Source organism: Prunus avium, chromosome 3 (assembly GCF_965620075.1).
Source record: "Prunus avium chromosome 3, drPruAviu1.hap1.1, whole genome shotgun sequence".
Classification (NCBI taxonomy): domain Eukaryota; kingdom Viridiplantae; phylum Streptophyta; class Magnoliopsida; order Rosales; family Rosaceae; genus Prunus; species Prunus avium.
The window spans coordinates 5116762-5222283 of record NC_142286.1 but is presented as its reverse complement, the minus strand read 5'-3'; the positions used below and the strand labels follow the sequence as shown (position 1 = coordinate 5222283).

At 38.3% G+C, this 105522-nt stretch overlaps 13 protein-coding genes and 2 non-coding genes across 20 annotated transcripts; 7 read left to right on the top strand and 8 right to left on the bottom strand.

Moving 5' to 3' along the window:
• Positions 1–9844: 9844 nt before the first annotated feature.
• On the top strand, positions 9845–14893 carry TED3 (Pex2/Pex12 N-terminal domain-containing protein / zinc finger (C3HC4-type RING finger) family protein). Its single transcript, XM_021973480.2, has 8 exons — positions 9845–10371; positions 10858–10971; positions 11075–11228; positions 11879–12015; positions 12108–12208; positions 12616–12733; positions 13842–14008; positions 14310–14893. Exons 1-8 carry the CDS (start codon positions 10270–10272, stop codon positions 14422–14424), a joined length of 1008 nt encoding a protein of 335 aa, XP_021829172.2. The 5' UTR covers positions 9845–10269; the 3' UTR covers positions 14425–14893.
• A 199-nt stretch (positions 14894–15092) lies between these two features.
• On the bottom strand, positions 15093–15964 carry EMB3123 (PPR containing protein). Its single transcript, XM_021973482.2, has one exon. It carries the CDS (start codon positions 15960–15962, stop codon positions 15198–15200), a length of 765 nt encoding a protein of 254 aa, XP_021829174.2. The 5' UTR covers positions 15963–15964; the 3' UTR covers positions 15093–15197.
• Positions 15965–16195: 231 nt separating this feature from the next.
• Positions 16196–16277, bottom strand: TRNAS-CGA (transfer RNA serine (anticodon CGA)). The gene has a single exon. It is a non-coding gene; the product is annotated as a tRNA-Ser (tRNA).
• A 720-nt stretch (positions 16278–16997) lies between these two features.
• Positions 16998–18311, bottom strand: LOC110769444 (uncharacterized). The gene has a single exon (XM_021973421.2). The coding sequence runs from the start codon at positions 18135–18137 to the stop codon at positions 17139–17141; it is 999 nt and encodes a 332-aa protein (XP_021829113.2). The 5' UTR covers positions 18138–18311; the 3' UTR covers positions 16998–17138.
• Positions 18312–26309: 7998 nt separating this feature from the next.
• On the top strand, positions 26310–29385 carry LOC110769500 (auxin-responsive protein IAA27). Its single transcript, XM_021973487.2, has 5 exons — positions 26310–27141; positions 27645–27874; positions 28224–28365; positions 28713–28774; positions 28987–29385. The coding sequence occupies exons 1-5, from the start codon at positions 26579–26581 to the stop codon at positions 29022–29024; spliced, it is 1035 nt and encodes a 344-aa protein (XP_021829179.1). The 5' UTR covers positions 26310–26578; the 3' UTR covers positions 29025–29385.
• Positions 29386–29663: 278 nt separating this feature from the next.
• LOC110769526 (DNA-directed RNA polymerase subunit beta) lies at positions 29664–32689 on the bottom strand. Its single transcript, XM_021973531.2, has 4 exons — positions 32192–32689; positions 31022–31466; positions 30801–30916; positions 29664–30394 (listed from the first exon to the last, which is right to left on the bottom strand). The coding sequence occupies exons 1-4, from the start codon at positions 32565–32567 to the stop codon at positions 29973–29975; spliced, it is 1359 nt and encodes a 452-aa protein (XP_021829223.2). The 5' UTR covers positions 32568–32689; the 3' UTR covers positions 29664–29972.
• Positions 32690–34159: 1470 nt separating this feature from the next.
• On the top strand, positions 34160–36535 carry LOC110769498 (protein JINGUBANG-like). Its single transcript, XM_021973485.2, has 2 exons — positions 34160–34866; positions 35634–36535. The coding sequence occupies exons 1-2, from the start codon at positions 34354–34356 to the stop codon at positions 36363–36365; spliced, it is 1245 nt and encodes a 414-aa protein (XP_021829177.1). The 5' UTR covers positions 34160–34353; the 3' UTR covers positions 36366–36535.
• Positions 36536–39626: 3091 nt separating this feature from the next.
• LOC110745583 (Putative eukaryotic LigT) lies at positions 39627–44756 on the top strand. 4 transcript variants are annotated; one of them, XM_088251256.1, is made up of 14 exons: positions 39627–39719; positions 40072–40135; positions 40555–40699; positions 41001–41107; positions 41632–41669; positions 41764–41843; positions 42046–42113; positions 42342–42660; positions 42952–43064; positions 43141–43206; positions 43733–43823; positions 43972–44039; positions 44162–44199; positions 44342–44756. In XM_088251256.1, the coding sequence occupies exons 1-14, from the start codon at positions 39694–39696 to the stop codon at positions 44520–44522; spliced, it is 1404 nt and encodes a 467-aa protein (XP_088107382.1). In that variant the 5' UTR covers positions 39627–39693; the 3' UTR covers positions 44523–44756. The 4 variants fall into 4 exon arrangements, with proteins under 4 accessions (XP_088107382.1, XP_088107381.1, XP_088107380.1 ...); XM_088251255.1 differs by having other exon boundaries at positions 41001–41221; positions 42342–42573; XM_088251254.1 differs by having other exon boundaries at positions 41001–41221.
• Positions 44757–58567: 13811 nt separating this feature from the next.
• TRZ4 (tRNAse Z4) lies at positions 58568–64352 on the bottom strand. Of its 3 annotated transcripts, none has more exons than XM_021973505.2 (12): positions 63852–64352; positions 62960–63049; positions 62828–62872; positions 62636–62690; positions 62384–62427; positions 61778–62263; positions 61393–61658; positions 61156–61303; positions 60927–60977; positions 59972–60375; positions 59184–59865; positions 58568–59056 (listed from the first exon to the last, which is right to left on the bottom strand). In XM_021973505.2, the coding sequence occupies exons 1-12, from the start codon at positions 64218–64220 to the stop codon at positions 58736–58738; spliced, it is 2961 nt and encodes a 986-aa protein (XP_021829197.1). In that variant the 5' UTR covers positions 64221–64352; the 3' UTR covers positions 58568–58735. The 3 variants fall into 3 exon arrangements, with proteins under 3 accessions (XP_021829197.1, XP_088107343.1, XP_088107344.1); XM_088251217.1 differs by lacking the exon at positions 63852–64352 and adding an exon at positions 63151–63386; XM_088251218.1 differs by lacking the exon at positions 63852–64352 and adding an exon at positions 63147–63220.
• A 338-nt stretch (positions 64353–64690) lies between these two features.
• On the top strand, positions 64691–64764 carry TRNAN-GUU (transfer RNA asparagine (anticodon GUU)). Its single transcript has one exon. It is a non-coding gene; the product is annotated as a tRNA-Asn (tRNA).
• Positions 64765–64984: 220 nt separating this feature from the next.
• On the top strand, positions 64985–66881 carry PNSB3 (NDH-dependent cyclic electron flow 1). The gene is made up of 6 exons (XM_021973490.2): positions 64985–65301; positions 65385–65495; positions 65603–65659; positions 65755–65817; positions 65927–65989; positions 66114–66881. The coding sequence occupies exons 1-6, from the start codon at positions 65080–65082 to the stop codon at positions 66195–66197; spliced, it is 600 nt and encodes a 199-aa protein (XP_021829182.1). The 5' UTR covers positions 64985–65079; the 3' UTR covers positions 66198–66881.
• Positions 66614–68505, bottom strand: DELTA-TIP (delta tonoplast integral protein). Its single transcript, XM_021973489.2, has 3 exons — positions 68293–68505; positions 67788–68038; positions 66614–67223 (listed from the first exon to the last, which is right to left on the bottom strand). The coding sequence occupies exons 1-3, from the start codon at positions 68417–68419 to the stop codon at positions 66855–66857; spliced, it is 747 nt and encodes a 248-aa protein (XP_021829181.1). The 5' UTR covers positions 68420–68505; the 3' UTR covers positions 66614–66854.
• A 6921-nt stretch (positions 68506–75426) lies between these two features.
• On the bottom strand, positions 75427–76338 carry LOC148295489 (uncharacterized). Its single transcript, XM_088250494.1, has one exon. It carries the CDS (start codon positions 76336–76338, stop codon positions 75427–75429), a length of 912 nt encoding a protein of 303 aa, XP_088106620.1.
• Positions 76339–82275: 5937 nt separating this feature from the next.
• LOC110769523 (protein JINGUBANG-like) lies at positions 82276–84870 on the top strand. Its single transcript, XM_021973521.2, has 2 exons — positions 82276–82431; positions 82577–84870. The coding sequence occupies exons 1-2, from the start codon at positions 82429–82431 to the stop codon at positions 83984–83986; spliced, it is 1413 nt and encodes a 470-aa protein (XP_021829213.1). The 5' UTR covers positions 82276–82428; the 3' UTR covers positions 83987–84870.
• Positions 84871–95918: 11048 nt separating this feature from the next.
• Positions 95919–97317, bottom strand: LOC110751686 (F-box/kelch-repeat protein At3g06240-like). Its single transcript, XM_088250219.1, has one exon. The coding sequence runs from the start codon at positions 97302–97304 to the stop codon at positions 95919–95921; it is 1386 nt and encodes a 461-aa protein (XP_088106345.1). The 5' UTR covers positions 97305–97317.
• Positions 97318–105522: the final 8205 nt, after the last annotated feature.

Sequence of the window (105522 nt, the reverse complement as noted above, 5' to 3'; positions counted from 1 at the left end):
AAAAATGCAAATCGGTCTTTTCAAAAAAGCTCAAATCATAATCCCATCGTATCGTACTCCCACATTCATAAAAATTTAAATCCATAACTATATGTCAATACATAGATTTGACAAACAAAAAAGTTCAAAATAAAGTTTTGCATTTGCATGGCTTTTGGCTAAATTTTGTTTTAATTAGTAGCCAATCTAAATCGCCAATGGAGTCTAGCTTAGTGAAAAAGGGTCTTGACTTACAACCCAATGATTTCAAGTTCGAACCCTCCCCAGTATCGCTTGTATCAAAGGAACAATCTAAATCATGAGAGCTATTATGCAAGATAGACACATGTAAGGATGGAAGGGGTTTACCCATTAACTAATTAGTAGAATATTTCGATTCTTTAAAGATTATATGTTAATTAACCCATTACTTTAGCGCTCTCTGGCTGATTATTCTTAGGAAACTAACAACACAAGTCCAACATAAGTTGTAGAGGTTCCTTCCTAATTTGTTTGGAAAAAAGTTGCCAAGAATCTTCAGTAATGGCATGACAAACTGGTTAAAAATCATTGGTTGATGTTCACCGGTGGGGTGAGAATAAAGTCACTTTAGATATAAACAGATGTGTTAATTATCGAGTCTCAATCCGCTTAAAGTTCCCATAGACTTCTTGGATATTACTACAACTTTTTAATTACACAAAGTTGCATAATGTCATTTCTATGAGATTTCTACCATTGACCAAAGAGAAACAAACAGTTGCAAAACAGATCACGTTGACATTGGACTTTCGATTTAATGAGGTACATGATTTGAATAGCATGATTAAATAGTTAAGTGGAATATCCATAGACATGGGAGAGAGTTGCGAAGACAAACCACAAAGAAGTCCCCCCTCCCTCTCCTTCTTTTGTTGGGGGAGGTCATATTTGGAAGTATAATTTAGAAAATGCTAGAAATCTTTTAATAGAATTGTTTGCTTCATTTTTCTTTCGTAGTTTAAAATCTATAGACAATCCATATAAGCTATTGGAAGTAAGTACATAAACAACTGTATTGAGGTGAGCATAGACTTTGTTCTCTTTGAGGAGACTCAAGTCTTTTTTGATTCCACCCAAAAAAATAAAAGCCTTTTTTGATTGGTATGACCGCAACGGACTTTCAATTGACTTGTCCTCTCTAAGATACAAGAGTCTAACTAAAATGTTGCATGAATTATACCAATCTACAATAATGGTTGAACCCAAAGTTCCACCAAATTTCACCTTCTCTATTTTCTTGATAAAACTGACACTAATTGGTAAGTATATCCAATTATGCAAATCCATGTATATCCTTATGCACACCATTACTTAAATCCTCACCAAGTATATCCACAACTTGTAAGACAAATCCGTGTCTTAGTCTAAGTTGTGGTCTTCTAATCACATCTGGTTTGGAGGAGCTCTAATTGATCAGGAAGTATTAATCCTAATAATAGTAGGATACTCAATCAAACAGTGCATTTACATTGAGATAGGAGTACCTTAAGGATTCCTAATTCTATATGGGTTAAAAACATCATATTCCTAAGCAAACAAAATCTGTTCGAGTACTCCTTGATGGGTAAGGTACTAGCATAGATGCTTATAAATAAGGTCCCTTCCCTATCGGCTAAAATACACTCATAACAGAAAACTCACCCCATCTAGAGATAGAGATAAAGAGCCGAGTAGGAGAAGAAGATCCTTACTCACAATGTCTGATCAAGGTTAGTATTTGAGATTCAAAGACTTGATCTACTTACACAACTTCTTATAATTATAACTCACATACCTATTTACTCTTTATAACTTTATGCATGTAACTAGCACTATAATCACTCAATATCCATGATACAACAAATTTAGAGTCCGTTTGATAACCATTTCAATTTTAGTTTTTAGTTTTATTTTTTGTGCTAAAGTATAGAGGAAAAAGAGGGAGATTGGAAGTGAGAATTTTAATAACTTTATTGAGTTTGCATCCATTTAAGGCACCAAATCTGTCAAGAATAAAGGGGAAAGTTTTTCACTCGTTTAGCTAGTTATTTACAAGTGAAGAAAAGATCAAATCAAAAGAGATATTTATCCTATTTTGTCATGGATTCTAGAGGTGATAAAGATATGCTTTAGGTTTTCTAAATGGACTAGAAATCTCAAGCACTTTCCTATAAATACAATACTTAGGTCCCTGTTATCATATACAAAGCACAAACTGTACCCCACACTAGAGAGCAAAGAAGATCTTTGCTTCTTGTTCATGTTTTTACAGATTCATCTCGATGGTTTTACAAAGTTAGTACTTGTAGTATGCATGTTCATAAGGTCTTACATATGGTATCAGAACCAAGTTCATGCATGTATAGGTCTAAATCGAGTTAAAACATGACAAGCATGCATGAAAGTCCTAATTATTGTTTCCAAGTTTTGAAGTATATGTTGTTATGCTAAACTCACAATTGAATGTTGAATCATGGGACTGCTACACACATTTTACACAATGAGCATGCCTTATAATTTTAGCATATACTTATTAGCTCACTAATAAGAGCAATGCTGAGCAAATGCTGAAGTATGAAAAATGGGAGAAGGCTAATAGAATTTGTCTGTTGATCATGAAGAAGTCCATGACTGAAGCCATCTATGGAGGCATTCGTGACTCTGAGAATGATACTTGTTAGATATTTCATGAAATGAAATCAATAGAACAACAACACCATGAATCACATTAGAATAAGCCAATAAACTTAATAACAAATCAAGAACACTAACCTGGATTAGAGAAGAAGACATGAAGGTCTGCTGGAGCAGTCTTCTATTCTTTGCAATACCAAATGCTAATATCTCAATAAGGCAGATAATATTTTAGCGTGTAATTGTAAGAATAGGGACTAGCCCTTTTATATTGATAACAAAACCCTAACTTTCCTATTATATTTTAGGGATTGCTAATCTTATGCCATAATTCATGGATATCTTACAATATAAGAAGGCCCATATAGCTTTATACATATTGGACTCCAATACATACGGTCCAACAAGCTATGTGAAATATATGTATTATAATTAATACTCAATTTTCTTCCAACAGTACTTGGATGCAGTAAGTCAAAAATTCAAGGAATCGGAGAAGGCTAAAACTAGGAATTTGATGAATAAGCTGGCAACAATGAGGTATGATGATGTGGAAGATATGATAGTGTATCTTCTAGGTATGATAGAGGTAGCTAGAAAACTAAAGGTCCTTGACATTCCCATAGCCAATCCTTTTCTGATTCACCTTGCTTTGAACTCTCTTCCATCACTGTATGGTTAGCTCAAGGTGATTTATAATGCTCAAAAGGATAAGTGGGATCTCAATGAGCTAATCCCAGTTTGTGTTCAAGAGGAGGCTCGGATCAAGAAGGAAAATGAGGCTAATTGTCACATCCAGGATCGCTCTACCATAGCACGATATTGTTTGCTTTGGGTCCCCTCTCTGCCCTCCCGATTTCGTTTCTGGAAACTCACGAGCACTTCCCAGTGGGTCACCCATCCCAGGATTGCTCTAGCCCCAACTCGCTTAAGTTCGAAGTTCCCATGAATCCGAACCTTGTTGGGATGAAGCTCAAGACCAACTAGGTTCAAGGAAAAATGTCCCTTATTTCGAACGATAATTGAGCCCTTCCTCCTGGTCGGGATCAAAATTGACACCAACCAGGTACAAGGAAAAATGTCTCTTGATTCAAATTGGAACCAAGCCCTTCCAACTGATCAGGACCAACCTCGACACTGACCAAGTTCATGAAAAAATGGTCATCGAGCTGAGATGCAGCCAAGCCCTTCCACATAGTTGGGGTCAAAACTTCACACAACCATTCATAAATGCGCATCATATATATTAACAATAAAACATCATTATGTCGCACCGATGCAGACTCACCCATTAAGAACTTCACCAACAGAAAAATATTCATGAACAAGATTATATGCTAAGCTTGAATGAAACCTCAAATTCTCTTGGAACTCCCTTACCAAAGACTTGTTTTTGACTAAGGAGTTGGTGGACATTTATATGGGTATGTTGCCCCATCCAAAATATGCATCAATCCCACATTGGAAGAGAGAAAAAGAGAAGACACATGTCTAGGCAATTATCTAGTTTGCCAAACTTATTGTAACACATATGTAACCTCTCTATTATTATAAATAAAACACCTACCAATTTTGTGGATGTAGCTTATTCAAGGGTGAACCACATAAATACTTTGTCTTATGCTTGATCTTGGACTTTCGTTCATGCAACTCTAGATGAACCTATTTTGAGCATCAACAAATACCAAATTGACCAAAGAGTTTTTCAAAGTGAATTTTATAAATGGATTAATTTCAAACATGTAAATAAGACCACAAATATGATAACACAACCATTAAGCCGGAAACTAAGAAAAGCAACACTTAACACTCTCACTCTCACTTTCACTCTCTCTCACCCACTACTCTATTTAATTCAAGTCATCCCATTTAAAGTCTGCAACAGCAAACACCCAAGAGAGACATGCTAATGAAAACAAATCAGAGAGAAAAAAAAAAGAAAAAAAAAAGAGGAAATATGATGTGCTAAACCATTAAGAAGCTTAACGGAATCATTTCAAGCACCCATGAGACCACCCCCATGGTGAATGAAGTGATTCCGAAGGTGGGTCAAATGATTCCAAAGGTGAACACTTTCTTGGACAATGTGAATGGAATCATGGATGCACTTCTGACAAAGATGCAAGCTTATGTCGAACTCGGGCTGGTCAGCACCGATGGTCTAGTTATTTTCCTTTACAACTTCAATTGTATCAAGGACGAGAAGGCAACCAAGGAAGAGAAAGCAAGCAAGGATGTTAAGGCAATCAAAGATTAAAGAGAGTAACAATGAGGCAGATTTTGATGGCTTTGAGTTTGAAGATCCAATGAGTTACAAGCAAGCCATATCTAGTGAACATACTGAAACATGGCTTGAAGCTATGCAAAATGAGCTAGAGTCCATGAAATCTAGTGAAGTGTGGGAGTTAGTTGAATTGCAGCAATGAATGAAGCCTATAGGATGTAAGTGAATGTTTAAAACCATAAGAGATTCAACAGGCAATAGTGAGAGGTACAAAGCTAGGTTAGTAGCTAAGGGTTTTATACAAGGAGAGGGGATCGATCATAATGAAACTTTCTCACCAATTTCAACCAAAGGTGCCTATAGGATCATTATGGCATTTTTGGAACATTTTGATCTTTTTCTACATCAAATGGATGTAAAAACGACTTTTCTTAAATGGAAAATTGAGTGAAGAGATCTTTATGTAGAAACCAGAGGAATTTATAGAAGAAGGCGATGACCAGTTATTATGTAAACTTAACAAATCAATATATGGTTTGAAATATGGGAGGTGCTATTAGGGCCGGCCCTGACTTTTGGGTGGCCCTAGGCAAGAAATGAAAATTAGGCCCATTTCTCTTTCATTCTCCTGAATAAAATAAACTAACATGGAAAAAGAATTATGCAATTAAATACAATTTGGATAAATAAACACGGCTCCAGTATTGGCCATATAATCGCTACCCCAATCTAAAAATAAAATAGAATGAGGATACAAATAATTTGCACTCTTTCATATTTCCTCGCTAAATAATCTACTAACAAGATTTTTTGGATAAATAAAAGAATTTCTAGTACCTATTTGTTTTCTTTCATTGATTGCTACTTTTAGCAATTAAATACTTTTTGGCAATTAAATACTTAAATACATGCAATTAATGTTCATATATTACATAATTTTCATTTGGACTCTTCAGAAACACTTGTAATCAGATTTGGGGGCTCCAAATGCCAAACTATTGAAATGATTCTCCTTTAAAATCATATTCTTCAACTTGGTATAATATATATATATATATATATATAATTTGGGGCCCTACAAATGCGAGGCCCATGGCCATTGTCCTCCTTGCCCACCCTTAGGGCCGGCACTGGGTGCTATGCACAAGGAAGGCTGGGTGCCTGCCCAGCCCAAATTTTTTCAACAAAAAAAACCTACATGTGTTATAAGCCCATCTCAAAAAAAAAAAAAAAAAAAAAAAAAAAATCCTCTCCTTTGTCAACAACAAGTATTATTCGCATTCTCTCATTTACTTTATATCTTTAATTATAGTTTTAATTTGAAATTGAGTATTGTAGGGTTTAATTAGGGATGAATTATAATGTTGAGATTTTGTTGAAATTAATTAGGACTTTCATTAGGGATGAATTAGTCTAGGGCTTTGATTTTGGACTTTGTTAAAATTGAGTATTCTATGGTTTAATTATAGATGAATTATAATTTTTGGTTTGGTATGGTTGAGATGATATTATGAGAATTTGTTTGATTAAAATTTTTTCTGCATATTATTCATAGGCTATCTTTTATTATGTCAGATCAAATCGGAATCCTAAGAGAACAAATAATTTGTTGTCTTTTTTTAAGAAAAAGAATGATGGGTCATCATCTAGTACATTGCCTTCTATCACTTCTTTATCTACTCCAATATGTGATGAGCAAAATCTTCATGAGTCTCCCATTGACGAGCCTCCAGTTTTTAGCTTTTGTATCTGTTGAACTTTTATTTTATGGATAGAGATGCATTTGAGGGTAAGGCTCATGATGTCCCCCCTGACTAGATGTATCTTTTTATGTTTGTTAATGAAATTCACTCATATCGTCGAGTTTGGTATGTAAGTTTTGCCTAATGGGATTTTGAATCCTAGAACTGCCTCAAGGCAATGGTATTTGAAGTTTGACAAGATAATTACATCATATTGTTTCATTGAGAACAGAATGGATAGATTTATCTTCCTTGTCATTTATGTGGATGATATTTTACTTGCTAGTAGTGATGAAAGTCTCTTACATGAAACCAAGGAATTTCTGTCTATAAATTTTGAGATGAAAGATCTTGGAGAGGCTTCTGATGCATAAAGAATTGAGATTCACAGATATAGAATTAAGGGATTATCAGGGTTGTCACAAAAGGCGTATACTAAGAAGGTGTTAAAAATGTTTAATATGCTTCAAAGCAATGGAGCTGAGGTACCTATTTCAAAGGGGATAGATTGAGCAAAAATGATTATCCAAAGAATGACATTGAAAGAGCAGAAATGAGAGACAATCATTATGCTTTAGTTGAAGGAAGCATCATGTATGCACAAGTGTGTACATGGCCTATTTAGCATTTTCTATTAGTGTATTGGGAAAATACCAAGCTAATCTAGGTATATCTCATTGTAAGTCTACAAAGAAGGTTCTCAGATATATGCAGAGAACTAAGAATCACATGTTGGTTTTTAGGAGGACAAATAAGTTTGAACTGGTTGGTTATATTGATGCATATTTTGAAGGATGTGCGGACACTTCTAAATCAACTTCTAGCTTTATGTTTATGATGGGAGAAGGTGCCGTGGCTTGGAAAAGTGTAAAGCAATCGACAATGGCTACATCTAATATGTATGCAGAATGTGTGGCTTGTTATTATTGTACCCAAAATGTCACGAGCCCGCGCAAAAGAGCCCAAAACGAGGTCCAGCCCATATCACTTGAGAAACTGACTGGACCCCATCAAAGTACCTGAATACGACTCCCCCTAAGGCCGCCCAGGCCCAATCAAGATAGGGAAAACCCGCCAAGGCCCACTTGACGATCACATCACACTAAACCAAGTCATTCGTCCTTGAAGATCCAAAAAGCCAAAAGCGAGGCCCGCTACATACCTCTCCAAAATGTGTGCTAATCCCAACAGAAGGTGAACACGCTCCAGGATCCCATCAGCCACCCAACCTGAAGATGCCACGTCATCAGAGGCCTAATAGTCCCACATCGGAAAATGACGGAAAAGAGGTCCTTCACTCCCAATATAAAAAAAAAAAGTACTTTCACCTATTAAGGTAATTTGAATCCCTCTAAGACTTAAGTTCAAAAGTTTTCAATCCTCCTTTCAGGAAGAATCTGACTTAGGCATCGGAGGGTGGTTGGTGGCCCCACCACCACATCTTTAGTGACTCGTGCATGTCTTCCTTTTCAGGGGATCAGAGTCATCGCTCGCATGTATCGCGTTGCCTCATAATGCAAGGAAAAGAAGATTCGCATAAGTGTGTTCTTCAAAACCTAAAGAGACACTCTTGAGGAAGGGTTGATTGAAGGGTTGGACACACTCTGATTGGTGGTGCGAAAACCAAGCATCAATAACAGTTATGAAGCCACAGCTCATGCTATTTGGCTAAAAAATTTATACATGATCTAAGGGTAGTTAGTTCTATAAAGAGACCTATTCAATTGTGTTGTGATAACAAAGCATCAGTTTTCTTTTGCAAAAATAATAAGAGGTCCTCTGGAGTTAAGCACATGTATGTGAAATGTCTGCTTGCAAGGGAGAAATTTAGAGAGGGTGAGACAAGTGTTGATTACATTAGCACCACATAAATTCTATTTGATCCATTGAACAAGGTTGTGCCTAATTTAGTTTTTCAGAGGCATGTTAATGGAATGAGAGTGTTATCAAGTTTTGAGGATGCTCTAGTTTAGTGGGAACAGTTTAGCTATTTTTTATTACAACATGTCTAATTTTGAGTGTTTTGTTGCTATTCTTAAGCTAGTGTTTTGTAATTTTTTTCTGGTTGAGAATAATGACTTTTTTTAATGTTTAGCAGCATGAATGAATAAATTTGGTTTTGATTCCATTGAATTTTACAATATAAATGAAAATTGTTATGTAAATGGAAGGAGCTCTTCATTGAACATTGAAGCTAAACCACTCATAGGACCATTCGTATGTCAGAAATGATACTTCATAGTTTAGCACTTCTAATTTATGAGCAGAACTATGACTTGTTGGTACTCTATGTGAATGTGTCACTCCTTGTTGTGATTGTAGGTGGATGATGCCATATCATTTGGATATCATGTCTGCAGTCCTATGAGTTGGTGACATTTGACACAGAGTTTGATATAGATATCTGTATCGAGTGGCCTTTCTAATCTGTGCACATGAGGAATTGATTCTAGACAATGAGGAGGTGTTTTACATGGATGTGGCACTTAAGTGAGAGAATGTAAGAACTTTATTGAGTTTGCATCCATTTAAAGCCCCAAATCTGTCAATAATAAAAGGGGAAAGGTTTTAACTCGATTAGCTAGTTACTTGCAAGTGAAGAATATATATATATATATATCCTATTTTGTCATGGATTCTGGAAGTGATAAAGATATGCTTTAGGTTTTCTTTATGGGCGAGAAACCTAAAGCTCTTGACTGTAAATACATGGCTTAGGTCCCCAATCTTATACACAACTCACAAGGAGAAAGCCTACCCCATACTAGGAGTGCATAAGGAGTGTAGAGAGAGAGGAAGATTTTTGCTTGATGTTCGTGTTTTTGCATATTCATCTCGATGAAATCTATTTGTAATTATTTTCACTTTCAAGTTTTTGTTTTCACTTTTATTACTCTTCCCTCTCATTCTCTCTCTGAATCTCATTTTCACACTCATTTTCCCTTATACTCTAGCACAAAAAATGAAAACTAAAAACTAAAATTAAAATAGTTATCAAACGGACCCTTACTTTACAAATTAATCAAATTTTAAATATCCAAATTGAAATTTAACTCATTCCCCCATTAAAATGTAAAATGAAATGTAGAAGTTACCAATCAAAGAAGAATAGTATAGTATGCATCTTGAAACAATAATTTTTACACCAAAGTTCAACAACCTAACAAGATGGGGAATGGTGCGAGACCGAATTTCGCATTCTCATTCTAATTGTAAACGAGACAAGATGTGACACAAGTGAGCTCAACAATTATTCTCATACCTCATAGGACCCGATTTGGCGATGAGAATTGTTTAATCCCACACCCTTTTGTTTTTCCAATTTGAGGATGAGAATTGTACCTCTCACTAATCTTTTTCTACCGTTACCTCATCATCCATTTGAACCGTCGCCGCAGTGAATAAAGGTTTTACCGCGATTAGCGGTAGCCGATAGTAGCAAGCACTATAGCAGGCTCTCTCTCTCTCTCTCTCTCTCTCTCTCTCTCCACCGCCCCTGTAAGCCGAGCTTTGAAAAGAGCACCCACCCTTCTCCCTCCCCCAATCCAAAATCAAAAGTAGAAAATCAACGTGTTTGATTCATTCATAATCAACACCAGCAAGAAGAAGAAGAGGGGCTTCAAACCCTTCAATTCAATTGTTCAATTGTTTCGATTGTTCGATTCTTCGATGAGTGGTAGCAGTAATTTTAGACCACCAGCAGAAGACGCCTGGGTTCACACTTACAAGACCTTACTTCCTCAATGGCAATCCCTCTCTCACTCCCGCCAGGTTCGTTTTCCTTTCCCTTCATTTCCTGCCTTCATGTCTCCGCTGATAATTTTTGTTCGTTTTATCAATTTTGGGATTCAGCAAAAACTGCTTTTTATGTCACTTTTTGTGCTTGTTTACTCGGAAAATGTTCTCTGGAAAATCAAGTTTAGAGATTTTGGTGTTTTGGGTTTTGGGTTTTGGTGATTGAATTCGACCCAGTATCTTGATTAGAATTAGCAGACGAAAAATCAGTGAATTATCAACAAATTATAATTTTGTGGAGCTTCTCTAATCTAAATTTGGAAAGATTTCAATAACTACTTTCCAGAAAACAAACCAAGTGGTTCTTAAATGCAACCTTTTTTGTTTAAAAGAATCTTCTTTCGATTGGGTAATATGTACATACATGTATGATAGTGTTTGTGTTTGTTTGTTTGTTCATTTGTTCATTTGTTCATTTGTTCATTTGAAATACCTTTTGATTTATGAAAAATTCTTTTGCAGTCAATAATCCCAATTTCCATATCTAGAGTTAACCAATTCGATGCGGGAAGACTGGACATTGAAATGTCAGCCATGTTGAAAGAACAGTTGGTCAAGGTCTTCTCGTTAATGAAGGTATTGCTCATGGTCATGGCTTATAGTTGTAGTCATCAAAGCAGGTAGCCATATGTAGCTGTTATAACATCCCTAAACTGTTCCTTCTTTTCATTGGGATTAGCCAGGAATGTTATTTCAATATGAAGCGGAACTTGATGCTTTCCTCGAGTTTCTTATCTGGCGGTTCTCGATTTGGGTAGATAAGCCTACTCCAGGAATCGCTCTCATGAATCTGAGGTATAGAAACGAACGTGCACTGGAAGCAAGAGGAAAAGGTAAGAACATCTTGGCATTTCCTGCATATGTTAAGTTGGCTCTGGATGATATGCAATGTTCTGACTAGTTATATGTTAAGTAGGAAACAAAGAAGATGAGCTTTCTAAAACATTATGGTAGTCTTAGCCCTGATTTACACAGTTCATCATGGCTTGTTGTCAATTGTATTGCTTCTTGTGTCACTGGAAACCATTGAAGTTGTATTCTCATAAACACTAATTTTGGTATGCACTTTGTCCTAGATTGGCCATAAATTCTCATCTTAAATGATATTCAATGATCAAATAAGTTTGGAATTGGTATATGTCTACCAAAGTTACTTTCGTTTTCCCTATATTTTTTGTTAACAAATATGACCAAATTCTCATATCAGTTAAAGAATATACACCAACTTTATATGATACACCCAAGTGAACATTCTAGACATCTCTAAAGTAGAAGAAGTTTTCAAATCCCAAATAGTAGTCTGACTGATGTAGTAACCAGGCTGTTCCTAAATTGTCCAATTACAAATTGAGCTGTGAACAGTTATATTTGTTCAAACAGAAATTTGCAATTGCATTTTTTCATTCAGCTTGTTAATAGTGCATCCTGATTACATGTATTCTTACATTTTATGCTTCTGCTTTCTTCTTCAATTTATTTTCAGTCAGAACGGGTTTGGAAGGACCTGGACTTACAGTTGCACAGAAGCTTTGGTATTGTGTTGCCACTGTTGGTGGTCAATACATCTGGGCTCGTTTGCAATCGTTCTCTGCCTTCCGTAGGTGGGGTGATTCTGAACAGGTACTGTTTTGTCTCTGTGTTTTTCTGCCCTCAATAAAACATATGGCGGATTATTGAAGTCGTCTGATGATGTTCTTTTCCATTTTCTTCAGAGATCAGTGGCACGAGGAGCATGGATTCTGATACAGCGTATAGAAGGACTTTACAAAGCTGCCTCATTTGGCAACCTTCTTTTATTTCTTTACACTGGAAGGTATGTTCTTTGGCATTTACTTTTAAGATTGTATCCAGTCTATTGATGTATGCATACTACTTGTAGCCATTTTTTCTGAGACCCAGAGAGCATTAGTGCTCTGCAACTAGAGTTGGTAGCTTCTGTTCCTGGATATTTTAAAAATATAACCGAATTTGCAGCATAGTATGCAATTTTTTTTTAATGGAAATCAAAGTTTTGTTTGATACTGCACAACCTTTTGACATTTTGTCTCCTATTTTTTTTACCTTCGTTTTATATGGATTGACGTGTTGATAGAGCTGCTTTTGTAATATGATAATATGGGAATTTTTCGATGTGATATTCTTAAGGTGATCTAGGAATAATATTTCCCTTGACAAGCTTGTAAAACTCAACATCTTTTCAAATCACATGTTGCGATGCAGGTATAGGAATCTAATTGAAAGAGCTTTAAAAGCTAGGCTGGTCTATGGGAGCCCTAATATGAACCGAGCAGTTAGCTTTGAGTACATGAACCGCCAGTTAGTATGGAATGAATTCTCGGTATGTCCTTATTTATTTGATACCCCTTAATTTATTTTTACAAGTGGAATTAACATTCTTAGTTTGAGGAACTGCCATTCTAAGGCATGCCAAGTAATGATATCAATGAAATATATTAGTGTGATTTGAGTAAGGCTTTTGGACTCAAACATCTGACAGGTTCCATTCACCTGATGTTGAAGAAATTCTAGTTTATTTGAAAGCAGTTTTTAGTTTTCTAGCATATAAAATTTGTCCTTAATTAGGGTTGTAGATACTTTTTTTTGTCTTTTCAAGTATATATAGGAACATATTTTGATATGATAAGTGTTGGAAACCAGATTATAAAGCATTTTCTCCAAAATAGTTCTTTTTTTAATAGAATTTTTTAAAGAAGCAGGTTTTAATATCCTAGTTCTGTAAGTAACAGAATTGTTTTGCTCCTTTAAAAAATAATAATAATAAACAGAATAGTTTCGCTCTGTTTTAGTTCCATGTTCATGTTGTTGAGTCTGGTTTGTAATGATCGTGTGTGCCAATTTTATCTGGTTGTGCTATATGCACCCCTTTTGTCCGCCCAAGTTGTATGCATCTTGGCGTGTATTTGCGTGGGTGTAAGTATACATACCTACACGAATGCTCATGTTTGCAATATTTGGTCCATTGGCAAAGAAAAAAAGATTCAGAGTTGTTATGCAAAGTAAAGCTCTAGATTTTTTGCACAATCCTTGATCCTTCTTGCGTGGTTTCAAAGGTAAATCCAAAGTATTTCTGCAGCCATTCTTGATCTTACAAAGAATATTAAAAAAATTCCGAGTTTTTGATTTGCAAAAGGTAAGTTCTAGATTTTGCGCCTAGTTCTTGATCAATATTTTGCATAACACATGCATGGCCTTATAGATATTGGAAACTAGAAAAATAACAATATTAAATTGCTTGATTTGCCGACTGCATGTACACTCCATATTTGTGTGTGCGTGTGTGTGTATTTCTCTCTACTTTTTTTTTCTGCATAATTATATTCTCATTTTTGCTTCATGATTTGCTGTTCTGGTGTCCAATTTTGGTTGGTTTTTGAATTGTTACACAACAACGTATAGAACTTAAATAGTTCTTGTGCTGATGGCAGGAGATGTTATTGTTGCTTCTTCCTCTTCTAAACTCATCCTCTATGAAAAACCTTCTTCGCCCGTTTTCCAAGGATAAATCATCAAGTTCAAAAGAGGATGACTTTGCTTGCCCCATTTGCCAGGCCAGTCCAACCGTTCCATTTCTTGCTCTTCCCTGTCAGCACAGGTACATCACTTAATCTAATCCATCTCTGACTTCTCTGTAAAGAAACCTACTTTTGACAGAGTACCAAAATGGCATAAGAGTAAGATGCGGTGTACAGCCTATAGAAAATTTCGAACCAAATCTTTGATCTAATTGGGCGCATTTGGCTCAGAAATTAAGCCAAAATGCTCATCAGGTCAATGTGGTAATCACTCATGCTGAAATGTGATAATCGCATTTGACTCAGAAATTAAGCCAAAATGATAATTTTTAGTATGATTCAATATTTATGCTGTAATGTGATAATCGCTCATGCTGGCAGATACTGTTACTACTGCCTTAGGACACGATGTGCTGCAGTCCCGGCTTTCAGATGTTCCAGATGCAATGAGCCCATCGTCGCCATGCAGCGGCATGTTAACGAGCCAAAGCAATGATTGTTACAGTGGGGAAGCAACCACTACATAGTATAAGCACTGCACAAGTGTATAAAATAATGCTTGAAAGTAGCATTACTTTATTTTCCTCTTTCTAAGCATTACCTTTGAATTGAGGGGAAAATGACATCTGAATCTAGAGTTTATGTTCCATTGTAGATCATTCATTCATCTATGGGGTAGAAAGCTTCATTCTTTGTCCTTAGATCCTGTATAGTCTGGACTGTCATTTTATAAAATTGGTCTGCTTTTAAACTAAATGCTAGAAGCCAGCTTTCAGAGCCTGCTATTTTCTGCTTGGGAAAGCCTCAAATATGTAAATTTGAGCAGTGAGTAATCCCATTGGACATGCAATAAGCAGTGAAAGGAGCATTTTATTGAGATCCTGCATGTATTTACTTCCCCAGTCAACATTTGCTAAAACTCAGCACTTCATTGTGCTATGTATTTACTTTTCTTTCTTCTTCAACGAATTCGTTTCGAACCCGAAAATTTCCTAACATTGTTGGTTCCCTTCATGTAAGATGCCATAGATTCGACGAACATACAGGAACAACTCATTGAAAGAACAAAAGAAAGGTTTTCCTTAATCCTTCGCGATTAACTGTGATTTATCTGCAAGGAGGAATGAACATGTGAAATTGAAATTACGAGAACTAATGAAAAAATTGTCCAACCATCCTGCATTTTTTTTCATTAATACGTGGACATAGTAGACATTTTGGAGGGTGCAACCAACAAAAACTAGCTCATACAAATTCGTTGCACTAGTTTTATACACTTAATTTCTCCAAATTACCCTCATAGGGGCTACCAAATTTCATATCAACCTCATCAGCCAATCCAACCTCCCCAAGTCTCCTCAGCCCCTTACTCAGAACCCTAACCATATACTCGTCCGCTTTAAAATCACCAGACCCCCACCCATTCCTCTTCAACATCTCATAAATCTTGACCGTTGATTCCCTCCTATCCGCAGTAACAACGGCCCTGATCAACCTTATCAATCCCTTGTCACTGTCCCACTGGACCCCAATCTCTTTCTCCAGAACACAAATCAAGCGGTCCATATCCTCCGCCATCCCATTTCTCGCGAGCGCCAATGCCATCTCGGCGTAAACAGATAAGTCGGGTGGGTATTCTGACCGGAAGGTGGAGAAGACCTGGAGAGCCAGGTGGCACTGTTCCTGCCGCAGAAGCTCTCTGAGGGCGGCGACGAGGTCGGCTTTTATTAGGCGTGAGAGGGTCTTGGATGCGAGAGTGGGAAATTGGGTCGGGTCGGATCTTTGGGCCCGTTTGAGGGCTTGGACGGCTTGGATGGCCTCGATGCTGAGGACCCGGCCCTTGACCAAGGGTCCACGGTTGTCGCGTGGTCCGCACCGTACGGAAACGTGGGTTATGGTGCGGTTGGTTGTGAGCGTGAGGGGTTTGAGTTTGAGGAAGTGGGTTGGGTTTGGATGCAGAGAGGAAGCCATGGATGAGTTGAGAAGCGAAACCAAAAGAGCTACGAAGTTAAGGCGGTGGTAGTAAAATTGCATTGGATAATGATCTCTAATGACAATTTTACCCATAAAAAAGAGAAATATGATTATGACCTTTTTTGGGTCGAAATTATAAATTATTATTTTTTAACATAAAATAAATCAGTCTGAGAAATGAGAACTTAAAATAAACTGAGAAAGGAAAATTCGGATTTGGATTTGGATTTTACATGGGGTTGTACGTTGAATGACGATTTAGCCCTTTGAATGAGAAAATTGCAAAAAGAAATCGTCGACAGCAGGATTCGAACCTGCGCAGGCAAAGCCCAACAGATTTCGAGTCTGTCTCCTTAACCACTCGGACATATCGACGTTCTTGTTGACCATGTTTCTATTGTTTTATTTAGATGGTTATCCTATAATGGGACAACGTGTACCATACTGAACTTATATGGGCCATTGTGGAATTTTGGTTAAATTTCTTGGGCTTTCTGTTGGTTTTTGTAATGTGTGTATGTATGGGCCATGTATGTCACAAACAGCATAAGCCCATGTCTATCCACTTGCTTTTCTTTTGATAAGGGCACGCCATACCATGAGCCCAGCTGTCTAATCCCTCATCTTGATTACTAGTGTTCTTTAGGTCAGTGCTGATACATGTTTTTTTGTTTCAAATCAGGAGGAAATTGAGGAGCTCGTGAGAATCGGCTGCATAGCCAACAGGTATCAAGAAGCCTGGATTTTGCAGATTTAAGCCTTTGTTCTTTCAAAAAAACTTACATGTAATAGGGATAACACTGTTTTGCTATCCTCGGCCAATAACACAATGACACGTGAAAATGTTATACTACGTGTCATTGCGTTATTGAACGGACATAGCAAAAAGAGTTATCCCGTTACATGAGAGTTTCTCTCCTGTTATTTTGGCTTGGTCCTTTTCAAAAAAGCTTCTTGAAACAGGCATGTTAAGGGGCGAAGCTTTTCCCTTTTACTAATTTTATTTGACTAAAAAAGTGGCAGACAGGATATTTGAGTATTCATTGGATCCATCATAATAAGGCCTTGGGTATTCATTAACTAGAAGCAGAGAAGTTTTAGCAGCAAGAGACAAGAATATTCATTAAACTAGAATGCACATTTTCAATTTCAATTTACTACTACAGCTACAGGACAGAAGCTACGCTACAGACTTTATCACCTCAGTTCATCACTCTTGGTCCTGTTCACAGACGTCTAGTTTTGCTTTCTCCACCTAAAAAGTTTTAGCCAAGAAGGTAAAAGCTTGTGGCCTTCGTCGGAGTCGTCGGAGAAGGCGTTCATAGAATCCAAAATTCCTACCCCGTTGGAGTTGGTAGCATGAAATGTATTCCCACTGACGACATAGCCACCGTTGACGACAAAGCTGCCGCCTGTGCCGTTGGAGACCTGTGAGGGGCTCAGTTGAGGAACAGGAACAGGTGGTGACTTGCTTAGCAGATATTTATGAATCTCAGCAATTAACTTCTGCCGTTCAGAACTGCCATATTTTGGAGGTGCTGCACGAGATTTGATGGCCAGAACACGCCTTTCTTCCTTATTGTATTCTACTGAACCCAATTCACCATCTGGGTAGGTGGGCATTTCATCCATAAGTGCATCTAAAGCGTCTCGCACCCCCCATGATGGCTGCCAATCATTCAGTCGCCTTATCCTGATCTTGTTGTAGGGTTTGAAGCGACCATTTTCCGTCAAAAACGTGAATGAAGGAGGCTTCAATGGATACTCCTCCGGAAACTGGATCCACCCATGATAAACCCCACCCTCGAATTCTGTTCCAAAAATGCCTCGGAATCCAAATTGCCATTTATATGGGTTCCGCTCGAGCATGCCACACTTGAAATCGTCGGAGGGATTGGATTCAATCTCTCTATACTCCTCTAGAATCCGAGTCAATCGGGAGGGCCGAATAAATCCGACTTGATCGGAGGGTTTGGATTTAATCTTACGAAGCCGCTTCATCGCTGGGTAGCGATCCAATTCCCTTTGATTTGGTTCGATCTGCGTCGATCCGACTCGATCGTCGGAGGGTTTGGATTCAATCTTACGAAGCCGCTTCATCGCTGGGTAGCGATCCAATTCCCTTTGATTTGGTTCGATCTGCGTCGATCCGACTCGATCGTCGGAGGGTTTGGATTCAATCTCACTATACTCCTCTAGAATCCGCTTCATCGCTGGGTAGCGATCCAATTCCATGTGATTTGGTTCGATCTGCGTCGATCCGAGAAGTAGAGGAAAGCTGTAACTGTTTGAGAGTTGGACAGAACTAGTCTAGAGATGTCTATTTGGCTAAGAAAGAACTGAACAGGGGAAATCGAGCATGAGATGAAAGCGGAAGGCTAGAGCGTGCAGGAAAGCCAAGTCGAAAAGCGTAGAGATAGAGATGTGGCGTCGTTTTATAGATGAGGGAATAGAATAGGTTAAGGCTCCTCAATGGGCTGGGCTTTCTAAGGCGCATGGGGCCGGGCGGGGCCGAAATGGGCTTATTTATATAACCAAGGTGATTTTTTTTTTAGATTTTCTATTTAAACCCCGCACTTCTCTTTGTTCACCACAATACTTAAATTATTAAGCTGTAAGTTTTATTATTGTGTAAAAAAACAAAAAAGGTTATCCAATTTAGTAATTAACCCTAGTACATCTATACACATACACCCCACACCCCACCACTCTTCATATCAAGTTTTAGAAAAATACAAACTCCTGTACATCATATTGCCAGATTACTCTTCTCTTTTAAAGACATAGAAAATTGACGACTCTATCTCTTTAAATATGCGTGGGAGTTGATGGAAAGGCTTGTTGATTATCAACTCAACAATAGCCAAGTGTTGGAATTTCAGTTACAGTTCTTGGAGAGAGGTAAAGTTGTTCTCTTTCTCTAGAAAGTATTAAATTTCGGGTATAGGGTTCTATTTGTTTGTGTTTTTTTTTTTCTGGGAACAAAGAAAATTGTGGGGTTTAAATAGAAAATCTCTTTTATTTCTTATTTTTTCAGTTTGGTATTTAAGGGTAATTTGGGAAAATAGTGGGGTTTTCTTAGAAATTGTGAAAATTTAAATTAAAAGATGGGGGAAACTAAAAGAAGTGTGGGGTTTAAATAGAAAATCTCTTTTTTTTTTCTCCCATTTCTCTGTTTTTCTATGTTTTTGTCTCTGTTTTTCTATGTAATCCCTCATCTTGATTACTACTATTCTTTAGGTCAGTTCTGATACATGTTTTTTGTTTCAACTCAGGAGGAAATTGAGGAGCTGGAGTGAGAATCGGCTACATAGCCAACAATTGGTTGTTTTGGCTGGGTTGATTCAAGTTGTTTTGGAAATTCCTTTTGAAAGTTGTATGAAATCATAGAGAATGTGTATGAATTGAGCATATCCGAAATTGAAATTGCTGATGAACTGCAAAGGCGACTGATATTTGATGTAAAGCCTCAGCAGGCAGCTGGTTGTGTCTTTGACTTTATTACTCTTGTTCGCGTTGCCATTGAAGTGATGAGTTCCATGTTTGTGAATCAATTTGTGAGTTGGGGGACCATCAATTTTCCATATACTGAACTTATATGGGCCATTGTGGAATTTTGGTTAAATTTCTTGGGCTTTCTGTTGGTTTTTGTAATGTGTGTATGTATGGGCCATGTATGTCACGAACAGCATAAGCCCATGTCTATCTACTTGCTTTTCTTTTGATAAGGGCACGACATACCTGAAAGGCTATAATGAGGAGCTTAAGTTCATTTATTTCATCACATTTGTTTACGGTGGAATTGATTCCTTCAAATAAGCTCATCACTCTAAACTCCTCATTGTAAAAGCTTCCGACGGCACACTGACAAGCCTAAGTTGCGTCTGCAGTTCTATCTACTTGCTCATTAGACCCTCCTGTACATTTTTATCTTTGTTGTCCAATGAAATTTTAATTGTTTTGTATTAAAAAAAATTACATGGCATTTTAATTGTTTGACCAAAAATCGTATAGCTGAAATTAATTCTTTTCTTTATTGAGCGACTTTTGTTCACCCTGTGGCAGCTTATGAGTTATTATGACCCATTATATGCCTAATACATACTGCAAGAAATATAATAACTAATGCAGTAAATTATTGCAACAAGCCTTGCCTACCAGATTGGAAAAGAGTAAAAAAGGACTTCAAATTCAGTAACCACATGCATGAAAATCATGGCAGAAATGCTTAACATCTGCAGAGCATCTTCAGGGGCCTAGTATTTTTGTTGTTAAGCCAGGCTTCCCAGAGCCCCAAGATTTGATCAGATCTGCAATAGGTATTGTATATGGTGCAGACTTGGCCCCTCCTCAATAATATATGTTTGTCTTACTCCTCATACTGGTTCACTATTGTTTCATTTCATGTATAAGTAGTCTTTTAGTTTGATTTATAAATTTTAATCGGGTCTATTTTTTCGGTCACAATGAAAGCGAATCGATCCTTTGCCCTAGCTTAAAGCGATCCTGAAATGTATATGCAGGGCTGCAAGTTCTGAGCACCTGGTTCATAAATTCCCAAGAGTTTGGGATATTGATTATGACATTCATATCGTGATTTGATGGATCATATTTGAGAAAGCTCTAAAGTCTAAAGCTCTACATATATGTATGGTCACAATCATATAAGAGAAATTCCATTTTATCTCTATATATGGAGCTGCTGTCCCATGTTAAAGTGACTGCTTTGTTGGATTCAACGTTAATTATAGTCGTCATTACTTGACTGTCAGCAAGAAGTCGGTAGGGTTTTCGACATGTGAAGAAAAAACTAGAACATTTGGTGTTATATGGCACCATTTGAACATTCCAAAAATGAGTTTCGTATGTGCCCAAAAACAAAGTTTGGTTTCTATCTGATCCTGTGTCCGTGGATGAAAACCACACCAACAAAATCCTGTGGCAGAATGGTGTGATTAAAAGCTTCCTATTTGACATTTCACAGTTGATATATGCATGTTTTTTTAATGGAGAAAAAGCATAGGAGGGTCTGATTTAGCTGTAGTCCTTCAAACCTTTGTGCCGGCCACTTCTCCGTTGCCAAAAAAGTGGAAAAAAAGGGTTAAAGTTGGGATTAGGAAAGCTAAGGTTCAATTCCTTCTAATGTAAGAAAGAAAAACTCGGGTGTTTAACAGGTGTAGTATCAATCAAATGTTGGCTTCTCTTACTTGATACCGAGAATATATGTTGTCGGAATGTGAATTTTGGTCACGCATTCGAATATAATAATTTCATTTAATCAATAACGCTTATTCATAGTTTTAAAAACCTAAAAAATTATTGCATATTTGAAGAATCTTATTTTATTTTTTGTGATGATTTGATATATGTACGTTTTCAGGACGGTGGTTAGATTTAAGCTGCCTCATGCATAAAGGACCACATCTGTACCTTCGCTTAATCAAAAGAGTGAATTTCAGCACCATGACAAGGAAGAATTTTTTCAATGGGAATATTAGGGAACATTTTGAATCTCTTTAATAGAGATAGGGGTGCTTAGCTTATCTACTCAACTTGACCTCACTGTAGAAATAGTGTGCTAAGTGAACCCCACGACGTGTTACACTTCAACAAATGTCAAAGTGAAGGAAAATTATATTCAGTGGGAGGAAAAAGAAACCACAAAAGAATAATACAAAAGAATGAGGATTTCTCCGTTGCGAAATCAGCAAATTTTTTTATAATACAAGTGATAGTCGAAATTACAAAAGAAAAAAGATTTCTCACACACAGACATGAAAGTTCGAATATAAGACAGTATACTAGAACCCCCCCGTTTGGCCATATATATCTTCATTTGAAAGCCCTATACTGAGGCTGTAAGTTGGGTTTCCTCCAACTTAAGGTCACATCTTAATGATGGCCCTAGCTAGTTATTCTTTGTTGCTCTAGCGCCACTATCTTGTGGCAAGGACAACTGCCATTTGGATCTGCTTCTATGGTGGATCCAAACCTCCTCCTTGCTTATGCTCTTAGTCAAAGAAAACGGCTATCACAAATGGATACATATATTTTTTCCATACAAGTTTTCGGAGTGAATGCAAAGCTGGCTGTTCATATATATAACTAATTTCTGGACCAAACTTTGGAAAAAAGCTGCATAATCAATGAGAATATAATGAAATTATGCAAAGCACTTAAGATAACAGGATCTGTTATTGATCCTCTATCATCTAAATAAACACAGATGCTAAACATGAGATAAATATATGGGAGTTGGAAAAGGAATAAGTGGGTTAAGCACTTTTTTTTTTCCCCTTATCCCATATGATGAAGAAAGGAAGTTGGAAGGATAGGTATAGGTAGATGAGAGGGAACGTGTATGAAGTGCACAATGAGCTAGTGGTTATCCATGGAGGGACCAAGTTATGTTGTCACTAATTAAAGTAGCATGCACCTTTTAGTTTGGCGTGGGGAGCAACTGGGGCACCATTGTTCATGCTCAGTCAATTAATGTGCTAACACCTCACAAAGGACATCATTTCAAGCAAAAACTAAGTATTTTTCAAAGAAATTAATAAGCAGCAAAAATCGGAAAGGTTTTCAAATCTCTCTTTTTTTTTTTCACAAAGTAACACAGTTATGTCCGTATTCCACTTTAAACGGACTTGACTTATTGAAAAAACTTTTTTAATTGACTACTTTGAAAAATCTAGAAAAACCACACAAGCAACTCAAAGGTAGATTGTAATATTTCAACACCGTCACAAAAATAAAATAAAAGAGTGTCATATATTGAAGGAAATAGTACTTATGTTGTCTAACTGTGAACATGATTCACACATTCAAATAAGGATCAATCAAAGACATCTCCAATTGATTTGAATGATCAAATCTCTAAAATTTTAATATTGTACAATTAGGCAAATATCTAAATGCCTCTTCAGCAAGGACAACCAAAAACCATAGCACTGATAGCCCAGCTATGCAAATCTAAAATTTTATTCCCATGCCTTTTGGCTGCTTCTACTTTCATTGCAGCAATGAGATCTTCTTTTTTACTCAAAAGATCATAACACCACAGAGTTTGACTAGAATTGGCACATATGTATAGTTGTGGCAAACAATTGCTCATGCAGTTTTATAAATACATATAAAAATAAGTAATTATAATAGTGGTAATTAAGCAAGCAATTAAGCCGCAATAAAATTTAAAAAAAAAACAAGAAATGAAGGTGATTTATAAGCATGGTGATGAGTATGAGATTTTCTCAAGACCCCAATTGGTGGTTCTGATTTCTGTTATCTTCCAAGATGTGACAGCATCTCTTATGTGGGGATTATGCGCAGTGTGTGTGAAGCTTTACACTTAGAATATTACTAAACAATTAGACCTAAAAAGGCACATATACCTTGATTAATTTGTTTAATTTAGAGCTCCAAAGTTCAACTTTGAGATTATGATTTTGTGGAAGCTGCCTATTAATTTAAGAAAATGAAGTGACGGATAATAATGCGTACGTACCTACCATTTGCTAATCCAGAGAGTAGAACATGGGTGGGAGAACCCTGGGCGGCTATTCAACTGATGCAAATTCAATGCACTTAAGCACACATTCTTTCTTTATAAAATACTAAAACAATAACATAAGAATTCTTTCATGATTACATTTTGATATGTAGGGCTTTGCTATGTAATCCTTCTTTTCTTTGATCTCCTCACTAACGCTACATGTATCATATTTACAACATTACTCGTCAAGTCTTTTACAAAGGTGAATTCGCATACACGAAAGATATAATTCGTAAGCGATGGTTAATTTTCCTTTGTTGGATTTTATTAGTAATTCTTGATCTATTTAACTTAAGAAAAGTGAATGATGGGGTAAAACAATGTTACTAGCATATGGAAGCACTAAAATTTGATATGTTTCTTTGACATGGTAGAATTATATATCAGATTTAAGAGTAAATTTGAACACACATCCTATCTTCACTCAAATTTCATAATTTTTTAAGGGTAAATTTGAATAAGTTAAGTTTCGTTAATCTTCATCCGGTGGCTCAAACTAGACTGAAATATTTCAATTAAATTGGATTAATATCCTAGTATTGGGCCTATTGACTTGAATAACAGTCTAATATATTGTGTTAAGTTGGGAACTCATAAATACTGGTATGAGCTTAATTCCAATTCAATTCAAATCGAAGCACCAAACGAGTTCTAAAATTTTACAGTTTTTTGGGTAAAAAAGTTTCAAAAAAAATGTAACAAATGAATAAGTTTCTAGCACATAGATAAATGAGCTTTGAAGAGCAGATAACTATTTAGGAATAAATGAGCTCTAACTTTCCATTTGGTGCCTAACTTTGTAATAATGAGGTCTCAAAAAAAAATTAGAATGAGTCAAAAGGGTGTCTTTGTCAAGAAAAGACCACTTTCTTTTACCCTGCGGAGACTCACAGTAAACGGTCACCACCACCATTACCCGCTTACTGGGCTGGTCAATGGTACAATCATGAGCATTTACTTCCGTCAACGCTAGAAAACGGAACCCCGTTATGTCCCCTAACTACCGTATATGATGACGTGGTGAGTTCGGAAGCGTCGATCAGCGTACTGTTGCACGCGTTCCCACCTTTTGGATTACACAATTATTACGACAGATACGGGCGTGGTAAAAGAAAAGATTTCACCCGACACTTCACAGTATGAGACAGTAAAATGCATCAAGTAAAAGTTAAATCCTAAGTAGCCATGTGACATCAAATTTGATCTTTTATTTCCATAATTTCCTTATTAAAATAAATAAATAAAGAACAAGCAACCAACCAATGCCTTCTTGTCCAGAGATATTAAATTAGTGATTTTTTTTTTTGGGATATTGTTAACAACTAGAGTTATAAACCTATCTAGTTCTTCCTTTCGAAGAAGAGCATTGATGGTTGAGTTTGATGTGTGGTTGTGGTTTTTCTTCGGGAGAATTTGGGTTTGTAAGTTGCGTTATGGGTGATGTGCTTGGTTATTACATATTTGAGGCAGTTAAGCCCGATTGTCTTTGGCTTTGTGTGGCATTAAGTTGGCTTGGCGTAGCTTTAAGTAGAGGTGTACCATATAAGTTTGATGTTATGATTAGATTCCTCCGTGTTTGGTTTAGCTCTTCGGGAATGTTTGTTCTAGCCCTTGGCATAATTTATAAATACAATCTCTCCAACATTTTGCCTAGGAGAAGTCAATAATTAAAATCATTTCAATATGAACTCTGAATTGATATCATTCCAACCCCGATAAGTATTTATGGTGTAGATTATATATTTGAACACTCCAAATACAATGTAGCACAGAAGATACCTAAATGCGATACAGATTTAAAGTTTGGTAATTAGGATGGTGGTGAGGGAAATGATCACAGATGTTGAAATTCTGTCAGTAGAAAAAGAGACAGTTGTTCATTTTCGTCCAATCACTTTCTCATTTGCGCAATTCAGTAGTACTATCATCTTCCCCTGTATGATCCCATTCCGTGCAGGAGCAGGATTCACTTTTCTAACCTGCGCCGTGTGGGTGGGTGCACTTTAGCGGGAATCGGCATTGCCGGTTGGAAATTAGTATAAAGCAATAGAGGCCATTTGGGAACAATATGTAAAAGGTTGCCGGGGAATACGCAGTCTTTTGTCGGTGGCATTGCCTCCTATTTACATTATAAAAATCCATTTTAAACAAAAGAAAAATTAAAAATAAAATATTCTCTTCTTATGATTTTTATATGATTTGCATGTAAATGTTTTTTATATTTTTAAAATGGAATATTTATATGTAATTGATGGTATAAAAGTCCTATCAAAAATGCTAAATGAATTGATTATAAAGTCATTATGGTTGATGCTTTTTTTTATCTCAATTTGGCAATGTCAATGGTGGTCTAACTTGAGTGAAGTCTTTTCTTTTTGGCATCAAAATAAAGTTATGAGTTAGGAATATGCGATAATGTTAACAATTATTATACATATTTTTTAATAACATGATGAATTAAATCTCAATCGCTTGAAAAAGGCAGTAAAAAACTAAATTTGAGTGATTTTTTTATATTTATTTTATGAAAATACTAGACTTACCATATTTTTATACTATATTGTGTATCTCATTTCTAATAAAGATAGGCCTCATTATATTGGTGGGCTCCACCTTTGTTAGAGAGGCGGTATACAATGTGGTATAAAAATGTGGTAAATCTAGCATTGCCATTTTTTTTTTAAGGACCTTTCCTATTAAAAGGAGCGAACTCACACACATTCCATACGCCACGCACCATTGGGTCTTTGTACTAAATTTGAGTGTTTAACTAACTAAATTGTATGAGTTATGATAGTCCATTAAGATAGCTTTTTCATTTTTAAATGTAAATACAATATAGAATTGCTTTCATCATTGTTGCAAACTTGCCATAAAGAAAAGAGTAGAGTTTTAAATAGAATGCAAAAGAATAATGCAGCTACAGAAAGGCTAAAAGAAGCTTCCTTTCTGCACCAACAAAAACCAGCTCTTTAGCAGCTTAACCAGACTGTGCCTACTGCCTGCCTCTCTCTCTCTGTCTCTCTCTCTCTCTCTTGAAGGTCTCTCAGTTCATTTACTTCTCTCAGAGTCTAAATTTCTGTTGGCATATTTTGAGGTCCAAAATTGATTGAAACACACTTTGATGTCTATGCCACTGGAGCATGATTACATAGGCTTAACAGAGACTTCTTCAATGGAAAGAAGCTCTGAAAAGATTTCTTCTTCCTCTTCCCCTGCCCTCTCCACAACAGAGGATGAGAAGAGCTCTGCTTTCAACCTCAAGGAGACTGAGCTAAGGCTTGGCTTGCCTGGTTCTCGCTCTCCCGACAGAAAATCAGGACTTGGAATTGGGGTCTCTATTTTTGGAAAAGATTTGGAGGATAACAAGCATAATGGGTATTCTCCAAACCCTTCAAAGAACCCTGTGTCTGGGGCTAAGAGGGGCTTCTCTGATGCCATTGATGGCTCTTCTGAGAAATGGGTTTTTGGATCTGAGGTTGATATGGGTAAAGGAGCAGTCTTGTTCTCTCCTAGAGGTATGAATAATGTTAAGCCTCTTGGTGTTGAGAGTAATGGTAAAACCCAACAGTTATGTGCTTCTGCACAAGCCAAGCAAGAGGTTGCTTCTGTTCCTCAATCACCAAAGCCAGTCCTGGAGAAGAAGCCTCAGGTCTCTGAGCATGCTAGTGGTGCTCCTGCTGCCAAGTAAGCTTACTTATCTTCTTTGGTCATTTCTTAATTATTTCTTTTTACAGGGATTTTTTTTTACCTCAAATGTTCCTTCTGTTCCTGGGAAATTTGATTTCTGAGAAAGAAAATAAATAAATTGGTCAAGAAAGAATTAAAAAAAATTCAGCTTCATTTTTCTTAATCTTAATTTTCTATCCCCAGTGGGACAAATTTCTTTTCTGGAAGGGTTTAACTCGTGTTAAATTTTTATTTTTATTTTTTTCTGTTGTGTTTACTGGTATGTTGTTTTACTCTGGTATAATTTGATTCCTAATGTTTTTCTGCATGTAGCCTTCAGATGTTTTCTCCCTTAACTTCTAAAAATGTTATTTTTTTTTTTGCTATTCTATCTTTCTGGACTTTCAATATATCTCTCTTCTCACTCATCAATCTATGTAACTTTTAACCTTAGTAACGATTTCCTACATGTGTGGTACTAATGGTGAATTTTAATGAATAATAAATTACTTGTGTAACAGGGCACAGGTGGTAGGATGGCCCCCAATTCGATCATTTCGGAAGAACTCCATGGCCTCTAATTTGGCAAAGAACAATGATGATGCTGATGGCAAACAAGGGTCTGGGTGCCTTTATGTGAAAGTTAGCATGGATGGTGCTCCTTACCTGCGGAAGGTTGACCTTAAAACCTACAACAACTACACTGAACTCTCCATGGCTTTGGAGAAGATGTTTAGCTGCTTCACCATTGGTACTCTTCTTTCTCTCTTTTTTTTCTCTCTCTCTCAAGTGCAGGCAGGCATGCACATGCAGACTGAGTTATTCGGCCACTTAGTTTGGTGTACAACGCCTGCCAGTAGGGTTTGATCCAGAATATAAATTAAGGTGGGTGTTTAATAAAGCTGAAATATGCAGTTGCACCTCAGGTAACATAGTTGTTTCTTGTTAGTTAGGGACTTCACTACTGACACTCCCTAATACGGGACCAAAGACTATCTGCCTAGCAGTGAGCCTACAAAAGGGTGTTTAAATGTTTCATAGGATGTTTTAAGGTAAACCAGATAAGTATTTACTGAACTTTGTGATTGGCTGTGATTCAGGGCAGTGCAGCTCTAATGGAATTCCAGAGCGAGATGGCCTGAGTGCGAGTCGGTTGATGGATCTTCTCCATGGTTCTGAATTTGTTCTCACTTATGAAGACAAGGATGATGATTGGATGCTTGTTGGTGATGTTCCTTGGAAGTAAGTTTCAAATGTTCTGTGCTATGGCTTTTTGAACTGAATTGCATGAGTGATGATTTTGAAATAAAAAAATATCTAGCTGATTTAGTAGACTCACGCAAATCTGTCAATGGAATTATCTTAACTGATTCTTGATTGACTTGTATGATCCATAAACAGTAGTGATTTTAACTTGCAGACGCGTTTTGTTGCAGAATTATGTATCACCTGATAAGAAACGTAGTGTTGCCTTTCATTTCATTATCTTACTTTTCCTCAGTTCACCTGATCTCAAATTTGACAGTCAGTGAAGTCTATTGTCTTTAGATGTTAATCTGTTCTCATCTTATCACTGTGTAATATGACAGGATGTTCACTGAGACGTGTAGGAGGCTAAGGATCATGAAAGGTTCCGAAGCAATTGGGCTAGGTATGTTCTGCAATTATAAACTAGCGAAGATACATTTTCAGTTTTATCTGCAGATCCCAGCATAGCCTATGTTTTCTTTTATCACTGATCAATCATATATTTTTCCCATGACTGTGAGGAATATGATGGTATTTTATTTTCTTTCGATGTTTAAACTCTGAGATTGTTGTAATCCAGCTTGTAATTTATCTGATCACTGTTTTTGCTCGCAGCTCCAAGGGCCGTGGAGAAGTGCAAGAACCGCAACTAACATAAACTGTACCAGCTGGAAATGGCATTCTTCTGAGTATTGAAACCTTTCAATGGACTTTAAGTTGGGTGCTTGTTGCAGATTGCTACATATGTTTCAGTATCCTAGTTTTTGTCTTTTATGGATTGGAAATTTTCCTACTAGTTAGAAAGTTTTTCACTGGTGATGTCCAGATTATGTGTTTGTTTTGCTGCTATTTCTCTTATGTACCCATATATTCTAATTCCTATGTAAATGGTCCTTGCTGCTTGCAAATCTCTCCTTTCTCTGAAGAACAACTGTATGTATAAGTCCATGTCCATCCAATGATTTTGAGATTAGCTGCTGATTTGAGAAGAACAATAAAGAACTGATTTGAGTTTGTTTGGCTTGTTCAAAAACCTTAGAAACTAGTATATGCATTATTCGCCTTGTCGCAACATTTTTGGCTTAGACAACTTCGATCCAATAGCTAATGGACACCAAGCCTTTACAGAAACAGAAAGTTGGAGTTACACTAAAATTCATCTTGTTCTAGAGATTAAACCATGGCGTTTCCAAAATTCAAACATAACTGTCATTAAACTAAAACCATGCAGCTATTAAGTTTTGGATAGAGAACTAGGTCTGGAACTGAAATTTGACATAGGAACAGGCTACTGAAAACAAGGAAATCTTGAATTAATTGAATTTAGAAATATTACAACAGACAAGTTAACTGAATCAGTTCAAATAAGAAACTGGACAGCTGAAAACAAATCAAAATGGTCCAGCTATGACATGATACTTACTAAGTTACTAGTACAGAACAATTGTCTCTCAGATTGATTCCACATTGACTATAGAAAGACAAATAAATCAAAGGAAATAAATGAGCCGAAAAGCTATTGAGAAAAATGCATGCATATTGCATAATATGAACAACTATTGATAGCTAAATAACGTATCTGAATCTAGGCAGCTCTAAAATTACTGTTTAGATATCTGAAGGTAAGCCATCTGAGTATATCCATTAAATACAGAAGGATCGAGTCTGGTTAAACCAAGCCGTTGGAATAAGCCATACCGGCCATCTTCAACAACGGGAGTTACTGCACGAGCAGGATCATATCTAGTTTGATGGGTGAGGGATGGACCTGCCACTGGTGGCACCTCCCAGTAAACATCAAGAATTGATTCAACAAACCGACTATTCTGAAAATGTTCTGAATACGAAATCAGCTTATTACTTTTACTGTTGTTAAAGTCATCCAGCATATATCCTCTAACACCCCACCATGCTTCACCTGGGCCACAAAGTTCGTCAATATCCACTGCTTTCTCCCAGAACTTCTTCCTTCTTGACCTAATCCTAGCTTCATCACTGTCTTTAAAGCAGCTGTGACCACCTCCTGCAGCACCCAGAAGAAAAAAATAAGACCCAATCTAGAGTAAAAAAAATTACTTGTTGAAGCAATAAACCATAACCAACATATGAAAAAGATAATTCTATCGGGAAAAAAAAAACAAAAAACTATTCAACCACAAACCAAAGAAAAACACACATTTCTACAAAAATGAGGTACGTATTTGGCGACACACTTAGTCTTTCAGCCATTACTCACTCCTTGGATATACTACTATGGTTTCTTTTATTAAACAAAATTATTTACCAGTATTCAATCCATACTACATCAACTAAAGTTACTTTGGCCTTCATAAGAAAGAAAGAGGGCAAAGGCATGAATGCATATTATAACATAAAGAAAATGGCAAAAAATAATTGAAAAATGAAAAATAACAAGAGAGAGCATGAACCTCTTATATAGGGTTGATCACATATCTGCCTTAAGGAATAATGGTCTCCTGTTCCAGTATCATAATTATCCTCGAAAACTAGATGTCGAAAACCAGCTTTCAGAGCCTGCCGAACTCTGCTCACCAGAGCATAAAATTTGAAAAAGTCAGCAATCAGGATTTCTGGTGATCGTTCAACAATGAGTGGAAGGAGCACAATTACAGTGAGATATTGTAAGTACCTTTTGAGTTCATTTTGATGGTCATCGAAAAAAATAAGAACACGGCTGAGATCAGTAATCCCATGTTTCTTCATTAATTTTCTCCAATCAATACTTCCAAAATCCAAAAAGTCTTTTCCAGAAAAGTAAGTGCAGTTCCCATCAACATATGCAGGCCCCTTCTTTAAATACTTTTCAGGATGCCGGGGTGTAAGGGTTATAATTGGCGTGTCTGGCATCGCTTGCCGCAAAACCCAAGTGGAATGCCCCTTGAAAGCCCCGCTCTCAATCATCAGATCTGGCTTCAGCCACTGCGCAATGAACCAGAGCCCAAAGCTGTGGTCAAAACCCATCCCAAACTGGTTGTTTTTTATTGGTCGTGTTTCATATATAGGTATAAACACTTCCAAGCCCTTGATTAAATCCTTTGATGTCCATTCAACAGTTTTTCCATGTTTCGATCTGCCTTTTGCCAAGGATAACATTATAAGAATCAAACAAAGGTATGTACCCAGGAACTCACACTAAAAGCAAGGATTCTAAACTCAATAAAATAACTCAAAATTCCCCACATTCACTCATAAAGAACCCACCAGGGTTCACATACTACCAACTTCAAGAACATTAAGCAACGGGACTGACATGGGCATTGGCCCTCATATTTAATGCAACAAATCCTAACTTTAATTAGACTTCTATACCGCAGATTTTAATGGGAGTGCTACATTCAGTCAGAATGGTTGGTTTGCCACACTTTGATTATGAACAAATGCTAGACAAGTCTAAAACATAAAGAAAAGTTTGTAAATATGAACATATCTCATACCAGCAAGAACTACAATCCAAAATACGCACATCACAATTCCTTTTGAAATATAAACTTAATGAAGCTACTACTAAGCCAGTGCAACTAAATTCATTGTTCACTCAAGTCAACTCAACTTAGCTAAATTTTCCAACTTTTCTTACAAACCCATAAAGTGAAAGACTTGAAATTGATTCCAAGCACCCAAATTACTCAGTTACCAAAAAATTCTACATCTTTTATTGAAGGCAACGAAACGAAGCCCGAAACTCTAGCAAACCCTTGATCCGAAATTGACATCGACATCAAAACAACACCCAGATCCATCAATCTAACACTGAAGAATACGACTTTACAGACATGCGATTTGAGTCGGATATACTTACACCAGGGCACGCCGAGGGATCCAAAATCCGATTCGAGGCCATCGAACCCGAAGAAGCCGGAGCGAGAAACCGGGTCGTAAGGCGAGACGCAGACGAATCTCCGGGAGTTGAAGATGAGGGAGAAGATGAGGAAGAGGACGAGAGCGAGAAGGAGGAGGCAGGGCCAGACTGGTCCGGTTCGGGTCAAGTAGTTGGTGATTCGGGTTGTGAAGAAGGAGATGGGCAAGTGTTTCTTGGTTTTGGACTCGTCGGCAGCTACGGCATCATTTTCGGCCGCGGCTTCGTCCGCGTAGAGCGCGTTCCGGCGGGAGGAGAGGGCTCGTTCGAGCATTTTTGTTGGTGATCTTTGGGTTGAAGATGAAGGAGGGAGCGGCATTGTGTGAGAAACGGAAAGTGAGAGAGTGAGAGGGAGTGAGAAAGGAAAGAGCCTTGGGGCAAGTGTGGGTCCCTTACTTTCTTGATTGTTTCGGAGAAAAAAGGATAATGGGATTGAATGAGAAGAAACTCCGTTGGTTGTGTTAGCTATATGATGATCAATGAACGGTACCCGTTCGTGTTAGGTTGGGTAGGCATCTCATCCGAAACTATTGTATCCATAGTTTTTTTGATCGAAAGTTTGGTTTGGTTTAGTTTGTTTGATTTTTTATTTTTTATTTTTTATTCTTTAGATCAATCCGTATCAAAATGTTTGGTTAAAAAATTGGATAACAATAACTCTAATCCTATGGAAATCCGTACCGAACCGAACTAATGTATATGATCTAGTTTTGGTTATAATGTATGTGTATATATAAAATATAAATACATGTATACATAAAGTAAAGATAATATATATATATATAGTTCCCTTTTATTGAGGGATCTCTCAAATAATTTTATTTGAGTGATACCATTTAGGATCCCTTATGAATTTATTTTCAACGATCCAAATCATCTATTTTTCACATTTTCATTCAAAGATCATTCTTGCAAAAAATTATGCAAATTGATAATTATTAAGGCATCTAATTGAGACCAATAAAATTAATGAACATGATAATTCAAGAAAGCACTTAAATTTCAATAATTTAATTGAGTAGTCAAATGATATCGGATTCAAGTGATTTTTTGTAGAGATGATCTTTGAATGAATATCTACAAAATAGACGGTGTAGATTAGTGAAATACAATGCGGAATGGACCCTATAGGGTGTTCCTCAAATAAGGAATCCCTCTATATATATACATACACAAATACGTGTTAGAATATAAGCCTATAATACTACTGTCTTGCATTTGTCATGGTGCTATAATCTATAGAAGTTTCATTATTTAAGTACCCACATTTAAATATTAATATATGCAAGTATGAATTTGCCAACTCCTCACTAAAACCTCTGGAAATGATCCCCGGTAAAGAAGGGATCCCCGAATTTGACTTATCTTTGTCTATTGAGCATTTTCTTAAATGTTGAGTTGGAGTTTTTCAACTAGCATTAGTAAAAAATATTTTTATTCAAGATTTTTTGTTAAATGGTATTGCCCGCCTACTAAATTAATTTGAATTAAATAAGCGGTTAAGCAATCTGAATGGTTAAAGGTTCTAATTAATGGTTGGTTAATGGAAGAGAAATTGGTCTACCGAAGACTTGTTAACGGAAAGGCCCTCTACCATTCCAAATCGATTCGTGCCCAGGCCTAGTGTTAGGTAAGTCATATGTGGTTAAAACTATAAAGTATTTGATGGAATGACTAACGGATGTATGAAAATAGTAGAAAACTCAAATTTTGTGTACGAAGTTGATATGAAAAAAACTTGATGTAGTAAAGTCTAAATTTCGGTAAACTTTTGGGTAGTAAAGTGAAATATATAAACTATAAAATTGTAAATGACGTTAGAGATATGGAATATATATCATATACGTATGTGTTGTCAGATCTTACTCTAAATTACGAGCCCATCGCATTTATAAACATTTACACACCACCAGTACTCCCCACTGGCCCAATTTCGCAGCATTTATATATATGCACCAAAAGAAGACCCCCTCCTTTGCTGCATTTTGAGACAAAGAAAATGGCTTCCCTAATGCTCTTCCAACTCTCCCCAAACCCCATCTTTTTCAACCAAACCTAAACCCAAAATCACACCAACAACAGAAGAAAATACACAAAACTAAAACATGTTCAGAAGCTTTTCAAACAAGGAAGCCCCATCCTTCTCACACTTCCCATACACCCCACCACACCCTACCTACTCTCCTTCCTCCCTCTCCCAAACCCTAAGCCTCCATGCCTCCCCAACCTCCTCTCCCCTCCACCCTCTCAATCCTACTCCCTCCAAGCACCCTGACCTCCTCACCGCCTACCGCTGCATCTCCTCCGTCCTCCAAAAGGACGGCCAGATCTTGTCCATTGCCGCATCCAACGGCCTCGTTTACACCGGCTCCAGCACCAACCTCATAAGGCTCTGGAAGCTCCCTGAGTTCACAGAATGTGGGCAGCTCAAGGCCAAGGCTTGCATGGTTGTGGCAATCGAGGTTTCCCATGACAAGGTCTATGCAGCTTATGGCGACGGTAAGGTTAGGGTTTGGCAGAGAACATGGGATGGGGGGTTGAAGCATGTCAGGTTGGCTACTATTCCAAAGACCGGAAGTTATGTTCGGAGCTTATACATTGCCGGCAAAGATAAGACTGTAAGTACTCAATGTTTGATATATTTCTTCTTTTTGTCTATTAATTACTGGTAGGTTTTGGGAGGGGTTGAAACTTTGGAGAGACCATTAATTACGATGCCCCAATGTGTCATAGGAAGAGTGAGATGGTGAAATCGGATAGGGAAATCACATATAGGCTTGAGATGGCCCCAACCTAGTACTATAGACAATTTTGGAATTAAATTTATGTAGTGGTCCTCCCGATTAAGATATTTTCTTGACCTTTCTAAGAAACTTTTTTGGGTCCATCTAATAATCACATCTCTAATAGAAATTCAAGTAATTAGCGGTCCATTAAAATAAATTTGTTGCTGTACATATAATTATAGTTGGATTTGTATGAAAAGAACTTTGTCAGAATTCATATTGTAAAATGATTTCTAGTTGTTGAGAGATTGTCGACGTCGGGACTGGCCAACGGTGAAGCACTTTACTCTAGCAAATAACACATGAATGCATATCCCTCCCAGTACCACATTTGGAGCTGATTTATTGAATTCATAGATTTTGTTGGTCGTCTTTTATGACCATTATTAGACAAGACAAGATGAAGTGCGAATTAAATTTTCTATCTCTTATGCTAAAATTAGTAGATGGAATACAGGAGCAGTCATTAATTAGTACTAGTAATAGATGAATCCATCATATATCATTCTTGTTCTTGGTTTTTGTTGTTATAATTGCAATTTGCTAAAAAAAAACCTTGGTCAAATTTACTTTGATTAATATTTCTATCTATGTAACAGATAAAGCATACGGGTGCTATTACATCACTAGCTATCAATGTATCCGAGGACATTCTATACTCAGCTTCCACAGACAAAACAGTCAAAGTGTGGCGAATTTCGGACCTCAAGTGCATTGAGACCATCCAAGCTCATTCCAAGCCCATCAATGCCATCGTTGTTGCCGATGACGGGATCCTTTACACAGCCTCAGACGATGCTACAGTCCGAGTTTGGCGTCGCAACTTTTGCAGCGGCGACCAGCTTCCTCACTCGCTCACTATAACTCTACCCGCCAAGTGCTCTCCGGTCAAAACCCTAACCCTAACCTCAGACGGTGGGGTCCTCTATGGCGGGTGCACTGACGGATACATACACTATTGGCTCAAGGGGTGGTTCTCGGGCCAATTGCAGTACGGGGGTGCACTCCAAGGCCACACACATGCAGTGATGTGTTTGGCCAGCGTGGCGAACTACGTGGTGAGTGGGTCCGCTGACTCAACCAGTAGGATTTGGTCTAGGGATGTAGAGGATGGCCAGCACACGTGTCTAGCAGTGCTTGTGGGGCACAGAGGCCCAATCAGGTGTGTCGCAGCATTTTCTGGACGATTAGGGGAGGAGACTGAGGAGGGTTGCACAATTTGCACTGGGAGTCTTGATGGGGTTCTTAAAGTGTGGCGTGTGACCTGCACAAATAGAGTTGCTGAAAATACGACTTCAACGCAAAATGGGTGCGAGTATTTTGAGCTCTAGAAGGGAAGGGGACATTTTCAATTAGGGATCTAGCTATAGCTAACTTGTATACATATCTCATATGCGTACATAACTTTGGTGTAGCAATATTAATTACGACTTTGCTTATGCGTAAATAATTTTTATTTTTTATTTTTCATTTTATATATACATATATAAGTGATATTAGGGGAGACGTGGTTCAAATACAATGCCCCTCATATTAGTAATTAATTATTTGATACATGCAAATCAGAATTTGTTTCAATTTGAGCCCATCTAGACTCCTGGGGACCTTTACGAAGTTTGACCCATCGTTGAGTGAAAATCACTGATCAAACCAATTTTTCGACAAGCATAGAGAAGCAAATAGAGAATTGCCGAGTTTTAAAAATTAAAGTATTTGCTATAGTGATTATAATCCTCTACAGAAAATATGTGAATGGAAATTAAATTCGAAAATATGTGACTTAAGTTTGAAACAATGCATGAGATGCATCACTTGCCTCTTCAAATTAAGTCATGTATTTTGGGAAATGACTCTTCATTATCTATAAATAGAGACAATATATTTTATTATTATTATTGATTTCATGAGTCTTTGTTAGTAAAATAGAGTCTCATATTGAGCAGGGCCGGCCCTGGGTGATTGAAGGCCCAGGGCAAAACTTTAAGAGTGTGCCCTTTATTCATAAATTATTATTTTTTTAATCAAATAATTAATTGAGTGCTGCTATTTCCATCATCTTGTCCTATTTTCCCACCCATCATATCTTTAAAATTTTAAAGACAAGTTTATCTTTTTGTAAAATAACTTATAAGGACTTATGTAACTCATCTTAAGTGTAAATCCAACATGGATGTTAACAATTTTAAAAAATTATTTTAGAATATTAAAAAAACATGAAAAACTTCATCACTTCCTTCCCAGGCTGCACCAAACAAGCCACCACCCAAACACCACCAGCCACCTAGCAACCACCATCTACCAGAAGCCGAATAGCACCCACCCACCCAGCTAGCTCTCAAGACACCTAATCCCCATCAAACCAAATTATCCATAACCCATTCTAAATAATTACCGACCCAATTTGACAAAACTCATTAACTAGTGTATTGCAATTTGCAAGTATGAGAATCGATTGAAATAGCCTTCCTCACCATTTGAGACAAAAACCAAAAGCCTGATAAGAAAATCCTTGTTTAGAGAAACATAGGGAGGAGATGCGTGCTTTGGGTGAGAGAGAGAGAGAGAGAGAGAGAGAGAGAATTCTTATGCTTGCCACCATTGGTTGGCAGACCCATAAATTTTTTAGCGGAGGTGACCCATAATTTTTTTAGCGAAGGTGGACTAAGTATGAAAAATGGTTTTTCGGAATAATCATTTTCTCAAGATAATTTTTGGCGGCTTTTATTCCTTACACATCAAATAAGAAAACTTGATTTTATGGAATTTTAGTATGAAGTATATATTGACTTAATGAGCCATCATTTTTAGCATAAATCGTATTTTGCACTAAAACCGATTTTTCATATTTTTATTTGGTAGGAATTTGATTTTCTAGTATTTTTATTTGAATCTAAATGGGGGGTACTTCCTTATTTACATTGTAAACTTAAGTAAATGGAGTAATATAAAAATAAATGAAAGTAAAAGGACAAAGACATTTACTTAAATGTTGAAAATGAAAATAAGGTAATATGTACACCAGTTGAGCATAGGGGCAATATAATGTAGCCATACCCATTACTTGTAGTTATTTTATTTTTTTATGAGTACTTATAATTTTATTTTGCATATACATATATATATTTTTGTCTGATCATATACATATATATAAGCTAATATAAATTTTTTTTGTGCCCTTCTCAATCGTGGGCCCCGGGCGGTGGCCCTGGTTGCCCTGGCCAAGGGCCGGCCCTGATATTGAGAGAGAGTTCAAACACAAGTCTGTGTTCGTTGTTCTTGGGGTTCGGAATGCTACTACCACAAGAAGGAGGTTGTTGTATCCTAGAAGACGTTTGCCATTGAAACCTTGAATTACCAGTGAGGGGCAATTTCATATGGGACCAACTAAAATATTTGACACAAAGTTGACTGCATTATACATTTGCAACAGAGAAGCAAGCTATCAATTTTCTATAAGCTTAGAATTTCAGAGATAATACGTATAACATGCTGGTGATTCTGGCATCTAAACTTCACGAATTTGGTTCTAATTTTTGCTCACAGCTGAAGGGTGGTGAGCCTGAATCTCCCATGTCTGCATTTCCAACCCATCGTTCGGGTTTCGCTCGATGTGAGGGCTGTGAGGATGCTGGATTTCCCTCTTGAAGCACCGATAGATGATGTAACAAAGGATGCGCAAGCCAAAGAGAATGCCAATTATGGCCAAGGCTGAGAGAACATAACCTTCGATAGAACGGGGTCGTTTGCAGCCAAAAAAGACTCCTACACAAACCATGGCTGGGATCAAGCGTTTGAAGATTGGCCTAATAAATTGATCAAGTTGTGTCTCTTCCTTGTTCAAAACTTGAAATTGTAGAGAGAGGTTGAAGAAGTTGTGGGTGTATTCTTGCCTTCAACTGAGACTATTTGATCACTTGTGGATCAAGTATGGAATATGATTGATTTGGAATCATATGACAAAGGTTAAAGTATCCGTTCCCTTTTTCATTAATTCCTCATAAAACTACTTTAGTTGCTTTTACAATGATGGGGTTTAATTAGGTTTGGGATAATCTGCGGCATGCATTTTATTTATTTATTATCTTTAGAATAATTACGTGGAAGCATATTCGCAACCACGTGGATTTAATTTTAAAAAAAGAAAAATTTGGCTCCTTAAAACTAAAAGGAAGAGCTCATTCTCAAAGCAAATAAGAATTTAACATATCTCAAATTTCAAACAAAGAAAGTTAAAACAATTTAAAGAAAATAAAAAGTTTATGAAAATTGATCAGTGTCAAAATCCCATTTACAAGTAAAGTAATCTCCTTCACTTAACGTTGTTTGATAAAAAAAAAAACAAAAACAAAAAAAACCTTGAATACAATTGGACAAGCGGTGTTTGAGAACAGAAAAAATTGAATACAGACTCTCGGATGCAAGAATAAATTAAAGTGAGAGATTGGTATAATTTTCTCAAATTAGAAAAGAAAATGTGCTTATGATGATGCATTTAGAATTGGGCCTTTGGGCCCAATGGACCCATTTGTAAGTTACTATTGCGGCCCCTGTTCGCACGTGCAAAAAGATACGTGGCATCAGAACTGAACTCTGCAATCCAGCTGTCGAACCTCTGCTTGTTCTTGTTCAGAGACATGACATAATAACGGCTACCGCAAAATGTTAGCTTCCAGGTCCCTCTTCAGGTACTGAACGCATACTCTTCTTTTAGTTCTTCTAACACTCTGTTTGCCTCCTATACCTTATTCATTGAGCTAACTATAAGTAATTAAAAAAGGCTCAACAATTCAGTTGCTGAATTCTCCGTCGCCAAACAACGCCCAATTAATTTATCAAAGTCAGCATGCTTTCAATTAACATGATCGATTTTCTTTTGTTGGGTTCCTATGTTTGTCTTCCATATATCTGATTCAGCTGTAGAATTCAGTTTTGTTTCGTGGAAAAAGAAACCATTTTTTATTTTTTATAAGGATATATGTACTCTTTGGAGGAGAGTTAAAGAAATGAACTTTTAATCCCTATATTTGCAAATTGCAGATTGGATCGAGTTCTGAAATTTACAACTACTTATGCTGCATTGGAGCCAGTGAATTATTTCTTGGTTAGTTCTTTTTAATTGTCATTCATTTTTCTTTTTGGGTTTAAATAAGTACAAATATCACTTTGCATTTAATGCATAAGAAACTCAATCTGATGCCATGTACTCTGCCTATGAAACTGTGTGTTTTCATTGTGGTTTCAGAAAAACATTTTGTTGAGTTGGTTGAGTGATCAAGGATTAATTCTTTGCAAAGAGAAACTAATGAAGTAGTTTGAATAGGTTTTTCTTTTTTTCCCAAAGATTAATTCAATACTATGCATAAAACAAAGGAGGGAAAAGAACTTGATTTTGAGGAGAATTTTTGTATCCATGAAATTGAGTTTGGAACCAAATTTAGACTTTACTGGAGCTAGTTGTCACTTTGTGATGCTTTCTGGGCTTTCAAGTAGATATTTTTGTGACTCATATCCGTGTGACAGGGACACCGTGGTTATTGTGGTTTGAGGTATAATATTAAAATGGGTGGTGGAAAAGATAAGCAAAGTGGCGGGGATCGTAACAAAAAGATCAGAACAACTAATGCTGTATGGAGACCAGTCAGTACTCAAGCCACTTCCAATGAAGGTGGGTTACCTTTAAGTATCATCCTGTAGCCTAGGCTAATAGAAGCCAGCAACTTTTCACATTGATTCTAATCCTTTGAGTTTTGGATACTAATTGCAGTAAAGTTTCTGTTATTTTTTAGATGAATATTGAGACATACTGAGACATGTAATTATATCTACAACTTTGTATAATGATCTATACGCATTGTTGGTCAGCCATTGTTAAACTTATGATTGATTGGGTTGGAAAAATAATTTTTTTTAATAGGCGTAATGATTGGTTACTGTCCAGATTTTATTACAGATTTATTGGTTTGCAGAATGCTCAGTAAGGGTGACCACAGATGAGCTGGAATCTGATACTCGAGTCCAAGAAGTGCACCGTTGCACATCTACCAGAATTTCAAGTGCTCACAATGTCATAGAGGTGGCTGCAACTAACTTTACTGCTAGTTCCAGTGCATTGCAAGATAATGGAGAAAAGACAGTATTCAGAGAAGAATCAGTGGTTTCTACTGAAAAGCATTCAATTTCAGTTGAGGCATGATTTTGTTGAAAATTCTATTTTTCTGATCCATAAAGAAATTTATTTATCAGGCCACACCATATGTTTTTGCTTAGTTTTACAGTTTAATTGAGATTTTCAAGATATTTTTTACTTGCACCCTTCATGCACAATGCCTTTTTATGTATTATCTTTTTCTTTTGTTTGGGTGGTGTGGGGGAGTAGGAAGAGTTCAGGATCAGTGCCTGAGTGAGTGCTGAATAGAAACAAAATCAGTTGTATCATCATCTTACGGTAGGAATTTTCTAGGATTTTTATAGAATTGGTGCCGGTGTTGCTTACTGCACATTGGACTTCAAAGGCATTTCTCATAATGCTAGTCATTGCATACCCCATTCTGTCCTTTTACGTTCATACCACTCATTTTTTTGTTCCTTGCTATGCAGGTTGGTGCTTCTTTGGTTCGCTTTATTAGAGGAAAAGGGTACATAGTTCATCGTGTAAATATTTTATAAAAGTTTATTTATGGGATTACTTTCTCATATGTTGTAATTATTATTGCTTGTTGTGTGTGTCAGGGGATCTACACAGAGAGAGATTGAAGATGAGATGGGAGTTGAGATTATAATCCCCTCATCAAAGGAGGAGGATTCAGTTAGTAAGTTTTAACTTAAAGGTTAACAAGAGTTCGACTTTATGATAAAATAGAAACTGTTCAGGTCTACAGTTGTTCAACTCTTTCATAATTGTGATAGGACATATTAGCCAAGTTCATATAATCTTGTATTCTTATAAGAGGATTTCAGACAGTGGGGAATGTGAATGTGGTTTAACTATTTTCCCCTGGTTATCTTTCACAGTTATTGAAGGCATCTCAATGGAAAGTATATCTAGAGCTTCTGAGAAGATACATACTATAATTGATGAGGTCAGTTGCCTAGCAATGTGGTTTTGCAGAAGAAGGGGTGGTTCTGTTTTATTTTTAATTTCTTTCGATTTTTTTACCAATTATTTAATACAAGTCATTATTATTTGTTTAGAGCTTATGCCCATTCCTTTATATACACAATTTGTCCCTGATCACTCGTCTTTCTTTTGCTATTGATAGCATACTATTACACATAATTAACATCTTACTTTCTCCTTATACATACAGGCAGTTAAGAGCCAAAATCTTGATTACTCTCACTTCATTTCACTTCCATTGGCAATACATCCTGAATTAGTTGATAAGCTTGTCAACTTTCAGAACTCCATCATGGGAATTAGTGATTCTTGCGTAGATGAGAAACTGAATAGTGATTCAAATGAAGATACTTCTGAAAATGAAGGAGAAGACCAAAAGTTAGAGAAAGGAACTGATGTCGCAGTTGAACTTAATGTTGAAGGTGACAGTGAGCAAGTTAAAGTGAATCTAACTAACATACCTCTTGTCAGTTATGCTCCTAAAATGTCAAGGGCTTCCACCCTATCTGGTACGGAAATATTATTATAGATGGAAAAGAATCATGATGCATGAGGCTTAAGGAGTTAACGGTTTGAATAAAATGATAGTGATATTATTTGGTTTCCATGAAGTTGTTGATTGGGTCACTGTTAACTGTTTCCCCCATAAGATATTTCTTGTTTAATTTCTGTATTTGTTGCATTCATTCAAACTTATCGAGGATCATTTGCTTGTTCTTCCTAAACAATTTGTGTATTTTTGCCTCTCTTTTCCTCTTTTTCCTCGGTCAATATCTCATTTCAATCTGTGCACTTGACAGACTTGGGAATTGAAAAGTCAATATTCATTAAACCAAAAACATTTCACTTAACTGTGCTTATGCTGAAGTTGTGGAACAAAGACCGAGTTCATGCAGCTATTGAGGTTTTGCAGGTAAGTGTAACTGAATCAAATTAAAATAGGCTGACAGGGGGCTACTTGAAATAAAATGTTGTGTGTTTCTATCCAGAGCGTCTCTTCAAAAGTGATCGACGCCTTAGATAATCGTCCTATCTCCATAAGACTTCAGGGACTGGTATGATTCTTTCTTCAGCATCTATGCTAAACCAAATAGTTTGTTATGTGGAGCAACGATATGATAATGCATCAGCCCATGTTTTTAAGCTTTTAAGTTAAAAATGATTTTGTTGAGGTTAAGATTATATTCTTGTAGTTTATACCTCTGGCTACTAGTAAAAAAGTTTGAAGTAACCAATCTTTGCTCTCTTACATGTTTTCAAATTTTACTTTGTCACTTTTTCTACTGGATTCATCTCGAGCACCTTTACCAAAATCAGTAAGTTTTGACTTCTGAGAATAAATAATATTTACCTTTGTTTTGAATAAATAAATACAAGCATGTTGTGAATAAAAGCCTTGGTTTTGCTGTGAAGGATTGCTTAGCTTTCATTGTCTTATATATGTATTGACTTCACTGTCTTGTTCGCATCCTATGTGGCTTTCATATGTCTTTTATTGGTGATGGCCAGAGTGGGGTTGATGCTATTTTCTTTTCCTATGATTTTGGTATGTAACACTTGAGATGTTTCATGTCCTTGCAGAACTGTATGAGAGGTTCCTTGGCCAAAGCTGGTGTTGTCTATGCTCCTGTTGAAGAAATTGGCAGCCAGGGGAGACTTCTGCGTGCTTGTCGTATCCTAGTTTTATAAGCATTCATTATATTTCATTTTTGTGTTTGTTGTACCTGAAATCAATAGAAGAAAATAAAAACTTTATAGTCTAGGTTGAAGTTATTTATATCGATTTAATACTTCTATTAAATTTCTTTAGCTTTTCTTAGAAGTCATTACCGATGCATATACTAAAGCTGGGCTTGTTCTAGAGAAAGATGCTAATCAGAAATTAAAGGTATTGTATATGATCTTTCTGCTGTGTCTGCTTTTGGCACTCTTAATTTTGGTTGTTTTTAGTTTCGCTTATATATCCCACTGTAAGAGTTAATACGTGAGTCTTGTCCTTTTCAATTGCAGTTGCATGCAACCGTGATGAATGCAAGGCATAGGAAAAGGTGTTGCTGCCATTTTTGTAGTGTTTTAAAGTTTCTTTTACTCCGGTGTTTATTAGGTGCTCCGAAGTGTTGGGGCCCTTAAGTGTTTGTCCCTTTAAAGTTTCTTTTGCTTGTGGGTGATATATGAGATTACAATATGCAGGAAGAATCGAACAAGAAAGGTTCAATCCTTTGACGCCCGTGGCATTTTCAAGCAATACGGATCCGAGGAATGGGGAGAGTATCTTATCCGTGAAGCTCATCTTTCACAAAGGTTTGTGTTTGATGACAATGGATATTACCATTGTTGTGCTTCTATACCTTTCCCTGAAACATACGAATAGATTGATTTATAGACACTCAAGATGTACGTTTTCTTATCTCGGGTAGGGGACAATATGTATGTAATTAAGATAGGAAGTAGGCTTTGGTTAATAAATTCACTCTTGTTTTACTAGGTTTCAGACTGAAATTTGCAACTCCCATATTTTTGTGTTTCCTCTGATTAATGTACAATGACTTCAACTGGTGCTCCATTTCACCAAAGAATCATTTTTTCTTTCTTTCGGCATGGATCAGATATATTTGTTCATGTTTAAATTCCGTTGTGTCAACTTGTTACACTTGTCCATGGAGACCTTTGAAGTCTGAAGAACAGTGTAAGCTCAACTATAAACACTTGCATGCACATAGTTTCTTTAGCCTATAATACACTGACTGAAACCATTCATCAAGTGAGTTTCCCATATGAATCTTCAAGTGAGTTTCACATCAAATAATAGACTTTGAACCAAAATATTTATAAGAACCAAAACAAAGCATGTGAACATCAAATTTTATAAACACGATAGGATAACAAAACCAAAACCAAGGATACTGTAAAAACCTACAAACGAAACTGAAATATAATTAGGTATTTGGATAGCCTTCTAGTCAGTTTTCTTTGCATAGATGCTTAAGTAATTTTTCGGCTTGATGGTAACATTGCGTGCTACGATAACGTGGTGTTATGAGTTCACTCAAATGATAAATCTACTTTAACAATCAACTAAACTTTTGTTCAAACGTAATCCAACATGGTGCCAAATGTCTCTCATCATAGAAGACATCTTCCATGGAATAATACTTTTTCTAGTAAACATTTGTATGTATAAGGTAATATTGCTATGCATTTCTCAATGTAATTTCTATTAAGGAAAAGACAACATTACTATGCATTGATTCATTTTCAGGCAATATTAACACGAGAGAAAATGAAACGCTTTAAAAATCCATGCATATTATTTAAACGTACACTATTATGTGTTATTGTTGGTGCTAAAACTAAACAGATAGAAATAGAAGTAACTTAAAGATGAGGTGGATGTTGAAGGTCAGTACCCTCAGTATGTGAGAGCATTCGGTAAGTAAATAGATATGCATACATAAGACAAAGTATGTGCTTCACCCGAATAATGGGCTACGTTCACGGAGAAGGATGTTCTCATTACGATAAAGTTGTACACATTGCACATAGGGTTAGACCCAAGGGGAAGAGGAAGAATGCCGAAGGCTGAAGGTAGGAAGGCTGAAGGCTGAAGCTTGTTTGAGTTCATAAAGAGATTTATGGAGGCGACACACAAGATTCTCCCCCTGTTGCCGAAGACCAAGAGGAGGAGACATATAGATTTCCTCACGTAAATCACCATGGAGAAAGGCTTGGTTCTGTGTTCTTGCTTGGTTCGATCTTATTTTGTAGGAAGGAGGCTGACTTAGCTTGTTTGAGAGGCAATCAAGTCTAAGGCCGCACGGAAGGAAGACTCCGAAAAAGTCATCCCGTGACACTTATCATCCTTATTTGCCTTCTTTTCCTTGCTTGCATTCTCTTCATTGCTTGCCTTCTTGTCTTTGGAGAGCCAAATAGCTAAACCAACAACCAAGCCGATGTTGAGCACCCCAAGTCCGAGTTCGAGTCTGTGTTGCCTCTTGGTCGGAAGTGCTTTAATGATTCCATTGGTGTTGTCCAAGAAGGTCTTCACCTTTGGAACAATTTCTTCTACTTGTGCAAGCACTTCCTTCACCTTCAAAACAACTTCATTGACATTTGAAAGCATTTCTTCTTCATGCACCTTCTAAACGACTTCATTGACATTTGGAATCATTTCATGGATGCTTGAAATGATTTCATCAACCTTCTTAATTCTTTCAAAAACCATTTTTCCTCTTCTTTTTCTTTTTTCTTTTTTCTTTGATTTGTTTCTGTTCTCTCTCTCTCTCTCTTTCTTTCTCTCAACTGTTTGTTGGAGGACTTGTATTAAATAGAGCCGGGAGTGGGAGAGTGAGAGTGTTGAGTCTCTCTCTCTCTCTCTCTCTCTCTCTCTCTCTCTCCCTAGAATCTAATTCTTAACATGTCAAATTTGAATATAAAAAGTACACTAAACTATATACAAAATTGATAATAAAAAGTGTCATAAATAATGTGCTAAATTATCCACAATCATCTTATCTTCTCGAACTTTAAAATTGATGAAGCATATGCCAAATGTCTCTCATCATAGAAGACATCTTCCATGGAATAACACTTTTTCTAGTAAACATTTGTATGTATAAGTTAATATTGATTTAGGGAAAAGACAACATTGAATTTAATTGATATTAAGGAAAAGACAACATTGCTATGCATTGATTCATTTTAAGGCAATATTAACATGAGAGAAAATGAAACGTTTTAAAAATTCATGCACATTATTTAAACGTACACTATTATGTGTCATTGTTGGTGCTAAAACTAAACAGATAGAAATAGAAGCAACTTAAAGATGAGGTGGATGTTGAAGGTGAGGACCCTCAGTATGTGAGAGCATTCGGTAAGTAAATAGATATGCATACATAAGACAAAGTATGTGCTTCACTCGAATAATGGGCTACGTTCACGGAGAAGGATGTTCTCATTACGATAAAGCTATATACATTGCACATAGGGTTAGACCTAATGGGAAGAGGAAGAATGCCAAAGGCTGAAGGCTGAAGGCTTTTTGAGTCCCTAAAGAGATTTGTTGAGGCGACACACGAGATTCTCCCCCTGTCGCCGAAGACCAGGAGGAGGAGACGTATAGATTTTCTCATGTAAATCACCATAGAGAAAGGCTTGCTTCTGTGTTCTTGCTTGATTCTGTGTTCTTGCTTAGTTCGATCTTATTTTGTAGGAAGGAGGCTGACTTATTTTGTTCGAGAGGCGATCAAGTCTTAGGCCGTACGGAAGGATGACTCCGAAAAAGTCATCCCGTGACACTTCTCATCCTTGTTTGCATTCTTCTCCTTGCTTGCATTCTCTTCATTGCTTGCCTTCTTGTCTTTGGAGAGCAAAATAGCTAAACCAACAACCAAGTCGATTCTGAGCACCCCAAGTACGAGTCCGAGTCCGAGTTGCCTCTTGGTCGGAAGTGCTTAAATGATTCCATTGGTGTTGTCCAAGAAGGTCTTCACCTCTGGAACAATTTCTTCCACTTGTGGAAGCACTTTCTTCATCTTCAAAACAACTCATTGACATTTGAAAGCATTTCTTCTTCATGCACCTTCTAAACGACTTCAATGACATTTGGAATCATTTCATGGATATTTGAAATGATTTCATCAACCTTCTTAATTCTTTCAAAAACCATTTTTCCTCTTCTTCTTCTTTTCTCTTTTCTCTTTGATTTGTTTATGTTCTCTCTCTCCCTCTCTCTCTCTCAAATGTTTGTTGGAGGACTTGTATTAAATAGAGCCGGGAGTGGGAGAGTGAGAGTGTTGAGTCTGTCTGTCTGTCTGTCTCCCTCTCCCTAGACTCTAATCCATAACATGTCAAATTTGAATATAAAAAGTATACTAAACTATATACAAAATTGATCATAAAAAATGTCATAAATAATGTGCTAAATTATCCATAATCATCTTAGCTTCTCGAACTTTAAAATTGATGAAGCATATGACAAATGTCTCTCATCATAGAAGACATCTTCCATGGAATAACACTTTTTCTAGTAAACATTTGTATGTATAAGGTAATATTGATTTAGGGAAAAGACAATATTGAATTTAATTGATATTAAGGAAAAGACAACATTGCTATGCATTGATTCATTTTAAGGCAATATTAACATGAGAGAAAATGAAACATTTTAAAAATCCATGCACATTATTTAAACATACATTATTATGTGTCATTGTTGGTGCTAAAACTAAACAGATGGAAATAGAAGCAACTTAAAGATGAGGTGGATGTTGAAGGTGAGGATCCTCAGTATGTGAGAGCATTCGGTAAGTAAATATATATGCATACAAAAGACAAAATATGTGCTTCACCCGAATAATGGGCTATGTTCACGGAGAAGGATGTTGTCATTACGATAAAGCTATATACATTGCACATAGGGTTAGACCCAATGGGAAGAGGATGAATGCCAAAGGCTGAAGGCTGAAGCCTGTTTGAGTCCATAAAGAGATTTGTTGAGGCGACACACGAGATTCTCCCCCTGTCGCTGAAGACCAAGAGGAGGAGACATATAGATTTCCTCATGTAAATCACCATGGAGAAAGGCTTGCTTCTGTTTTCTTGCTTGATTATGTGTTCTTGCTTGGTTCGATCTTATTTTGTAAGAAGGAAGCTGACTTAGTTTGTTCGAGAGGCGATTAAGTCTAAGGCCGTACGGAAGGATTACTCCATAAAAGTCATCCCGTGACACTTCTCATCCTTGTTTGCATTCTTCTCCTTGCTTGCATTCCCTTCATTGCTTGCCTTCTTGTCTTTGGAGAGCAAAATAGCTAAACCAACAACCAAGCCGATTCTGAGCACCCGAAGTCCGAGTCCGAGTCCGAGTCCGAGTTGCCTCTTGGTCGGAAGTGCTTCAATGATTCCATTAGTGTTGTCCAAGAATGACTTCACCTTTGGAACAATTTCTTCCACTTGTGGAAGCACTTTCTTCACTTTCAAAACAACTTCGTTGACATTTGAAAGAATTTCTTCTTCATGCACCTTCTAAACGACTTCATTGACATTTGGAATCATTTCATGGATGTTTGAAATGATTTCATCAACCTTCTTAATTCTTTCAAAAACCATTTTTCCTCTTCTTCTTCTTTTCTCTTTTCTCTTTAATTTGTTTATGTTCTCTCTCTCTCTCTCTCTCTCTCTCTCCCTAGACTAATTCTTAACATGTCAAATTTGAATATAAAAAGTATACTAAATTATGTACAAAATTGATCATAAAAAATGTCATAAATAATGTGCTAAATTATCCACAATCATCTTAGCTTCTCGTACTTTAAAATTGATGAAGCATATGCCAAATGTCTCTCATCATAGAAGACATCTTCCATGGAATAACACTTTTTCTAGTAAACATTTGTATGTATAAGGTAATATTGTTATGCATTTCTAAATGTAATTGCTATTAAGGAAAAGACAACATTGCTATGCATTGATTCATTTTAAGGCAATATGAACATGAGAGAAAATGAAACGCTTTAAAAATCCATGTACATTATTTAAACGTACACTATTATGTGTCATTGTTAGTGCCAAAACTAAACAGATAGAAATAGCAGCAACTTAAAGATGAGGTGGATGTTGAAGGTGAGGACCGTCAGTATGTGAGAGCATTTGGTAAGTAAATAGACATGCATACATAAGACAAAGTATGTGCTTCACCCGAATAATGGGCTACGTTTACGGAGAAGGATGTTCTCATTACGATAAAGCTATATACATTGCACATAGGGTTAGACCTAAGGGGAAGAGGAAGAATGCCGAAGGCTGAAGGTAGGAAGGCTGAAGGCTAAAGCCTGTTCGAGTCCATAAAGAGATTTATGGTGGCGACACACGAGATTCTCCCCTTGTCACCGACGACCAGGAGGAGGAGACATATAGATTTCCTCATGTAATTCACCATGGAGAAAAGCTTGCTTATGTGTTCATGCTTGGTTCTGTGTTCTTGCTTGATTCGATCTTATTTTGTAGGAAGGAGGCTGACTTAGCTTGTTCGAGAGGTGATCAAGTCTAAGGCCGCATGGAAGGAAGACTCCGAAAAAATCATCCCATGACACTTCTCATCCTTATTTGCCTTTTTCTCCTTGCTTGCATTCTCTTCATTGCTTGACTTCTTATCTTTGGAGAGCCAAATAGCTAAACCAACAACCAAGTCGATTCTGAGCACCCCAAGTCCGAGTCTGACTCCGAGTTGCCTCTTGGTCGGAAGTGCTCTAATGATTCCATTGGTGTTGTCCAAGAAGGTCTTCACCTTTGGAACAATTTGTTCCACTTATGGAAGCACTTCCTTCACTTTCAAAACAACTTCATTGACATTTGGAAGCATTTCTTCTTCATGCATATTCTAAACGACTTTATTGACATTTGGAATCATTTCATGGATGCTTGAAATGATTTCATCAACCTTCTTAATTCTTCAAAAAACCATTTTTCCTCTTCTTTTTCTTTTTTTCTTTTCTCTTTGATTTGTTTCTGTACTCTCTCTCTCTCTCTCTCTTAAATATTTGTTGGAGGACTTGTATTAAATAGAGCCGGGAGTGGGAGAGTGAGAGTGTTGAGTCTCCATCTCTCTCTCTCTCTCTCCCTAGACTCTAATTCTTAACATGTCAAATTTGAATATAAAAAGTATACTAAACTATGTACAAAATTGATCATTAAAAGTGTTATAAATAATGTGCTAAATTATCCACAATCATCTTAGCTTCTCGAACTTTAAAATTGATGAAGCATATGTCAAATGTCTCTCATCATAGAAGACATCTTCCATGGAATAACACTTTTTCTAGTAAACATTTGTTTTATAAGGTAATATTGCTATGCATTTCTCAATGTAATTGCTATTAAGGAAAAGACAACATTGCTATGCATTGATTCATTTTAAAGCAATATTAACACGAGAGAAAATGAAACGCTTTAAAAATCCATGCTCATTATCTAAACGTACACTATTATTTGTCATTGTTGGTGCTAAAACTAAACAGATGGAAATAGAAGCAACTTAAAGATGAGATGGATATTGAAGGTGAGAACCATCAGTATGTGAGAGCATTCGGTAAGTAAATAGATATGCATACATAAGACAAAGTATGTGCTTCACCCGAATAATGGGCTACGTTCACGGAGAAGGATGTTCTCATTACGATAAAGCTGTATACATTGCACAAAGGGTTAGACCCAAGGGGAAGAGGAAGAATGCCGAAGGCTGAAGGCTGAAGCCTGTTTGAGTCCATAAAGAGATTTATGGAGGCGACACACGAGATTCTTCCCCTGTCGCCAAAGAACAGGAGGAGGAGACATATAGATTTCCTCGTGTAAATCACCATGGAGAAAGGCTTGCTTCTGTGTTCTTGCTTGGTTCGATCTTATTTTGTAGGAAGGAGGCTGACTTAGCTTGTTCGAGAGGTAATCAAGTCTAAGGCCGCACGAAAGGAAGACTCCGAAAAAGTCATCCCGTGACACTTCTCATCCTTGTTTGCCTTCTTCTCCTTGCTTGCATTCTCTTCATTGCTTGCCTTCTTGTCTTTGGAGAGCAAAATAGCTAAACCAACAACCAAGCCGATGTTGAGCACCCCAAGTCCGAGTTCGACTCTGAGTTGCCTCTTGGTCGGAAGTGCTTTAATGATTCCATTGGTGTTGTCCAAGAAGGTCTTCACCTTTGGAACAATTTCTTCCACTTATGCAAGCACTTCCTTCACCTTCAAAACAACTTCATTGACATTTGAAAGCATTTCTTCTTCATGCACCTTCTAAACGACTTCATTGACATTTGGAATCATTTCATGGATGCTTGAAATGATTCCATCAACCTTCTTAATTCTTTTAAAAACCATTTTTCCTCTTCTTTTTCTTTTTTCTTTTTTCTTTGATTTGTTTCTGTACTCTCTCTCTCTCTCTCTCTCTCTCTCTCTCTCTTTCTTTCTCTCAACTGTTTGTTGGAGGACTTGTATTAAATAGAGCCGGGAGTGGGAGAGTGAGAGTGTTGAGTCTCTCTCTCTCTCTCTCTCTCTCTCTCTCTCTCCCTAGAATCTAATTCTTAACATGTCAAATTTGAATGTAAAAAGTATACTAAACTATATACAAAATTGATTATAAAAAGTATCATAAATAATGTGCTAAATTATCCACAATCATCTTAGCTTCTCGAACTTTAAAATTGATGAAGCATATGCCAAATGTCTCTCATCATAGAAGACATCTTCCATGGAATAACACTTTTTCTAGTAAACATTTGTATGTATAAGTTAATATTGGTTTAGGGAAAAGACAACATTGCTATGCATTGATTCATTTTAAGGCAATATTAACATGAGAGAAAATGAAACGTTTTAAAAATCCATGCACATTATTTAAACGTGCACTATTATGTGTCATTGTTGGTGCTAAAACTAAACAGATAGAAATGGAAGCAACTTAAAGATGCGGTGGATGTTGAAGGTGAGGACCCTTAGTATGTGAGAGCATTCGGTAAGTAAATAGATATGCATACATAAGACAAAGTATATGCTTCACTCGAATAATGGGCTACGTTCACGGAGAATGATGTTCTCATTATGATAAAGCTATATACATTGCACATATGGTTAGATCCAATGGGAAGAGGAAGAATGCTAAAGGCAGAAGGCTGAAGCCTTTTTGAGTCTATAAAGAGATTTGTTGAGGCGACACACGAGATTCTCCCCCTGTCGCCGAAGACCAGGAGGAGGAGACGTATAGATTTCCTCATGTAAATCACCATGGAGAAAGGCTTGCTTCTGTGTTCTTGCTTGATTCTGTGTTCTTGCTTAGTTCGATCTTATTTTGTACGAAGGAGGCTGACTTATTTTGTTCGAGAGGCGATCAAGTCTAATGCCGTACAAAAGGATGACTCCGAAAAAGTCATCCCGTGACACTTCTCATCCTTGTTTGCATTCTTCTCCTTGCTTGCATTCTCTTTATTGCTTGCCTTCTTGTCTTTGGAGAGCAAAATAGCTAAACCAACAACCAAGCCGATTCTGAGCACCCGAAGTCCGAGTCCGAGTCCGAGTTGCCTCTTGGTCGGAAGTGCTTCAATGATTCCATTGGTGTTGTCTAAGAAGGTCTTCACTTTTGGAACAATTTCTTCCACTTGTGGAAGCACTTTCTTCATCTTGAAAACAACTTCATTGACATTTGAAAGCATTTCTTCTTCATGCACCTTCTAAACGACTTTAATGACATTTGGAATCATTTCATGGATGTTTGAAATGATTTCATCAACCTTCTTAATTCTTTTAAAAACCATTTTTCCTCTTCTTCTTCTTTTCTCTTTTCTCTTTGATTTGTTTATGTTCTCTCTCTCTCTCTCTCTCTCTCTCTCTCTCTCTCTCTCTCTCTCTCTCTCAAATGTTTGTTGGAGGACTTGTATTAAATAGAGCCGGGAGTGGGAAAGTGAGAGTGTTGAGTCTGTCTGTCTGTCTGTCTGTCTCTCTCTCCCTAGACTAATTCTTAACATGTCAAATTTGAATATAAAAAGTATACTAAACTATATACAAAATTGATCATAAAAAATGTCATAAATAATGTGCTAAATTATCCGCAATCATTTTAGCTTCTCGTACTTTAAAATTGATGAAGCATATGCCAAATGTCTCTCATCATAGAAGACATCTTCCATGGAATAACACTTTTTCTAGTAAACATTTGTATGTATAAGGTAATATTGATTTAGGGAAAATACAACATTGAATTTAATTAATATTAAGGAAAAGACAACATTGCTATGCATTGATTCATTTTAAGGCAATATTAACTTGAGAGAAAATGAAACGTTTTAAAAATTCATGCACATTATTTAAACGTACACTATTATGTGTCATTGTTGGTGCTAAAACTAAACAGATAGAAATAGAAGCAACTTAAAGATGAGGTGGATGTTTAAGGTGAGGACCCTTAGTATGTGAGAGCATTCGGTAAGTAAATAGATATGCATACATAAGACAAAATATGTGCTTCACCCGAATAATGGGCTACGTTCACGGAGAATGATGTTCTCATTACGATAAAGCTATATACATTGCACATAGGGTTAGACCCAATGGGAAGAGAAAGAATGCCAAAGGCTGAAGGTAGGAAGTCTGAAGGCTGAAGCCTGTTTGAGTCCATAAAGAGATTTATGGAGGCGACACACGAGATTCTCCCCCTATCGTCGAAGACTAGGAGGAGGAGACATATAGATTTTCTCATGTAAATCACCATGGAGAAAGGCATTATGAACATCAAGTTGATGGATAACCCAGTACTGACTGGCAGCAACAGCCAAGAGACAATGAACTGTGATCATCTTGGCAGTGGTAGAAAAAGTTTCATGATAATCCAGGCCCTCCGTTTGAGTAAAACCTTAGGCAACAAGGTGGGCTTTGTAGCGCTAGACAGAACCATCAGCTCGGTGTTTGATCTTGTACCCCCACTTGTAGTCAATGGGAAATTTGCCAGGAGGCAAATGAGTAAGGGTCCAAGTGTGATTGTCCGCAAGAGCAGCAAGTTCAGAGTCCATAGCCTCACGCTAGCGAGGATCGCTGTTGGCTTCTACAAAAGAGGAAGGTTCTACACTTCGACTGATGGAGTTAACAAAAGAAAGATGTTTGTGTGAGTACTGATGGTAAGAAATAAAATTACAAAGGGGAAAATGAGTACCTAGTGGTGGACCGGTTGCCGAAGGCGAGGAATGATGTGGGTGCAAAATCACCTGCAAGCAAACGAAGTCCCTGAGGCGTGTGGGGGGTTGCTTGGGACGGGAGGAGATACAAGTGGGCTGAGTTGTGTTAGGTGCGAGCTGGGTAGGGGGTACATCAGCAGGAAGTGATGCCTGGATACTGGCGGAAGGAGTTTGGTCTGTGGGAAGAGGGAGATCAAGAGTGGGTTGATTGAGGTGGTCTAAGCCCGAGGCAGGGCTGGTGGTGGACGAAGAAGAAGGAGAAGGGTTGTCGTTCAAAAGGAATGGGTCAGGGCCGATGAAGGGCAATAAGGGGAGGGAGGGTCCAGTGGTATGTGATGGTGTGGGTGTGTCGGGGCTGGATAAAGGGAATTTGTCTTCCAGGAAGAGAACGTCGCGGCTAGTGAAAATTTTATTGGTTTCAAGGTCATAGAGTTTGTAAGCTTTCTGGCCAATAGGATAGCCAATAAAAACGGATTTGTGGGCCCGAGGAGCGAATTTGGGGCTTGGGTGAACAGAGGTGGCATAGGCAAGGCAACCGAAAACTTTCATATGGTGGTAAGAGGGTGCTTTTGTGGTAGAGAATGTCAAAAGGAGTTTTGTTGTTAAGGAGAGATGTAGGGAAGCGATTGATGAGGTAAGCGGTAGTAAGAACACATTCCCCCCAAAATTTTATGGGCAAATTAGATTGAAAACGAAGGGTTCATGCAGTTTCAAGGAGATGGCGGTGTTTGCGTTCGACAACTCCATTTTGTTGGGGTGTGTAAACGCAAGAGTGTTGATAAATTATCTCATGGTCAGAAAAGAAATTGCACATGGAGAAAAATTCTCCCCCATTGTCAACACGGATTTATTGAACTTTGAGATGAAATTGTGTGTCAACGTAGGCAAAAAAGGTTTTGAGGAGGTTTTGTGTTTCATGTTTATGTTTCATAAGTAAAACAAGAAAAATCATCAACTATGGATAAAATAATAATAAGCCCCAATAAGAGAGGGACGTTTATTAAGACCCCAAATGTCACAATGTAAAAGAGAAAAAGGTCTAGAAGTTTCATGTCATAATGATATGGTGGATGAGGCCTAAAATCTACATATCGATGTCGTAGGCAATAAGGCAATAATAATATGTGAGTTAAAACTTCCAATTCCCTGCTTGATCAATGTTGGCTTCTCTGTCTTCTTTATGTATAATGTATGTAATGGTATGGATGGCCTCTTTGTTTTGGGCGGTTTTAATTATTATTTATTAATAGTCCATTAATGGTGAAGATGTTATTATTTTTCATATTCATCTTCCTTGCTTTTTTTATTTATTTATCAAAAAGAATTAAATTTCATTAACCAGAAGCATTGGTTACAATAAGAATTCATCTTCCTTGCTTAAACTTAATGAGGGCTTGATTTTCGTATATTAGTTTTATTTATTTAACGTTTTGATTTTCTTTTTTCTGCTTTCCGTTCTTAATGTTGGATCCACATACTTCGTTCAACCAAAGAATAAATAAATAAAGAAAACCAATTTTCCAATTTGAATTTTCAGGCAACATGCACTATAAATCTCAAGGTCATGAGTCTTATAGTCATTCATGTTATATTTGAAACTCATGGTATCTACTTCGTAAACAGGTTCTAACCTACATAACAAACTCAGCTTAATTTTCTCGCCTTCAAGTTCGGTTCGTTATGTTTCTTAATGTGCTTATCTTCTTAATCTAATTTGATTTTGTTTCCCAAATTTAAATTAATTTTTACTTTTATTACAGTAATCATCATATTCTTTTTACAGTTGTTTCCTACTGTGCTTCCGTTCTGGTTAAGTCTTTTACCAAAATTAGATAAAAGTAACTTTCATTTCAGGCCAATGTTGCCAATTGGATTGTAGCTTAATATAAGCAAGTCATACTTTGTCCCAAAAAAATAATAAAATAAGCCAGTCATAGCCTCTTCTCATTGGCTGCTGCAAAAATATATATATATTATATATTCAGAAAAAATATTCACAGATTATTAATAAAGAACCACATGTAAGTGGGGCCCACATTTTAAAATAAAGTGAGTATCAGATTGCAGGTGATTGGGCCAAAAATTTGTTGTAGCCCAACAAATCGATTTCCTTCCTGTGTGTGAGGCTAGCTTTGCAGGTGATTGGGTACGTACAGAGCTGAGCTTTAATGGAAATAAAATTAATGGGGAAGAAGGCTGTCTCAACTCAAGTCAAAAGCTAGAGGGCTAGAAGCCTTAGAGGAGCTTAAAGCTTCGACTGGTGAGACTTTGGCACCACGGCACCTCCAAATTGGAATTTCCTATTTTCAATTTGGAAGGGATTCAAAACTTCTAATCCATACAACTCCAATAAAAGTTATAATTTGATTGTGTTATTGGAGTGATTTGTCATTATGTATATATTATATTTTCACGGTTTACCAGTATGTTTTAATACCATGTTAAAGTTACGATATTTGACCATCCATCCATGGCATTGGCAAGGGCATTGGCAATTCAAACATCCATCCATGACACATGACATGATAGTGTACGTTTAAATAATGTGCATGGATTTTTAAAGCGTTTCATTTTCTTTCATGTTAATATTGCCTTAAAATGAATCAATGCATCATAATGATGTCGTAGGCAATAAGGCAATAATAATATGTGAGTTAAAACTTCTAATTCCCTGCTTGATCAATGTTGGCTTCTCTGTCTTCTTTGTTTGCAAGAAATTTTATGATCAAATTTTGTATATGATTTAGTTATTTTCTCGGCATGCAAGAGGCAGACTCGAACCCGAACATCTTAGTGAAACAAAAAGAATGCAGATCCAACTCAGCCAGACAACTCTCGTTTTTAGTATAACCATGGCAATTCATGTCATATGTGCTTGAGATTACCAACACTACCTTCATTTTATTCATCATGGTATAGAGAAGGACGACTTCCTCGAACAATATGAAGATTGTAGGCAAATCATCAAGTTCATGATCCGCTGACTCAACTATGCTTTGTTTGAGTACCAATTGTTTTCTTTGTCATTTATCTTAGTTTTTCTATTTTACAAATATGAGAGAGACATGGTCTAGTTTTTTTTTCTTTTTTTGTCAATGAGACATGGTCTAGTTGTATTCCATGAAAACATGACAAATGCCATGTAAAACTTTTTTTTCTTCTTCATATTAATAATGAAATATGAATTTTTTTGATTTACTATGTTTTCCTTATTTAATAAATAGTTTCACTTTTTTATTTCATTAAATATGGGTAGTTTGTGGTATTTTGAATATTTCATAATAGTTCAAAGCTAAACTAAACCAAACCAAACCATATACAGTATGACTCTGTTTTTAAACCGTTTAACTTTTCCTGGTTAAAACCTAACCAATAATTATAATTTAAATTAGCCGGTTTCATCGGTTTGGGTGGATTGATGCCCACCACAATAATAGAGATAGACATTGGTTGTGACATGTTGGTTGGGCAAAGTGCAGTGAAGGAAATTAATTATTTCAAACTTACAATAACCCAACCCTTCTCTGCAACCTTTTGTTCCATCCACAACAGAGAGAAAGAACCTTCTTATGCCCTCCAAAACGGTATATATAAATATTTATTGTTGACTTGATTGCTTTGCTCGGTTTCATTGGCGAGATAGGGGGAGGATGAAGAGATGAGAGATTGAGGGCTAAGGAGGAGGACGAAGAGATGAGACATTGGAGAGATGAGCGTGAACGGGTGAGAGACTTTAGTATGTAGTAGGGAAAAAAGACAAGCATTACATGCAATTACCAATGCTCTCTCAAATTGAATAATTTACTCAAACTACAAACGGTTAAGGAAAAAAATTAACAAATGAAAAAAGGGAATTACAACAATGAAGTAATTACCTATCAAGAAGCTACACTTGCAGCAGCATCTACAACCTCATCCGATTCATCGATTATCATCTCGTTTCTAAAAAGCAGTTTCAAATATGGGAGTACTTTTGGAAGCACGGGCAAATCGGCTATGTTAATACTCATCATGTCAAATCCGATGCATGTCTTATGCATGTGTGTATCATCGAATACTGGGATTTTTGGATATCGCTGGCTGAAGTGGGTAAGGATTATGCGAAAAACACCCGCAGAGTTCCCAACTTCTATGGCTTCCTTGGTTGTGCTATGGTTTCGTGCTATAGCCTCGTCCACCATGCCATCCTCGAAAGTTGCCTGCAACAATCAGCAGTGCAATTGATTAACTACCATCCTCTTCCTTTTCACACAATTTCTTACGGAATTGCAAAATTCCATCAACTTTGACAAACAAAAAATACACAAAATACATGTCATCACTTGCCTCATGTATAAGAACTGTTGCACCACGAGATGCTTCTGCAAGTTCTGGGCAGGGCCTGGTATCACCTGAGTATACAATCTTCCAACCTGGAATCACTTTTCCAACACTATTCAATCTCTCCGAAGCCCTCAAGACAACACCAAATGCCTGTGGGCAGTGGATGACAGGAAAACTCATCAAGGCTTCCAAACCTGCTTCCTCGAGTACTTTTTGCAAGCTCTTTAAAATTGGAAAGACTACATTGTTGTCAACAGGACTACCCGGTCTCTTCCAATAGCTCTGCATACGCGATCCTTTAGCAAATAGAGTAGAATCAACTTTCTGTGCCACTTGCCTATCTGTATTTTTATCTCTTAGGTCCTCGAAACTAGTTGGACTTCCTAGAAAAGAGTGATCCTTATTTGTTTCAGTAACGCCCTCGAAAGCATGTAAAGAAGCTTCGGTGGTGTGCTTACAATCAAGGAACTGCATATCCAAATCTTCAAGTCTTTGGTATGCATCCAAAAAGAATTTAAGTTTTCTCGGTCCAACAACAAGTAATGGCTCGTGAGGCACTCCCTTCAACAAATCACGTCGCAGAGTAAGTATTCTTGCCAACCCCGTATGGTGATCAGCATGAATATGAGAAATCCAAATACACCTAAGACCTCTCACAGCATTATCAGCACCCTCTACGCCATATCTGTTGTCAATGTACATAAAATGTTATATCTAAAGGGGAAGAAAGAATGAGAAACTTTCAGGAATAAGGAGTAGTAAATGCAATTTTAAAGTTCGAACAGTGTTACCTTCTTTTCAGCTGTCCCAGGGTTCCTTCACCACAGTCTAAAAGTAAACCTCCTTTAGAGAAAAGATTGATATGGATAGAACTGACATTGCGATATTTAGATGGCTGAGATGATCCAGTCCCTAGAAGAACTATCTCCAAGTCATCTCTCCTTATATTTTCCAAACAACTAGGAAGAGTATTCTCATCAAACCATGGCTCTTCAACTATGACTTTATCATCATGAGTTAACCTTATCTCTTCCTTTGTTTCTGTGGACTGGTGCCATAACTGACTAACACATTGGGCAGCATCTACAACCTCGGGAATCTCTGAAAGTAACTCATCAATGATTTCTGAGGACGCCACCTGACTTGGAATAACCGACCTATCTAATCCAAGACGAGCATAAGGACGCAAAGTGAACTGTTCAACAAACAGGAAAATCTTCATTATTAAAATTCTTACATTAATAAAGTGATTGCAGAACTTGCAATGCAGCAGAGAAAAGCAGGCATGGATAGTGAGAAACAGGTTCTAACATGTAAGCATAAACTTATCCTTTCATTGCTGGAAAATGTTCATAATCATACTTGGGTAAAAGAAAAGACAGAAAAAAAAAAAAGGATGACATGATGCAATTAAACCAAAAGCACTGTTTTGAAAACTCTCAGTACCAAATTCACTCTCCAAAAGTGTCAAATTTGTCTCTGGGCTGTATACTTTTAGATACTTTAACAAAAGAAAAAAAGAATGACTTCCTAAATACCTGATTCAAGGAATTTCGACCCAAAAAAAAAAAATTATAGATTGAAGGACTTCCAAAAAATATATATATATTTCTGATGCAAATTTAGGAATAAAGTCTTATTTTATGAAGAAAATTATTGTACGAAGCAGAAAAGAAAATCCAGCTCACATGATAAGTGCCACAAAACTACTTACTAGGTGCATCCAAGTAGATCAACAATTCGTACCTTGAGGAGGTTTTCAGCAGAAATGCTTTCACAAACCTTTGAAACAGAACCCTGGCAAAAATAAAATAAAATAAAAACCAAATTAGCTGCAAAATGAGCCCCAAATTTCTAAAAAGCAGGAGTATTATGCCCTAGAAAATAAAATATATAACATTGATCAAGGTCCTGCCAACTTCCAAGCCATCCTAACAAACCTAATGTACACAGAAGAAAAGATATTCTAACAAACCTCACTTGAAGGAGTGGATTCTGGTGCCAAGCAATCAAGGTGCTGAAGAGACCAGAAACCTGGAGCTGGAAAGAACTGTGGACACAGATAGTTAAGTTGAGCTGCAATTCTTGCACTCGATCTTAGAATCGGAATCTCCACGTTCTTCCTGGAAACAGAAAGAGAAGCCAAGAGTGGTTTTCAAAACCATACACCAAGAAGCTCCTAGATGATTTCTGGAAAGGAAAAGCAATTCACCTTTCATGTCCAGCCAATATATGTTGGGCTGAACCAAATCTCTTCATCCAGCTTTGGTAGTTAGGACTGCTTATTAGAGAAGCAGGACCCAAATGAATGACACAAGTCACAACCTTAGCATTCTCTAGCGGCCCCGAGAAATCTGCATAATAGCTACTGAGACATTGCATGGATAACAACTCTTGCAAATGAGATTCCATTGGGCAGTCGACAAGAAACACAATTGGACCAGGAATGGACGGGTCCATTACATCACTTGGATGAACCTAAACAAATAAGTGAAATAAAACACTTAAAACATAGAATGCACTATAACATTTTCAATGGATTACACCATTGGAAAATAAATGCTAACTAATCTCTTTCCAAAGTTTTCAGAACTAACCGTGATGTTTTGAAAATCTGACTTCACTGAATTCCCAAGTTGCAGTTCCCGATATTTAGACCCTGGTTTAAGACCCAAAGCTTTTGCTTTTTCAGGGTCAAATTTCCCTTTGATCTCAGGTAATTCACAGACATAAATGACAGACATGTCACCAGGCTTTCCAGTAGGTGAATTTTTTCCATTAGGACTAAAGGGTTTTGACACATCCACCCTGTCATTAAAAACCTTTTCTGTAGGATTCTGAGTGATGGATAATTCATTCAGGAGCTGAGCCCCGTTTGAGAAAATTGGTTGTAGAACAATGGCTGATATTTTGACAACTTCATCATCAACAAGAACAATGGGCTCTGTAAACTTTGTTTGACTAGCCATAAGACCCCCAACAGAGGGCCCAAAGCTCCGAGTGTGAACCATGGCAGCATTTGGGATGAAACACCTCATAGCATCAATCAAATACTTGAGATCTGATGGACCCCATACATTGACCTTCAAAACAACGCAAATTATGATTTAAACTAATATCTGGGAGACTGGATTCAATTTAAATAAAACTTAAGGCTGATTACAGAAAAGAAGAAAGTCATAGAAAGTCAATCTGATACTTACAGACATTCCTTCTTCACCCATGCCAGCCAAAGTCAACAGCAAACCTGTGATGTAAAGTAAAAGTCGGGCAATTCAGGGTCAGCAAGAAAAATCTCTTTTTCATTACCAGTGCAGATATTGAAAGCACAATACTATGCTTAAAGATCTCATCACACAGAGTTACTACAAATTTTACTGGTGATAGCACAAAAATACAATAAACAATCTTTAACTGCAACTGCAACATCTTAGCCGATCTTTCAAGAAGCAAACCTGGAAGTCCACCTGCAGTCTCTGAGCAGACACGGGAGAGAAATATGTGATCAATCTGAAGAAGAATCAAGAACATCAATTAGGCATCTCAATCATAGGAAGAAACCTCAGGAATCAATATGAAGAACAATTTATATGTTTATTCCAAGTTCCGACAACAGACGATGGGTAAAGATTCCAGATATCTTATACCTTTGACAACTTAATCTTATGCTCTGTGCAGAACCTTTGCAATCCCTGCAGCGAGAGTTGCATGGTAAGAGATTATATTACTTTAAAACGGGTTTATCATTGAGTTCCTAATGCAAATCACCTGACACTTACCTCCCCAGCATTAAATATAAATCTTTGCTTGTCAAAGAATAGCAACACCGAAGGAGATGTATCCTGAGTATCCATTCCAGTCCCTAGCACCTGCATTGAGTAAAAGCAAGACCAAATTATTACCCCATAAATAACTAAAAAAGATAAATGATAGAAACAAACAGTGCTTTCTAAAGTTAAGACATACAAACTTTTTCGGTTTTCATGAAGTATCCATTCAACGCAAAACTCAGCAAAAATCTGCTTGGTAAATCAAAACCATAACATTCTGAATTTAACTTTTTTGATTCCTTCACATCACCAATAATCAAATCCCACAACCAAAAAATTACCATGAGAACAAATTTAAATCCAAACTGAAGTCCAAAAACAGAATACCAATTTAGAAGTCAGATTTTCAAATCCAAAAAAATTGCAACCAGTTCCTAGAATCACACTCCCAACTTGACTACCCCCACCCGGTTTTTATAATTCAAATCCCAAGTCCACTTACTCGAGTCAAGTCACTGTCACTAATTTGAGGGTGAGAAAATGGGTCAAGGGTTAGATGCCTTTCAGAGTAATAAAAAAAAGAGAGAGAGGATGAATTGAAATGTCAGGGCAGAAAGGAGTTCTGTTTTGATGGTTTACTGAAGGTAAAACCTTTGACTATTTGAAACGTTATTATCCCCTTGAGATGAGTCATATTAAACAAGCAGAACTATTCTAAATGAGAAAAATCAAAGAAATGAATGTAACCCAAGAACCGATGCAATGAATAATACACTATACTCAACAACAAGTAAAGAAAACCCAGAAATCAGATTAGGAAATATAACACGAGAACCAATGCAATCAATTATGCAGTCTACTCAAAAGTTAATGAAAACCAAAACCTCAAAAGTCAATATACCTGCACATAAGATAGGGTATTGATAGGATTGAGCGTGCGCACTTTTCGCTGAAGGTTCTTCTTGGGCCTATCATTCTTATCGTTACCCTCTGCTCTTCTCTTATTGAACCCAGCAGTCTCAGTCTCCTTAGTTTCCTCCATTGCTTTGTCTCTGCCTCTACTCTCTCTGAGAGTGGTTTTGTTTCTGGCACCAGGATTGGGAGATTGGTTGGGAATGGGACGGTGTCGTCTTCGGTAGGAGGAAGCGAGGGCGGTGAAGAGAGTGCGAGGTTTTAAGGGTTTAAGACTGAGGGAAGATAATGAGAGATGAGGGAAAGGGGAAAAGAAGAGGAGACGGAGGTTTGTGACTTGGGGCATAAGCATTGGCATTGCGACTCAATTCTCATTGATTTGGTCTATAAAAATGAGAAATGTTGCGCAACTTCAAACTTCAAATGGGGTTTTAGCAGGGTGTTAGAAATCTTGGGAGTTTTTTATGGGGAGAATTGGCTATAGCTTGTAAGGTCCACAATTTTACCCAACCCACCCATCAAACCCAATCCAAAAATGGGCCAAAATAAGTGACCATATATTTTTGTTTCATAAAAAAAACAGTGAAAGTTCTACATTTTATATCATTTTTTTAAAGGCATTTTAGATATGATTTGTGTTGATATGTTCTTGATCTCTTATATAAGGAGATATTAAAAACAAAAACAAAAAAAAACCACTAATGCGATGAGCGGGTTATGGGAAATGTCCATAACACCCTCACTTAGCTACGCCAACCCCAAACCAAATCAAAGTAGTGTTTCTTTTTACTTACTTTAAACTGTTAATGTTAGAACAATTGCCAACGTGCTGGAATAGCTCAGCTGGTTAGAGCGTGTGGCTGTTAACCACAAGGTCGGAGGTTCGAACCCTCCTTCTAGCGCTTTTTGAAATTTGACTATAAAATGTTGGGTCTGGACTGGTCCAGTTTAATCAGCCCAGCCCAATTTTTTGAGCAGGCCTGGCATTCCAATTGAGATTTGGCCCCATTTTGGTCCAACCCCAATTATCTTGAATTTCATTTTATTTTATTTATATCCCATATTTGTTGGGCAGGCACTTCATATGAGATAAGGTAATTAGCAAAATCCACCACACATCCATCATGATGCAAACCAAACCCATGAAACTAGCACTGCTACATTATCCTACATACACAAGACAACCTATCTTTTGGGAAAAAAATAAAAAATAAAAAATGGGCAGTCTCCAATTGAGCTCTTGTGGTTCATCTTTTTGCTCCCTCCCATTTAACTTGATATATTCCACCATTGCCAACTCCCATTCAACTCTCAGACCCTCTAAGCCTCTCAGCTTCTTCTCCAGAGGAAAAATTAGAGCAGTTAGCACATCCCAAGAGAACCCATCTGGAGCCATTGACCCAGAGCAACCCCCTTTGGTTGATTTTGCATTTGTTAGTGTAAGTTCTATAAACTATGCATATATGTTCATATGAAAACTTATAATTTGTGTCATTCATTGGTTTTGTTGTTTTGTTTTCAGTCTGTGTTACTTCCTGATCAAACACCTGATGTGCATCTTCGTCAAGCTTGTGGAGGGCAGAAGCTTAGGAATATAATGTTGGATTCAAATATTGATTTGTATGGACCCTATGTAAGCTTCTCTCTCTTGCTCTAAGCTTCTCTCTCTTGCTCTAAGCTTCTCTCTAGTGATTTAGAACAGAAACATATATATATGCTCGAAATGTTCAAAATGTTCAGGCCAGGACTCTGCTCAATTGTGGGGGAGTAGGAACCTGTGGGACATGTATTGTGGAGGTGATCTTTCACAGTTTTCTTTTACCCTTTTTCCTGTATCTGATTTGAGTCATTTCAATTTCTCAACAAGTGAAAAATCTTCCTTGTGTTGTTAGGTTGTTCAAGGAAAAGAGCTGTTAACCCCTCGAACAGGCAAAGAGAAGGAACACCTTAAAAAGGTATGACCATAGGCCTCGTTTGTTAGGGAGGACTAGACTAGACTGGACTATCATCGTGAGAGCAGTATGCCTAATTGTAGTGAAGGCTTTAACGGTGAACAATTTGCAGAAACCGAAAAATTGGAGACTTGCTTGCCAAACCACAGTTGGGAAACCTGATTCCAGAGGACTGGTTTGTGATGTCTTTATGTTGGAAAACAAATAGTATTTTTGGTTATGTTGTCTTTAAACAAACATCTTCATCAATTCATGGATAGTTGGGTTGAATTAATTGCTTCTTTCTCATTTGATTGCAGGTTGTTGTCCAACAACTGCCAGAATGGAAAGCACATGAATGGAATTATGAGGAAATCCTAGTAGACCCTTCACAACCATCATAAGACATTTTTGCCAACCATTATTGTAAGTTTTAATTAGATAAATAAATAAAATTCAAAATCCAGTTTAAATTATAGAAAATTCATAATTAGGTTAATTATGCTTAAGGCTTCAATGCATGTACATTCTCATATGTATTTTTGCTTTAAATTGTCTTACTTCCACATACATTTCTATAGCCAATTTCCACAAATGCACAAAATGTCATCATTTGCATTATTGGAAAAATGGACTTTCCTTCCATCCAAGAACTTATGCTAATAGGATATAGTTCAATTGGTTGAACTCTTCCACCTTCACTCATGTGGTCAGAGATTCGAAACTTGCAAGCATCCAATGCATATTTGTATAAAGCACTCTACCTCAATCGATTGTACTACGAAAAACCAAAAGAACCCACAAAATTAAGCAAACCATATACACAGAAGAAAGAGGGGCCGGGCTTCACCAACTTCATTCATTTTCACAAAGAAAAAGTGACCTACAAATGGGCTTTACAAACAGCACAATAAAAACAAGGTTCCAAGTTGAGAATAAATAATTGCAAAGTTGAAAAGAAAAAGAAGCAAGAACAAAAACTTGCTCTTCCTTCTTTTATTACAAAGGCAAAAGGACTAGCTAGGAAGGAACACATGCAACAAACTCAATTGTCAACCATATCAATACTCGCTGACTAAGGGTGCATGCTCTGTGTGGAAAAATACATTGCCATAGATGAGCCCAGCAAGCCCACCACCAATGAGGGGCCCAACCCAGTAGATCCAGTTGTCGTGGAAGTCGCCGCTAGCAACGGCAGGCCCGAAAGAGCGAGCTGGGTTCATTGATCCACCGGAAAATGGGCCGGCGGCCAAGATGTTAGCCCCAACAATGAAACCAATGGCAATGGGCGCAATGGTGCCCAATGCCCCCTTCTTGGGGTCAGCTGCTGTTGCATACACAGTGTAAACCAAAGCAAAGGTGATGATGATCTCAAAGATTACTCCTTGAATGGCTCCAACTCCGGCAGCCAAACTGTGGATGGGAATTGTCTGAACAGAAAAATTCCATAGTTAGTTTTAACACTTAATTAAACTAATAAATTAAGATTCCTTTGTTCATATATGCTAAATAATAACTATAATTAGTTTAAAACACTTTTTCAATAATAGTGACGTCACAATTATCAAATTTGTTCACCGTAATAGATAAGATTTAATTTAAAAGGAACTCAAATAAGAATCAATCAAATGTTGTTAGTGAACAGATCTGGTATCCCTAGCGGTCTTTGCATAAATCACAAAAACTATCAACACAATTTTATTTTGTATGAAGAAATTCCACTAAATCCCCCAAATAAAACCTTTTAATTTCATTCACGGATAAATAGATAGCCAAATTCTAATTGTTGTGCTAGCTAAGTTGATTAGGGTTAAGCCCTAAGTGACATAATTTGTCACTCCTAAAATTAAGAACACCAAAAATATCATAATTGCCCTTATTTTGTGCATGAGGGCTTAGGTTGGGATGGACAAAGCTGTCATTCCATGCACTATTCGTCGAGTGAAGGAAAAAATTGTATTAATTTTGGATTGGCATGTTGAGCAATATCTTACCAAGCCTCCGGTGACGAACTTGAGGATGAAGGCAGCAACAATGGCACCAAGAAGCTGGGCAATCCAGTAGAAGATGCCAGTGAGGATAGTGATTTGTCCACCGAGAGCCAATCCAAAGGTGACAGCTGGGTTCACATGTCCACCAGAGATGTTGGAGCCAATTGAGACTGCAACAAAGAGAGCAAAGCCATGGGCAATAGCAATGGCTACTAGCCCAGCAGGATCAAGAGCAGCATTGGATGTCAACTTGTCTGCACACAAAAAGCAAAAAAAAAAAAAAAAAGGTTACAAAATTACCAAGGATTATTAGTGCATGATTTAAATTGCTTTGCAAGTAATTAAATCTCAAATCATAAATTGTTATAGATTGTATCGTCGTCTTTCTGTCACGGGATCGAATTCATGACATAGTACCTCGCAAGTTGAACTATTATTTTTAGTTTTAGTATATTGTTTTGATAGACCAAAAAAAGATAGAAATGAGTTGAATAGAAGAAATGATTACTGTAAGCAATGGCTGAACCAACTCCTGCAAAAACAAAGAGCAAGGTTGAGATGAACTCTGCAAGATAGGCCTTAAAGGACCCCAAACTGAAAGAATCATCAAAGCGCCCAAATGCTATTTTGGCCATCTTTCAAAAAACGACTTAATTGAAAAGAGTATGGAGAGCAGAAGATATGGGTTTAGAATTGGGAATGTTCAGATGGCAAACAAGTCCTAGCTAGGTCACATATATATAGTAAGGATACTACTTGCCTCCTATATACTCTTTTTTCCTTCGAATCACAGTTTCACACATATACAAAAATAATTCATCAAAAAAACAAAAAAGAAAAATTTATACACACATATCACATTGCTATTGGCACGAAAGAACATATGAACTTCTACTTACTTGGAAACGAGGGAAGTATTTTCATATAATAACAACAGCTATAGCAAGTTGAAAATAATAATTAGGGTTTATTAAAAGAGATATTTAGTCATATACCCATTTTTAGCACTAAAACTATAAATAAACCCTACATCATTTAATTTCTATAAACAAACCCAAAAAACACAAAAAAAATTACAGCTGGCCCTATTGAATTTAATTTTGAATATTAAATTACTTTAATGCCCTATTGAGTGTTTTGGACTTTTTTTTATGAGATTTTGGGATTGGGTTTATTTTAAGAAATTAATGGCAGTTTTGTAATTTAAAAGAAGTTAAAAGCCTTTTCGTAATGTTGTAAATGAATTTCTGGTGTGTTTCGAAAATCCATTTTATGTATGGTATTTTTATAATTTGGGCTCCTATATTGGATATAATAGTGAATCTCCCTTATTAAGAAGAGTCGTAGGACATGCATGTACTCTAAATTATGCATACTATACATAATGTCTGATTAATTAATTAGATATTTAGAAGACAAAAGGGAATATATATGGAAGGGGTAGTACCAAAATATATATGTCCATACATGCAGTGCAGACATCCAATCATGTCTCTTTTGGTGTGGGTCTTAGCTGTCACCAAGATGCTTTAATGGATATGTCTGGAAGCTCATCAATGATAATACCATGTGGAGCAAAACTTCTGTCAATTCAATTGAGAGAGAAAGTAAAAAGGATTGTGTTATGGTGGTGGAGAAAATAGTGATTAAAGAGGAGGTGATGGATGGCACGACAAAGTTTGGGCCACAAACACCACCGACCATGCTCCAAAAATAGGCAGGAAGGAAGAGATTCTGAAAAATGAGTGGATAAGATTGAAAGTGCGGGGGATTATGGTGAGGTTTTAATTATTGGGGATAGAGAGGAATCTCAATGACTCTGTCTCTACTATTCACTGGTCTTGGAGATCATAGTTTCTTTGTTATCACTGTGATTTTTTTTCTTTTACACCCTTCCCTTTTGTTGGATTATGGGTGAACAAAGAAGTGATTGGACTCTTCACTCTGTTGCTGGCTCATTGCTTGAGACTGGACATCTGTAGTTTTCAGCTTATTTCTGACATCTTTGTTCAAGGTAACAAGCCTATATATATAAGAGAGTCACCGACTTTGTATACATCTACGTCGGTTAGTTTATTATACTACAGTATCTTGATATTTTGGAGTTACCAACTTCGTTAAGTCGGTTTGTTCATTTCTCAACTGTTTTAGATTATTCTAGATTCAAATGTGCATTACTTTTCAACACCTTTTATAGTAATTCAAGGAAAGGGTTTTGGCTAAGGGCTTATAGCAAGTAGTTAAGAGTATTTATCCTTATATTCGAGATCTTACGTTTGATTCCCCTCAGTAAGAGAAGAGAATTTACATTTCAACCGTTAGATCGTATATAAGTAAATGGTTGAGATGCAATCCATGTTTTGATGGTTGAACCAAAAGTTTTACGTTCCGACAATTGAAAACTAGTAAAGCCACACATAACCTGGGATAGAAAATCCATGAGCTAAAAGAAAATATATGCAATTCTCTGTCCCGGGTTATCACTAAAGGGCATATACAAAAGATGCTTCTGAAAACGACATGTCGCTGTTATGATCATAATTGCAGTGAAGAGCCAAATACGAAAGATTCAAACTCCAAAGGCAATTCCTGGTTCTCTTAGAAAAACTAGCAGAAGAAGTTGGACCAATGATGAGTGTGACTAGCCACCTTGTTTGCAGTTGATATAGGGCTAGGTTCAGTTCAGTTAGCCCCTTTTTTGTTGGGCTTCAAAAGATTACATGGTCTTGCCAAACCAAGGTGTATATTGCTTTGGCTGGCATTGAACTGGGCCCAAATATGTCATTATTTTCCTACCTTGATATGTCTCGCATCAAAACTGAGATATATAAAGTTGCATGTGATATATTTTGACAGAAAATTGAATGAAATTCGAAAAACTTAACGGTACAAAATTGAATCGATATAAACAGTTTGAGTATGCTGAAAAATTATTCAAGAATTAAGTTTGATTAAGGGTAAAATGATTGAAAATCCGAATAGATATGTCTCGAAGCTCATCAATCCCTTGTGTTTCTCACAAGAGTTTCTTAACTAGGGAGAATCAAATGATAAGAGTCATCCTTTTCCAGAATTATTAAGTCCAAACGTCCAGAGTTAGAAGCAATTTCAAATGGAGGAAGTCCAAACCAGCTTTGCCCAAGTGCTTCCTTTGACAGCAGAGGAAGCAGAGCCACTAGTGATATAGGAAGAAGATGATGATCAAGTATCCCAAGATATCCTAGAAAGAAGCTTAGTGGTAAAGTTGTACTCTCCAAAACCATTCCACAAAAAGTCTTTTAAGAACCGTTTACTGGAGCTCTGGGATCCTGTGGGTGAAGTAGATATTAAAGACCTCCCAGGTAATCACTTCTTACCTCTGAGTGCTAATTATCATAAGGATAGATGGATATGGCACTATACTAATAATGGAATTTATTCTGTGAAAAGTGGATACAGATTGGGAATGCTGCAAAAAAAGGACTGCAATAGGGATGCTGGCTCCTCTTCGGATCCAAGAGCCCAAAATTGTTTTTGGAGGAAAGTTTAGTCCCTAGAGATACCACAAAAACTCATCTTTTTTAATTGGAGAACTGTCCACAACTCTCTTCCTTGCAAAGCTAATCTTCTTAAGAGGAAAATTGTTTCTGATGACGCTTGCCCCATCTGTAATGTAAATTCTGAAAATCTAATACATGTAGTTTGGAGTTGTCCTGGGGCCCAAAAAGTTTGGAAGAAAGTGAAATTCATGGAGGTTTTCAAAGGGCTGCAATTGTCCACTTATGGTGATTTCTTTGAAGCTGCCACATATTATCTTTCAACATTTGAAATGCGTCTATTTGTGTACATCTGCTGGAGCTTATGGAAAAATAGAAACAAGGCGAATTTTGAAGCTTGTTCTAAAAAAGAAGAGATGATTTTTAATGGAGCAATTCATTTGGCTGAGGAATATGGAGATCTAATGAGAAGATAATCTAATATAGCTATTGAAAAGGCTTCCAAATGGTCTCACCCTCCTGTTTGTAAGTTTAAACTTAATGTAGATGCTGCTTATTGTGGGAGCCAATTTCCTCCCACGGGAATATTCGCCTAAAGATTCCTTCGTCTTCTCTGCCTCTCTTTCTCCCTGCAAAACGAATAGCAATAAGAGGACCACACCCGGGGGGTGTTGGCCAAAGGCCATTTGATGCCTAAATTAGTTTAAGAGTTTTGTAAAGAAAACACTAGCTAATTAGGGTACGGAGTTATATGTGTTTTTTGTGATAAATCGGGCGGCCGGAGCCTTATGTAAAAGAGGGAGAGAAAGGAGGTGGCTAGGGTTTCTGAAAGATAATTTTTGCAGAGTTTCAGTAGGAGTTTAGACGTACCTTCACCCTTGTGTGTAGCTAGGTATTTATAGGAGTCTCGGGAGCTAGGGTTTCGGAGGAATAATTCCGTAGATGGAAGGGAATTATTCCTCCCCAATTTGGCGAGATTTGACTAATTAGGGATTTGATTTATTTGATTTAAATCAAATCCCTAATCAGGATAGCAATCAAATCAATACCTAATTTAATTAGGTAACTCCTCCATCAATTGAGAATATTCGTAGGAATCAAATCAATCCTCAACCTAATTAGATAACATTCTATTTAATTGGGTAACCCCCAATTAAATTGAATAATTCCTAATTAGGTCAAATAATCCCCAAATGGAAGGAATTATTTGACATAGGTTTACGAATTAATTAGGTTCCCACAAATGCCCCCCAGCTTCTGCATGGCGTGTGGTGGCATGTAGGAGATGTAAATCATCTGTTGGGTTGTCCAGCTGTAACTAGGCTTCCTTCTTGGATTTGGGCTCCTGAGTGGAGGAGGTATATGACTTGCACTTGGAGTTCGGTTCCCAGTAGGAATGGGCTTGCGATTCTTTCTTGACCTAGGATGCCAAACATGTATAAATGCTGGGCTTCTCTTCACTCTTCTTCACATCGCAAACTTAACTTCTCTACTTTCTAGCTTGAGAGAGATCTTGGAGAATTTGTATTGCTTGTCGAAGAGAGGAGTCGCCGTGCATCCCAAGGTAAGTCGAGCACGTGTATTTCTTTTTCTTCTTTTTTGCTTCGAGGATCAGCTAGGGGAAGCCCGATTAGATGTCGTCGTGACAGGCGACGGCTGGCAGTGGGCAGCAGCTTTGGTGGAGCAGGTGCACAGGTGGACCAGCCACTGCCTATGAGTTGCGAGCGTCATCAGTTGGGCAAGTATTGGGAGAAAGTCGGTGGTCTGCCCCCTGCCCAGGATGTTGAGAGATGGAAGCTGAATGGTCCAGACTCTGATGATCTGCCAGCTGGGCAGGAGAAGTGTTCTGCTGAATCTCCCCCAAAGAGAAAGGCTGCTGCTAAGTCTTCAAGAGATGAAGCTACTCCTTCGCAGGCAGAGAATGTGTCTCCATTGAGGAAAAAGCCAAGGTTCCCTTATGCTGAGAAGACTCCAATGGGGTCTGCTCCGTCATCATCTGCCAGGGCCAAACATCTCATGAACGCATATAGCACGAAGGTTGGTGGCATGCGCGATGTTTGGGGTGTTCTACCCGAGCCTCCTACTGACAAGCTTGAAAACCATGATCTGCTTCATGAAGCAGCTCGTGCCCAATCTAGTTCTGCCAAGCGTCAAATAGATGTAGACATTCCTCCTCGAAGTTCAAGTCGTCTGCATCTGTCAAAAGATGGAGATCGGAGCGGGAGGTCTGCTCATGATCTAGCTGTTGAGTCACTAGCAGTCAAGCGTGGAGTTGATTTAATATCATTGACTCTTTTGGAGGTGAGGTTGGCGGTGGCTAAAAAGATGAGAGAGTCATCTGCCTGGGCGAAGGGTTCTTCTTCAACGTCGGCTGTTGATCCCAAGGCGAACAAGTCTAGCCCTGCAGGGGATGCATGCATGTCTGATCTGCTCAAGATGAACTTCCTATCAAACTCGGCCTCCTGTGCTGAGTTGGTCGATCACATCCGTCAGGCTGGCGATCTTGGCACATTCTCGAGTCTTTCCTTGGAAAAACAAAATGAAGCAACATTTCATCTGCTTCAAAAAGGAGTAATTCTTGTTGCTGAAACTATCTGAAACTCTTCTGTTGTTGTCCCCTCTTATGCTGCTGACTTGGTTAGTCGAAAAGATGCCTTCTTCCGTCTTGAGCGCAAGAATGCAGACATCTCCCTCAGCTATGAAAAGCTCCTGGCTAGGTTTCGTGCTCACCACGAGTCTGCTGAAAAATCCAAGTCTGAAGCCACCATTGATGCGTACAAGTTGGGCTATCTGCAATGTGCGGATAGGATTGCTTCCTTGTATGCAATTGAAGATGCAGACATTGAGACACTCTGCCCTGACTTATTCCGTGTACAAGGGGAAGCTGAAGAGCAGGCAGCTGGTGCGGATATGGCTGAGGAGGATGAGATGATGGCAGATGTCGCGGAGCAAGCAGGCGAAGCTGCTGAAGGCATGGCTGATCAGGCGGATGCCGAAGAGACTGCAAATCAAAGGCCTCCTGCCGGCGTCTCAGAGTAGATGAAGACTTCTTTATTTATTTTCAGCTTTTGTAGTCTGCTTTCTTGTTTAGAATAATTGGTCTTATTCGACCATCTCCCTTTTGTTGAACTTGGCCGGTTGGTAAGCTTGCTATGGAAATTTCAGTTACTTTTTTCAACTTCAATTTGCATATTGACTTGTGAACTGCTTGAGTAACTAGCCTGTATTTTGATTGGGCATCTTCTTTTGGAGATTTAAAGTTGACAGGGTCCCCCTTAAGGGACTCCGGGCTTGGTCTGCATATATTGTCGGATGTTTTGGTCGCTGCCCTGCGTCTCCCGAAGGACGATCCTTATGGGCGGCTATGTGACTATCCTGCCTCCCTTAGGAAACGGATAGGAACCTGGATACTTCCCTTAGGAAATTCCTGGCGCACCCTGCGTCTCCCTTGGGACGTCTCCCTTAGGACGCTTCTTATGGGCTGTGTCTCCCGAAGGACGCTTTGGTCGTCGCCCTGCGTCTCCCGAAGGACCCTGCTTATGGGTAACTGTGTGACTATCCCGCCTCCCTTAGGAAACGGATAGGAACCTGGATACCTCCCTTAGGAAATTCCTGGCGCACCCTGCGTCTCCCTTAGGACGCTTCTTATGGGCTGCGTCTCCCGAAGGACGCTTTGGTCGTCGCCCTGCGTCTCCCTTAGGACGTTGCTTATGGGCAACTGTCTTTTGTTGTGGCACATTCTGAAATTTGCAGTAGATGGTTCTCTTCTTCAGAAATGTGCAGGGCTCAGTCATCTGCTTGTCGATGAATTGTGAGCCATTGTCGGTAACTGGTGGTTGTGGGCAGCCAAATCGGCAGATGATGTTTCTCCAGATGAATCGTTCCACATCGGCTTCTTTAGCAGAGGATAGAGCTTCGGCATCGATCCATTTAGTAAAGTAGTCGGTGGCAACGATCATCATGTCCTTTTTGGCGGGCGCCGGCGGCAGAGGACCCACTAAGTCAATGGTCCATTGCATGAATGGCCATGGACTGTTTTGTGGATGGTAAACTTCGGCAGGCAGGTTAGGAATTGGCTTGTATCGCTGACAGCGATCACATTTCTTGACATATTCAGTGGAGTCGTGGCGCATGGTAGGCCAAAAGTAGCCTATGTTTAGAGCCTTCTAGGCTAGTGATCTGCCCCCAGAGTGGTTGCCACACTCGCCGTCGTGTATTTTGCAAAGGACCTCGAGTGTTTGAGGGTACTTTATGCAGGTAAGATGAGGGTCGGAGTATGATCTGCGGAAGAGCTTGTTGCCGTGCATGTAGTATCTCGCGGCCTTCTGCTGGACTTTTCTTGCTTCGGACTTGTTCGTTGGTAGATTTCCATTCATCAGGTAGTCGATGATGGGGTCTTGCCAGCTGGGGTCCTCGTCAATCTGCATTGCGTCGATTGGCTCTACTTCTTCAATGCTCGGTCGGTCAAGGTGTTCGACTAGGATGGAGCGTCTGAATTGGGTATCCAGCGCTGATCCTAGGCTTGCCAGTGCGTCCGCATGCGCGTTCTCTGCCCGAGGCACCTGTTGGATGGTGAAGGTAGGAAACGCCTTTAATAGCTCTTGGACTTTGTCAAGGTACAAGATCATCCTTGGGTGCTTCGCCATGTATTCACCTGATGCTTGATTTGTGATCAACTGGGAATCTGAGTAGATGGCTAGCTTCTTTATTGCTAACTCCTTTGCCAAGCGCAGGCCAGCGAGCAATGCCTCGTATTCTTCCTCGTTGTTCGAGGCTGGGAAGCCAAGCGTGATGGCTTGCTCTAATAGGGTCCCATCTAGGGTGATGATGACGACGCCTGCTCCGGCTCCTTTTTGGTTCGACGCTCCGTCTACGTGCAATTGCCACATGTCTGTGGGTTGGTTAGGTTCAGTGGAGGTGCCGTCTGCTTTTGACTTTTCCTTCTTATTGTTGACCAACTTCTCTTCTTCGGCTGGTGAGGTGAATTCTGCCACAAAGTCTGCTAGAGCCTGGGCTTTTATTGCCTTTTTTGGCCGGTAGAGGAGGTCGTACTGACTTAGTTCTATAGCCCATTTCATGAGTCGCTAGGAAGCGTCAGGGCTGTGAAGTATTGATCTCAAAGGAAAGTCGGTCATGACGATGACTCGGTGAGCTTGGTAGTAGGGTCGTAACTTCCTCGCGGAAACTACAAGTGCCAAAATAAGCTTTTCCAATTTCGGGTAGCGAGTCTCTGCATCGAGAAGAGCTTTTGACGTGTAGAATACTGGATGTTGGGCCCCTAGTTCTTCTCGAATGAGAGCTGAGCTATCGACCGAGTTGGACACTGCCAGGTATACGAACAAGTCTTCGCCTGGGACTGGTTTTGAGAGCAGGGGAGGTGAAGTGAGGTAAGTCTTCAGATTCTGAAAAGCTACTTCGCACTCCTCATCCCACTTATCTCTTTGTCCTTTTTTCAAAGCTTTGAAAAATGGTCTGCACTTGTCGGTAGATCTCGAGAGGAATCGGTTGAGGGCCGCTGCTCTGCCCGTCAGACTTTGTATTTCCTTCATTGTGGAAGGCGACTTCATCTCGAGAATGGCCTTGATTTGTCGTGGGTGTGCCTCGATACCTCGTTGCGTGACTAGGTATCCCAAGAATCGGCCGAACGATACACCAAATGTGCATTTACTTGGGTTCAACTTCATGCGGTACTGGCATAGCAGATTGAATGCCTCGGCGAGGTTTTCGATGTGGTCTGCACGTTTGGGGGCTTTGACCAGCATGTCGTCCACGTATACTTCCATGGTTCTGCCGATCTGCTCCTTGAAGATTTTATTTACGGGCCTTTGGTAGGTTGCGCCAGCATTCTTCAACCCAAAAGGCATAACCTTGTAGCAGTAGGTCCCTCTCTCGATAATGAAAGAGGTTTTTGCTTTGTCATCCTCGTGCATCAAGATTTAATTATAACCCGAGTAGGTGTCCATGAAGCTGAGCGGCTGATTGCCGAAGGTGGAATCCATGAGTTGGTCGATTCTCGGCAATGGGAAGTTGTCTTTAGGACATGCCTTGTTGAGGTCGGTGTAATCGACGCAGACTCTCCATTTGCCGTTTTCTTGTTCTTCCACCAAAAAAACGTTGGCCAGCCAATCCGAGTAGGAGACCTCTTCAATGAAGCCGACTGCTAGAAGTTTGTCGATCTTGGCTTCAATTATTGCGACCAGCTCTGGGGCGAAGTTGCGTCTCTTCTGTGCCACTGGCTTGCTAGCAGGGTTGACGTGGAGGCAATGGCAGATGATGTTAGAGTCGATGCCTGGCATGTCTGACGGTGATCATGCGAACATGTCCTTATTGTTCTGGAGGAAGGTGGTCAGCTCCACCTTCTCGTCTGGGCTTAGGCGCGTGCCGATCCGCGATTTTTTGTCTGGCTCGTCAGGATCCAAGGGTATTAGCTCGACGTCCTCTTCGGGTTTCCATCCTTCTTCAGGGGAGACCTCCGGACGGATTTCCTCGACTTGGTCTTGATGCTTTGATTGCTATAAGGGGATAGCTATCCCCTTCCCCTTCTGGTTTGCTCGGTTGCTAGGAACGGGATCTGGTCGTTCTGCTCCCTCCAGATCTGCTTAATTCACAGGGAGGAACTGTGTTGGCTTGCTTTTCTTCAGCCCTTGAGCTGAGCATTTCCTCGCCATTGCCTGGTCGCTGTTGGTCTGGCCAACACCGCCCCCAGGAATTGGGTAGCGGATTTTCTGATGAGTGGTGGAGGTGATGGCGTTGATCTTACCAATCCATGGTCTGCCTAGGATGCCATTGTAGGGTGAGACTTCATAAATGACCATGAATGTTTGTGAGCTGATTACAGGTGGGGAGTAGACGTCGAGATCTATGGTGCCCACGGTAACCTTCGTTCTTTTGGCCTGTCCGCTTGGTTGGTTGATCTTCTTGCTTAGTAGACTTCTTTGCGGCGATTCGATCGTCATCCTAGAGCGCATAGCGTTCCGCGGTTGCGAAGACCTCTGGCAGAGTCTGGCTGGGAGCGATAGTCAGCTCGTGGTATAAGTCGTGTTCAGCTAGAAGGCCTTTCTTGAAAGCAGAGGACGCAATCCGGTCGTCACATCCTACGATGTTGGCCTTTTCTGCTTTGAATCTCTTGATGTAGTCTCGAAGGGATTCGTCGGACTTCTTGCGTAGGTTGAACAGGTGGTCGGGGTTCTTCTTGATTGTCCAGTAAGACGTGTATTCTTTGACGAAGACGTATGCCAGCTCCTTGAAGTTGCTGATCGACCCGGATGGTAGGGTGTGGAACCAGTCCTGAGCTGCTCCCCGCAGGGTCATTACAAACACCTTGCACATCAACGCGTCGTCGGCCTTGTGGAGGATCATGACACTTTTGAAGTGTTTTAGGTGGCTCTCGGTATCGGAGTCTCCTTTGAAGGGCGTAAACGAAGGCGTCGAGAACCGCTTCGGGGGAGCCGCCTGCTCAATTTCAACAGTGAAAGGCGTGGAGTTCGCTTGGTCCATCTCCTTGCGTAGGGCATATTCGAAGTTCCCGCCGGCTTTCAAGTCTCGAAGTTGGACATTCACAAGCTTCTTGACGTCTTCTGCACGCATTGCTGGTTGGACACGTTGGCGACCCTTGCGATTCGGGCGATGCTGACTGACCTCCTCGTTGATTCGCAAGGTTGGAGCTTCTCGGCTGCGTTGCCTAGGTGGCGTGTTGGTGGATTGCGCTTGCGAGTGATTCTCTGCAGCTTGTCGACGAGAATTGGTCCTTCGAGAGTGAGCAGCGGAGCGCCTTTCCTCGCGATTCTCACCGTGAAGGTTGTCAGGTTGACCTCCTTGGGAGCCTAGCCTTTGAAGAATGTTCCTCGACGAGTGAACAGCAGAGCGCCTTTCTTCACGATCCTCATTGCGATGGTTGTCAGGCTGACCTCTTTGGGAGCCTAGCCTTTGAGGAGCATTCCTCTGCTGGCCTAGGCGGTCGCGGACGTCGAGTCGTGGGCCCACCTTTTCTCGCACGTTGCTCTGAGTGTGGCTTGCGGATGCTTGTGACATGTCGGTAAGCTGATCACGTTGTTGTCCCTCTCCTTGTCTGCTCATTCCTGCTTGACCTGCTTGGTACCCATCAAGCTGCCTGTCGTCGCGTTCGTCCATCCTTCTCTCTTCGCCCAGTTTTCCAAGGCCAAGGTTTTGAGCCAAGTTTATATGGTTGAGGAGCTGGTCAACTTTCTGAGCTAGCTGGTCAACTCTTTGATTAAGGTCTGCTTGACTTCGTGGATCGAGAGGAGAGAAATGTGTAGAGCCCAACTGCATACGGGCTAGGATTTCGTGGGAGGTGTACGCGGAAGCATGCGTCGAGCGTGGAGGCAACGGAGGGAACGCTTGAAGTTGCTCCAAGATTGGGCCTAGGTCGGCGATGGTAGCGAGCCCACCTTGATGGGAGGTTCCACCATGCTCGGCGGTGGAGCTATGAGGGTGGCTAGATCCGGTCACGGGGCCTTAGGTTGACATGGCGACGTTGAGGTAGCCGTGATAGGAGGTTGCGGGCCTCGCTTTAAAGGACCATGCGTCGGGCTGACCGACGGATCGTGGATTAGGTTGACCGGAGAAGCTATTAAATATGCATTATTAAATAAGGCATGTGCAATATTTTCATAATAAAATATTCATTATGAATATGCATTAATTCAAAATGAATATTAACTGTTTAATATTTATTAAGAATATATATTAACTCAAAATAAATATTAAATATTAATATTATAATTATGAATTGTAAATGAGGGAATAAGAAACTGTCCCTGTATATGCGCGGAAGCCATTGTTGGCGTGAGGAAGGAGCGGCTGGCAGCTCCAGCACGTGCGGCGCCATCTCCAGCGGTGCCATGGACCGTGACAGGGTGCTTCACGAAACCCACCGGTTTGAGCCCCTTGGTTCCAACGATGGTGACGGTGTCGCGAGGTGGAGGAAGGATTGGCGCCATGAATGCTGTGCAAATCCGGTGCCTGGAGAGATGGCTCGTCGGCGACTCTACGGCGTCAACGGGCGTCTTCCTTCATGGGTTCTGCAAATCGAAGGCTGGCGAGTCCGCTGGTGTTGGCGGTGACGCAAGGCAACACCGGGAAGGTCCCCATCCATGCTGGGCCGTGGCTGTCATCTTCTCCAAAGCTTCGTCGGCGAGGTTCCAGCATCTGGTCATGGAGTTTTCTGCCAGAGTCTGCAGTTTGGACACCCACGAGTGCGATGGTGTTGTCCGTGTGGCCAAGCGACGAGCGGAAGTCGTCGACTAGTGAATGGTAGCGGCTGGTGAGTTCCTTCGAAGCAGCCTGGGCTGCTTTCCGGCGTTGGCAGTCGGTGTGGTTGGAGATTGGAGGTCGGTCTCCTTGCATTATTTTTGGTTTGGTTCCAAAAATAGGTGTCTTCGAATTTGATCAAGGCACCCAAACGGTTTTGAAAGAGAACAAAATTCTCTTCTCTTTGTTTGTTGCATCACGCGAAGAAGAAACAACTTGTTTCTTTGCACAGGACCTTCATGTGGTGACTGCCCATCGCACATCCAACTTTTCTGTTTTTTGTTTTATTCGCTGATTTGGAGATGAGACCAAAATCATATTTTTGGTAGTTTTCGTACCCAGAGTCTTGCATCCAAACTTTGATTTATTTTTGGTGATATTTTTGTCTCTGTGTCTTTCTCCAGTCGCGCGGAGAGGAGATATTCCTCTAGGCTTTGAATCGATGACAGAATTAATGAATGAAGGGGGGAAACGGATTTCCCTTGATTTGGATTCGAGAGCATTGCATTGAGTATATCTCGAATCTCTCAATGAAAGCACCAATTTGTGGGAGCCAATTTCCTCCCACGGGAATATTCGCCTAAAGATTCCTTCGTCTTCTCCGCCTCTCTTTCTTCCTGCAGGACCACACCCGGGGGGTGTTGGCCAAAGGCCCTCCGATGCCTAAATTAGTTCAAGAGTTTTGTAAAGAAAACACTAGCTAATTAGGGTACGGAGTTATATGTGTTTTTTGTGATAAATCGGGCGGCCGGAGCCTTATGTAAAAGAGGGAGAGAAAGGAGGTGGCTAGGGTTTCTGAGAGATAATTTATGCAGAGTTTCAATAGGAGTTTAGACGTACCTTCACCCTTGTGTGTAGCTAGGTATTTATAGGAGTCTCGGGAGCTAGGGTTTCGGAGGAATAATTCCGTAGATGGAAGGGAATTATTCCTCCCCAATTTGGCGAGATTTGACTAATTAGGGATTTGATTTATTCGATTTAAATCAAATCCCTAATCAGGATAGCAATCAAATCAATACCTAATTTAATTAGGTAACTCCTCCATCAATTGAGAATATTCGTAGGAATCAAATCAATCCTCAACCTAATTAGGTAACATTCTATTTAATTGGGTAACCCCCAATTAAATTGAATAATTCCTAATTAGGTCAAATAATCCCCAAATGGAAGGAATTATTTGACCTAGGTTTACGAATTAATTAGGTTCCCACACTTATATTCCTGATACGGGTGTGGGTGGAATTGGTGCAGTCATTAGAAATGACAAAGGAGAAGTGATGGTGGGTATGGCCCTTCCCCTTGACACTGGCACCTACCCCAAACATGCCGAGATCATGGCACTTCAATTCGGGTTGAACTTTGCTTGGGATGCAGGCTTCTCTTCTATCCTGGTTGAGTCTGATTCACAAGCAGTGGTTAACTATTGGGGATTTGCTGCCTAATTGTTTAATAATTTTGGAGATCAAAGTTTCTTTGTTTTCATTATGATTTTTTATTTTTGACCCTTCCTTTTTATGGTAATTGAGACCAAAAGAAATGACAGCTTTCCATGAGCTTTCAGGAATGCAGAAAATTAAGATAGGAAGAGGAGCAGGCATCCAACTTTGCAAGTAAAAGTTATTGCATATTTCTCCTATCAATGAATATGTACCGCTTATTTAGCTTTCCATGAGTAGGTGGAAGATAATTTTTATTTTTATTTTTTATATATCAAATGCAATGCGGGGTAGGAAGAGGCTTTTAAATTTAGTTATTGTTTCTCCATCAGAAGAGTTTTTGATCAACAGCTCTCGCAAAGTAGAAAAAACTTGTGCAGCCAAGCCACTCATTGAGGGAGATGACAATGGTCAGAGATGGAGCCTTGCATTTTGTCCAACTCAGTGGCTAGCATGTTCTAAATGGTAACGCACATTCAATGCAATTGAAAGCCTACACTGGTCCCCTCCAATGCTCCAAATTAAACAACCCCCAACTCCAAATCTAACACACAGTAAAGCAAATTTTTAAGCACCCTTGTGGTTTAATTTTTCCTGTCATTTCCTGCAGCTGTCACGTACTTCTCCCATTGCTTTGCTCAGCAATGCCATGGAGTTCAATTCTGAAAAAAACCTCTGGAGCTTCATGGATGAGGAAAGAAAGAGCATCAAGTTGCCTCGGAGACTTTCTTTTGGTGGTGACCAGCAACAAAGTTCATCAGAAACCAACAACATTCATTCAGCTTCTTCAGCAAGACCTTCTGTTGCTGCTTCTGAACCATCAATTCCTACACGGCCTATGAGCCCCGGGACACCATGGACACTATCCCCAGTGCGCACCTCTCCCTCCCAACCCCTTCTTTACCATTGCATTGCCTCCCTCCACCGCCACGAAGGTAACATTTTCTCCATCACACTATCAAAAGATTTTATATTCACAGGCTCAGAAAGTAGCCGGATTCATGCTTGGAAGCAGCCGGATTGCACTGAAATTGGTTACATAAAGGCTGCTTCAGGTCAAGTTCGAGCCATCTTGTCCTCGGGGAAAATGCTATTCACCACACATGGTGACTGCAAAGTTCGCATATGGGATGCATCCACTGCAGAGAATTTTAGGCCGAAAAAGATCACAACTCTGCCTCAAAGAAATCGATTTTTGTTCTTTTCAAGAAAGAGCAGCCAGCAGCACAGTGATCACATCTCTTGCCTAGCTTACAACAAGGAAGACAAGCTGTTGTACACAGGCTCGTGGGACAAAACAGTCAAAGCTTGGAAGATCAACGAGAGGTGTTGTGTGGATTCATTTGTGGCTCATGAAGGTCATGTAAATGGGATTGTCATCAACCAAGAAGATGGTTGTGTTTTCACTTGCTCCTCAGATGGCTCAGTCAAAATCTGGAGAAGGGTGTTTGGTGAAAGTTCTCACATTCTGACCATGACTCTCAAGTTCCAGCTTTCACCGGTGAACGCTTTGGCATTGAGCTCGTCACCGAACACCACCCTCCTCTACTCTGGCTCATCAGATGGGCTTATAAACTTTTGGGAGAAGGAGAAGATGTCTGGGAGGTACAACCATGGAGGGTTTCTGCAAGGTCATCATTTTGCTGTTCTTTGCTTGGTAGCCTTAGGAGAATTAGTCTTCAGTGGCTCTGAGGATGCAACCATAAGGGTTTGGAGGAGAGAGGAAGGGAATTGCTTCCATTCATGCATTTCTGTCATTGAAGGCCATCATGGGCCAGTAAGATGCTTAGCAGTTTCTTTGGAAACAGAGAATGTGGTGGGGGTGAAGGGTTTGTTGGTTTATAGTGCAAGCTTGGACCAAACTTTTAAGGTATGGAGGGTCAAAGTTTTTCCCACAGAGAAGGTAAACATGGATGGGTCTGCCAAAGACCCACAAAGAGAGATTGTGGAGTGTGAGACAAGTCCAGTGCTGTCACCTTCATGGGTGGAGAAAAAGCTTCTAGGCAACTATTTCCAGTAGGAGGCAGGACAAGGACATGTAAGCTTTGATCTCTTGCTTAATTTGTTGAGGTTTCTTTAAAAAAAAAAGAAAAAGAAAAAAAGATTTATGTTGCCCATCTGCAAACTCATTTTTTTATTATATATATATAGAAAAATCTAGAAAACCAAGAGTTGAGATATACCCTTTTTTTAAAAAATCCAAAAGAAAAAAAGGGGAAGTTTTCTAGTAGGCTTATATAACAATCATTTTTGTGACATATTGAACCAAGCTAAGAGTCTACATCTTTATTGAATTACAGCTACCCAGCCCAGAATTAGGTTCACCAGACCAGTATCAATGGTTCTAGATTGATTTCTGTTGGGTGTTAATGACTTGTGGTATGGTATGACATAAATTTTTGAACCAGTCTTAAGATTTGAGAACTGAGGTCCCTCTATCTTTAATAATTCATCATTTCATTATCTGTAGAACTCCAGAACTGCAAATCCAAGGGTTGGAGGTTACTTCGCAAATTTTATTTCAATGAGCATTGCATTTCCTTTGGTTTTACACTGTCAACCATTTCATTAGAAAATTTATTAGAATGTTTCAATTTACTTCAATGGGCATGAATAATGGGTTGGTATTCAATTAAAATGAACAAGACTGAGATATGTATGCTTTGTAAGTGTAATTGTGAGCATTTGCAAAGAAAAACATATAAGAGAACCAAGCACAACGCTGGTGAAAATTTATTGAAGCTTTCATTGTCAAGAATATGGATATTGGGGTTGTTTTTTTTTTTTCTCTGGCCCTGCAATGTGGTATCCAGTGCAGTTTTTCTCTTGTCTTTTGTTGTTTTTTATTCAGAGGGAAAATGGAAGGGTCGAAATATTACCAGGGAATCCGGGTAGGTTTGAACATTCATAACTGTCAGGCTGGCAGGGAACAAAAGGTCCAGGTTTGCAATAATCATCTCATCAGATGGCATGGGTATATAGTTGAGCTTACACTGTCCTTCAGACTTCAGAGGTCCCCATGGTCCAAGGACGGTTGTGAAAGTTGACACAGTGGAATTTAAAGATGAACAAAGATATCTGCTCCGAGCCAAAAGGAAAAAAAAAATCTTTGGTGATACGGAGCAGCATAGAAGAAACTCTAGGTGTAGTCATTGTACATGAATCAGAGGAGATTGAATTTATTCCAAAGCTTACTTCCTATTATACATATCGTTTCCTACCTGAGATAAGAAAACGTACATCTTGAGTGTCCGTAAATCAGTCTATTCGCATTTTTAAGGGAAAGGTACAGAAGCACAACAATGGTAATATCGATTTGCGAAAGATGAGCTTCACGGATAAGATACTCTCCCCATCCCTCATATCCATACTGCTTGGAAATGCCAGGGGCGTCAAAGGATTGATCCTTTCTTGTTCGTTGCTTCCTGCATATCGCATCTCATATATCACCCACAAGCCAAAGAAACTTTAAAACGACAAGCACTTAAGGGTCCAGTAAAGCATAAAGTTGGTTCCAAACTGAATCTCATGGAGAAAAAATTCTCCTTAGAATCAACGTTTCCTTGCCCTCCTTCCTTGAGTGTGGCGAAAATGCATAATAACGTAGCACCTAGTATTGGAATCAATCTAATTTTAGAGGTTAAGTTTTTGGGAAAAAAGAAAAACCTATCAAAACTATTTCATTAGTTTCTCTTTGCAAAGAATTAATCCTTGATCAGTCGACCAACCAACAAAATGCTTTTATGAAACCACAACCAAGCAGGGTAACTTTCACTATGCAGTATGCAAAAATAACATAGGGCACTTTAGAAATACCAAAACACACAGTTTCATTTGCAGAGTAAAGATATAATCATGGCATCAGAGTGAATTTCTTATGCATAGTGATATTTCCATCTACTGATTTAAACCCCCATCCCCCCACCACACCCCCCAAAAAATAAAAAAAAATAAAAGGAACTAACCAATAAGTAATTCAAGTACTTGTAATTTTCAGAACTCGATCCACTCTGCAATTTGCAAATATAGGGATTGAAGGTTCATTTCTTTAACTCTCCTCCAAAATAATAAATATATCCTTGCAGAAAAAACAATCAAAAGTGGTTTCTTTTTCCACGAAACGAAACAAAATTCTACAGCTGAATTAGATATATAGAAGACAAACATAAGAACCCAACAAAGAACTCAAAGAAGGGTGTGCGTAAGGTACCTGAAGCTAACATTAGCGGTTATGTGATGTCTCTGAAGAAGGAGAGGTTCGATTCGATGGCGGCAGAGGTGGATTGCAGAGTTCAGTTCTTCTAATTCTATGACAAATAGCATCAAATAAAGTTCAATTTATATTTTGTCACGAGATTATTTATGAGTAACTCACTTTTGGAAGCACACACCGAATCAGCTATGTTAATACTGTTGTGAAAATGGACAAAGACTTTCACTCACTCTCCCTAATGATCTTGTTGTTGATGGACTTTGTGACACACACAATTATGGATGAATCACACACACACACTTGAGAAACCAACCAAGCACAAAATGACACAAGTATTTTAGAGGTTCAGCAATTGTCTACATGCTCTTGGTGATCCCCTTGAGAAATTCACTAATGAAAGAATAAGTTACAACTTTGGTTTACAAAGAAACCCACTTAGAACTCTATTCTCTCCCAAGCTCTCTTTTCTCTCTCACCCCTTGCTCAACACCTTGTGTTAATGTATGAATTTTGATTAATTCTTTTGGCTTCCCTTGACAATTGTGTAATAGGACTTTTATATGTATTTATCAAGCTCAAGGTTAGATTAAGATTAGCATCTCTAAGTGTTCTTAACTCTCATCTATCCTATGGAGGTTCAAGCAATTTGACAAAGGTAAAATCATGCATTGCATATCATGCATTAAAACTGTTTTCATAAATTATGACTAGTCATCCTTGCTATGTAGGATTTCCAGCTGGTTAACCATCTGTTTTGTCATATTCTCTTTTCTCTCTCTGCTGCCATGTGTCAGTTTGACCTAAGGGATTCTTTTGTCTGTAAAGGCTAGTGAATTCCTCATTTTGGAAGCCGTCTCTTTTTTGTGTGGAAGTTTTGGAAAGATTGGCTTGCCATCTTTCTCTTCTTCTTCCTCAAGAGTGAACCACATATTTCATCTATGAGTTTTTCTAATTGATTTCTTTTTGAAAAACTGCTTTTGAAATATGAATCTGCATCTAGCTATTTAAATCATTCTCTCATTTAGATCTAGGTCAGATTCAAGACTGATTTCTTCAAGAGTATGGTTTCTTGAAGAAATTGGTCATTCTCCCTTGAATCCAAAGTTTGGTTTCGGCTTGAGTTGGAGCTTGCAAGCTAGTGCCATGGGATGAACGAGCTGGAGAAGGAGCTGCCATTGCCATGAAGAACTGAGCTTCAAGCTTTGCTAAGTTGGAGAAGAAGATTGCACAAAGGAGGTATAGCTCATCTTCCTAAATAGATCTAGGTTTTGCTTGAGCTTGCTTGTATTCCTTTGTAAGAATCTTTTTCTACTTAGTGGATTGCCTAGTCGGTTGATGACTCCCAGTTTTTCCCAATGGTGGGTTTCTGGGTAAACAAAATCTATTTTGCATATCTGTAAATTTTTCTGGGTTTGTGTTCTTGGTGTTTGACTAGTCATCTATATCTGCTGTTTGCTGTTTACTTGATATTGATGACTTCACACACTTTCACCATAGTTGTTGCTAGCACAGGGGATGCCTAGATTGACGGGTCCTTCTGAGTGCCTAAGTTGTCACTAGTAATCTTCTAGGGCTGCAGGTACCTTGTGGCATGCTCTGTGTGTTCTTTTGATTGTGGTGTTGTTGTGTCTTGTTTGTTTAGTTAAATTTACCCCTCGTCACCTAAGTATCAATTTCACCTTGATACACTTGTGAACACTCTCTCACACTTGATGTTTCCCTCCTTGGGGTCTAGACTCTCAAGACCCAACTCAGCTCCTATCTTGAACTGATTGCCCTCTCTCTCTTCCTCCCTTGGTGAGTTTTGTTGGAAAATTGGCTCGCATAAGGTATACGTGGCTTAGAGAAAGCGACCGGTCGCTAGACATTGGAGACCGGTCATTTTCAAGCAGATTAGAGGTCTGGAGCGAAAACCAACGAGCGACCGGTCGCCAGCTTCAGACGACCGGTCGTTGAAGAATCTTCAAGAATGCGACCAGTCGAAAGCAACCAGCAACCGGTCGCTTGAGACTCTGCTGAAATGCGACCGGTCGCCAGCAACATGCGACCGGTCGCTTCTGACGTGTTGTTTCATTTTCCAAGGCATTTTTCAACTCTTTTGTCGTGTGCTATCGCTTTCTACCCACTTGCAAGGTCAGTTTAAGTCATTTCAGACTTAAATAAAAGGTGGCAAGTTGCTGGGAAGCAAAGAGAGCAAATTAAGGAAGGATGTTGGCTTGTTTCAAGGAGTACCTACACTATTGTTCTAGATAAGATGGCTGAACCTGTAGCTATCATCGTCTAGCCCTTTTGTCTGCCCAAGATGTGGTCTATGTCAGGAAAACAAGGGCAGAATGTGGGAGAAAGAGAGGAGTCTCTTCTCAAGTCCAAAGCCATGTGTATTTAGTGGGAAGAGGAAGCAGACAGCCAAAGTGAGAGAGTGAAAGTTGCTGGAAACTAGTGAGTCAAGTAGAAGAGAGAGTTCTCAAGTGTATCAAGGTGTTGAGCAAAGGGTGAGAGAGAAATAGATTGTGAGGGTAGTGTTCTAAGGGGGTTTCTGTGTAAACCAAAGTTGCAACCTATCTTCATTAGTGAAATTTCTCAAGGGGATCACCAAAGAGGATGTAGGCAAATTGCTGAAACTCTATAAACACTTGTGTCATTTGTGCTTGGTTAATCTTCTGTGTGTGTGTGTAAGACTCATCCATCATTGAGTTTGTCCAAAGTCCACCAACAACAAGGTCTAAAGGGGAGTGAGTTGATTCTAATTCACAACAAGTGGTATCAGAGCTGTGTTGGCAGCTGTGCTAGTTCTTCTTTTGGAGTGCTAGTGTGTTGAAGATGGCAAGTGACAAAGAAGTTGAGAATGGTGGCAGCTCACAGCAACTGAAGCAACCACAGGCAACAAGCATGAAGGTGGAGTTAAAGCCTTTCACAGGCAAGGAGAACTTCACACTTTGGCAACGAAGGATGAAGTCAGCTCTTACACAACAAAATCTCCATGTTGTGTTGGTTGGCAAGGAGAAGAAGCCAACAAACATGACAGATGATGAATGGGGTGTACTTGACGAGTTAGCTAGAGGAGCCATCGAAAACTACCTCTCCGATGAGGTGCTCATCAACGTGATCAATTTTTAGAAGAATCAAGAACATCAATTAGGCATCTCAAAACCTCAGGAATGAAGATGAAGAACTATTTATATGTTTATTCCAAGATCCGATAACAAATAATGGGAAAAGATTTTAGATATCTTATACTTTTGACAACTTGATCTTATGCTCTGTGTGCAGAAGTGAGAGTTGCATAGTAAGAGACTATATTACTTAAAAAATGGGTTTATCATTGATTTCAAATTACAATTCCATACATTACCTTAATTTTAATATTACAAAACCAAGCAGATGTAAATGTACGTAATTGAACTCCTAGTGCAAATCAGCTGACTTACCTCCCCAACATTAAAGATAAATCTTTGCTTGTGAAACAATAGCAACACCCGAGGAGATGTATCAAGATAGTAACTGCAACCAGTAGAAGCATGGCCAACCAGAAATGATGGTGATGGTCTTCATTTTTCTAGAAGTGGTTTTTTTTTCCTGTCTTTTTTTGTTTGGTAAATAATGAAATAATACTATTTCTTCTAATATAATTAATCCTATTTGAGTCAACTCCTTTATGTATAATATATACATATATATAGTTATTCTCTAACATCCGGACGTCCGTACGATAATAACGTATGGATGCCATTGTAAATGGTGAGAAAATGAGGGAGGGGTAGTAGAAAATACGTGGCATCTGCACGGTAATAACATCCATAAGTTGTGCTTTTGAATTGAAAGCAAAGATACTCAAAAGAGTCGAAAACTCTTAGGGCGTACTTAATACTGAAGTCAACACTAAACAATAGTATATATATACATACTACTTCAATCAAAGAAGGACAAAAAAATACTACTTCAATCACCCTACCCGATGGAAAAGAGATATATACTAAAAAGTGTTTCCCTCTTTTCCCCTAGGTAGACTGATTGAAGTAGTATTTTTTGTCCTTCCTTGATTAAGTGTGTGAGCGTGCCACTATGAAGCCACAATTTAGTCAAATGATTGTTCGGTCAAGCACAGACCTCTTCGTCGAAAGGGCATCCATGATTCCATTCGCATTGTCAAAGAAAGTGTTCACATTTGAAATCATTTCACTCACTTGTCTGGAATAACTTCATTCACCTTTGGAATCACTTCATTCACCATGGGGATGGTCTCATGGGTGCTTGAAATGATTCCATTAAACTTCTTAATAGTTTAACACGAAGGGCCGAAAGCTTTATAAGTGTACTATAACTTATAACTTGCTCCAAAAAAAAAAAAAAAATGGAACTTTTGACCCGAATAGAGTGAAAGAACCTATATCTAACTTTAATCAAACGATTTGGCTTGAAGGAAATGTTAATCAATGATGCGTCCGAGATCTAACTTTAATCAATCAAATGATTGTATGGTCGGCTTTTTCCAAGAAAAAGTTTGAAGTTTGTAGTATAAAATATATATTTATAATTTTGGAGGTAATGTCAATACGTCCTAGCCATAAAGAACGTGAGAAATAAAAAGTCTTAGACCTTAGATTAATGGTTTGAACATAAAATCCTAAAAATACCAAACCCCAGATTAATGGATTAATTAAAATCATGGTTTAGATAGTAAGATTAATTTCAATCTCTTATTAAATTGCTAAGGTTTGGTGCTTGAGCCAAAAAAACATCATGTTCTCAATTAAATTGAGTAACGAGCAAAAAAAATAAAAAATTGTTGTCCTTTTTTGGCTAGCCGTAAATAACTTACATAGCCCCCTTAGTAACCATTTGGCATTGCTTATTTGGGGTGATAAGTGATTTTTTAAAAAATTTGGGAAGCCCAGCCCGTTTGGTAAACTACGAGAAAATTACTTATTGTTAAAAATTGTTGTGAGAGAAAGCTATAAGGAAAAGCAGCTAATGAGGTGCTTTCATTTTCGGATTATGCGGGAATCAGTTTTGAAGAGGCGCTAGGTTTAATGAGTATGCGGGAATCATTTTATAATCATGCGAGAATTAGTACCAACAACACTTTTAACAAAAAATTTACCAAACACCAAACTGCTTTTTCTCACAGTTGATTTCTCTCACAGCAAATCTGACAACGATTATTTTCACAGCACAGCAATGCCAAACTGAGTATCTATTTTGTAATTTGTATTTGTCTTACAATTTAGACGACCATTGTCTGATTAGTGTAATGTATTATGGCTATCTATCTAAGAGTACACTTGCATAATATTGCATTTGTTCTTACCACACTTGCATTCTTTGTCACTATGACCTCTTGCGCTAATCCCTCACTACTTGATGTTGGTGCAACAATGGCCAAAGTCGGTATGTCATCTCATGACAAATTGCTACCAAAGTGCCCTTCTAAATTCATGGCTTATGGCCTTCTAAATTTTCGGTGTATGAATTGAAGTGCACTGGTGCAGATCTTGACCTCTATAAGCTTAATTACCCTCTTAACCTTATTAACTTACAACGTATGTGGTACCTTATATATATATATAATTTTGTTTTGTTTTTCTCATAGGTTGTTAAACGAACCCTAAAATTAACTGAGTACACCTTATTATCAAACAATTTATTGAATCGCTAATTTACTCTAATATAAAATGACTAAAGAAGATATATTGAATTGTGAAACAAATATAATTTTAATAAATGCCTTGAAAAATCGGAAGTGTAGTTTTGATGTTAGTTTGGCTTTACTCACCATCTCACCATCTCCATCTCCATAAGGCACAAATAGTTCCTTTACTTTGGCTTTGTGTTGGCCATTATAAACTAGTAGTGTGGTTTGATGCTAGTTTTGAGTTGTGTGTTAACTGTAATAAACATGATTTGTTATTTCATACAGTCATGATGAGCTCATACTTAGGAGCTGAGATCACTCAGTATCCGACTATGGTGAGTGACTTTAAATGACACAGTTCTTAGGGCCCATTTGGTAATGTTTTTAGAGAATGTTTTCAAAGAATGAAAACCATAAAACGAATTTGCATTTTCAGGATTCAAGAATGCGTCTGGTAGTTTAATTAGAAAACATATTCAGAAAATAAAAACAATGAAAATGTACTTGGTAGTACAATTTGAGAATAATAATTTGTGAGCTATTTTTTAAGTGTATTTTTGCTAATGTATGTTCTAAAAAAAATTCTAATGTTAAAAATACCTAGAATTATCTTTAATAATAAGTGAAAATGATAAATAAAAAAAGTTGAATTTTGTTGGTTAATTGATAAACTGAATGCATCTAAGAATAATTTTTTATACATACAAATTTTTTTTCCCAAAATAAATACATATTATTGAGTAAAGAACTTCTTGTAGTAGGATATGAGAATAACATAAACAATGAAGTGTCACTTCTCAACTTTTGTTTTTTCATTAATATTTTAATGTTTATTATTAAAAAAAAAACCTAAAGTTATCTGAAATTATGTTTAATTAAAACAAGATTATCAATAAAAAAAAATGTCAGCACACTTTTCCTTCCACTTTCTTCTCGACTTTTCTTCTCCCAACTCACAGACTCCACACCACCCACGTCCCCTCTTTTTTCACTCTTTCATCTCTCTTCATACATCCTCTCCTCCCATGAGTACTGGTGTTGCTTGGGTTTATATAACCCATGTGAAAACAGCCACAAAATCACATTGAAACACATAATTCAAACCACAAAAACTATCACCCTCGATTTGTTCAACTGGTGTGTTGGTCCTTTTTTACCTCAAGTGCTCTTCTTGCCGGACGCGGGGATCAGCTTGCTCGGGAGAGCGTAGAAATTGCTGGACCGACACCAATGCCCCGATTGGATCTTCTTGGCTAGCAGAGAGGGCTCTCTCAATTTTTCAACAAAATTGAAAGTTGAATCAGGTTGACAGGGTCGAGCGAGCACCAGGTTGGGCCTAACTCCTCGATTCCTTATGGCCCTGATCCGGCTATCTACTTCGTAGGCGTGCCACTGTTGGGTATGAGAACAACCCAACAGACCTGGTATGAGGGAGTGTAGTGAGGTGATTTTGCAAGTTTCGTACCCTCTTCTGGACCTCTGTTCAAGCCATTATGCTCCAAGGGGGGTACTGGCCTAGATTAGTTCTTTTCTATGCCTCAATCAAGAGGACTTCAACATTCTCTCATTCGTGTGTGTCAAATATGATAAGTACAAGCAATACCTAATCAAGCAAGGAAAAAGACCAAGTTTGCGGTTAATAAGTACCCTATCTGGGTTTATAAACCTAGTTTGAATTCAAACAGACCTCATATTAGGCTAACAGTAGATTCGGGCCCAATAACATAACCTTTGGGCCTGATCAGCTTAACATTCCTTAAGTCAATACAACCCTTTTCGGGTCGAGACCTTCTTTTGGGTCCGAATAAGCCTAAAAACAGCTTGCAGTGATGCAAAATTTAACTAACATATATTGCATGCACATATAAAAGTTATTAAATGATGACAAGGTAGTTAAAACAAATTATGCAGTTCCTGTTTATCTAGTTTTTCACTTGACAGTAAGAGAAAGACGAGGGTTATATATATATATATATATTTGATTGGTTCAAATTATAAAGAACAGAGCAATGGAAGGCTGGAGATTTCTCTATCTAGTTAGATAAGTACATGAATTCAAACTGATTGTTTTTTAAAAGAAAATCATACCATGAGCATGGCAGAGCAACAAAAAGATAAGCACAGGAGTGGTCAATTGGTTATTTGGAAATCATGCAGGTTGAGTTGAAAAGATCTTGAGTTCTTCAAGTATTTTTCAAGACGTTGCGTCTAGTTTAGAGAGAGAGTTCCCTTTTTCTGTGGCGGAAGCTCTTTATTTATAGGCAATGAGAGAGCTTTAAATGATGATGACTAGGAGAGGATATTTGGCTACTATCCAAAGTCAGCTGTTGGCTTGACGATCTGAGTTGGTTCATAGTATGGATGACGGAACGTTTTTGACAAGAACTGCTAGTTCTTCACGTCAATCTTCTAGCTTTAGTCCTTTGTACTCGAGAATCCGGTAGGCAACTTGGTCCTTTTCTGGTTTTGGTGGCTTTCGTACAGCTCGCTTCCTTATTGGGCGAGAGGGTGGTCAAGTCGTAATAAATGATAACAATCTCTTTCAAACCCTCACGTGGGTCTATGTGTAACGGTTACCGATACTTCTTTTAACTTTAGTGTGACATAAAGCTTGGGCTTTTGTTATTGGGCTCGAGACTTTAAACATATTCCATGTTTGACGGCCCTTTAAGGGAAAAGGGCTTTGAGAAAAGACACATATATTTGGGCTGGGGTTTTTTTTTTAAATATTCTTTTGAATAGTGGACCATTTTTGGTTCGTCAACCAAAATTGGGTATAAACACTGTGGTGAAGGCTGTGGCCTTGGAGTCGGAGTGGGTCTCACAAGAGAAGGCAAAGAGAGAAAGGAAGACACAATGGGGTGTTTGATTTTTGGATCTGGGATTTGAGAAAGGTGAGAATGAAACAGAGCATCATGATGTCTTGTTCCAGCTGAAACTATTTCCCCTGTTTTCACTTCCTTATGAAAATGATGAAAACAGCTAAAAGTTGTTTTCTCGTTTTATGAAGAAAGTTGAGATCATTTTCAATTCTTCGTTTTCCGTGTTTCAAACTTAACAGCACCGAACGCATTTTTGGTTGTTTTCATTCTTGGAAAACAGAAACCGAGTTAGAAAAGGATAACGAACGGGTGTGCTGTTTTATCCTTTCATTACTTGAGACATTTGGTTGGTTAGTTGTGATGTTTTTCAGATTTGTTACCTCTGGTGAAATACGGAAACGCTGAGAGTTTTTTGAACCTTTTATATTGGGATTGACCAATACAACTGTAGAGCAGGTTTGTTCAATAAAAACTATTCATCCACCTTATGTGATAGAGTGTATTAGGATGTGTTAGGGGTATTTTTGGTTGTTAAATATGGTATACTTAGTTAATTTTACATTTTGATTTTTATTTTTTTATATAAAAAGTATACTTAAATTATAGGGTGTTAGTTAATTTTAAAGTTTTTTTAACAATGCCGTTAGGCCCCGTTTGGTTCACGAAACGAATTTGAGGGGAAATCATTTCCCATGTCATTTCCCAAGGGATGGGAAAAGGAAGATTCCATTCCTGCGTTTGGTAATGCTGGGAAAGTAATCGAGAGATATCACTTTATTTCCTTTCCCATGTTTGTTTTGAGTAGGAATGGAAGACAAAGTTTGTATAAATTTTCAATTATACCCATATTAAATCAAATAAAAAAAGAATGCATTTAATGATATATTATCATTCTAAATTGTTAATGGGGACAAAATGGTCATAAAAATGTGTATCTAATGTTGGTTCATTTTCTCGAACTACCCATGAAGAGGGAAAACAAAACCCAAGTTGGGAGGATGGCTTCACTTTCCCCCTACTTTGAGCATGGAGTAGCTTCAGAAATGTAAGGGGTCGACAGGAAGAGCAAGGGAGAGGGGTGGCGCAGGTTTGAGTTGGAGACAGAGGGTTGGAAAATTCTTTAATTTTATTTTAAAAGATTTTTTTAATTTTATTTTAAAAGATAAAAGTTAAGTAAGTCTAGCTATAATAAAGTAATTAATTTCTTTTAAAAATGGACATATGTTGAAATTTGAATGAGATTATCATACGCTGACATGATACTTCCGAACTATTCTATAATTTCTCACGGAGAGTAAAGTTTTCTGAATTCCAAAACAGAAACCATACTAGGCACGTAAATAACAGCGGCAAAACCAATCGCCTTGCCTAGAATAGGAAGACACTGAGATGATGCTTTTGTATGGAGGTTGTAGGAGACTAGAGGTAGATAACCATACTCAGAAACCAAAAGAATCTCATCGCTCTTCCAAAATGCCAAAGGCTTGTGGGTCAAAGTGAGATCAAAAGCATGGTGTTTGGTCCAAGTAGCATTATAATAATTATTGTTCGGCCGATTTCCAAATTCTTCATGCAGGACCCATATTCCAAAGGATTCATCATTGTGTCCCCAACCATGGCATCCAAAGAGAGCAACAGACTTATGATACCACAGCAGAAGTCGTATATTATAAAAAATCGTTGGGCTTAAACCATATACATGCGGCAACAGTATATCGTGAAACACCTCATCCCTCATATCAAACGAAATGATCACATCCCTAACTTCTTCCACCAGCATGTCACCCCAGCCGTCGATCAACTTAGATTGCTCGTGCCCCACCCAGTAACACATCCCTTTTAAGTAGAACTGGAAATCCTCCGGCCAAAGGTTTGTAGTTTCAGTTTCCAGAGAGCCCGTCGCGATCTCTCTCCAAGTATCCGTCCCCAAACTGTACACTACTGGTTTTGGGGTATAAATTATAAGGTCATTTCCACCATCACCATATGTTTCATAGCCCGGATATCCAATGTCAACAACTTTGTAATCATTGGTTTTAGGATCATAGCCAAATCCCAGGGCCCGTGACATGTCACGCATTGATGAACCAATGTCGACATCTAGGTACGGCTCCGGAGGCAGTAGCTTGGGTGCCTCATGAATTGCTGGGTTCCATAACAACACCTCTGCAGCATTAAGTTGGACACAAATGATACCGTCACAGTGGCCTACAATACGAAATGTGTTTTCTTCGCCAATCAGCGGCTGCTTTAGGTTGGTCATGTCCATGTCCTCGAAACTAGAAAGAAACCTAAGCGGATCATTATTATCACAATGACAATTATCAGAATTAGCATTGCAGCAGTAGCAGCAAAAATTAAGGACTGAGAATACAACAGATTTGGTGTCCTGGTCTTCGATACCATGAATGATGTGCTTCCGGGGCTGGGTGATGGGTCGGCTCTCGCATACCACATCATCCACTAATAATCGCCTCAAAAGGACTGTACAAGTGGAGGAGGAGGACAAAATATTATTGTCGGGATCAGAATTGTGTTGCACGTGCTTCATTACAAACTCCGGGCTGCTGATGAGAGCACACCACCATTTAGAGACGCACTTGAACCTCGTCAAAGTTTTTGGAAGCAAACATGATAGAATTTGCAGTAAAATCTCGTTTCCCATTCCCATTTTAAGAGAACACGAAAACGTTTCTGCCATGAGCATGGACATTCATCACACAACACAAACAATTAATATACATATATACATGGTGCGTGAGAAAGAATCATTCTTTCCACGGTTAAGCCAATGATCTAGCTAATCTCATTAATTAGCAACAACTAGCCCAATATTGTCTTTGATCTAAAATATAACCCTAATTTAAGAATAGGATTGAAACGATACCCATTTAGAGTTAGAGACTATACAATTTGATAATGACGAGAAATCTCATACGCATAAAAATTTAAAATAACAATAGATTTTACCTTATGGATATATTAACGATGTTTTTTTTTCCGATGCAGTTAACGAAATTGGGGGAGACAAAGCCCTCGTTGTGTCCTTGGTTTCGCCACAATCACACTTACAAGTTACAATGCATGCAATATTATGCAATTCGTGGTTTTCCTCTTCTTCAAGTTCTGGAGAGGAATTCATAAATAAATAAATAAATAAAATCTCTTGAAAAAAAAATGAATGAGAAAGAGAAATTGGGGGTTTCTTCTGGCCCAAAGATAGCCAGATGGTGTAATATTATACAAAGTAGGAAAATAGTTAACAAAAGTTGCCCAATAACTATTTATATCGCAAGTACAATATATTAAAAACAAATTATGAAAGAACATGTCAATTATATGTTGATATGTCTGTGTACGTTACCGTCATCGAGTACAAAATTCAAAAACCCGATGGAAGTGTTTGATTTTTTTGAGAAATATGTTTTGAGAATTTGAAGAGGTGCAGGTAGTATGATATCTTTTGTTATTTTTGTGCTTTTCTTTTCCTTTTCACACATTAATTTCTGGTAATAAAATGGTGTAATCATTATTATTATTTTTATAAGAACCACATAGTCTAAAGGAAAGGGGGGGGGGGGGGGTGGTATTCAATTAGGATTATAAAGCGTTTAAAAAGATTTTAAAAATCCGGGTGTATTCAATTTGGATTTATACAAACTTTAAAAGAGGTTTTACAAGTCTGGGTGTATTCAATTTTGACTTGTATGAACTTTTAAAAAGTTCATTCAAATATGGGTGTATTCAATTAGGATTATAAAAAAGTTGAATAAAATCTAAGTGTATTCAAAAGGTCATATATTTGGAAGGATTTCATTAAGTGATAAATTTTAGTAGGTTTTAAGGTGAGAGCTATAAATAACAAAGACCATAATAAATCCAACCTACCCCCCAACTATTTCATCAGACGTTTTTCTCTCGCCCTAGCTTTTCTCTCTGCAACAGAAGACGAACAGCCTCCTTACTCCATCTGTGAAGTTACGCTCCCTATTTTTTCTTTGATCAACACCTTGTTGGGTTTTCTTTTTCCATGATTTTTTTCCCTTGATTTTTCTTTATCGTGTTTTTCTTGTTATTAGGGTATAGTTTGGGGTTACATGTTTTACTTGTTATTAGGGTTTAGCTTGGGGTTAGGGTTTATGCTTGTTACTAGGGTATATACTTGTTTTTCTTCTGAAATATCTATATACGACTTTATAAGAATTGTTCATTGAATCATTGGATAGGATAGGATAGGAAATTGAAATATAGTAATTGACAACCTTTCTATAATCGAACAAAAAAAACTGAGACAAATAGAGATAAACAGTAAAAAAAACGAAAAGCCAAAAATTAAAACTTTTAAATTATGTTTTGGAAGCCTAAACGACCTCAAAAGCCCAAAATCCATCATATTTCACAGCAGAAAGGTATCATACGTCCCAATCGGAGCTTGGCCGCCAAATTTGTAAATTCCTACTGCATCCCTTTTCCATTCTTCACTCCAATTCAGCCATTTGTTCTACATCATTCATGTTTGTATTAAGCATAAGATGTGTCTATTAGAATCTATGGTTGTTGATGAGCATTTGATCAACGTTTATAGTTTTGTATATTTTTTATGCTGTATTTGTGATTGACATGATAAAATTCATAGCTGCACCACTCAAATAGAGTCTGAAAATACACAACAAGTAAATGGAAGAGGGAAGAGCAAACAAGATTATAATTCTTGGAGTGTGGAAGAGAGTAGAATGTTGTTGCAACTCATGGTTGATGCTGCAACCCGTGGATTGCGTGATGCTAATGAAATGCTATCTCAAATGAGACCAGAGGAAACAAACGAGAACATATTGGAAGGGAATGCTATCTCAAATGAGACCACCCAGCAAGCTATGGGAAGAATTAGCCTTAGCATTGATTCAATTGCCACCGACTTCCGGGGAGTCCATAACTTATTGGCAAAAAAAGGGAAAAAAAGAGAGAGCAGTGATCGGTTCATAATTGTATATTATTTCTTACCCTTCTAGCTTATGATTTGGTTATGTTTTTGAGTTAAACTTGTGCTTTTAATCCTTTTTGTGTTTATCTTTCAGTTAATTGAGCTTTAGGTAACAATGATGGCTTTGGAGAACATAATTCATGCAATTCAAGCATGTTAAGGCCTAATTTGGATGAATTGATGAAGAGCTTAAAGACAAATTCATTATGGCTACAGCCCCCTGCCAGTCCAGTTCCGTAGGTCATATTGCAAGCTTTGTTTCAGCAACCTACATAGCTCGGATGAGGCCACATTCTTCATGAAAGTTGCTCCAATTGGTGTGTACTATAACATATCCAAAATTCAGCCCCATTGGATAAATCTGGAGTCCGTTACCTAGCAAACACAGAACCATGCTCAGGATGGATCTTATCAGCGCGGAAAATGAGTTAGCAATTTGTTTCGGCCTTAACTTCTTCCTCCGACCTTGGATTGGCCCAAATAACATATGGCTGGAAAGAAGACATTCTGAACTTCAATTTAGAGTGCTTAAAGTCCTAATTTGATTAAGAGAAGCCCAAGTTGTAAGCCCTTGAAGTTGCTGGTCATGCTGACCTTAGCATGTGCTGGTTGGATGCTTGGTCATGGTGAGCTAGGTATGAGCTATCATTTCTGGTTGGAAGCTTGGTCATGGTGACATGAAGATGAGCTAGGGCTGCTGGTGGGATTTAGTGGTGAAGTGCATCAACCAATTCAAGATTTTCTAATACAAGTGCATCACCCATTTCAGATTTTCTAATACAAGTGCATCAACCATTTCAGATTTTATAATTCAAGTGTTGTATGCATTAGTCTTATTGAATTCTGATTTTCACTTCCCCTAGGCCTATAAATAGGGAAGTTCTCTAAGCTTGTAATAACACCCCAAGGGGGGGAGCTCTCAAGCACTTCTCTAGAGCTCCCTTCCCTTCTCTCCCTCAAATTCTCTTAGTTTCCCTTTGTAGTTCTCAATTGTTGTAATAAGATCATTCTATTAAATTTTCTTTGTACTAAATATCAAACACTTTTCCTTTCTCTTCTTCTAATTCTCTAAAGCTTTCAAACACATGTTCTTCCAAAATCCTCAAAGTTCTCAAACATCTCTCTACTTCCCTTCTCTTCCAAAAGTCTCCATGTCTCAAACACTTCACAAACACATTTCTCTTCCTTCCCTAAGTTCTCAAATTCTCCAAGTTCACAAACATCCTCCAAGTTCTCAACCACTCTCTTCCAAATTCTCAAAGTTCCTAAACACTCTCTTCCAAAATCCACAAAGCTCTCAAAACACCTCTCTACTTTCTTCTCCAAATCCTCCAAGTTCTCAAACACTCTCTTCCAAATTCCCCATGTCTTAAACACATTCCCTTCCAAAATCCTCAAAGCTCTCAAACACATGTTCTTCCAAAATTCTCTAAAGTTCCCAAACACTTTCTTCTCCCTCCTCAAAGTTCTCAAACACTTCCTTTCTTCCTCAAAGTTCTCTTAGTTTCCTTAATGTTTTCTTAGTTGTAATTTATTTTTCTTTGTTATGTAAATTCTTTTCTTAAGTTTTCAAGTTGAATTAGTTTCCAAGTTTCAATTATGGTTTTTGTTCTTATTCATTATGCTTATAAGTTAATATGCTAGTTTGAATGATTGATCACCATTTAGGCTTGCATGTTAGCTATCTTGGTTTGAATTAAGAGTATACACCATGCTTTAATTCGAATTGAACTATGAATAGGAAGAGTATGTATGGACATTCGACAACAGGGATTAGATACATACTTGGTTGTTTAAAATGTTCTTCTATGCTTAATGGGTTCCTAATGCTTAATTTTAGGTTAGACAACAAATGATCAAATTAGGGAATTAGGAACACAAGGTTATGACCACACACCATGGCTTAATCATACTTTAGCTAGAATCAATCCATTAATCTAAATTGAACTTGGGAACTTATTTGCTTGAGTTACTTATTTCTTTCTTCCTTGTTTTATGTTCTTTGTTTTTGTTTCTATTTTGTGTAGGGAAACTAAATTGGATCATTCAATCACCAATCCCTGTGGAATCGACCTCGCACTTACATATGCTATACTACCAACGGTTCGTGCACTTGCGAGTATCACAAGTTGAGGATGCAGCTTAATCCATTTTGGTGGAGCTAAATCTACGCAACAAGTTTTTGGCGCCGTTGCCGGGGACCGGTAACATTGTTTGATTCTATTTGGCTTTCCTACTTTATTTTTTTTTTCTTAACTGGACAATTTCAAGTTTTAAAGTTAATGACGTTAATGGACAAGTTGTGTTTGTAGTCCAACAGAAAAGGACAATTGCCCAACAAGCAAGAGAACTGGGTTTAAGTCCCAGCTTACACAACCCATTGGTGCTTGTTGCTTTGAAGCATGGAATTGGACTTGTATTGATTTTTCCTTTTCATTTTTAGTTTTTTTTTTATTTTTTTTATTTTATATTTCGTAATCCTTTAATTCCGTTTCAAGTTTTTGTGTGTGTTTGTTTTAGCAATGTAAATAGCTCAATAAAAATGGAGAGAGATGGCAACTTCAAAGATAGGAAGTGTGGAGTAGTGGGAGAAGTCGCGACCTCCAAATGCATCACGCTCGACCTAATCGCTTCAAGGGGGAGCATTTCAATCCTTTCTCTTTACTTGTTATTATTTTAAATTTCTGTTTCTTTTTTTTTTTAAATTTAAAAAAATTTAAAAATTTAAAATTTTAAAAAGATTTTTCATATAAGCTGACTTATGGTAACTCCAGTGAGCACTTCCGTCAATACAGTGTCTAGGAGTTCTTTAGGCGACACCTTCGGTGTCTAAGAAGTTTGGGTTTTAAGTGGGACCTTTGTGACCCCTCCAACCTTCCCGGATCCCCTGGCTGTGTTTTCTGAGGCCCTTAACTGGTCATCCATGAGTTGCTTGTATATTTGTGTGTTTTTTTTCAAAAAAAAAAAACAAAACAAAACAAAAATAAAAAAATAAAAAAATTAAAAAGTTTTAAAAAAAAATTGAAATTTGAGTTTTTATTTAATTTTCCTTGTAAATTGCAATTTGGAACTTCTTTGTTGTTTTTTTTTTCTTTGTGTGGTCAGTTAGTTGTAAATAATAATAAATTAAAAAAAAAAATCAATTTGGAAGTTCTTTGTTTTCTTTTATGTTCTTTTTTTTGTTTTGTTAGGTTAGTTTATTTATTTACGTGGTGTGGTTAGTTAGTTTATTTCTGAGTGTTAAAAACACATTTTTATTTCATTTCAAACATTACAAACAAAGAAAAAAAAAAGTAAAACAAAAAAAAAAAACAAAAAAACAAAAAAACAAAAAAAAAACATTCAAGTAAATTAAAAATAAAAACAACTTCTTCATCTTCATGGCATGCCTCTATTGTCTCTTACTTGCAGAATCTGCAGCAGCTCCACATGGTCCTCATTTTTTCTCTGCAGTGCTTCCACGTGCTGATTGGCACAGTAGAGCCGCTTCTGCAAGTCCGCCACCATAGCCTTCAAGGAAGTTATTTCCTCGCTCATCGCGGCACACTCCCGTGTTCTCGCCAGCAATCGCATACCCAAATTGGTAGCCGAGACCGCATGGAGAACAGTTAAATTATTGGACTCCTCCACCGCTGCTTTGTCAGACCTCTGTGCCACATGCAGATGATCTGTCGGTGTGAGCTTGCTGCCAATCATGCCTCCAAGCAGCGCTGCTCTGTTCGGCATTGCCTCAGAAAAGTTCGGTATTACCTCAGCAAAGTTTGAGGCCGTACCGTGATGATATGTGGAGTTTGGGAAGACATGGTTTTGAGGAGCCCTTATCTGCGCATTCGGTGGTGCAAGGGACAGTTCAAGGCTAAGATCATCAAGGTGAGTGCATGAGGATGCCATTGTTTTGTTTTTGGATTTTTTGATGTTTTCTCTAAATTTGCAGGAAGAAATGCGGGGTGCTCTTCTACTTCACCGAGATGAGTTTAAATAGACTTATGCAGATGAGGGAGCCGAAAGCACTTCGGATCTCGAGGGTGCTATCCTGTGCTCTTTTCTCTCGGATCCCTTCATTTCTGGCGCAAATTGCGAGCATGTTTTTTTTTTTAAAAGGGAGCATGTCTACACTTTCACTTACTTTTGCCTCCCTGTTTTCTGATGTTTGTGTTTTTGCTTTTTCAGTTTTTATTTTATTTTATTTTATTTTATTTTATTTTCAATTATTTTCTTCTTGTTTGACTGGTTTCTTAATAATGTAGTTGGAAGAAGAGACAAAATTAAAGATGCGTCTTGGACACCTGGTGCAAGAATCCCAACTCTTCTTTTAAATTATTGTTTGAATTGCGTGTTTATTTCAGTTTATTTATTTATTTATTTATTTTGTTTTTTATTTAATTAGGTAGTATAATTTAAAACTCATAGGATATTCTTTGAAGGAGCTAAATTTTTGGTAACTCCAGTGAGCAACCGCAGTCTATACAGTGTCTAGGAGTTCTTTAAGGCGACACCTTCGGTGTCTAAGAAGTTAGGGTTTTAAGCGGGACCATTGTGACCCCTCCAACCTTCCCGGAACCCCTGGCTGTGTTTTCTGAGGCCCTTAACTGGTCATCCTTAAGTTTTTCTCTTAAAAGAAGAAGCAGTTATTTGTGTATTTACTTAACTAAAAATAAAAAATAAAAATAAAAAAAAATCTTGTTTGGGTCTTCGTGTTTTTGTTTGATTGTCGTTCTTTACATTTAGGGTCAATCGTTTCTTTGAGATAGCTAACGTTTTTATTTCCCAATTAAAGAAAAAAAAAACACACATACACTTTAAAATTAAATAATAAATAAAAACTGAAATCATTTCTTCTTGGCGCTCGGTGTCTCGACCATAGGAGCTTTGAGTTTGGCCCTCTGGCTGTCCTCTTCCGGGGCTTCACGCACAGCCTCTTGGGGCTCATCACTTGAGCTCCCAAAGATCGCAATCTTAGCTTGAGCGTAACTACTCTCGCGATCCGCTTGCTTGCGTTTACCCGGTCGGTCTAGGTCCTCCAGTTGCTTTCTCATGTCGCGAGAGTACAACTCTACCATCTTTGATAGATTTTTATTCTCGTCTCGCAATACTTCTAGCTGGTGTCGATTCACCTCCACAATCCTTGACCTCTCCCTTTTCAAGCTTTTTATAGCACTCTGACAGTCTTCAACCAAACTTCGCTCCGCCGCCAACTGAGCTTTAAGCACCTCTACCTCATGGGACTTCGCAAGTAGGCGATGACCCAAACTTGCGACACATGCTGTACTCTGCACGCTCAGTGCCAGGGCATCACTCGTGACCCGGTTGTCATCCCTTGTCCCGAACACACGTATATCTTTGGGAGTCACTAAATTTCTGCAAACTCCAATGGCAACATCGTTGTCCAGGAGTATTGAGTCATTGACAGTCACAGGCCCCCGTGCGGAGGCAAAGTAGGGCATCCATACTGGTGCTACTGCTTGGCCTCGTGTCTGAGTCGGTGGAGCTAGGTTGAGATCTAACGAAAAGGGGTAGGAAGAAGCCATTTGATTTCTCACTTTTTTTTTCTTTTTCTTGCTTCTTTTCTCTTTTGTGTTTCTGAGTTTGTGTGTTTTTTTTGTTTTTTGTTTTTTTCCCTTCTTTTTCCTTCTTATAGATGTAGTCTTTGACAAACAAACCCTAGCCGTTGCAGCGTCTAAGCGTTTTCTGAATATCCAGCGTTCCTCGAGTCCCACAACCTTCTCACTTTCCAACCGTTTCCAACACATTTGTCACGACTTGCTTTGTCTGAACGGACGCGTTCAGCAAAGTTGTCGCGCCTTTCCATGAGCCCGTAATTTTCGCTTGTGGATCTGCGGCGCCTCTATGCGTCGACACGTGGCTCCTGCTTTCTGCCCGTGACTATCCATGAAACGACATCAGGGAC

Bases quoted from the DNA above. Each gene is read 5' to 3' on its own strand.
- TED3 (XM_021973480.2), top strand. From the start codon at position 10,270: ATGAGTGGTAGCAGTAATTTTAGACCACCAGCAGAAGACGCCTGGGTT. The intron at 10,372-10,857 runs GTTCGTTTTCCT...ATTCTTTTGCAG, and splicing joins CCCTCTCTCACTCCCGCCAG to TCAATAATCCCAATTTCCAT. The intron at 12,734-13,841 runs GTATGTCCTTAT...TGCTGATGGCAG, and splicing joins TAGTATGGAATGAATTCTCG to GAGATGTTATTGTTGCTTCT.
- EMB3123 (XM_021973482.2), bottom strand. From the start codon at position 15,962: ATGCAATTTTACTACCACCGCCTTAACTTCGTAGCTCTTTTGGTTTCG.
- LOC110769444 (XM_021973421.2), bottom strand. From the start codon at position 18,137: ATGGAATTGGATCGCTACCCAGCGATGAAGCGGATTCTAGAGGAGTAT.
- LOC110769500 (XM_021973487.2), top strand. From the start codon at position 26,579: ATGTCTATGCCACTGGAGCATGATTACATAGGCTTAACAGAGACTTCT. The intron at 28,366-28,712 runs GTAAGTTTCAAA...GTAATATGACAG, and splicing joins GTTGGTGATGTTCCTTGGAA to GATGTTCACTGAGACGTGTA. The intron at 28,775-28,986 runs GTATGTTCTGCA...TTTTGCTCGCAG, and splicing joins TTCCGAAGCAATTGGGCTAG to CTCCAAGGGCCGTGGAGAAG.
- LOC110769526 (XM_021973531.2), bottom strand. From the start codon at position 32,567: ATGCCGCTCCCTCCTTCATCTTCAACCCAAAGATCACCAACAAAAATG. The intron at 30,917-31,021 runs GTACTTACAATA...TCTGGTGAGCAG, and splicing joins CATCAAAATGAACTCAAAAG to AGTTCGGCAGGCTCTGAAAG. The intron at 30,395-30,800 runs GTTCATGCTCTC...TGGGTGCTGCAG, and splicing joins TGATCAACCCTATATAAGAG to GAGGTGGTCACAGCTGCTTT.
- LOC110769498 (XM_021973485.2), top strand. From the start codon at position 34,354: ATGTTCAGAAGCTTTTCAAACAAGGAAGCCCCATCCTTCTCACACTTC. The intron at 34,867-35,633 runs GTAAGTACTCAA...TCTATGTAACAG, and splicing joins TTGCCGGCAAAGATAAGACT to ATAAAGCATACGGGTGCTAT.
- LOC110745583 (XM_088251254.1), top strand. From the start codon at position 39,694: ATGTTAGCTTCCAGGTCCCTCTTCAG. The intron at 41,844-42,045 runs GTAAGTTTTAAC...TATCTTTCACAG, and splicing joins AAAGGAGGAGGATTCAGTTA to TTATTGAAGGCATCTCAATG. The intron at 43,824-43,971 runs GTATCCTAGTTT...AGCTTTTCTTAG, and splicing joins GAGACTTCTGCGTGCTTGTC to AAGTCATTACCGATGCATAT.
- TRZ4 (XM_021973505.2), bottom strand. From the start codon at position 64,220: ATGCCAATGCTTATGCCCCAAGTCACAAACCTCCGTCTCCTCTTCTTT. The intron at 60,978-61,155 runs GTTTGTTAGAAT...TATTTTTGCCAG, and splicing joins AATCCACTCCTTCAAGTGAG to GGTTCTGTTTCAAAGGTTTG. The intron at 59,866-59,971 runs GTAACACTGTTC...CATTGACAACAG, and splicing joins CTGGGACAGCTGAAAAGAAG to ATATGGCGTAGAGGGTGCTG.
- PNSB3 (XM_021973490.2), top strand. From the start codon at position 65,080: ATGGGCAGTCTCCAATTGAGCTCTTGTGGTTCATCTTTTTGCTCCCTC. The intron at 65,496-65,602 runs GTAAGCTTCTCT...CAAAATGTTCAG, and splicing joins TTGATTTGTATGGACCCTAT to GCCAGGACTCTGCTCAATTG. The intron at 65,818-65,926 runs GTATGACCATAG...AACAATTTGCAG, and splicing joins AGAAGGAACACCTTAAAAAG to AAACCGAAAAATTGGAGACT.
- DELTA-TIP (XM_021973489.2), bottom strand. From the start codon at position 68,419: ATGGCCAAAATAGCATTTGGGCGCTTTGATGATTCTTTCAGTTTGGGG. The intron at 68,039-68,292 runs GTAATCATTTCT...TTTTGTGTGCAG, and splicing joins TGGTTCAGCCATTGCTTACA to ACAAGTTGACATCCAATGCT. The intron at 67,224-67,787 runs GTAAGATATTGC...TTTTCTGTTCAG, and splicing joins AGTTCGTCACCGGAGGCTTG to ACAATTCCCATCCACAGTTT.
- LOC148295489 (XM_088250494.1), bottom strand. From the start codon at position 76,338: ATGAAATGGGCTATAGAACTAAGTCAGTACGACCTCCTCTACCGGCCA.
- LOC110751686 (XM_088250219.1), bottom strand. From the start codon at position 97,304: ATGGGAATGGGAAACGAGATTTTACTGCAAATTCTATCATGTTTGCTT.